This window comes from Saccopteryx bilineata, chromosome 7 (assembly GCF_036850765.1).
Source record: "Saccopteryx bilineata isolate mSacBil1 chromosome 7, mSacBil1_pri_phased_curated, whole genome shotgun sequence".
Classification (NCBI taxonomy): Eukaryota; Metazoa; Chordata; class Mammalia; order Chiroptera; family Emballonuridae; genus Saccopteryx; species Saccopteryx bilineata.
Window position 1 is genome coordinate 77,020,525 of NC_089496.1, and position 133,247 is coordinate 77,153,771.

General features: G+C 43.0%; 1 protein-coding gene and 2 non-coding genes across 5 annotated transcripts; all 3 read right to left on the reverse strand.

Annotated features, from left to right (window-relative positions):
* Positions 1-9,348: 9,348 nt before the first annotated feature.
* Positions 9,349-84,670, reverse strand: PANK1 (pantothenate kinase 1). 3 transcript variants are annotated; one of them, XM_066239405.1, is made up of 7 exons: positions 83,753-84,670; positions 41,013-41,365; positions 27,575-27,828; positions 22,454-22,630; positions 21,840-21,963; positions 15,916-16,041; positions 9,349-10,866 (listed from the first exon to the last, which is right to left on the reverse strand). In XM_066239405.1, the coding sequence occupies exons 1-7, from the start codon at positions 84,438-84,440 to the stop codon at positions 10,807-10,809; spliced, it is 1,782 nt and encodes a 593-aa protein (XP_066095502.1). In that variant the 5' UTR covers positions 84,441-84,670; the 3' UTR covers positions 9,349-10,806. The 3 variants fall into 3 exon arrangements, with proteins under 3 accessions (XP_066095502.1, XP_066095503.1, XP_066095504.1); XM_066239406.1 differs by lacking the exon at positions 83,753-84,670 and adding an exon at positions 82,871-83,104; XM_066239407.1 differs by lacking the exon at positions 83,753-84,670 and adding an exon at positions 75,020-75,148.
* LOC136311415 (small nucleolar RNA SNORA48) lies at positions 11,150-11,291 on the reverse strand. The gene has a single exon (XR_010726801.1). It is a non-coding gene; the product is annotated as a small nucleolar RNA SNORA48 (small nucleolar RNA).
* On the reverse strand, positions 18,140-18,243 carry LOC136311326 (U6 spliceosomal RNA). Its single transcript, XR_010726729.1, has one exon. It is a non-coding gene; the product is annotated as a U6 spliceosomal RNA (small nuclear RNA).
* Positions 84,671-133,247: the final 48,577 nt, after the last annotated feature.

Here is a 133,247-nt window from a genome sequence, read left to right on the forward strand (position 1 = left end):
CCAATGGAGCAAAGATGGCCCGGGCGCTGGGGATGGCTCCTTGGCCTCTGCCCCAGGCGCTAGAATGGCTCTGGTCGCAAAAGAGCGATGCCCCGGAGGGGCAGAGCATCGCCCCCTGGTGGGCAGAGCGTCGCCCCCTGGTGGATTCCGGTTAGGGCGCATGCGGGAGTCTGTCTGACTGTCTCTCCCCGTTTCCAACTTCAGAAAAATACAAAAAAAAAAAAAAAAATGTTAGTATCTCCTAAAGATACACAAGAAGACATGTACCTGCCTCACTAATGCAACATGTTAAAATAGACATAATTCATTAGGCATGTCATGGCAACCAAATGGCATGAACTCTTCAGAAGCCCAACTTGGTTAAAATAGCAAATTTCATAAACTGAGTGAAGGGGAGGAAGAGAAGAGAGAAGAAAAGTCTAACATTTAAAAAGTCCACTTTTTTCTAGTTGCTTTAAAATCTAAGGGAAAAAAATTAAAACTCTGCTTAAGCAATAACTGCAAAAATTGAAAAAGAAATCCATTTGTTAAAAAACATAGAAATTAAGTAACCAGGGCTGTCATTTAGAACACAGTGCCCCTAATGTAACCACATCAATTTTAGGGTAGACAAATTTGACTAAATGTACTTGGTGGTGTGTCTAAAAATGTGATTATTCAAGGAAAGTACAGGGAAAGAAGGCAGGAAAGCAAAAACAAGTGGAATACAAAATTGAAAATGACACCAGTTAGGTTTAAAAACAGAACATCTAATTAACATACATAATTTCACTTTGTGCTATATGAAAAAAATTTTTTTCAATCTTCAAATTAATTTGCTTTTGAAAATCAGCTTTATTGAAATATAATTCACATACCATTTAATTAATTCATTTAAAGTATATATTTCAATGATTTCTAATCGAGTTGTACAATTTTAGAACTTTGTTATTACCCCCTCAATAAAAGACCTCATACTTATTAGAAGTAACTCTTCATTTCTTTCAGATCCCTAGCCCTAAAAACCACTAATCTATTTTCTGTCCTTATAGATGTACCTAATCTGGACATTTTATAAAAATGAAATCATACAATATGTGGTCTTTTTTCTCTGGTTTCTTTCACTAAGTATAATATTTTCAAGGTTCATCCATGTTGTAATAGGTATCAGTACTTCATTTTTTTTTATGGCTAACTATTTACAGCTATAAATTTTCCCTATAAGTGCTGCTTTAGCTGCATCCAATAAAGTTTTGGCATATTGCATAGTCATTTTCATTCATCTCAAACTATTTTCTGACTTTCTTTGTAATTCCTTCTTTGATTCACTGAATATATTGTTTAATTTTTACATGGTTGTGAATTTCCCAAGTTTCTTTTGTTATTGCTATCTAATTTAATTTCATTGTAAACAGACCATAACTTATTTGATTTCAATCCTTTTAAACTCTTTGAGGCTTTTTTATGGCCAAGCATATTTTATTCCCTGGAAAATACTCCATATGCATTTGAAAAGGCACATTCTGCTGCTGTTGGGTGAAATCTATAAAGATAGATGTCTATTAGGTCTATTTGGTTTATAGTGTTGTTCAAGTCTTATATTTCTTATATTGTTGATATTCTATCCACTATGGAAAACAGGGTGTTGCAATCTCTAGCTATTGTTGAGTGTTCTATTTATCACTTAAATTCTATTCATTTTTGCTTCATGTAATTTGGGGCTATTATTATGTTCTCTAGATTTAAAAAAGAAATAGTATCCCCAGATTTGCTAATACATTCTTACCTAAATTCTTATGAAGTAATTTTCAAAAAATTTTATATTAGTATATAAGAAACTCTGAGAGGACTATTTTAAAGGATCTATACCCTCTATTAAACAACAGTACAAATTAGATTAACTTGCCTTTTTTTATAATACAAATATAATAGAAGCTTAGTTTATTACTTTGCAGAATAGAGGTACTACTATTCATATGAATTCCAATACAGTTATAAGGAAAATTTTTAACAATTTTACACAGTTTCCAAAAACCATTAGACATTTTAGAAATGAAGTATGCTTATCTATGAACAACTGATCTTTGAATTATAATTTATCTTTATTTACTTATTAGAATATATACCCATATATTATACAAAGTTAGCTCACCTGAAATAAAATGACACTTTGGCACTTCTCAACTTTTAAAGCCTAAATTTTACCCAAGACCTGCTACCTGCTTACTCCTAACCTAGAGAAGCTGTTTTGGCTTTGTCTTCCTTGGTTTCTTCAATTGCAGAGATAATACTACCTATTTGCCTAGTTCATAAGGAAACTCTGAAGATAAAACAGCTAATACATGGGACATTTTGATAATTAAATGTGATTAACAAACACATTTTTATAACTACAAACCTTGCATCTAAAAATATAATTACACATGAAAAACATTAAAATTTACAAAAGACAAAAGAAAGAAGAAAAAGACAATGTGTAGGTCACATCTATAACTCTTGAAGGCAGAGACGAAGGCAGTGTGAATAACTGCTCCTTCCGACATTGCTTATCACTGACCTTTACTAAGCACCTAGGCCAGGCACAGTTCTCAGCTCTTTCCATTACCATTTAATCCTCAGTCAGATGAGAAAAGAACTACTTTCATCCCCATTTTACAGATGAGCTAACTGAGGCTTTCAGAGTTTATGAAACTCAAGCCAAGATCACACAGATAACCTGAAAGACAGGCATCAACCAAAGCAGGTTATTACAGAGTTTTTACTAACTCACCCAACTGCACTGCCTTCTCATAGAATGCAAGATAGGTTTTTTATGGCCCAACAAATCCATTTTAATGGCCAATATGAAAATCAAAATCTCAGGAATAGGAAAATCTTAAAGACGTTTTATTTATAATCAAATATTTTTTACCTATTAGATTGGCAAAGATAAAAAGATTGGTAATACCTGGTGTGGGTGAATAGATAGGAAAATAGGCACTATTAATATTTATAGTGTGTATACACCTACTTTTTAGAGGGGCAATTTAGCAGTAACTGCCAAAATGTAAACTATAAAAATAGAGAGTCCTAGACTGACCTGTGGTGGTGCAGTGGATAAAGCATTGACCTGGAATGCTGAGGTCTCCAGTTCAAATCCCTGGCTTGCCCAGTAAAGGCACATACAGGAAGCAACTACTATGAGTAGATGATTTCCATTTCTCCCTCCTCTTTCTTACTTTCCCTCTCTTTTTCTCTCTTCCTTCTCTCCAAAAATCAATAAATAAGATCTAAAAAAAAAAAAATAGTCCTAGATTGATCAACATTTGACATAGTTGTTGGCAGGGTACAGTGTTGAAAATACATGCTGGAGCTAAAATAGGAAGTTGAAAAGTTTCTAAAAACTTCCAGAAAAGAGGAGGGAAAATAGTCACTCACGTGCAAAGATCCGGAGCTAGATAGTATCAAGCTTTCTCACAACATGGGAAGCTTGACAATAATAGGGCTATGCATTCAGAATTCTGAAGAAAGATATTCTAAAATTCTATACCTTGCTAAACTACCAATTGGGAATGAGGGTAGAATAAAAATATTTGTAGAAATTTTTAGATATGCATATACTAAAAAAAATTTCCCTTCACGTTACCCTTTTCTGGGAAGCTGCTATGCTCAAATTGATGAAATAAAACAAGAAAAGAAAACATAGATAATGCTATTTTTCACAGTCTTGTGGCACAATTTGTACATGTAAAACTTGCTAAAATTCTTTTTTAAATACTTAACTTTTTTTTTCTTAGATGAATTCTTGCTAAGGACTGGTTGAGAATTGTTTGGTGACTAACTGAAACATCAGTTAATTCTAGCTTGGAATGTTTAATGTGTATTTTATAGAATGAGCATAAAAAGAGGCAAAAAGGTTTAATACAAATTTTCTTTTATTTTTCTATTTCAAGTGATTAAGCTAATAAGCTAGCCTATTTTAAAAAGATCCACAAAAATGGTTACACTGTGGCATCACCAATATACTTTTTGGAAAATGAAACATAATGGAGCTCATTATGGGAGTAGGTGCTTGTGGCTTGGTTAAAAAGAACCCAATGTCAGTATCATAAATGGATTCAAAAGTGCTCTGTGTCAAACTTAGTGGGCTCTGGAAACTATTAAATGACTCTGATCATGACAAAGGTTCAAGTGAACAGTTCAAAGGATATCACTATATTTCATAACATAAGTAGTAAAAATGGCATAATTACTAAATTAATGTATTATTTTGTGTAATATATAATTTTAAATACATATGGAAACTAAACACTCTTTTTTTTTTGGACAGAAACAGAGCGGGAGTCAGAGAGAGGGACAGATAGGGGCAGACAGGAAGGAAGAGAGATGAGAAGCATCAATTCTTTGTTGCAGCACCTTAGTTGTTCATTGTTTGCTTTCTCATATGTGGCTTGACTGGGGGGCTACAGCAGAGTGAGCGATCCCTTGCTCAAGTCAGAGCCTTGGGCTTCCAGCCAGTGACCTTTGGGCTCAAACTAGCGAACATGGGGCCATGTCTGTGATCCCATGCTTGAGCCAGTGACCTTGTACTCAAGCTAGTGAGCCTGTGCTCAAGCTGATGAGCCCACGCTCAAGCCAGCTACCTTAGGGTTTTGAACCTGGGCCCTCTGCATCCCAGTCCGATGCTCTATCCACTGTGGCACTGCCTGGCCACAAAAAAATAAATAAATAAATTAGTTATCATACTGTTCCCCCAAAACATCTTTCATTTTCATAAAGGCAATAATGAAAGCAAAGTGGACTTGGCTGTTACTCCTCAAAAGCTGAAGCCATTAACTTATTCATATTTGTAGTTCATGCCCATCTAAGAAAGTCTTTCTTCCTATCATGTTACCCTACTTCTTTCCTTCATAGCTATTACTACTATCATTTATTTTGGTGTTTATTTATTGCTTTAATGTGCTTAAAGTCTATCTCCCATAGAGAATGTAAGTCCAATGAAAGCAGGGACCCTGCTGTCTAAAAATACCCAATGCCTCCCAGATCATATAAACATTCAGTCAAAATTAAATATATAAAGAGTGAATGAACAGACCCAGTAGAAAATATACATTAATTAAACCCTCTTCCGCCTGGCCAGTGGCGGCACAGTGGATAGAGCATCAACCTGGGACATTGAGGTCTCAGGTTCAAAAACCCTAGGTTGCCAGCTTGACTGCAGGTTCACTGAGCTTGAACACAGGCTCATTCAGCTTGAGGGCGAAGTCACTGGCTCGATCCCATGGATGCTGGTTTGAGCAAGGTGTCATTGGCTTGGCTGGAGCACCCCTCCCCCCCACACACACACAGATTAAGGCACATATGAGAAGCAATCAATGAACAACTAAAGTGACACAACTACAATTGGTACTTCTCGTCTCTCTGCCTTCCTGTCTCTCTCTCTCTCAAAAAAAAAAAAAAAATCAAATCTTCAAAAATTTGAGGTCATCTCCAGATCAATAGGAGGAAAAATACCTCTTTTCCAAACAGTTCTCATGAGTAATGGAGTTTATGGTGATCACTGGGGGTGAAACCTTTTTATTTGCTGAATAGAATCAGAGTAGAGTTGTCGCTATTAGTATCCTCGGTCTTGTGGGAAAATTCTCAAGAGTTTATATAACCGTCTTAGTTACAGAGAAGTGTGGCCACCAAGCAGACTTGACACAATAGAGGAAATAAAGTAAACATGATAATGGAGTGGTACTATGTATTCAAAGCACAGTAACTGATCTCCTCAATTTACTTCAATAGGACATTTTTCTCGATTATCACTTTAAAGCCAGATTAATTCTAGTTTTACTTTACTTGGAACTCTTTGATGTCTCCACAGTGACTACAGAAAAAAACAACAACAAACTCTTCAGCATGAAATATGAGACCTTCCATAATCTGGTTTCCTCTCTCCCCGTGTCTGGTTTCTTGCTCACTCACTAGGCTCCAGCTGATGCAAGCGGTGTTCAGTCCGCTGAACAAGCCAGGCTGTTTCTTCTCGCAATGTGTCTCTCACCCTGCTCTCCTGTTGGGAAGGCCTCCCCTCCTGGTCCACTCCACGATCTCTACTTGATGGTTAAAACTGAAACTTTTTGGCCCTGGCCGGTTGGCTCAGTGGTAGAGCGTGGGCCTGGTGTGCAGAAGTCCCGGGTTCGATTCCAGGCCAGGGCACACAGGAGAAGCGCCCATCTGCTTCTCCATCCCTCCCTCTCTCCTTCCTCTCTGTCTCTCTCTCCTCCTCCCGCAGCGAGGCTCCACTGGAGCAAAGATGGCCCGGGCGCTGAGGATGGCTCCTCGGCCTCTACCTCAGGTGCTAGAGTGGCTCTGGTCACAACAGAGTGACGCCCGGAGGGGCAGATTGTCGCCCCCTGGTGGGCAGAGCGTCGCCCCTGGTGGGCGTGCCGGGTGGATCCCGGTCAGGCGCATGCGGGAGTCTGTCTGACTGTCTCTCCCCGTTTCTGGCTTCAGAAAAATACAGAAAAAAACCCCAAAAAACTGAAAACATTTTTAGCCCCCTCCTCTAAAAGTAACCAATCCTCGTTCGAGTGCAGCCTTTGTATAGGACCTCATCCATGGCTACACTTAACACTGCATTTCCCACCGCTCTTCCCGTTGGTTACCAGGCATACTGGCCTCCTTGCTGTTCCTCAAAACCTCTATTCTCATTTACCAGGAGGTAAAATATTTTTTGCCAGGCATATTTACATGGTGTGTTCTCTACCCCACTCGATTCTGCTCAAACTCACCTCTTGAGAGATGTTGTCTTTGATCACTTGAACCAAAGTTTCTCCCCTTCTCATTTTCTAAACAGAATTACCGCCTCTCTAGTCCCTTCCCCTTCCCGTACTTTCTCTTTGTATTACTGATCTAATATTTTATTATGTAATTATTCATGTATCTTCCTTCCCTTCCAGGATTGTAAGCTTTGTGAGGATGGTTCTTTATTTTGTTCACCGCCATAAATATTTGTGAATGAATGAACGAATGACACCTGAGACACGTTAGCACATGTGTTGGCTAAGACTTGCGCCCCCATGTTGGACATCAGGGGCTGTATCCTAGTCTCCTCAGTTCTTTCCTAGCACTAGGTAACTTCTTAATGTTCCTTGAGTGAGTGAATGATGTCAAGTATAAATTACCTGTGACCACATTTCCCAACAAAGGCACTCTGAATCTATGCATAGTTACAGAATTTAAATAACACAACTATATTTCCACAATTCATTTATCTGAAGATCTTAGGATGAGGTACATTTGAAAATTCAGAAGTGTTCACTACTTAACACCCCTACGAGCGTCTGTAGCAGTACCGTGTAGTCAAACACTTTAATAGCTTTGTAACAATGAGTGTCCTACAAAGTGTGATAAATAATGCTCAAGTAACTTTTTCTATCAAGTGAGTTATTAAGATAAGTTTGAAGAGTTTGGGATTTTGGAACTGTGGGTGAGGGCTGTAGATGTGTACTAGCATAGGGAGATAGGTGAAGTATCTCTGCGCTAAAATGGGTTCCCCATATTCCATAAGGCTAAAAATCATTGACATAGTGCATTAGTTTAAATATCTATTTTTGCTCAGATCCTGACGGTGCAGCAGCCCGCAGCCTCAGCTAGGGAGTCCCAGCTGCTTCCAACGCCAGAGGAGCCCGGCCAGCCACAGCGTTAGCACCGTGACAGCCACCACCGTCCTCACCATCACCCTCAGCAGCAGCCGCAGCCGCACCACCACCACAATCATCATTATTTCTACAACCACAGCCACAACCACCATCACCAGCAGCCTCACCAATACCCGCAACGTGGAGCTGAGGGCAGCCCCAAGGCCCAGCCAAAGCCTCTGAAACACGAGCAGAAACACGTCCTCCAGCAGCACCAGGAACCAGCCAAGAAGTAAACAGGCTATGGTGAACTAGATGGGAATGAAACACCTTTAAAGAACCTGCGTTCAGATGAAGCTACCAACCCTGTTTCCAGGGTCCTCAGTGGCAACCAACAAGTTTGTAGACACTAATCCAAAGCAGCCTGCAAAGTGCGGCACCTTTGGGAAAGCAGGAGTTACAGTAAAACCAGGAATTTCATTCAGAAAAGCAGTATGGATAAAAAGAATGGAAAGTCTTACGAGAAACAAAAAAAAAATATAAAATTAAATAAAGTAACTATTTTCTTCTCAGTATAGCTAACACGAATGAAGCATTTATTATACGTCAGCCCTTGTGCTAATCTCTGTAATATGGAGGTAAAAACTATTTGCTCCATTCTATGAGTGAGGAAACCAGGGTTTGGCGAGAAGGTTCGCGACTTGTCTGCACAGCTGGTCGATGTCTGATTTGGGTCCAGACTGAAGCTGTCCTACAATTAAAAGCCATGGCCTGACCTGTGGTGGAGCAGTGGGATAAAGCGTCGACCTGGAACACTGAGGTCACCGGTTCAAAACCCTGGGCTTGCCTGGTCAAGGCACATATGGAAGTTGATGCTTCCTGCTCCTCCCCCCTTCTCTCTCTCTCTCTCTCTTTCTCTCTCTCTCACTCCTCTCTCTCTAAAAATCAATAAATATTAAAAAAATAAATAAATAAAGCATTCAAAAGCCATGCTCTGCGCCACCTGACCATCCTGACTTCATACAGTTCAAAACAAAAATTCTTCATTCTTCCTAAATTTCTTCCTGATGTAGAACCAAAGGAAAGTTTCTGTTAATTCAAGTAAATGTAAAAAGACTCGGGCTACAAGTCCCTCATTGTAAAAAAAAAGGCTGGCTGTAGGTAGCCAACATTTAACTGATATTTGGATAGCAGAATAATTTATTTCCTCGGCTAAGCCAAAGTTTTAAACATTTGTAATGACATATCAAGTGAGTCCATGTAATTAAAAAAATTATTTAGTCACACCAGCTTGCCCTGATTTCTTTTGCAGAACCATGATCCTAGGTGTGCTATTCCCTGACAGATGAGAGTAGGAATGGTAGAAAAAAACAACCAAAAAAGGCACCGTCATAGATAATATATACATTTTTACATTTATCTTTTACACGAACATCTTGGTTGTTTGAATTTTTTAAAGCCAGGTGGAAATTGATAAAATGTATTTGTGAAGACCAAATTCTGAAACTCTTTTGGAATATGGTAGTGATATTTTGAGACTATGAGTTAACTATACAAACATAAGAAAAGTAGTTTTTAAAAATGCCTGCATAGAGCTTCAGCTTCGACTGAAGACACAGTGTTTTGGACTTCAGCACACTTATGTGACAGCTTCAAACTGAGAAATGTAGAGTAGCAAAAAAGAAAACATTCAGTTTATGGTATAAAAGCAGATTAATATGAACATGAAGATTAGAAAATGAAAATAACATATACACTAAAAAAATCACAACAGAAACAGGCTTTATTTCAACCAGACAAGTGAATACTTCAATCAATATCAACTTCTTCAAGACTTGACGATATGGAAATAAAAGGTGGTGCTCAGAAGGCAGATAGGAAAGTCATCCTGGAGCAATGGACTGCCCATTAGACAACATGCTCAACTCAAAAAAAAAATTAATTAGTTCTAAATTGTTAGATCTCGTGTTTCAATGTTCACCTAAGATTCACATTTTAAAGTGACCCATCAGTCCCAATGAAGTCTTTTAAAAAGAATATACTATATATATGTATAGATCAATATCATAATTTTTTTTTTATTTTAGAAACTTGGATTGAAATATAGGTTTTTAGTTGAAAATATTTCAAATGAAAAAATTTTAAGAGGACTTGTTATAAAGCTCCTAGGTATATATACATGTACAAAACAAAAAGATATTATTATCTGACACCTCAATCCATGACTTCTCCTAAACCTCCCCAATGTGAACAGTTAATCTACCGGCAGACTTCGCCCTATAAGTTTCAACGTCCTGCACAAGGATTGGCTACCATTCATATGTTGCGCACGGATGAGGGCATTTCATTGTAGAATATTTCAATTTAATATAAACTAACATAAAAGAAATCCAACAAGACACTAGATATTCATAAAGGATATGACAAAATTGCATATAATTTTCCACTTTTGCCAGACTCCTTAAATTCATGAATATTCATGAACCCTTTCAGAGATTCCCCTTCTTCAAGGGCAATTTTGAGAGCGTTAGGTCTCGTGCTTAACTTTGTATTGAATTGGACAGCACCTTGATTAATATGAGTAATTACAGTAAAGGAAGGTATGGTGAGGAGGAAGAGTCATCTGAGGACAGAAACTGGGGGAAAGACTCTTTTTCCATAAGACACTCAAACAGAAAAAACAACAAGACAATAAAAGATAAACAAACAAATAAAACAGTGTTCACAGTAAAACATGCCAGATTTGTAGTTTCATTTGAAACCAACAGCAAATCATGAAACGTCATGAAAAATATAAGTAAAGGTAAAATCTCCTAGAGTAATTACTAAACAAATTTAAAATTACCACGCTGATCAGTAAACCCCAGAAGAAGTATAAACAGCACTTACAGTTCAGGTCCTTCTTAGACATCATACAACTTTTCAAAGTTAATGCATAAAATTGGTAGGTTTGGCCACACTGCACAAAATGGTGTTTTTTTTTTCTTAAAAATACAGTATACAGAAAAAGAAAAAAAAAAACTCATGTATTCCCCATTTTGAATCTTAAGCTCAACACCCAAGAGTAAAAGATCAGCTAGAAGGATTTTTAAATTATTTACAAATCCAGCAGGTACATCTGCCACGAATGGCTTGGCTTCCGTCCCACCGCGCTTTCACCTTCTCCAGCAGCGGCTCCCGGGTCTCTGTTCTCGCAGAAGGCTGCTCCATCGAGGGTTCATCCCTACTGATCTTCAGTCATTTTGAACAGTTCCAACAGTGCCCCAACAGCTCCAAAGTAACCCTACAAAAACAATGGGAAACTGTAGGATTATCTCTGAACTTCGCCAAACTTTTTTTAATAACTCTAGCAATGCTGCCCCCTAATGTAGCTAAGAGAAATTTAAAACCTTAACTCTGCCACTAAAACATGGTAGAATAATAATAATAATAGTGAAACTGATTGGCTATGAATTTGTTTATATATATTAAATAAGTGAACTGTTGTAAAATGCTTAGGAAAATGGCACACGGTATGTGCTACAGGAGGGCTGTGTATTGTTAGTATTAACGGTTATTTCATTCTTTTATGTGCCCCAGGCATGAAACAGCGCTGGCCACCTACACACATCAAGCTAGGATGAACTAAGGACTGGATGTCTGTTTTGCCCCTGATTGACATAAGAGAAACACCACCAATCAAGTGTTTCCTTGCCTGCTGCCAGGGTGTTATTTCATTTTTAATTTTTGCCATAGCAAAATTTATATTATTACCTCCATTTTGCAGATGAAGAATGGGAGGTAATAAATTACCGTTACAGGATCACATGACATGTGACAGAGCTCAACCCCAAGTCTATCTGACTTCAAGGCTGTACTATCTCACAGGAAAGAGCTGTGAGCTTCCCTCAGCAGATCTTGGACAGGCAGCTAAGTAAGCCCAAGTTCACTTTGCTCATCTGTGAAAGAAATGCTCATGTTTCTGTGAAAATGATGGAGACTGAAAAATAGAAATTTTTAGAGAAACTGGTTTTTGGAAGGAGGCACCCCTTCTCTGGTATATACCTGACTCAACAGTTACTGCAGGAGCAAGTGCCAAGATGTCAGAATGCTACACGGCAGGACCTTTGCCTCTGCTGCTGCCAGCTCACAGTTATGGACAGCTCGCTAAGTGCTACAGGTTGGTCTAAGCACCTTATATGGACTTACTCATTTAATCTGCGCAATAACTTTAGGAGACATGCTATTTGCACCCCATTTTATAACTGCTAAAACAGAGATGGAGAGGTAGTCACTGTCTAAGGTCTCCCTGTCACAGAGTGGCTGCGCTCTTAACTGATCTTAGGAGGCACTCACTAATAGGAATGGAATGAATGAGGGACTGAGTGAGGGATGACTCTTGAAACAAGGCAGGGAAGCCACCCTACCTCTCGGTGCCTCAAAAGTTCTCTCTTCACAGTATCCTCCTGTGAGGCCTGCCTGTGCTGGAGTGAACTTAAGAATGTTAAGAATTTTGATACCTCAAGGGCTTATATAATTGTTCCCATTTCACTGGCTATAGAGACATGAGTTACATATGACACACAGAACCAAACCAAAGCCGTGGTCCACAGAGGCCTAGGACTGTACAAAGTGATGTGCATTTTACCTATATAAGTGGATTTGCCCAAGATATTGAATCTTAATTCTCTTTCTCACCAGTTCACTATCAATCTGCCTTCGTAGATAGCTTTTAATCTCTGGTGGCTTCTCGGATTGTTTTCTCCAAGAGAATCTGGACGTAGGGCTGCCAGATAAAACAACTATGTCCTGTATTTTTAATCACTAAATATGGCAACACCAGCTGAACTAACTAAAACAGTGGTTTTCATTTTAATTATTTTTTTGAAGCTGAGGTGATTTTTTTTTCTTTTCTTTTTCAAACAAAATCTTATGTGAAAAATCAACAAACAAGCAGACAAAAGGGAGCTGCTCTGGTTGGGGGAGAGAAAGTAAAAATTCTGGGACTCCATTCCCCTCACCAGCAAAAAGTTTTATAATTCCATGCCTTTAGCCTGTTATAAAATAAAATAGGCACCGGTCAGTTGGCTCAGCAGTTGAGTGTCAGCCCGGCATGTGGAAGTCCCGGGTTTGATTCCCAGTCATAGTACATAGCAAAAGTGACAATCTGCCTCTCCATCCCTCCCCTCCCCTTTCTTTCTCTCTCACTCTCTCTTCCTTACCCTCCCACAGCCATGGCTCATTCAAGCAAGTTGGCTGCAGGCACTGAAGATGGCACCAAAGATGGCACCATGGCCTTGCCTCTGGTGCTAAAATAGCTCAGTTGCCAAGCAACAGAGTAGTGGCTACAGATGGGCAGAGCATTGCTGGGTGGATTGCTGGGTGGATCCCGGTTAGAGCATATGTGAGAGTCTGTCTCTCTGCCTCCCCACCTCTAACTTAATAAAAATAAAATAAAATAAGATAAAAGCTTTCTTTAGTATTTCTATCACTAGGCCTCAACTATTTAGTATTTAAACTCCTATTGTTTTACCCCTTTTTTTTTTTTCTTTTTTTCATTTTTCTGAAGCTGGAAACAGGGAGAGACAGTCAGACAGACTCCCGCATGCGCCCGACCGGGACCCACCCGGCACGCCCACCAGGGGCGACGCTCTGCCCACCAGGGGGCGATGCTCTGCCCATCCTGGGCATCGCCATATTGCGACCAGAGCCACTCTAGCGCCTGAGGCAGAGGCCACAGAGCCATCCCCAGCGCCCAGGCCATCTTTGCTCCAATGGAGCCTCGGCTGCGGGAGGGGAAGAGAGAGAGAGGAAAGCGCGGCAGAGGGGTGGAGAAGCAAATGGGCGCTTCTCCTATGTGCCCTGGCCAGGAATCGAACCCAGGTCCTCTGCACGCTAGGCCGACGCTCTACCGCTGAGCCAACCGGCCAGGGCCTGTTTTACCCTTTAATAAAAAGAAAATATGGGCTTAGAAAGCTCTATATAACTTACAAATGAATTAGCAATTTTTCAAATAAATAATTCTGGCCCTGGCCGGTTGGCTCAGTGGTGGAGCATTGGCCTGGTGTGTGGGAGTCCCGGGTTCAATTCCCGGCCAGGGCACACAGGAGAGGCACCCATCTGCTTCTCCACCCCTCCCTCTCTCCTTTCTCTCTGTCTCTCTCTTCCTCTCCCACAGCCAGGGCTCCATTGAAGCAGGGTTGGCCCGGGCGCTGGGAATGGCTCTGTGGCCTCTGCCTCAGGCGCTGGAGTGGTTCTGGTTGCAGCGAAGCGATGCCCCAGATGGGCAGAACATCGCCCCCTGGTGGGCATGCCGGGTGGATCCCGGTTGGGCACATGCGGGAGTCTGTCTGACTGCCTCTCTGTTTCCAACTTCAGAAAAATGCAAATAAATAAATAAATAAATAAATATTCCATTTTTTGACGACAAAAATACCCCAGTAGATAGTCATTATAATTGAAATTTTTTATAGCAGTTCTTCAAACATTTTTTCTGCTGCAACATAGCAAAGGGTTAGGTACCTTTTGTGATACAGGAGGTTGGGAGGATAGTGGAGGTGGCTAGAAAGGGGTCCCTTCACTCACTCTTAGAAATCTCTGATTTGTATTAGAATAGAAATTCAACGTAAGAGACTCTGAATTAAGCAATGCTTTCCATTTCCTCCATAAACAGGCCGGTTGATGTCCAGGTACCCCTGTCACTCAAGGCTACGAAGCTACTCTTACTTGCTTGAGCACTTCTGTTCTTACCAACTGAGCTGTTTTATCTGCCAAAAATCAGCTGTGTTTATCCTCAAATTGTTTATGACAGTTTGATTGTTAGTGCAATAATCGAATTTTTTATGCTTCTGACAGTGTTTCGCCACAGAATGAAATAGCTTTTGTACAGTCGTGTGATTAGATTTCAAGATCACTTTTCCATTTAGACAGAAAATATTCTTTATTTGGTGGGATCTTGATAAATTTCAGAAGCAGGAGAGTCTTTTATCCATCAAATCTGAAAGTGTATGGGGAAAGAAAGGATTTCTACAAACTAAAAAGTTTTTTCTTTTGGATACACAAAATTGTTAAGCAGGCATGTTAGAATGGCTAATTTGGATGAGGAAGGTGCTGGTAGATAATGTACCCTGCCGGAAGACAGGAGAAACCATCTTAGGTTGAATGGAGTGCAATAATCTAATTTAATTATATACCAACTCGACTAATAAAGAGTATAAAATGGTCACTTAAATTCAGTTAAATTATTGAAAAAGATTGAAAAGGGTAGCTAACACTGAAAGCTTCTAAAAGAATAAGTCTTGCCTAACCAGGTGGTGGTGCAGTGGATAGAGCGTCGGACTGGGATGCGGAAGATCCAGGTTCGAGACCCCGAGGTTGTCAGCTTGAGCGCGGGCTCATCTGGTTTGAGCAAAAGCTCACCGGCTTGAGCCCAAGGTCGCTGGCTCAAGCAAGGGGTCACTCGGTCTGCTGAAGGCCCGCAGTCAAGGCACATATGAGAAAGCAATCAATGAACAACTAAGGTGTTGCAACACGCAACGAAAAACTAATGATTGGTGCTTCTCATCTCTCCATTCCTGTCTGTCTGTCCCTATCTATCCCTCTCTCTGACTCTCTCTTTCTCTCTGTTTCTAAAAAAATAAAATAAATAAAAAAAATAAAAATTAAAAGAGTAAATCTTAAAAATTCTCATCACAAGAAAAAATAATCTTTGTAACAATGTGTGGAGATGAATGATAACTAAACTTATTGTGGTAATCATTTTGCAGTATAAACCTATATCTAATCTTTGTGTTGTACACCTGAAACTTATACAATGTTAGATGTCAATTACATCTTAACAAAACTGGAAACAAAACAAAACAAAGATTGAAAAATTTAGTCACCAACATTGCTATTTAGGTGGGTGCCACATATGAAAGATGGAAAGGAAAATCTACAATTCTACAACCGCATTGCTTTTTAACTGTCTTTAACTTCTTGATCCACTTTAAGGAAACAAACCAGAAATCAAAGAAGGTGCATAATATGAAAAAATCATGAAAAGTAAGACAACTACAAACCTCCAACCAGCAGAACTCATGCTCAAAAACTGTTGAATGAATGAAGATTTATTCACTTGTGTCAAAATAAAGTGGTTACAGTAGGGAGCTATTTTTTAATGACAATGCATTTTAACATTTTTTTTTTTTGAATCACCAACTAATAGTCCTGATTGTTGAGAAGAGAGTTTCCATTTTATACAATGTTCTTTGTTATCCTCTGCATAAATGTAAGCTAAGGGACCCACTCATATGCTAGACAAACCAAAAGATTTCCACATAGCACAATTTAAGTCCATGCAAGCTCAACCTACCTCATGTTCCAAAAACAGAGCTTTTAGTTGTCCTTTGGACCAAAAATCCATGGCATATGCTAGCAGCTTCATGGAGACCATATTGATTCTAAGAAAATTCCCAACAAACACAACTCTGTCAATATTCTGAAAAACAAACAAAAACAAAAAAAACCACAATTCAACCATGGCATTAAAAAAAGCACTTGGCAAAACCCCAATGTCCCATATATAACTGTATTCCCAGAACCTTACAGAGTAAAAAATATTTTTTATTAAAAGTGGAATTACTTCAGCATTTCCAAGATGAAGTTGAGCAAACCTAATAAATGCATTCCATGAAAACAAGAGGGTGAGATTTTGTTTAGACAAGGCAGAGACTAACATTGGGCTTATTTGCAGGCATTACATTAATCTTAAGTGTGATATGAAATTCAGCTCCCAACCCTCCTTTATAAAGTTGTAATTGGAGTTCAAGTTCAGTCAAAGTTGCTTGTGCATTCCTTCAATTCTCCAAACTTCTGACTATAAAATATTATTATAACCAACTCGTAAATAAAATGGCCATGGTACGGGTTATTCACTGAATGCATTTGCTCAGTTTGCTCTGTGTCAAACACTGGGAATACAGAAAGAAACAATATTCTGTATCTTTAGACTATATGGGGGAATATCCTGTTTGGTCAACACATGGGTTAAAATATTTTTGTTGTCATGGATACAGATTTGCATTCTGAACAACACACAACACTGAGCTAGGCTGTCTACCATGCAGAGGCTGCTCAGCACTTTCTCACAGAGCTCATGTCACTCATGTCAAAGGGAAGAGAGTCTTGGAAGCTGGAATTATTTTCTGTTCAATTTAACAAGAGGAACAGGGTCTGGGAACATCACCTTTTAACTGTCTCAAGTTTTAACAATGCATGATCATTAACCGCTATAAAAATTTCCATGGGTTGAGGGGTGGGAGGTGGTAGTAATAAATTTCCACAAATAAGAAGTGTAGCTACAAACCACCCAGACTGAGAGTGGCAAGGAACACTCAAAGAAAGAAACTCAAAGAGAAATTTAATTAAAGTTTAGGAGCTTCACCTTTTCTCACCAAACAGGGGAGTCCAAGGTAGGACTTGCTCAAAACCCCAGTCCTGCTTTACTCAGGTAAAAAGTCAGAAGGAACAGAAGTGGCATTAAAAACTGATGGAGCCTGACCAGGCAGTGGTGCAGTGGATAGAGAGTTGGACTGGGATGCGGAGGACCCAGGTTCGAGACCCCGAGGTCGCCAGCTTGAGCGCGGGCTCATCTGGTTTGAGCAAAGCTCACCAGCTTGGACCCAAGGTCGCTGGCTTGAGCAAGGGGTTACTTGGTCTGCTGCAGCCCCAAGGTCAAGGCACATATGAGAAAGCAATCAATGAACAACTAAGGTGTCCCAACGAAAAACTAATGATTGATGCGTCTCATCTCTCTCTCCATTCCTGTCTGTCCCTGTCTATCCCTCTCTCTGACTCTCTCTCTCTGTCACTGTAAAAAAAAAACAACCCCAAACAAACATACAAACAAAAAACAACTGATGAAAATTCTTTATCTCAAACAAATGCCAGATGGGTAAAAGATATAAACATTAAATTTTAAAAAGAGAGAGAGAAAAGAAAAAAGAGACTAGAAGAAAACATGAGAGAATTATTTTTAAAAATAATGTCAAAGTAGAAAAGGTATAATACTCAGAATCCAAAAAAAAGACATATATTTGCTTTAAAAAATCAAATATTTATTCTGGGGAAAATATCACCATGAACAAATCTAAATGGAAAGCAATAATCAGAAAATATTTTCAGTACGTATAACATAAAAGTATACATATTATCTACCTACAAACTAATAAGAAAGAAGACCAACAAAATCAACAGAAAAACGAGTGAACAGTATAGATAGTTCACATACACGCAAAAGAATAAATACTCATGGCTAATAAGTAGATAAAAAATGCTCAGCCTCACTTATAATAAGATACAAATTAAAACCAAAATAAGGTAGTATATCTTGCCTATTAGATTGAAAAAATAAAAAGGTTTGATAATGCTCCGTGGAGAAATTTATACTCTGCTGGTGGGAAATTAATTAGAACCACCTTTATCTGTCAAAATCACGTTCAAGACACCCTTGACTCAGTAATTTCCCTCTAGAAATTTATCCTATAGATATAATTCCACATATGTAAAATGGCATGTATGATCATATATAATTTTTTTTTAATATGGAATGCTCGAATTTGCATGTCATCCTTGCGCAGGGGCCATGCTAATCTTCTCTGTATCGTTCCAATTTTAGCATATGTGCTGCCGAAGCCAGCACCATATATAATTTTTTTTTTTCCTTCTCTGAAGCTGGAAACGGAGAGAGACAGTCAGACAGACTCTCGCATGTGCCCGACCGGGATCCACCCGGCTCACCCACCAGGGGGCGAAGCTCTGCCCACCAGGGGGCGATGCTCTGCCGAGACCAGAGCCACTCCAGCGCCCGGGGCAGAGGCCAAGGAGCCATCCCCAGTGCCCAGTCCATCCTTGCTCCAATGGAGCCTTGGCTGCGGGAGGGGAAGAGAGAGACAGAGAGGAAGGAGGGGAGGGGTGGAGAAGCAAATGGGCGCCTCTCCTATGTGCCCTGGCCGGGAATCGAACCCGGGTCCCCCGCACACCAGGCCGACGCTCTACTGCTGAGCCAACCGGTCAGGGCCCATATATAATTTTTTTAAAGTAATAGCATGGTCTAGAAAAGCCTAAATATCATTAGGAAAATGATCAAATCTACAATAGATATCTACATGTTAGGATACTATATGGTCATTTAAAAATGAAGAAATTCTAATACAAAATTTTTAAAAATGAAACAATTCTAAATATACCTATATGAACAATCTCAAAATGTATTATCATGTAAAAAATCAAGAAGCAACATTTCCCAAAGTGTATACTGAAGTATGCAGGTAAGACTGATAAGTGCCTGGAATTTGCTTTCTAATATTTTAGCAAAAAAAAGAGAAGGAGGAGGAAGGAAACAGAGATAGATGAAATATGGATGACAAAGTCTTAGTAACTATTATGTCTGAGTCCATGGCTACCTGGAGGTTCTTTGTAGTCCTCTCCTTTATGTTTGTATACCCATTTCATACTAACAGGCTGATAAACAAACAACCAAAGCAGATGCAGAATAGTACGTAGGAGGTGAATGGCATGGCATGCGGTTCTATCTCAGTAAAACTGCTGTTATAAAAAGAATGTTTGAGGCCCTGGCTGGTTGGCTCAGTGGTAGAGCATCGGCCTGGCATGTAGGAGTCCCGGGTTCGATTCCTGGCCAGGGCACACAGGAGAAGCGCCCATCTGCCTCTTCATCCCTCCCCCTCTCCTTCCTCTCTGTCTCTCTCTTCCCCTCCCGCAGCCAAGACTCCATTGGAGTCTTGGGCAAAGTTGGCCCGGATGCTGAGGATGGCTCTGTAGCCTCTGCCTCAGGCGCTAAACTGGCTCTGGTCGCAACACAACAACGCCCCGGATGGGCAGAGCGTTGCCCCCTGGTGGGTGTGCCGGGTGGATCCCAGTCAGGCGCATGCGGGAGTCTGTCTGACTGCCTCCCCGTTTCCAGCTTCAGAAAAATACAAAAAAATAATAAAAAAAAAAAATAAAAATAAAAAGAATGTTTTATAGAGTTTGCTACCTTTGAAGGGCTATGTCTTCCCTATACCGCATACAATAGAGAGTAAACACACAAAAAAACTAAAAACAATGGCTGCCTCTAGTAAGGTTAACATTGAGGTCAGTGGTGGACATAGTGACTCACTTCCCTTGTATACTCTTCTGGTGTCTTCAGAACTCTGTATTGTGTGTTTCCATTATTCTCTCTTCAATGAAATGAATAAAAACATTTTAAGTTGATGGAGGAGAATTTCATAGCTTTCCAATAACCATAGCAAAAATGGTTTAGATTTAGTGCACTTGGGTAAAATCAAAGATTCTCCAATCAGTGACTCCAGGGAGCAAAGCCATAACGGAAGAACTTGCATGACTGCTGTCCAGGGGTAGTTGATGCTGCCAGTCTCTGGTGTGTCCACAGGGAGCCTGCCCTGGCTGGGTGCCAGCTAATACTAGCCTGAGGGCTATTGCTGAGTCCTCTCATTCATTCAACTCCGCAGGAACCTCTAAAATAGTTACTTAAACTGGCATGTAACACTTTCCAACAGCCACTTTTGGTATGGTTATAAAATAAATGGCATTGGCCCTGGCCGGTTGGTTCAGCGGTAGAGCGTCGGCCTGGCATGCAGGAGTCCGGGGTTCGATTCCCGGCCAGGGCACACAGGAGAAGCGCCCATCTGCTTCTCCACCCCTCCCCCTCTCCTTCCTCTCTGTCTCTCTCTTCCCCTCCCGCAGCCAAGGCTCCATTGGAACAAAGATGGCCCGGGCACTGAGAATGGTTCTGTGGCCTCTGCCTCAGGCGCTAGAGTGGCTCTGGATGCAACAGAGCGACGCCCCAGATGGGCAGAGCATTGCCCCTGGTGGGCAGAGCATCGCCCCTGGTGGGAGTGCCGGGTGGATCCCGGTCGGGCGCATGCGGGAGTCTGTCTGACTGCCTCCTCGTTTCCAGCTTCGGAAAAATGAAAAAAAAATAAAAAATAAAAAATAAATAAATAAAATAAATGGCATTGCAATGGAAATCAAAAGTTAAAAATAAACTCAGTTACCCCCTCGTAGTGATTACAATATGTTTAAATCAAAAACAAACACCTGCTGGCTCACTCTAGCTCTGTGGAAAGCAGGGGAAAGGGCATCTATTGCTCTATTCCTAGTGACCTGACCTTTCAAAGTTCATGAGTACAGCCAACTACACATATTTGTTTGGCTACTTGGAAAACTCTCTTTAAAAATTAATGTAAAACAATCTCTGTTTCAGTGAATCCCATGACCGATGTGGACTTTGAAAAGACACGTCTCTAATACCAGTTTCACATTTAATCTGTCTGAAATGGGGACTTAAAAAACATATGACCCTGACCAACAGGCCAGTGACATGTTCTATTCAATATAGTGACAAGAAGGTGTCTCTCTTGTAACCCCAGAGCTCAAAGGCAGGCACCTCTCATAAAGACTGGCTCGCACCCTATTTAACACTCTACTGTTGAATTAGGTAGGGTTTAAAGGGGGTTTCTGCAGTACCTGTAATGTTCTATTTTATCTCTATGTATGTCACATTTCTATTAAAAATTACACTTGAAATACTGTATTACAGATGCTACTATAATTCTTTAATATTTCTCCTATTACCTGTTCCATGCCCCAAACCCCTTTCTTGTCTTCCTAACTCTTCTCAGTAAAAGCCTGTCCAGTTTACATATTTTGTATTTCAGAAAAGGGTTTTCTTTTTATCCAGAGGAATTTTACAGCATTTCAAACACATTACCAAAGCTCTGTGACCAGCCCTACCCCCCTCCTTGCGCCTGGGGCTCTGGCTGGCCATAGCTGTAGCAGGCTCTCTGTGCTTTGATAGCCCTGTACAATGCTGCTTGAACTCCATGCCACAAGGCAACACTGTAAAGAAGCTGAAAGCAGAGAGAATGTCGAAACTTGCAAGTGGAACGCTTCACCCACAAACAGCAGCTGCAAGGGTGAGAAGAGCTTTTCTTCACACTTCAGTAGTACATGGTAGTAATGATGGTTAGAAACACTAAGGCATGGGTTGCTATTTTTCCATGTTTCTTCCACGGTTGGATGGTTTTAAGTGCCTATTTAAAAATAAAACACACCTTCTTTCTCCTCCTCCACCACACCCTTCTCATTCTACAAGGTGTGACTACAACAAAGGGCCAGTTTCCCAAGGACTGTCATTCTGTAAGGGTCAATAGTGACTGCACCGCCAAAGGTAAGATTTATGGAAGATGCACGACTTTCCCTGGGTTAAGGCCTTACCTCGTTCAACGCACACATCCGAGCAATGGAACCAATGTTGTTGGTGATGGTGACCAGTGTGGCTCGAGCGAGGTCTTCCTTGCTGATGGACTCTCGCTTTTCCTTACTCATCATGTTGCCAAAGCTATGTTGGAAATATTAGCGAAACTGTTCAAAATCATCCTCAGGCAGGCACCATGCTTCCACCAAAGTACTGCGGAAAGCTGTATGAATAACTCTGTTCAAACTCAAATGACCTGATTTTGCTGCCATGGTTTACAAGCAGACAGGATTACAATATGAATGGTTGGCTGCCCTTTCTTAATAGGAACAAAATAGCATGGCTATTAATGGGGGCATTTTTAATGCCTTTAGATATCTGGACAAAAATGAAACAGGAAACTATTGCAGTTCTCCAGAACCTTCTTTCAAAGCTGCCCTATTTTAAGCACAAGCATCAAGAGCTAAACATCTCAGTGCTTCATAAAAGGCAGGTGGAGATCAAATCGGAACTCCGATCCCATCGACAGTTGCACTTGATGGGTTAAGATCTTTTGAAATAACTAAATGAATAGCCAGGGTGGAGAGGTTGCCTTGTGTTTAATCACTACCATTCCTAGCCACTTCATCTCTACCTTGATGCTACAGCAGATCCTTGAAGGCCAAATCGTTCATAGTCTCCTCCGTAAATGTCCTTCACCAGCTTATCAACATTGGTGCTGTCGCCTTTAGCTGCCATTTCCAGAGCTTCTTCGAAGGTCTCACAACCAGTCAGCAGGCAACATAGGCCTAGGAATGTTCCACCTCCAAGACTGAAGGAACAATAAGGTTGATTTTTAAATTTTACTTCAAGATATGCCCATCCAAGCATATCCCCAACAACAAAGATGTCCCCAACAACATCAAGACCACTTAATATAGGATACGAAAAACAGAAGAAAAACCAAGAGGCACTTGAGTTAAAGTGCTACGGTACAAAATAAACAGCTTTAGGGTAGATTGGATACAAAAGAGAACAGAGACTAAAAAGAAACATCAAGAAAAACTTGCCCCTGAATTTAACAGCAAAACCAGAGAGATTGTCACTGATTTCTGTTGTGAGACCTTCAACTTAGCCACTAACCTAAGTGTTGCATTCAGTCTTCTCAGCTATAAAATGAGGCCAAATCATAATTGCTCTTATTTGGGTGGTCTGAAAGTGGCAAACAACCAGAGAAATGACTGCTATATATTTAATATATAAATATAGTGAGAATACAAATGCTTTGAAAAATACACTGTGTGTACGTGAAGCGTAGTTCACAGCTATGGAGCCAAACTCTGATGACAAAACTGACCGAGGACTCAGCCAGGAATAGCCAGCGCCTGACCTCAGTTCTTTAGCTGAGATCTCATTTAACCTCCTTGGAAATTTCTGGAAGACACTGTTTGGTCGAATGTACTTTTTTTTTAGTAGACTCTGGAACAAGTTATTAATACTTTAATTACCATCAAGAGTCAAAAATAGTAACAGAGGTCATAAAATAACTCCAAGGCTCAAACTATGTTTTAAAAGCTTTTGATTGTTTGGTAGGCGAGAGGGATTCCTTTAAAAGTCTTTTTAGACAAAACTAGAAACTGCCTCAATTTTTTCCCCCCGAACTTAATTCTCTCAACTACCAAGAGAGGTATGTGTAAAAATCTCCCAATATTATTAAATATCTGTCTATTTTACTTATGTTTATGCTTATTTTTGCTTCATATAATTTGAGCCTATATTACTGACATATTAACATAAAATTATAGTATCTTCCTGGTGGATTAAACCTTTTTAGTCTAAAAAAAAAATTAGAAACTGATTATGGTAGTTGAGAATGAACTCAATGGTGTATTAACTTCAAAGTTACCCAAAGAGAAGAAAAGCAGATTTGGAGTGAAGGTGTCACTAGTGGACTCCCGGCAGGAGCACAGACATGAGCGTGCGCTTCACTCTCAATGAATGGTCAACGTAAAGAGTAATTGCTCACATCAACTTGTTCTGAAGCTCCAGGAGCAGTTAGCCCTGGGAACTCCTTATGTGTTTGGATACTGGCCTCTAATTCTAAAAGAAAATTCAGGTGGAGAGTAAGGTTATTTTTATTTTTTACTTTTATTTTTTTGAGAGAGGCAGGGAGAGACAGGATCATGGGGCTGCTTCCTGTGTGTACCCTGACCAGGAATTGAACCCACAAACTTGTTGTTTTGGGATGATGCTCTTAATTACCAACTGAGTTCACTGGCCAGGGAGAGAGTAAGGTTATTTATTTATTTATTTATTTATTTTTTGAGTAAGGTTATTTTTAACTGAAATTTAGAAAAAAGAAAATTTAGGGTAAAGTATTCTACTATCTATAACCACTAACAAGAAGGTACTAGATTATATAGATAGACACATAGTTCTTTAAATCACAACTAAAGCAAAACTGTATATAATATTTAACTAGTGAGTCTTAGAAAAATACACAATTGATGGAAATTAAGGGTTCTCATGGAAAATCTGTAGTTGGGCACCACAAGTAGCAGCTATCCAAACCACAGGTGTAATAACATGAGGACCTAAACAGCTCCATGGACATTGTCACCTTGACCACCCAGTCATAGCAGAAATTTTGGTTTTCCTCAAAGGTGATCATCATCTGCATTTAACATGGCGGGTTACGCTATGTTACCAGTTTCAGTCTACCCTACAAAGCTACTGTGTTTTAATGGGAATATCTTTTAGTTTGTGTATAAGCTGGATTTGTCTTGTTTTCTGTCTTGTATATATTTTAAAAGTCTTTGCTCCTATTTCTAGCTTTTTGTTTTATCGACACACCTTTCTTTGAATATCAGATATTGGTATTAATCAAGGCATTCAACAACCTACTCCAAACATAGGCAACTGAAGATATTGGCTGACTTAGAAAGAAGGCAACTCATCAACAGATGTGTTGGTATGAGTGGAAAAGAACAGGTGCTTCGTGTGACTGGGAAATGACAGGTGACTCCAGACAAAGACTTGGAGCTGAATGGGGGAAGCGCGCATGCATTTGCACAGCTGGTTCCCTGCAGATAGGAGGAAAAAAGGCACAGTTGCAGAAGAGCACTTTATTAATATCCCCAGTCTGCTAATCATTATTCAGTCAAGTGATTCTCTTGCTCATAATCAGATACATGTTTGTTTCAGCAGATACACACAGAAAGACCCCCCCCCCAGCAAATTAGAGACAAAAATACATTGCTAGAAACAGCTGTTGAATACCATTGTTTTTTTTAAAAAAAACAGAACTCACAACCTTATAATGAGGGATTTTAGGGAGAAGTAGAAGGAATCTGCAGTTACTGAGCGTTTGTGCCTTACAACAGATTCTAAAGCAATGAGGTGAGCGGTCCTGCAACTCTCCCTGAAGTTTCAAAATTCTTTACATTCCTCTTTTAATAGACTACACATTCTAACAGTGTCAGTTGTAAAGTCTTGTTTTCATTTTTTTATTGACTCCTACAGTAAAATTGAAGTTGTGTTAATAGGAAAAAAAATATTGCTACCCAATCTAGGATATAATAAAATTACACATAACACTGAAGCAAACCATTCGAAATCATGTTTAAAAGAAAACTGAGATCCCATAATGATGTGGCTTCCTAAAAATAAAAATGTTTAATAAAAGAATAGGGTATAATACCATAACAATTCAGAGTTCAGCTATCAGTTCACAATAGTAGCAAAACTCAAAGTTTAAGCCATTTGCTTAGATCAATGGATCAGCGATTCCCAAAGTGTGTTCCACACACTGATGTTCACTGCTGACCAAATAGTTTGAATCAGTAGTTTACTAACTTGGATCAAAAGAAAACTTTGGTAGGACAACTCTGATTGGACGACGAGGATCTGGGGTCCAGAACTGATGTCTCATTCCCCTCCCCTACCTTGGGCAGCCTCTGAAAGGGCTCTCTATTAACAACATTCAGTCTCCTGTAGCACATTTCCAAGACTACTGGTTAGGAAGAGTTTGTAGCTAAGCTCGGGTATCCATATGGGATTTGTCGATAATTGTGAGGCATTGGTCATTAATGGGCATTTATCAATAATTAAAATTTATAGGCATTACTACATAGGAAATAGAAGCCAAATGCCATAATTAATTCATTAGTAGCTATTCAAGATGTCCCAAATCACTGGAAGCTCTAAGTTTGAAAAAGTTTACCCGTGTTGAATTCAACAAAACTGTAAATAACTAATTGTGAAAAGGTATTTTGCTTGTTGTTACCTCTACCAATTCAATTACTCCTTCTGGAAGGAAATCTGTAGTTTTTTAAAAATTGTACCTTCACCAGAAGATCACTCTGTAGAGTAAAACCAGCTCCAGTGAAATATTAATTTGTCTCTAATATACCTGACAGTCCTAACAGGGGTTAGTTGTGAGTCTTGTGTGGGTAAGTAGGCTTAGTTCTGTATTTTCAATGAGAAATGTATGCTTAGTAGCAATTAACCTACACACCAAAACCCATGTTCTAGACACAAGCAGGTTTCAGTCAGAATGTGTATGTGTGTGTATTAACCAGGGTTTCTCGATACCAGTAGTACTGACTTTTATGGCTTACTATATTTTTCTTTTCTGTTGTAGGGAGGCTTCCTAACCTCTAGCCACTAGTTGCCAGTAGCAGCCTACTTCTAGTTGTGACAACTAAAAAAATGTCTCTAGAAATTGCCAAAATCCCCCGGGGACATGAATCTTCCTTTCCCCAGTGGTGAACCACTGATTCATACAAACCCACCACAAGTCCTAGAAGTACAGTAGAAAGCAGAGCTCTCATCCTACTGGGTGAATAATACTGCAGAATCTCAGTATTGGAAAAGCCTGCAGAAACTAAGAAACAACCCCATTCATGGCACAAATAAGGATCCTGAGGTCCAGAAAAATAATGGTTTCAATATCATCCCCCAAACCGCATTCCACATGGCACTAAGTTACTTAAGTTGTTCCTCCAAAAATGGGTTCTGTGGTCCAATAAGTTGGAGAAACATTCATACCAAACCCTTCTCTTAGAAATAAGAAAATCCTGATTAATTTTATTTCTACCAGGATGTCTCAGGTGTCTGATGCCAGATCTTTTCCCCACGTTGAATCCCCATTAAGAGGAAGCTGAGCCCAACCATCTGCCCTTGGGTGTGTGCACTGAAAAAACAAGGCATTCTATTCGACTGTGGTGACAGGGTGGTTTTCCCTGTCCGTTCAATTCCAAAATTCCCTGGAAGGTATGCGGACTAGTCCAGTTTTCAGCTGGAGCATCTTCCCGAGGGTAACAAACATTCCTTATAAACTCAGTTTGGTTTACTAGTTGGAATGATGTATTATTTCAAGCAATTAATCCTGCGCTGGGCACCAAGGTGGTTCTAAAAGATGGCCAGAGCCCTCTCTGACCATCCCAAGCATCCTTACATCTGGATTCTACTCTGCTTATTGTACCTGCCATTCATTTGGCACTTAATATGTACTGCTTTGGGGGGAAACTTCTAATGTGTGTATGAGCCTTCTTTCCTCAACCCGCCCAGTTTCCAATGGGGCAGGATGGTGTTTTATTTACCTTTATATAAATCACCCTCATAACATATCCAATAAAACTTTGTTGGCTGACAGAGGTTAAGATCTTTCTTCTAAAAATGTATTAATTATAAATAATCTTTTTTAAAGCTAGTCTTCAAGGAAGAGACCTGGGTTTCGGTATAAAAAGGTTCTCCTAGTGAAAACCAAGTTTACCTGGTCCCAGTAACTCTTTTATAGTTGTCCTTGGAGTACACTGCCAGGATGCTGACACCTGAGCCCATGTTCACCAGCAGCATAGGATATGGGTTATCAAGGCAGTATGGTTTTTTTTGACACAATTCAGGATTTGTGGGATTTTCAAAATAGTAACATTCCGGCTTGCCGTTGAAGCCAACAGAGTCGACGTAGAGCAGGCCCTGAATCAGACAATCCAGTTCGTCCAGTTTGTGGAGCTGTAGGTCTGCAATCTGAAAGAGAATAACACCTGGTGAGAAAGACGGCCGTGGCCTTAGGGGAAGCGCCAGAGACTTTTAGCTGGACTTAAAATATGTCATTAATGGCCCTGGCTGGTTGGCTCAGTGGTAGAGCGTCGTCCTGGCGTGCAGGAGTCCCGGGTTCGATTCCCGGCCAGGGCACACTGGAGAAGCGCCCATCTTCTTCTCCACCCCTCCCCCTCTCCTTCTTCTCTGTCTCTCTCCCCCTCCCGCAGCCAAGGCTCCATTGGAGCAAAGTTGGCCCGGGTGCTGAGGATGGCTCTGTGGCCTCTGCCTCAGGCACTAGAATGGCTCTGATTGTGGCAGAGCGACGCCCCAAGATGGGCAGAGCATCGCCCCTTGGTGGGCATGCCGGGTGGATCCCAGTTGGGTGCATCCCGGTCGGGCGCATGCGGGAGTCTGTCTGCCTCCCAGTTTCCAGCTTTGGAGAAATACAAAAAAAAAAAAAAAAAGTCATTAACATTAAATGTACGGAAACACCAAGTTGTAAAATCTTATTGATAATTAGTCTTGGCCAGACATCGGACATACCGTCCGCCCACCGTGAGACCGAAAGGACGGTAGGTTGCCTGTTTGCTATGACAGCAGATCATCAGCACATATGGTGGGTTGAAGGGTGTCCCCTGAAAGATAATGTCCACATCCTAATTTTCAGAACCTGTGAGTGTTAGCTTATTTGGAAAAGGGGTTTTTGCAGATGTTATTAAGTCAAGGATGTTGAGATGAAGACAACGTCCCAGATTATCTACTGGGTTCCAATGACAAGTTCCCTTGTCCTTGACAGACACAGAGAAGAAGGCCAGGTGAAAATGTAGGTAGATTAGAGAGCTGCGCCCCAGGCCAGGGAATGCCAAGAGCCACCAGAAGCTGAAAGGGGCGAGGAAAGGAATCTGCCGAAGAGCCCCCGAAGGAAATGTGGACCCAACAGCCCATTGATTTTGGCCTTTTGGTCTTCAGAACTACAACTGAATACATTTCTGCTGTCTTAAAACATTAAATTGGTAGCAATTTGTTACAGCAGTCCAAGGAAACAAATACAGCATACCATTGAGACCGCAGCTATCCCACAGGGTGAGGAGTGAGAATGTTCTGGAAGCAGCAAGAATCCTAACCTTCCTTGGCAAGAGATGAGATTCCCAAAGGTGGCACCTTATGCCCGGAAGTGGGGAACAATCTCCTTAGCCCACGAAGTCCCACTCCCCCTTTCTGAGGCCTGGGAGTTGGAGTTAGGCAGACCTGGCTTTGAATTCTGGCTCCAATACTTGACTGAGAGATGTGGGCATGTTGCTTAACTTCTCAAGCCTCAGTTTCCTCATCTGTAAAATAGGGATAATAATACCTACTGCACAGTGTTGTTGTGAAAATGACATGATAATAACATATGTAAAACGCTTATCCAGAGCTTGACATTACAAGAAACTCAACAAATACTGGCTCTTTTATTAATAGCTGGGGTGGCTTCCATGTGTTCTTTTATGCTCCTATAAGACAAAAACTCCTTTCTCCCAGGTATAGAGGGAAAAAAATAAAGGAGAATGAGTTGGCTATGGGCTAGCCTTAGGGGTGAGTGGCCACTTTGCATTCTCAAAAGTTCAATTCATGATCCTCAAGAATGGTATTACTGTTGGTCTAGAGGTCTGGACTGGTGATGGTTTCCCATAAACAAATGTCAAACAATCAATCAACCTAGCAAACATCAACATGAAACTGAACCAATCTAATGAAGGGAGATAATTTATAAGGTCTACCTTAATTATTTAAAAAAATTTTTTTTAGAAAAATATAAACTGGCTCTGGCCAGTTGCTCAGTGGATAGAGCATTGGTCCAGCATATGAACATCCCAGGTTCAATTCCTGGTAAGGGTACACAGGAGAAACAACCATTGCTTCTACTCCCACCCTCTCCCCCTTCTCTCCCTCTTCCCCTCCTGCAGCCAGTGGCTCGATTGGTTCAAGTATAGACCGAGACCCTGAGGATAGCTCCATTAGAGCGTATCAACCTCAGGTGCTAAAAATAGCTTGGTACTGGAGCATCAGCCCCAGATGGGGTTGTCAGGTAGAACCCAGTCAGGGAACATGCAGGAGTCTCCCTCACTATCTCCCCTCCTCTCACCTAAAAAAAAAAGGAAGGGAGAGGCCCTGGCCGGTTGGCTCAGTGGTAGAGCGTTGGCCTGGCGTGCAGGAGTCCCAGGTTTGATTCCCGGCCAGGGCACACAGGAGAAGCGCCCATCTGCTTCTCTACCCCTCCCCCTCTCCTTCCTCTCTGTCTCTCTCTTCCCCTCCCACAGCCAAGGCTCCATTGGAGCAAAGTTGGCCAGGGCGCTGAGGATGGCTCTGTGGCCTCTGCCTCGGGCGCTAGAATGGCTCTGGTTGCAACAGAGTGACACCCCAGATGGGCAGAGCATCGCCCCCTGGTGGGCATGCTGGGTGGATCCTGGTCGGGCGTGTGTGGGAGTCTGTCTGACTGCCTCCCAGTTTCCAACTTTGGAAAAATACAAAAAAAAAAAAAAAAAAAAAAAAAAAAAAAAGAAGGGAGAAAGAGAGGGAGGGAGGGAGTCCAATTACTGCTTACTACATGCCAAGCACTTACTTGTACTAGATTGTTTGATTCTCCCAAAAACCCTATAAGTAGGTACTATTGTCCTTATTTTATGGTTAAGGCTCACAGAGCTTAAATAACTTTCCCTACAAGATACAACTTACAAACATCTTCCACAGATTTGCTGTTATTCTCTTATCTTCATTCATCAGTACTACTTCTGGGACCTGGAAACATATACAAGTATTACGGTATTTTGCCTAAAAAGTATCATGTTCACCTGACTAGGCGGTGGCACAGTGGATAGAGCGTCAAATTGGGATGCTGTAGACCCAGGTTCAAAACTCCGAGGTTACAGGCTTGAGTGCAGGCTCATCCAACTTGAGTGGAGGCTCACCATTTTGAGCAAGGGGTCGCTGGCTTGAGTGTGGGATCATAAATATGACCTCATGGCTTCAGCCCAAAGGTCGTTCGCTTGAAGCACAAGGTCGCTGGCTTGAGCCCAAGGTCACTCACTCTGCTGTAGCCCCCCAGGTCAAGGCACATATGAGAAAGCAATCACTGAATAACTAATAAGCTGCAACAAAGAATTGATGCTTCTCTTGCCTGACCAGGCGATGGTGCAGTGGATAGAGTCAAACTGGGATGCGGAGGACCCAGGTTCGAGACTCCGAGATCGCCAGTTTGAGCGCAGGTTCAACTGGTTTGAACACAGCTCACGAGCTTGGACCCAAGGTCATTGGCTTGAGCAAGGGGTTACTTGTTCTGCTGAAGGCCCATGGTCAAAGCACATATGAGAAAGCAATCAATGAACAACTAAGGTGTCGCAACGAAAAACTGATGATTGATGCTTCTCATCTCTCTTTGTTCCTGCCTGTCTGTCCCTATCTGTCCCTCTCTTTGGCTCTCTCTGTCTCTGTCAAAAAAAAAAAAAAAAAAAAAAAAAGAGTATCATCTTCATTACAAAAGTTGACAGCTAGAAGAAAACTTTGTGTCACTCATCTGAATTTTCCATTCAACAAAATCCCCTGGAGCTATCTCTGTAGAACAGTATTAGTTAGAACAGGTTACCAACAAGGTGGCAGAACTTTTCTTAATGCAAAGAAACGATCATTCGAAATGATAGCTGGTGATAAATTAAATCTCTCTTAAGTGATTTCAAACATTCCTTTTTTTTTTTTTTTTACCAAGTGAAACTTTTGCATCAGATACATACATTCATGTACATTTGAAGAGGGTAATGCTAGATGTATAAGACTATCTGGAGACCTGGAAGACCAAAGTGAGACATAGCAGTGCAGATGCCACTCAGTACTGAATCCCTCAGCCTCCTCTGTCACACTTGCAGCTTCGGCCACATTCTGCTTTCTTTTAGGTTCACTGGGTACCCCCTGAGCACCATGGTCAAAGGCCGACCTGTAATATTGCTCAATAAACATCTTTTAATTTTTATTTATTTATTTATTTTTAGAGAGGATAGAGAGACAGAGAGAAGGGGGAGGAGCTGGAAGCATCAACTCCCATATGTGCCTTGACCAGGCAAGCCCAGGGCTTTGAACCGGCAACCTCAGCATTTCCAGGTTGACGCTTTACCCACTGCGCCACCACAGGTCAGGCTCAATAAACATCTTTTAAAATGAAACTGGAAAATTATCACCTCCTGGATTACCCCAGACTGAAAAGTAACAATTTCATCAGCCAGTCTTGGTATTAGAGGTTAACCCACTTAAAAATTAATTAGAGGTCTGCCAACAGTATTGATAGCCACATCCGGAAACAGTATCACAAACATGGATAGAGATTGCTGTCTCACCTTACTCCTCAAAATAATTTCCAAAGAAAGTGCTAGCAACAAACAAACACTCTTCTACGCATTTTATCGAGGGATGAATATTTCTGAAGCCTGAGGACATACATTCCCAAACAGGGAAACAGAAATATGAGTCACTTTCACTGAGACCCACAGAGACCTCCCTCAGAAGTCTTCACCATCCAGGAGAAAGGACGGCTTTCCCTCCGTAAGCAACGAGTACCATCATTGCTAAGACTTTCATATACACCAGCTGAAATTCAAAACAAGATGGGAGTTACTCTTCAGACTTCGCAGTTCATTAGTACAATGGAATTAACTTTGTGGAAAGTCTATAACAAAATGTCCGGATTCTTGCTACAGAGAAACATCTTCTTTGGGCTTAGTTTTCTGTGTATCAATGATTCCCTGAATGCTAAAATTAGAAAAAATATGGATCTTGCCTGATCAGGCAGTGGCGCAGTGGATAGAGCGTTGACCTGGGACACAGAGGACCCAGCTTTGAAACCCTGAGGTTGCCGGCTTGAGTGCTGGCTCATCCGCTCCAGTGTAGGGTCACTCACTGGCTTGAGTGTGGGAACACGGACATGACCCCATGGTCTCTGGCTTGATGCCTAAGGTGGCTGGCTTGAGCACCCTTGCTCTGCTGTAGCTCCCCCCCTTCCCATCAAGGCACATATGAGAAGGTAATCAGTGATCAATTAAGGTGCCTCAACAAAGAATTGATGCTTCTCATCTCTCCCTTCCTGTCTGTCTGTCCCTATCTGTCCCCCCACCCCTCTCTCACCAAAAAAATAAACAATAAAAAAAGATCCTAAACACAAAGCATGGTCAGGATACAATTGTAGAAGGTTCTATTTATGTGCTTCAGCTCAATCTGTCAAAAATAATTAACTAAAGAGTTAAATGAATAAATAAATAAATAAAGATGGTAAAAAAAAAACCATCCTAAAAGGTTCTATAGTCCTATACTCCTCATGGGAGCATTCTATGGACCAGGGGTTGGGAACCTATGGCTCACAAGCCAAATGTGGCTCTTTTGATGGCTGCTTCTGGCTCGCAGACAAATCTTTAATAATAATAAAAAAATAACGTTAAAAGTATAAAACATTCTCATGTATTACAATCCATTCATTTCCTACTGCTCATGTTCATGGTTGCGGGTGGCTGGAGCCAATCACAGCTGTCCTCTGGGACAACACCAAATTTTTATTGGATAATGCCTAACGTACATGGGTCGTTGTATGGCTCTCATGGAATTACATTTTAAAATATGTGGTGTTCATGGCTCTCTCAGCCAAAAAGGTTCCGACCCCTGCTATGGACCCACCCTGAACCAGTTTTATCACTCTCCTGTAGTTGAGAAATGAGTGTCAAAATTGTATTTCAGAAATGAATAAGGCCCTGACTGGTTTATTCAATAAATAAGAGTGTCCACCTGGCGTGCAGATGTCCCAGGTTCAATCCCCAGTCAGGGCTCACAAGAGAAGTGACCATCTGATTCTCTCCTCCACTCTCTCCCACTTCTCTCCCTCTTCCTCTCCTGCAGTCAGTGGCTCGGTTGGTCCAAGTATCAGTCTCAAGTACTGAGGATAGCTTGGTACTTAAGCATCAGCCCCAGACGAGGGTTGCCAGGTGGATCCCAGTCAGGGCGCACGTGGGAGTCTGTCTCATTATCTCCCCTCCTCTCAGAAAGAAAAAAAAAAAGAAATTAATAAAATACATATCTGTATGGTATTTTATTTCCTTATACTTCCCTAGGTGCTTTTGCTGACACTGGCTCCATAAATCATGTTGGAAATGGCAGGAAAGGTTATCTTACTAAATCAAGAACAATTTGCATATAAAATAGTTGATTTTGAATTACAAATTACACTCAGGGCACTTTCTTTTCACAGAGGAGACCTAATAGAAACTGGAGAGATGAATTTCCAACATGGTCTGTGAGTGAGAAATCTGAGAAAACCCCAAAGATGGCGTCTTCCTCCCTGAATACCCAGTTATAAACACACGAGTGGTCAAGAGTATAAGCCGGAACGAACTGGACAATGACTGTCTACCAAACTCAATGCTCCTGCACTAACTATCACAGATAAGTCCCTGGATTAATAATAGAAACCAAGCTAACAAATGTTCTTGAACGGTCAGTTTAGATTTAGAATACCACATGTCTACAATCACCACACTCCCTCTGGATGATTCTTCCACCTTTATTAACTTTTTTAGATTGTTCCTTTAAGGAAAGCCAATCCTTTTTTTTTCCATTTCTCTCTCTCTCTCTCTCTCTCTCTCTCTCTCTTTTAGATTTTATTTAATCATTTTTAAAGAGAGAGGAGAGAGAGAGAGAAGGGGGGGGCAGAGCAGGAAGCATCGACTCCCATATGTGCCCAGGGTTTTCAACCCACGACCTCAGCATTCCAAGTCAACACTTTATCCCCTGCGCCACCACAGGTCAGGCCTCTCTTTCTTTTTTTAATGGATGGAAGGTCAATCCTTAAGTCCTAATATTTAAAAAAAAAATGGAATGAAACAATCAGAAAATCTTTTTGTTGTCCCTAAATCTCATATCTACCAAATAAGATTGTTGTTATATCCTGCTTATTCAATGGGCAGGGCTTTTTATTTTTTTTACTTAGTTTTTTGTTCTTAAGTAATAAAGAGTCACTTCTAACTTCTAATTAATGTTAGTTTTGGACTGAAAAAACTCACAAGGAAAGTATCTATGTAATAATGAAGAGCTAGGTGGACAAAGAGGACAATTTTTTTTTCTATTTTGCCTTTCTACTTTGCATTCTAAAGAATACTATTATTGAAGTTAGAACGTGTAGTTGTGGCCTGACCAGGTGGTGGCGCAGTGAATAGAGCATCGGACTGGGATGTGGAAGGACCCAGGTTCGAGACCCTGAGGTCGCCAGCTTGAGCGCAGGCTCATCTGGCTTCAGCAAAAAGCTCACCAGCTTGGACCCAAGGTCGCTGGCCCCAGCAACGGGTTACTCGGTCTGCTGAAGGCCCGCGATCAAGGCACATATGAGAAAGCAATCAATGAACAACTAAGAAGTCGCAACGCGCAACGAAAAACTAATGATTAGCCCTGGCCGGTTGGCTCAGCGGTAGAGCGTCGGCCTAGCGTGCGGAGGACCCGGGTTCGATTCCCGGCCAGGGCACACAGGAGAAGCGCCCATTTGCTTCTCCACCCCTCTGCCGCGCTTTCCTCTCTGTCTCTCTCTTCCCCTCCCGCAGCCAAGGCTCCATCGGAGCAAAGATGGCCCGGGCGCTGGGGATGGCTCTGTGGCCTCTGCCCCAGGCGCTAGAGTGGCTCTGGTCGCCATGGTCGCAACATGGCGACGCCCAGGATGGGCAGAGCATCGCCCCCTGATGGGCAGAGCATCGCCCCTGGTGGGCGTGCCGGGTGGATCCCGGTCGGGCGCATGCGGGAGTCTGTCTGACTGTCTTTCCCTGTTTCCAGCTTCAGAAAAATGAAAAAACAAAACAAAAACAAAAACAAAAAACTAATGATTGATGCTTCTCATCTCTCCGTTCCTGTCTGTCTGTCCCTGTCTATCTCTGCCTCTGTAAAAAAAGAAAAGAAAAGAAAGTGTAGTTTTGGGTGAAAATATTAGATTTGGTACATAAAACACTAGTGGATTCTTTGAAACAACTCATAGTATATAGGCAGTGGGGAAACAGTAGTTTAACTGAACTCTACAGTGTTCAGTGTCCTGGTGCACAAGCACACAGGGGTCTCCCCTTCGAGATCACACCAAATGGTGGGATTCCTCACTGACTTACTAATTTCTTTCTTATCAAATTTGAAGGCTGACTTCTGTCCATCAGAAATTTTTTTAATAGCAATCCTAAAATCTTAAAAAAAGAAAGAAGAGAGGGAGGAAAGGAGGAAAAAAAGAAGAAAAGAAAAAGGAGGGAAGGAGGGTAAAAAAGAAAAGAAAGTCCTTTATAAAAAAAAAAAGAAGAAAGTCCTCTACACAGGGATCTAATTTAATGTTTGTCTCATGGTTTATAGCTCTTTCTTAAACCTTCTAAATTGGATGAAGAAAATGAACTTTAAATATATTTACTATAAATGAAAATTATATAGTCATCAGACATAACTGCTAGCTATCAGGGCCGGCTGAATATCTTTAGTCCTAATTACTCAGATTTTTAAAACATGTATCTGCAAAATTGTATTATAACAAAAACAGTGATTTTATACAGTAACAATGACAGTACTTGACAAATACATTTTATTGTTCGTGAGGTTAACATACACAGCAGTATACACTGATCTTTTACAACTAAGTAAGTGCCTTCAATTTTTTATTCTAGAAAAGTGAAGAGCTTGGATTTAGCATACCTAAAGGGCTTAACACTTACTGTTCTCTCTGCCTAACATGCTCTTCCCCAGATACTGGCCTGGTTGCTCTATTAGTTCTTCCCAACCCAGCTCCGACGTTCCCTCATTACACAAGGACCATCCAGCACTCCCCATCCCCTTGTCCTGCTGGTCTCTCCAGATATTGCCATTTGCTTTCTTCCATATTCATGAGCTTATCTGAAGATTGTTCATTTCCCTGCACTAGGATATAACTTCATGGGGATCGGGGCTTTGTTTTATTCTTTTCTTTTCTTTTCTTTCTTTTCTTTCTTTCTTTCTTTCTTTTTTTTTACAGAGAGAGACTCAGAGAGAGGGATAGACAGGGACAGACAGACAGGAATGGAGAGATTAGTTTTTCGTTGCACGTTGCAACACCTTAGTTGTTCATTGATTGCTTTCTCATATGTGCCTTGACCGCGGGCCTTCAGCAGACCGAGTAACCCCTTGCTCGAGCCAGCGACCTTGGGTCCAATCTGGTGAGCTTTTGCTCAAACCAGATGAGCCCTCGCTCAAGCTGGCAACCTCAGGGTCTCGAACCTGGGTCTTCTGCATCCCAGTCTGATGTTCTATCCACTGCACCACCGCCCGGTCAGGCTGTTTAATTCTTTATAGTGCTTGGCACATAGAAGGACCATGATAAATACTTGCTGAGTGAATAAATGCTCAGGAACGAGGATGATAAAACCTATTTATCCTCACAAACTTTGGAAGTATAAGGGCCATCGGGTAGTGCACTGACAAGCAGGCTACAGGAAGAGATCAGTCTTCTTCAATTCAGCCTTCGCTTTGGCCAAGACTGAGCATGGAAACAGAAGGCAGCCCATATATTTTCTTTTAAAGGTATATGCTCTGCCTGGCCAGGCTGTTTGGCTAATACAGTCATGCGGCACATGACATTTTGGTCAGTGAGGGACTGCATGTATGATGATCCCATACAGTTACAATGAAGCTACAAAGTTCCTGTTGTCTAGTGACATCGTAGTTGTGGTAACATCACAGTGTAAAACATTACTCATGTGTTTATGGTGCTGTTGGTGTAGAAAAACTACTGTGCTGCCAGTCGTATGAAAGTATGTATAACACATCCATTTATGTACAGTGCATAATACCTGACAATAACAAAAATTATTATGTTTCTGAACTTACTATTCTTGTTGTTGTTTTAGGGTATACAGTTTCTACTTATAAGAATAATAAGATGCTATGAAACAGCATACCATGTTATTATGCCAGCAGCAGCCTTACACATCTCGTGCTTACCCCATCTCACAACTGCATCCTTTTCTCTTGTGCTTCATTTACTCTCATGTTATTTTGTACAGTGACATGCTGTACAGGCTTGTAGCCCAGGAGCAATAGGCTATTGTACCATATAGTAGTAACCCATGTAGATTTATGTAAATACACTCTATGACATTTGCATGACAAAGAAAGTAACAATGCATTTCTCAGAACATCTCCCCGTCCTTAAGCAGCATATGACCATACTTAACACTTGCTCTGGGCTCCAGTCTATTCATTAGGCTCCAACAGCCTGGCTGAACGAGCAGAGGTTTCTTTAGCTGCAATAGGTATGACCTTTCTCAGTTCAGGATCTTGAGAAACACACGTACGTGGTGCTCATGGCCAGCATATATTGAGTAACTTCCTCTCCCCACAGGAGAGCCAGAGGCATTGATGGACATTGCAAAAATGCTCCAGGTCACTTTGGTTAACTTTGGGCTCCACAGTGGAGATAAACAGAGTGTCCCTGAGTGACCTAGGCAGCTCAAAGCACTAGGGTTGGGTCAGCATTCCTTCCGTCTGAATAAGAATTGAGGTGATGCCCCAGCACTTACATAGGGGGCACTCCTAGGTCCTCTTACTCTCTCTTTAGCTTTAGTTTTCTTATCCATATGTACAAGAATGCTACACCTCCTGTTCTCCGGAGGTCACTTCTACTTCTGATATCCTAAAAATCAGATGATGAAACTGAGGTCCATAGCAGGGACATAGCTCATCCAAAGTCACTCAGCTAGTTAAATGATGACACAGGACTAGAATTCAGGTTCAATGCTTTTTCGATTAGGAACTCAAAATTTAATTTTCATATTTTTGGATCTCAACCTTTTCAGTTTCAAAACTCTTTGATTACTGGGCCTCTTTGATGGGAAAAAGATCCCATGAATCATTTAAGTAGGTGGCAGCATCAAATTCTACTGCTGGGTAGGAAAAGGGGACACAGAAGAAAGAGGCCAAAGCCGGAATACAATCTGTCTCACTTAGGATACTGCAGTAGGACTCTGTTGCCAACTCTTCTACAAACTGCTTAATACAATCAATGAGATAAACAATGTTACCTTTGACAATACAAATAAATTTTTCATTTATAGCTTAATACCATGACTAGCACACTGACTCATTAATTTATTCATTAATGATCATCTTTATGACAAGACTGGATTACATTAGTTGCACGACAGTGCTCGCTTCGGCAGCACACACACATTACTTCCACGACAAAGTGCCAGTAATTTGTACTCTCGGCTTTGAGAAAATGTATGTTACATCTCACCTCACTATATTTTCAACTAATCCCCAAATCCTCCAATCTTTCCTTCTTCTATGTTTATTTACTCATTTTTGAGAGAGGAAAGAGAGAGAGAGAGAGAGAGAGAGAGAGAAAGGGGGGTGGGAGGAGCAGGAAGCATCAACTCTCATATGTGCCTTGACCAGGCAAGCCTAGGGATTTGAACCAGCGACCTCAGAGTTCCAGGTAGGTGTTTTATCCACTGTGCCACCATAGGTCACACGCAATCACTTCTGTTACTCTAGTTTCCTTTATTTTCTCCACCTATTATTTTATTTTATTCTCACTTTATTCCCTGTGAGATGAGGCTTGACAGTCTAGGTTACCTCGACTGTAGAGATAGGTAAATTGAAACACATAGCTGTTAAGGAATTGCTAAGTGAAGAGAAAGTTTGGACGCCATGTCACACTCGTATCTCCAGCCACATTTCTCTGTCCTAAATGAGCAACACAGAGTTGGAATGCACTGCCCATCACAAGACAGCATTATTCTCATTATGTAGCACCTGCTCCCTAAATCATGGTCACTAATAAAGGAATCCACCTCTAAATAACATCAAAGATTTCATTTTTCTTTGTGAGCAAAACTTCTGCATGACATTCATAGAACAAAAAGCCATAATGCAAATGGGTAGACAGAAGTAACAAATTTTTTTTAACCTTTTTTTTTTTTTTTTTTTTTTTGTATTTTTCTGAAGCTGGAAACGGGGAGAAACAGTCAGACAGACTCCCGCATGCGCCCGACCAGGATCCACCCGGCACGCCCACCAGGGGTGACGCTCTGCCCCTCCGGGGCGTCGCTCTGCCGCGACCAGAGCCAATCTAGCGCCTGGGGCAGAGGCCAAGGAGCCATCCCCAGCGCCCGGGCCATTCCTGCTCCAATGGAGCCCCGGCTGCGGGAGGGGAAGAGAGAGACAGAGAGGAAGGGGGGGTGGAGAAGCAAATGGGCACTTCTCCTATGTGCCGTGGCCGGGAATCGAACCTGGGTCCCCCGCACGCCAGGCTGACGCTCCACCACTGAGACAACCGGCCAGGGCCCAGAAGTAACAATTTTTAGTAAGATTTATAGAAAGCTTTTTCTGTGGGCCTCAGTCTATATATCTATAAAACTGAACCAGTCATTGCCTGATCAGGCGGTGGCGCAGAGGATGGAGAGTCAGACTGGGATGCAGAGGACCCAGGTTCGAGACCCTGAGGTCGCCAGCTTGAGCGCGGGCTCATCTGGTTCAAGCAGAAGCCCACCAGCTTGAACCCAAGGTCGCTGGCTCCAGCAAGGGGTTGCTCGGTCTGCTGAAGGCCCGCGGTAAAGGCACATATGGGAGGGCAATCAATGAACAACAAAGGTGTGGCAACGTGCAATGAAATAATGATGATTGATGCTTCTCATCTCTCTATGTTCCTGTCTGTCTGTCCCTGTCTATCCCTCTCTCTGACTCACTCTCTGTCTCTGTAATAAATAAATAAATAAACCCCCCAAAACTGAACCAGTCATTATTCAAGAAACTGTAGTGTCTGTGGAAAACTCTACAATACTTCATAAGGGAGTTCTATATCATCTTGTTTTTAGCATACGCTGCAGCAGTACTTGTAACAAAAGTGATAATATCTAATACTGAGAATTAACAAAGTGCCAGGTATGTATTATCTCATTTAATCCTTCATGTAACAACCCTATGAGGTAGTAGCTATTCATATAAACGAGGAAACTGAGGCACAGAGAGGTGAAATAAACTGGTCCAAAGTCCCAAGGCCAATAGTAATCTAGTTCTTTGGTATAAGATGCCATAATTATGGACATATGAGAGGTTTTCTTTCTTTCTCTAAGAGGTGGTTTTGTTGTTTTAACATGGACAAACCCACATACCATTCTGAAGTCCTCTTCAAACTTGAAAGCCCCACCTCCCGTGGCACAGAGAGTGGTGTGAAGGCTGGAGAAATTCTTTTCGCTGCCCATCTGAATGAACAGGTGCATAGCACAGGTGGGGAAGCGGATGAAGTGCAGGTTCCCTTTGCGCCCACACATGGTCAAGTTCTTCAGTTCCAGGTGGACGTCTCGGATCCCGGTTTTCCCATAAGCAATGTTAGAAGTCAAATACTTCCTGATGCTTTTCAGGTTTTCCACTTCCTCTTGTTCCTCTTCAGCTGTGATATCCTTCGGTTCAAAGTAGACCAGTTTAACCAGTGTTCCGCCGATATCCATGCCAAACCACGGGAATGCTAGAAGACAGAAAGAAAGGGTGCTCCTGAATTCTACACGCGCAAAGAGATATTTGACATTTTTAACATTCAACAATGAAATGCCACGGCATCACATCTACCTGTGCATCCAACATTCAATGTACTTGATTTCAACTCTATGTGCCAAAAGATAAGACAGGCAAGGAGAAATTCGTCATTTACATGATGCCCACGAGTCTGTCCACACCATTCCACTTAATTAGTCTGCATCAGGACTGACTGAGATGAAATAGAATTCTGTGGCTCTCTAAGCCAGTCTCAATTCCCACGTGCTTCTCAGGGCTTGAGAATCTCAAGATTGGTGCAGCTCCAATACTTAAAAGATACATATTTTGCATGCATCATGGCCCCCAGATGCTACTGTATCAGAATCTTAGCCAAAGAAACAAGGACCTGTTCTGCTGCCAGAGGAAAAACTGGCTATCCTAGGTATACCAATAGGCCATGTGTTGATCTCTAACCCTTATGGTGCCTTCCTAGGGTGCTTTTCAACGATAATTTCTACAGCATTTGATTTTTGCCCCCATGAGCTGACTGTATAAGGCACGATTCCACTGCTTTCATCTACAGAATAAACAGGAAGCAGAAAGGGAGAAAAGTGGGCTATGAGAGCTGATGGGTAGACATGACGATCCCTATGGTGGCAGAATTCTAAAGAGGAAAACTCCTGTTCTATCTCCTTTTTTTCTTTATTAAGCAGAGACACTCCATCTCAAACAGCCCACCCAGCGGCGTGCTAGAAGTGCCCTGAACAGAACATTCCAACTTCTGGTCTCCTCTCCCACGAATTCTGATTTAATTCAGTGGCTAAACCTAGGCATGAGTACTTTTTAAAAAGTTTCCCAGTGGTTCCAATCTACGGGCTTGAGACCCAGTAAACCAGAAGAACCACAGTGCAGCTCCTGACCAAGCCTGCCACACGAAGGCCTGCCTCCAGATGTGGGGATACATATGTACCTCACAGATGATGTTTTCTGGTCCATTTTCTAAAACTGACTGCATTGTATAAACACTCAAACACACACACACACACACACACACACACACACACACACACACAGTGGGTCTTTGAAAAATATTGTAAGAGGTACTATAAGAACTTAATTCCTGTTTATATCAATAGCCTATGGTAAAAGTGATTTCATTATACATCATTTCACTTAAAGTCACCAAAACTATTGATATTTAAATGAGGGTGTGTGTGTGTGTGTGCGCGCACGCACGCAAGCACGCACGCAAGCACGCACGCGCACACTTCTGTATAGTCTTAATCTGCTGGAGTGGTTTGTTGGTTTATGACAAAATGGATCTCCACTGTAATGATTTTTATTGTTATTAGGTAAACTGGCTGGGCACACCCGCCTGAAATTATTTAGAGGCAACCTGGAAAGTTAATGCTGTACTTGCTGTCAAGTTCTGTGTAATGAACACAGAGCAAACCCAAACGAGTAGCCAAAATCTGCAGCCTCCCTCTTCATTCCGTCAGCAGACTCAGGGGCTACATCTGAAACTGTAATGTTAAAACTGAGTAAAGACACAGGGAGCTAAAATGACTTCTTTCAAAAAGTCTAGTTTATGTGGCCCTAGAGAACATCCATGTGAGTGAGCCCTGCTCAAACTGTGCATGCTATACCTAGAGGTTACATCGCCAGGAACATAAGTGGGACCTACGAACATTCTTTTTTCTAGGCAGCCCTACTCGCCTCTCCATCCGTATGACAGGGAGAAAGGTGGGAGAGGTGCGTCCAGGAAGCCATCCCCGGGCACAAAATCCTGGTTCCTGTGCATCACTGTTGTCACTGAGCTGCGTCTGCTGCACCCTGAGTGAGCAGTAACTCCAACAGTATGGAAGAACAGAATTCCAAACTACCCAAACAGAAAGAGCAACAAATTCAACTGATCAGACCAAGTTAACAAATGTCTTATTATCTTTGCAAAACAAATCCCACACAGCCCAGTGCAGGCTGGGACGCTTGCTCTTCCTAGAAGAAGACAATAGAAAACTGGGAACAGTACATCTGTATTAGTCAATTTGGCTCACAGGTGACATTTCTTGGTCAACTCTCTAAAACTCACTGTGCCGTCAGCATGGCCCACAGTGTAGGCAAAAGATTAAGCCTCAAGTCAGGATTCAGAACAACTGCAACTCCGTCCACCTCTCTGAATCTCAATTCCCTTATCTGAGTGAGTGGACTGCATTAGAATGGTCTTCCATTCCATGCCTACTATAAATTTTTTATGGATTAAGAAATACTTAGCCTGACCAGGCGGTGGCGCAGTGGATAGAGCGTCGGACTGGGATGCGGAGGACCCAAGTTCGAGACCCTGAGGTCACCAGCTTGAGCGCGGGCTCATCTGGTTTGAGCAAAGCTCACCAGCTTGGACCCAAGGTCGCTGGCTCGAGGAAGGGGTTCCTCGATCTGCTGAAGGCCCGCAGTCAAGGCACATATGAGAAAGCAATCAATGAACAACTAAGATGTCGCAAAGAAAAACTGATGATTGATGCTTCTCATCTCTCTCTGTTCCTGTCTGTCTGTCCCTCTCTCTGACTCTCTCTCTGTAAAAAAAAAAAAAAAAAAAAAAAAAAAAAAAAAAGAAATACTTAAAAAAAACATCACAACCACCTCTAATCATATAGGCTCACCATAGCTCTAGTTTTAAACTCTAATGAAATACTCTATGGCATGTATGTCAACAGGTGGCTGGGCTCTGCAATCACTGTTGCAGTTATAAGTCATTCTTAACAAAGTAGGGTAGACACCTGGCTGGAATGGGGGAAGAGTATTCTGGAACACTGCTAGGATAACAATTTCGGAAAGATTCTCCCAACATCTATTAAAATTAAAAGTACACATACATTTTTATTCCATCTAATCCCTCTCCTGGACCAGATTTTTAAACTCATCGATATTGAAGGCTAGGTGTAAGAATATTCATTGCAGCACCCTTTGGAGTGGTCAAATTAAAAACAAACAAAAACTGGGAACAAAAGGGCATGGCCCTTTAACAAGGAAACTGTTCAGTAAAAATGTATGACTTCCAAACCATGAAATACTGGGCAACCATTAAAAAAAAAAAATGAATGGGACCTATATTAGCTGCCTGGAGAGATATCCCTAATTTTCTGTCAATGAGAAAAGCAAAAGATTCATAGGAGTATAAAAAATTTATTTAGCCTGACCTGTGGTGGTGCAGTGGATAAAGCATCAACCTGGAAATGCTGAGATCGCCAGTTCAAAACTCTGGGCTTGCCTAGTCAAGGCAATTATGGGAGTTTATGCTTCCTGCTCCTCCCCCCCCTTCTCTCTCTGTCTCTCTCCTCTCTCTGTCTCTCTCCCTCTCTCTCTCCTTTCTAAAATGAATTAAAAAAATGAAAAAAATTAAAAAATTTATTTACCTTATTTGGTTTGAAAAGAAAGGGGATAGGAAGACAAGGGAAAGAGAAAAAGAAAAGGGGGAAGGGACAGGGGATGGAAGGAAGAGAGACCTCTATGGGTTTATGATTATATGAGCCCACAGAAATGTATAGAAGGCCACCCTCCAGGTTGTTACTACGGTTAGGGTGTGGCAGAATGAGCAGATTTGCGGGTGGAGGCTGGAGATCAAGGGAGGGATGAAGAAAATTTTACACTTAGAACTTTCAGTACACACAGAAGTTAAAAAAAAAAAAGAATTCAGTGATAATGAAAATTAAGTGACATCTCAGCACAGAAGGGACAGAAGAAGTAGTGTGGAACCCAGAAAATAACCCAGTTCTGAACCAGGAATCCAGGATCCGCCCAGCCACAGCTGTCATTGGACCTCTGGGACAGAGTCGCTAGATGGCCTTTGGCTGGGTTGAATATTTAAAAGTACAGGCAATTAACTGCAAAGAAGTCTCACTTTTAAAAATGTGACATGGATACCTAAACATTTCATGATTTTTTTTTTTTTGAGTCCTGCTTTCCTCTTGCTTCACCCGTAGCTCATTTTTCAGCCATTTCAAAGCTTTTATTGGAAACTCAACAAAACAGGAGGAGAAAATGTCAGGTTTTGAAAATTCAGTTAAATGTTGTATCAGCAGTTTTGGTTAAGGTAAAAGAGAACAGGATTGGAATACTGCATTAGTTTACTGGCGGTAGAAATTGTATTCACTTACCTATATTCTTTCCTTACCTTTCTGAAAAACGGAATGCTCTTGTATTCATACTTTCATGCTTTTATAGGACACTGTCATATTTTAAACGCACAGTTTTATTTATCTACCTGATATCAAGATCTCCCTAAATCTACACCTCCCATACCTAAGCTGCAGATAGAGACAGAAGAGGAAGGAAGACCATCCCAACACAGCTATCATTTATGACTCACTTTTTCTTTAAGCCAGAATTTCCAGATGTTTTGATAAATTTAGCTGAAACACTGATAAGAGTCTGTTTGGTGTTTACCAAAAGCGGTTGATATTTCTAGATATGGAATGTTTGCATTCCTCCTTTACTCCTCTGTCTTACACCAGTTGTCTTTTTTTTTTTTCCAATTATAAGAGAAAGATTATTTAGAAAGTTACAGAGGTAGTAGAAATGAGGCAGCTGGGGGCCATGGCAGGTTGGCTCAGGGGTAGAGCATCAGCCTGGTGTGTGGATGTTCTGGGTTCGATTCCCAGCCAGGGCACACAGGAGAAGTGACCATCTGCTTCTCCACCCTTCCCTCTCTCCTTCCTCCTTCTGTCTCTCTCTTCCCCTCCCGCAGCCGAGGCTCCATTGGAGCAAAGTTGGTCCCGTGCTGAGGATGGCTCTATGGCCTCTGCCTCAAGCACTAGAATGGCTTTGGTTGCAATGGAGCAACGCCCCGGATGGGCAGAGCATCGCCCCCTGGTGGGCTTGTCAGGTAGATCCCAGTTGGGCACATGTGGGAGTCTGTCTCTCTGCTTCCCCGCTTCTCACTTCAGAAAAACACACACACATACACAAAACAAAGTGAGCCAGCTGGGCTGTGCAGCATCAGAGAACAAGTCAGAGAAGTAGAAGAAGAGCCCTTGGAGCTTTAAAGTGAGAAAGACAAAGGTAACACACCTGGAGGGAGGAGGAGAGGAAAGAGAAAGGCACTGGCATGAGCCCATGAGGAAGAGTCAGCCCAGACTTTTTTTTTTTTTTATGACAGAGACAGAGAGAGTCAGAGAGAGGGACAGATAGGGACAGACAGACAGGAAGGGAGAGAGATGAGAAACATCAATTCTTCGTTGTGGCACCTTAGTTATTCATTGATTGCTTTCTCATATGTACCTTGACCGGGGAGCTACAGCAGACTGAGTGACCCCTTGCTTGAGCCAGCGACCTTGGGCTCAAGCTGGTGACCTCGGGGTCTTAAACCTGGGTCCTCCACATCCCAGTCCAACACTCTATCCACTGCGCCACTGCCTGGTTAGGCCCAGGTTTCATTTTTTTAAATAAATTTCTACAGTATTCACCAAGGATGTTCAGCAATAGATGAGGTTCAAATGGCACAAGACTTATGCTTATGAGTAAAATGATCTATTTATCTGATATGGTTTCTACCATACCGAAGTGTGTCTAAACTAGAAGCTGGTGTTCATAAAAGCCAAGGCTATAGATAAGTAGTTGAGCCTGACCAGGAGGTGGCGCAGTGGATAGAGCATGGAACTGGGATGCAGAGAACCAGGTTCGAAACCCTGAGGTCACCAGCTTGAGCATGGGCTCATCTGATTTGAGCAAGGCTCACCAGCTTGAGCCCAAGATTGCTGGCTTGAGCAAGGGGTAGCTCGGTCTGCTATAGCCCCCTGCCCCTCAGTCAAGGCACATATGAGAAAGCAGTCAAGAACTAAGGTGCCGCAATGAAGAATGGACACTTATCTCTCTCCCTTCCTGTCTGTCCCTATCTGTCCCTCTCTCTGTCTCTGTCTCTGTCACACAGAAAAAAAAATGTAGTTGAACCAACTAGATTTATAGGTTTTAACATGAATAGGGCTCAAAAACAATGCTGAAGGAAACCTGCTTTAATGGTGAGAACTGATGAGTAGGCCATTGCTTCTAGGCCAGAGCATTAAGTTATAGGCATGAGACCCTCTAGAACTTTCTCATGGTGATGAAAAGCATCCCAGATAGTGGCCAATGTGTCAGCCTAGGTCCTAGAGTGAGGATGCAGCCAATCCTCAAAGACATACAGCATGAGCTTTAAACCACCGAGATTTGGAGACTGTCACTGCAACAGAACCTGGCCTATTCTGACTGCTACTTAATATGGAGAACTACTTCAACAGCAACAAAAAATGTGACACTGGCTTACAGGCCAGGCATCAAGAAGTGAAGAAACATTTTGGAGGCTGGCAAAGCATGTGGTAAAACTGTCATGTGTGATAACCTGGAAGGCAGATATATACCTTAAACAATTAGGAGGCCTCATGTAAGAGGTTCAAGAGCCAATGTTAGCAGCATATGTTGGTGACTATTGGCTACTGCTTGCTGAATTTAAAAGGCATAACCAGCCTGACCTGTGGTGGCGCAGTGGATAAAGCGTCAACCTGGAAACGCTGAGGTTGCCGGTTCAAAACCCTGTGCTTGCCTGGTCAAGGCACATATAGGAGTTGATGCTTCCCGCTCCTCCCCCTTTCTCTCTCTCTCTCTCTCTCTCTCTCTCTCTCGTGCTCTCTCTCTCCCCTCCCTATAATGAATAAATAAAATCTTAAAAAAAAAAAGGCATAACCAAAAAAAAAAAAAAAAGAGTAACAAATGGGCTCAGAAAGTAATCAACTGGTTTACAGATAAAAAGGAAAGGAAACTGACAGTCCATTGGGTCAGACTGGCAGGGCTGGAAAAATGAAGCTGCTTCTCTTTCCCAACATATAAATGATAAAACTGAGAAAATATTCGAGTGAAAAGATCAATTAGTGCTTAGCTTTGGGGTGAGGTTGAGAGTAAGAAAATGACTGTCACACTCACACTTAACACTGTGAATGGGTTAAGATGTCTCCAAGGAAAGATGCAGTTAAAGTTGTGGCTTCTTAGTGAATTCTTTCAATTAGAATAGCTCAGGGTAAAAGACACTAGAAGTGTGGCTTCCCCACCAAAGTCTGACAGGTTCAAAGTGTCACTAAGTCAATAAGGCTGGAAGCACAGCACAAAGGCATACAGTGAATATAAGTATGATGCCAAGAACGCAGGCTCGGCATATGGAAATAAATGATGAAACAGTTAAACCTATTTCCTTTTGAAAAGAGCTGCGTAGCCAAGGAACTAAAAGCCTGAAGCTATAATATAATGGCTGAGAAAACTGTTCAAGGCCTGGAAGAATTCTACAGCCCCCAACCCTCTAAAGCCAGGAGCAGCAGTGAAAACTGCTCAGTCCCTATGGAGGACACACGTAAGACGTGATCAAGGAGAACACTGGGAAAAGCCAAGGGTTGAAAGCAGTATACAGTAGGGAGCCCCGCCCCCCAAGAGGAGAACCAGGATATTCTCCACCTACAAGGCAGGAAGTCCTGAAGATTTCAGAAATGCATCAAAATTTAGGATGACTCAAGTCCTGTGAATAGATGTCTCCTATTCACCCCCTTTGTGAATAAGAGTGCATACTGAGTTTTCAAATCTTTGTTTCACCATTATACATTAATACAATGTATGTGGGTGGTGAACAGTTTCTAGATCAACAGGTGATGTCAAAATGCATCTGTATCATGCCCTAATTTAGAGCCTACTGTGCATGACATAGATGCTGTGACTGGGTAGGACTTCAGCCTTGTTTCCTTCAGGCCGGGGATGAATGTATTTCACCCGCAGGCGGGGGAGCGGGCCAGATACCTGCCAATCAGAACTGTAAACTGTGGCAGTCACCGGTGCTGCTGGTTTCCTTTCACTGGTTTCCTTCCTTCAGGCCCGGGGGTCAGACTGTAACTCTGGACCATTTTATAATTCAGTTGGACAATGTGCCTAATGCGACCAGTAAGAATGGAAATAGTGCCTGTCACTTCCAGACTGGAGCACTGACGGCTGGTGTGAGCGTCTTCAGAACTCTTTTTCTGTTAGCGTGACCAGTGAAACCCAAGGTAATGACTGCTCCGTCATCTGGGTCACAGAGTGAAGACAAGCCAGAATGGAGCCCTGACACCCCTCAATGGACTCAGAGTGTGAATGAGAAGTAAACCTTCATTGTTTTAAGTCAGGGATGTTGGAGGCTATTTGTCACTGCAGGGTGATCCTGACTAACATAATCTCCCTCAAAACCTTTAGCTGGTTTTTCTCCTGACACTTTCCTCTCCTGCAGAAGCAGGCCAAGGTCTGCCAGTACTACTGATAAACATATGGTGGCTGAGTACTAATGGAAGGTATGGAGGTCCCGCTGCATTTATTTCTGTCTAAAAATTTCTCTAAACACAATCCAAGAGTGGCAATCTGGTAGTGGTTAAGTCCATGAAACAAATCAGTATTCCAAATATTGTGGTGAAAATAGTTAAACATTTTATTGGTAGTCGATGGCTTTAAAACAAAGCCTGTTTCCTAAAGACCTTTTCCGAACACTAGAATAGTCTCTGAGGGGCACTTATGCTTCCTGCAGTAAATTTCAAAGGTTACAGAGTGAACGCCAAATAGCTAAAGTGGGGTGGGGGGAGGGAATACCACAGAAAAAGTTTCTTACCAATCAAAGAAACAATTTTAAAGAGCTAAGGGAGCTTGACATTAGAAAAACTACCTCCTCTTGAACAACCAGCCACAAGTTTTAAGAGATTTTCCAGTGAAGCTAAGACACTAACACCAATATTTCTTCCTGTATGTAAATTAGGCACCCAGTGCTCGAGATTAGCTCCTTTGCGTACAAATGTGACTCAGCAACCAGTTGCTGTCAGACAGTTTCACAGACCTCTCAGGGTTCCACCAAGCTGGAATTTATTGTCATAATAACCTGTTGTGAATAGGAAGTCGCAGGACTGACTTTCTTTTCCCACTATTTGTGAATAGATTTGTTAAATAAACTAAGAGGTGAAAAAGATGTCTGAGGATTGTGTAACCAACAGGAATAAAACTCGGCCCTGGCCAGTGGCTCAGTGGTAGAGGTGGACCAGCATGTGGAAGTCCTGGGTTTGATTCCCAGTCAGGCACACAGGAGAAGTGACCATATGCTTCTCCTCCACTCCCTCTTCTCTATCTTCCTCTCCTGCAGCCATGGCTCGATTGATTTAACCATGTCAGCCCCAGGTGCTGAGGATGGCTCTCGGGAGCCTCTGCTTCAGGAGCTAAAATTAGCTCAGATGTGAGCATGGGCTACAAATGGGCAGAGTATTGGCCCCAGACTGGGGTTGCCAGGTGGATGCCAGTCGGGGGGGATGTGGGGAGTCTGTCTCTCTGTCTCCCTTCCTCTCACTTACCAAAATAAGAAAAAGGAAAAGAAAAAAGATTCTAAAGTACTTTGGAAATATTTTTATACTATATAAATACTAATTACACTGGAGTTGCCTAAGGACCTCTACATGTTAAACAAAACAAACAAAAAAAACCCATGACTTTGTTAACTTAGATCCAGGCGTGTAATAGAATTGTACTTCTTTAAAAATTTGCTACCTGAGGCTAGCCTTCCCTTCATTGCCTAAACTTGGTTGAAAGTAAATTCATGAACCTGACCAGTGGTGGCGCAGTGGATAGAGCATCGGACTGGGATGTGGAGGACCCAGGTTCGAGACCCTGAGGTCGCCAGCATGAGCGCGGGCTCATCTGGTTTGAGCAAAAGCTCACCAGCTTGGACCCAAGGTCGCTGGCTCAAGCAAGGGGTTACTCGGTCTGCTGAAGGCCCGCAGTCAAGGCACATGTGAGAAAGCAATCAATGAACAACTAAGGTGTCTCAACGTTCAATGGAAAACTAATGATTGATGCTTCTCATTTCTCCGTTCCTGTCTGTCCTGTCTATCCCTCTCTCTGACTCTCTGTCTCTGTAAGAAAGTAAATTCATGAAAACAATTTGTAGACTCCAACACCCTTTTTACAGATAAGAAAACTAAGGCTAAGAAAGATCAAGGACAAGTCATGCTCAGTATCATCAGGATCCATTTTCAGTTTCATCAGCCAATATATCCCCCATTTTGCAAGGCTAGTCTGAATTGAGTTGTCAGTTGCAACTGAGAACATCCCAACAGATAGAGTGAATGTGGGCAAGTTTCCTTCCTGAGACATTGTTGGTCAAATAAGTTTGTAAATATGATATATATGTTTGCTTGCTTATAGTTTGTATTGGGTGTGGGGGACAGGCTGTAAGCAGGCAGGGTTGTTATAGCCTGAGGCTTAGTTTTAAGACTAAGCTTTAACCCACACCCTTGACTGATTGCATGATGTGGGGTGGTGCACTCTCATGAGGAATGCCATTATGCCTCAGATAAGTGACTTTGTATCAGAGACTTCCTTGTTTGTATAGTGGATTAAAGGTTTTGATTTCTACACTATAAAATGGGGTCAGCCTGACCAGGTGGTGGTGCAGTCGATAGAGCATCAGACTGGGATGCAGAGGACCCAGGTTCGAGACCTCGAGGTCGCCAGTTTGAGCGCGGGCTCATCTGGCTTGAGAGAAAAAAAAATAAAAATAAAAAGCTCTCCAGCTTGGACCCAAGGTTGCTGGCTCGAGCAAGGGGTTACTTGGTCTGCTGAAGGCCCGAGGTCAAGGCACATATGAGAAAGCAATCAATGAACACCTAAAAGTGTCGCAACCAAAAACTGATGATTGGCTTCTCATCTCTTTCCGTTCCTGTCTGTCTGTCCCTATCTATCCCTCTCTCTGTCCCTGGAAAAAAAAAAAAAGGAGACCTTTCAGGTTAAAAAATAAAATAAAATAAAAATAAATAAATAAAATAAAATGGGGTCAGTCCGGGAGCTTCCTCTCTCTTGGTTCCTGAGATTAGCATTAGAGGAGAGAGCAGAGAAAGGAGAGCAGAGAAAGGCCACGTGGAGGAGAAGAGAGGCAGCCAACATGGTGGAGTGCTGAGGGAGAAGCCAGTTAGTGCAGAGTTTGTGCAGAGAGAAGGAGATGGGGAACAGAGGTGAATAAGGCTGGTGAGCTAGAAACCTTTGATTCTAGGAAACTCGGATAAGTCAGTAGCTTTGTGAGCACTGAAGAGTGGGTTTTGGAGCCCAGTGTGTGTTTTTACTTGCCTGCCAGATGCAAGCTAGGATTAACGGTAATGGCCCACCAGTTATTGGCTCTGTTGTTTCATTACCGACTATCCTTATCTAATGCACACCTGCATTGGCCAGGTGACTATGATGGAGGCTGCGGCTACTGGCCATACAGACACTTAGTAAGCTGTAAGATGGCAGTGGACTAACCAATCACAAAAATTCTATCTAGTCCCGTGATGGTGAACCTTTTTATAAAAACCGCTCACTTTTGCAGTGCTGGTCAACCTGGCTCCTTCCGCCCACTAGTGGGTGTTCCAGCTTTCATGGTGGGCAGTAGCGGAGCAACCAAACGGCCCTGCGATTGGCCCACCATGAAAGCTGGAATGCCCACTAGTGGGCGGGAGGGACCAGGTTGACCAGCACTGCAAAAGTGGGCGGTTTTTATAAAAAAAAAGGTTCACCCTCACAGATCTAGTCATCATCCTAAATACATACACACAAAGCCCTGCAACTCATATTTTTAACAGCATAAGTTTAAGAGTTGAAAACATAAGAACTATTTAAGGACCTTGAAAAAAAGTGGTGAATATAAAATTTAATAAAAGGGCTTCCATAACATTGTAAAGAAACCCATAATTATTGCACAGAGCAATCTGCTAAACATTAAATACTCTGTGCAGAGAAACTTGAGTCATGGTTGCTTTCAAATTAATGCATACCAGATTTCTTTAGTTTGAATTTTAGTCACATGGCAATACCCAGTGTTGGCAAAGATACAAGGATATAAGCATTTACAGAGTAGCAATGGGAATGAAAATTGGTGTAATCTTTCTGTGGGGCTATTTGGTAACATATATTAAAAAGCTCCAGATTGCTATACCCTTTAATACATTAGTTCCACTTCACATTAAGTAAATAATTATGCATATATTCAAAAATTTACCTTAAAAAATCATTGAAGGTCTGCTAACAATCAGAAAACTAATTTATTGTCTAAAAATAAAGGGCTAGTTAACTAAATAATTATCCACTTTGCAGGATGGTATTTAATGATGTGAAACTATTCATTATGTATTATTAAGTGAAAAAGTTAGGTGATTAAATAATATACTGGCATGATTACAATTTTATGTAAAAATTAAACGGCTATTTGTACAAAGACAACACAAGAAACTTTAGGCCAAAATGTTAACAGCCATTATCTCTGGATTGTTAATTAGGGTGACTGCTTTTTCTGGCTTTTCTGAGGATACTTTCTAATTTTTTTTTACTATACATTTAATCTTCATAATCAGAGTTATTTTAGAATTCTCAATAAAAAACATCTGTGTAATGATGCAAAAGAAAAAGAAATTGTGTGAACTTGGCCTCAGTGAGCAGAGAGCTGATGTATGGTCCTGGCCTGGAAAAGAGCATGCTTGCATTTCCCAGCTCAGCAGTTCCTTCTCCTCTCCTGCAGTACACTACCCGTATCAAGCCCGTGATTCATAAAACAAAAACCATCAAGAATGACAAAGAGCCTGACCTGTGGTGGCGCAGTGGATAAAGCGTCGACCTGGAAATGCTGAGGTCGCCAGTTCGAAACCCTGGGCTTGCCTGGTCAAGGCACATGCGGGAGTTGATGCTTCCTGCTCCTCCCCCCTGTCTCTGTCTCTCTCAACCTCTCTCTCTCCTCTCTAAAATGAATAAAATAAAAATTTAAAAAAAAAAAAAAGAATGACAAAGAAAGACAGGGCAGAGCTGAAGGTCTTGACTTGTCCCTACTGTGCTGGGGAAAGCAAGGTGGAACTAGAAGATCATGTGACATTAGAGCAGAAGGACTTATCTTGGTGACTTTAAGCTGCTGGTTCCATTGTAGAGATACTTATGCAAAACTAAAATCCAAGCCTGACCTGTGGTGGTGCGGTGGATAAAGTGCAGACCTGGAACGCTGAGGCCACGGGTTCAAAACCTGGGCAGGAGTTGATGCTTTCCAGTTCTACCCCTTGCTTTCTTTCTCTTTCTCTCTCTCTTTCTCTCTCTCACTCTCCCTGCTCTCTAAATCAATAAATAAAATCTTTTTTTTTGTTGTTTTTTTTGTTTTTTGTTTTTTTCTGAAGCTGGAAATGGGGAGAGGCAGTCAGACAGACTCCCGCATGCGCCCGACCGGGATCCACCCAGCACGCCCACCAGGGACAACACTCTGCCCACCAGGGGGCGATGCTCTGCCCCTCCGAGGCGTCGCTCTGCCGCGACCAGAGCCACTCTAGCGCCTGGGGCAGAGGCCAAGGAGCCATCCCCAGTGCCCGGGCCATCTTTGCTCCAATGGAGCCTTGGCTGCGGGAGGGGAAGAGAGAGACAGAGAGGAAGGAGGGGGGGGGTGGAGAAGCAAATGGGTGCTTCTCCTATGTGCCCTGGCCGGGAATCGAACCCGGGTCCCCCGCACGCCAGGCCGACGCTCTACCACTGAGCCAACTAGCCAGAGCCAATAAAAATCTTTTTCTTCTAAGAATCCAAGAAAAAGTACCAGAGAAGAAATTAAAAATAGGATTATATAATAAAGTACCCACCTCGATCCTGAAAGAAAATAAACCAACGGTAACAGCAATAATTGAGCAAAGTCTTGATTATAGAAACCCAAATACAACTCATTGAAGTCAGTAACAAAGCTGAGATCAACTATATAAAACATTGTACATACCACAAGAAGGCTTTCAATCAACAATATGTAAGTCATATAAAAAAAGAGAGAGAATTAAAAAGCTGTGGTACATATACACAATGGAATACTATGGGGCCATGAAAAAGAAGGAAATCTTACTTTTTGCGACAACATGGATGGACCTGGAAACTATTATGTTGAGTGAAATAAGCCAGGCAGAGAAAGAAAAATATCACATGACCTCAATCATTTGAGGAATCCAATGAACAATGTGAACTGAGGAGCGGAATAGAGACAGAGGCGGGATCAAAGGGACCAGAGGGAAAGCGAACAGAGGGAAAGGGGATGAGAGGATGGGATCGGAGAAGGGAAAAAGATTGGTGAAATTATACACACATAACACAGCGTTATAGAGAGCAGCAAAGCAAATGCTGGAGGGAAGGGGGTAGGGCTATATGGGGGGGGGAAAGGGGAATGTTGATGGGAACATGGGGGAGGGGGATGCATTAGGGGGGACACTAGAATCTATGTAAACACAATAAATTAAAATCAATAAAAGAGAGAGAGAGAGAAAGGAGGAGAAAAGAATGATAAGGAAAGCCTGACACCCTAGCCAAGCTGTTTAGCCAGTTAGGTGGCTGGCACCACCAGCTACCCTGCAGGTAGGAATTGAGGGTAGGAAGAGGCCTGATTTACCCACCTACATACACCGGTGTCAGGGCAAAACCCTTATGTTAAATTTGGCATTTCAAAACACATTTAAAGAGACACAGGTATGTATTCGGGAAAGGATCACTGTGGGAAAGGCCACACACCCCTGTGTGATGACAGCCCTTCTCCCACTGACACAGCCACTGATTCTGTTCACCTTTCTCCCTCTCGCCCATACAGGAGTGGGGACAAGAGGCCTGATCATATTCTCATATTCGAGAGAGGAAAAGAGACTGGCGAGGATTGCTTTCAGGACTCTGAGGCAGGAAATATAATCACATCAGCCACCAGAACTAAAGTCTGGATTTCATCACCTTTGCCATGCAGGCCCAAATTATCAATGAGGCACAACTGGCTCAGTGCCAGGTATGTTTTTTCTTTGTTTTTTTTTTAACACTCACAAAAGTATTTTCATTTCTTTTATCATCAGAAGAAAATGTATAAACTTTCAGGTAAAAAAAAAAATGTTGCACTGTATCCCATCAATACATTAATCTTTATACCAACACAGTAGTAAAATAATTGTTTTCTCGTTTAGAGAGAGACAGGAGGGGAAAAAGCTGAGAAGCATCAACTCGTAGTTGGTGTCACTTTAGTTGTTCGTTGATTGCTTCTCATTTGTGCCTTGACCAGGGTGGGTGGCGGGGGTGTCAGCCAAGTCAGTGACCCCTTGCTCAAACCAGTGATCTTGGGCTCACCAATGACCATAGAATCATGTCAGTAATCCCATGCTCAAGCCAGTGACCTCAGGTCACTGAGGTTTCCCAGGTCAAGGCTCTATCCACTGTACCACCACCGGTCAGGCTAAAATATAATTTTTATTTACTTTGTATGGAGGACGGGGTCTGTGAAGGCAAAAGTACTTGAGGTCCATGAAAGCTGACCTGTTACACATTTTGCTCCACGACCACATCCACGTCAGGACTGACAGGACACCATACCAGAGAGTCTACTGTGCATCTGCAATTTGAACTGGATCTTTATGGTTCGTTTAAAATTGTATTTCCTTAAAGCAACTTCAATTTTAGTATTTAGTGCAACTGAACTTGAAAGTCAAGCATTTGATTAATTAATTTATTTATTTTTAAAAAGTCTTTTATTTGCCTGACCTGTGGTGGTGCAGTGGATAAAGTGTTGACTTGGAATGCTGAGGTTGCCGGTTCGAAACCCCAGGCTCGCCCGGTCAAGGCACACATGACAAGCCACTACTACGAGCTGACGCTTCCCACTCTCCCCACCCCACCTCCCACCAACCTTTCTCTCTTTCTCTCTTCTTTCTCTCCTCCCTCCAAAATCAACAAATAAAATCTTTTAAAAAATAAGTCTTCTATTTATTGATTTTAGAGAGAGAATGGAAGAGGGAGAGAGAGAGAAAAAAAACCCCATCTATTTGTTGTACCACTGCCTGACCAGGTGGCACAGTAGATAGAGCATCAGACTGGGACACGGAGGACCCAGGTTGGAGAACCCAAGGTCGTCAGCTTAAGCACAGGCTTATCTGGTTTGAGCAAGGCTCACCACCTTGAGCCCAAGGTCGCTGGCTCGAGCAAGGGGTCGCTCGGTCTGCTGTAGCTCTCTGGTCAAGGCACATATGAGAAATCAGTCAATGAACAACTAAGGAGCCGCAACAAAGAATTGATGTTTCTCATCTCTCTCCCTTCCTGTCTGTCTGTCCCTATCTGTTCCTCTGACTCTGTCTCTGCCACACACAAAAAATAAATAAATAAATTTGTTGTACCACTCAGTTGTGCATTCATTGGCTGATTTTTGTATGTGTCCTGACCAGGGATCAAATCTGCAACCTTGGCGAATTCAGACGATGTTCTAATCAACTGAGCTATGAGACCAGGGCTTTGATTACATTTATTTTTAAAAACTACTAGGTATATCCCCATATTATGTTTCAAATTTGTCTGATCATAAAAACCACCTGAGGTGTGTCTTAAAATGCAGACTCCGCCCTGGCCAGTTCGCTCAGTGGTAGAGCGTCGGCCTGGCGTGCGGGGGACCCGGGTTCGATTCCCGGCCAGGGCACATAGGAGAAGCGCCCATTTGCTTCTCCACCCCCCCCCCTTCCTCTCTGTCTCTCTCTTCCCCTGGAGCAAAGATGGCCCGGGCGCTGGGGATGGCTCCTTGGCCTCTGCCCCAGGTGCTAGAGCGGCAGAGCGATGCCCTGGAGGGGCAGAGCATCGCCCCCTGGTGGACAGAGCTTCGCCCCTGGTGGGCGTGCCGGGTGGATCCCAGTCGGGCGCATGCGGGAGTCTGTCTGACTGTCTCTCCCCGTTTCCAGCTTCAGAAAAATACAAAAAAAAAAAAATGCAGACTCCCAGGTCACTGTCTACAGATTCTGCTGCAGTGGGGCTGGAGAAAATGTTTTTAGTGAGGGACCTCTGTAATTCTAACAGGTTAAGTTCAAACCACTGTTTTAGTTGAATCAAAATGAACACTTTAGCCTGACCTGTGGTGGCACAGTGGATAAAGCATCGACCTGGAAATGCTGAGGTCGCTGGTTCGAAACCCTGGGCTTGCCTGGTCAAGGCACATATGGGAGTTGATGCTTCCAGCTCCTCCCTCCCTTCTCTCTCTCTCTCTCTCTCTCTCTCTCTCTCTCTCCTCTCTCTCTGTCTCTCTCTCCTCTCTAAAATGAATAAATAAAATAAAAATTAAAAAATAAAAAAAGGAAAAAAATAGTTAAAAAAAAATGAACACTTTAAGTAGCTGGATCATGACTTAGAAGTGAGAAATCGAAGTTTGAATGAGGTGTCTTTGTTTATAATAAGCTCAAGGGACTCAGTCTGGCAGCCGAGGACAAGGCACGGTAATGACCCGGCAGACATTCCTATTCCCAAGTGGGCCTTGAACGCATCTAATAGCTTGTTAATGAAATTACTTATGGACAACTTATTACATGAGTGCCGCAGTTGATTTTCAAATTTTAAATACTACAACTTCTGTATAAATGCTAGAGTTGAGGTTGCTGGTTCAAAACCCTGGGCTTGCCTGGTCAAGGCACATATGGGAGTTGATCCTTCCTGTTCCTCCCCCATCTTCTCTATAATAAATAAATAAAATCTAAAAAAAATAATAATAAAATAAATGCTAGAGTTATTATCCATCCGTGACTACCCCCATGACTTTAGATACGTTCCTCATACAGGCATGGGCAAAAGTAGGTTTACAGCTCTTTATGGAAAAAGACATGCAGGTTATGATTATTATAACAGCTTTATTAACTCAAAAGAATGTCATTCACAACTGTAAACCTGCTTTTTGCCCGCCCCTGTATAACAAAATTTTGTCATTGCATTCCTCTCCTCTCTCCCGGTGGCTCCCATTTTCAAGATAACCAAGCATTCCCCTATAGAGAAGATAGCCCTGGCGACAGTACCCATGCGTCTAGGTCAGGCAGGCAGACATTCTTTGATTTGCAAACCATGTGGTTGACCTTGATACAGGCAGAAACACCAACATAGAAGCGAAGTTACTTTTTTTGTTTTTTAAGGTTAAGATTTGAGAGAAAGAGGAAAAACCCCATGCAGGGCGCCACTCTGGTGGCACCAGTAGTATTTCTTAGATTGGATCTGGACCAGGAGGAAGCAGGTATCAGGTGGAGCTGGAGAAGAGGGGATCCAAAATGTCAAATCCTTGAGGTTAAAAATAATATGTTCTGGCCTGACCTGTGGTGGCACAGTGGATAAAGCGTCGACCTGGAAATGCTGAGGTCGCCGGTTCGAAACCCTGGGCTTGCCTGGTCAAGGCACATATGAGAGTTGATGCTTCTAGCTCCTCCCCCCATCTCTCTCTCCTCTCTCTCTCTCCTCTCTAAAATAAATAAAAAATAATAATAATAATAATATGTTCTGGCCTGACCTGTGGTGGCACAGTGGATAAACCGTCGACCTGGAAATGCTGAGGTTGCCGGTTCGAAACCCTGGGCTTGCCTGGTCAAGGCACATATGAGAGTTGATGCTTCTAGCTCCTCCCCCCTTCTCTCTCTCTGTCTCTCTCTCCTCTCTAAAAATGAATAAATAAAAAATGAAAAGAAAATATGTTTCTATGATTCTCTTCCTCGGTCCTTGGGCAGCTCATTCAGTACAGTGTCTTCTCCCAACATCCTCGGGCCTCTCCCTGCCACCCGTATGAGAAAAATCGGAGTAGAAAGAAGGGTGTCACTCTAGTAACCACCCAGCTCATCTTCTCCCCATCACCCCTCGGTCCAGCCCTAGGTTTCTGCTCCATCCAGGTCTTACGGAGGGGAAGTAGAAGGCAGATGAAATTTGTTTCCCATTTCAAACGAATGTTCTCAGTCTGAGAAGACGGGAGGAAAAACAATTACAGACACTTACGATCATCATCCCTATTTCCCACCCAGAATGTGCTTGTCCCACCAAATCTAAAGGCGAGGGAAGGTGAATATCAACCCTCCCTGTGGTCCTCACTTAATCACGCCACCTTCTTCAGCAGAAATACGGTCCCTGGACTAAAAAGCAGATTCCAAAGATTTGACTATGCAGAGAAATGCCAAGGGACACGAATGCACCTGTGTGACTATCTCCGATGACACTGTTTCAGCAGCCACAGCTGACGGCGGCTTCTACCCAGAATGGCTCCTCCAGCAACCCGACACCTTGCACTGTGGCTCAGAATGGTAATCTCATTACAAATCCCAGTTTAGGGATACGGAAGGACCCAGGTTCGAGACCCCGAGGTCGCCAGCTTGAGCGCGGGCTCATCTGGTTTGAGCAAAGAGCTCACCAGCTTGGACCCAAGGTCGCTGGCTCCAGCAAGGGGTTGCTCGGTCTGCCGAAGGCCCGCGATCAAGGCACATGTGAGAAAGCAATCAATGAACAACTAAGGTGTCGCAACACGCAATGAAAAACTAATGATTGATGCTTCTCATCTCTCTCCGTTCCTGTCTGTCTGTCCCTGTCTATCCCTCTCTCTGACTTACTCCCTGTCTCTGTAAAAAATAAATAAATAAACAAATCCCAGTTTAAACCAACCAGAGGTTTAGCTTTCTGTCTTGACAAACCATCAGAGCATGCTTACTTACTTCAGGGATGCTCCTGACAATTTAACACCAGAGACTGGTTAATTAAAGAGGTTTTGGGGAGAATAGCACTGCTCGTCGGCATTGCCAGGCAGAACAACAGGTCTGCTGAAAATGGGGTTGGTTCAATTATTTTAGCTCAACTGTGAACATCAGGCAAATCTCTAATGTTGAGCTGAGAGGGGTCTAAGGAAAAATGTGCCGACTGCTCACCTCCAATGCAAGCTGAACTCAAGAGGTCACAAAGCAGCCTCGTCAAGTCACCTGAGAACAACTATGTGCTTATGCATCCACCGATTCATTCAACAGATATTTGTTTTGTTCCTAGACAGTGTGGGGCACTGTGGCACCGAGTTCGGAGGTGGTGATGAACCTGTCACCTAGGCACTTACATTCTAGTCTATAAGGACTTATTGTTAAAGAAGAACAGTTTGGAAAGGAGTAAAAACCCTGCTGAGTGAAGTTCACATTGTCCTAGTACCACACAGTACTTCATTAAAACAACCCTTTAATATTTAAGGATGGCAGCTCTATGCAGGTTTCCCCGTTAAGCACAGTAACTATAACAAATAAAACCTCACACTTCCTAACCATCAAGGACCTTATAATTAAACTGGAAGTGACATTCAAACTTAAAGCAAGTTGAAGATCACAGGATATTAGATTTGGAGGGACATAAGAGTTCTTTTAGGGAAATGCACATCGAAACCACAGTGAGACACCACTTCAAACTCACGAGGGTGGCTATACTCTAAAAAATGGAAAACAACAAGTGTTGGCGAGGATATGGAGAAACTGGAACCCTCATCCACCACTTGTGGGAACAGAAAACAGTGCAGTCACTTTGGAAAAGTCTGGCAGTTCTTCAAGAGGTTAAACACAAGTTAGTCTACGATCTAGTAAGTCCACTCTTTGGTATATATGCCCAAGAGAAATAAAAACATATGCCCATATAAAAACTTATATGTGAGCCCTGGCCGGTTGGCTCAGTGGTACAGCGTCGGCCTGGCATGCAGGAGACTCGGGTTCGATTCCCGGCCAGGGCACACAGGAGAAGCACCCATCTGCTTCTCCACCCCCCCTCTCCTTCCTCTCTGTCTCTCTCTTCCCCTCCTGCAGCCAAGGCTCCATTGGAGCAAAGTTGGCCCAGGTGCTGAGGATGGCTCCATGGTCTCTGCCTCAGGCGCTAGAATGGCTCTGGTTGCAACAGAGCAACACCCCAAGATGGGCAGAGCATCGCCCCCTGGTGGGCATGCTGGGTGGATCCCGGTCGGGTGCAGCGGGAGTCTGTCTGACTGCCTCCCCGTTTCCAACTTCAGAAAAATACAACAAAAAACCCAACAAAACAAAACAAAACAAAACTTATATGCGAATATTTATGGAAGCATAACTCATAATAGCCAAAAAATGGAAACAACCTGAATATCCATCAACTAATGAATGAATAAGTAATATGATATCTCCATACAATGAACTATTACTTGGAAACAAATAGGAATGAAATACTGATACACATAAGACCTGGATGAAACTCAAAAACACTAAGCTAAATTAAAGGAGCCAACCACAAAAGACCATGTATTATATAATTCCATTTATATGAACTGTCCGCAGTAGACAAATCCATGGAGAAAGATTAGTGGTTGCTTAAGGCTAGAGTTATAGGGGGAATAGGGGAGTGGATGCTAATAAGGTTTTTTTTGGGGGGGTTAATAAAGTTTTCTAACATTGTAAGGCACAGTATAGAGAATAGGGTCAATATTGTAATAATTATGTATGGTGACGGATGGTTACTATACTTACAGTGGTGATCACTTGGTAAGGAGTGTAAATGACGAATCACTATGTTGTACACCTAAGACTAATATAACACTGTATGTCAATTACAATTAAAAATGAAAGTTGTGATGGTTGCACTCAATATACTAAAAACCACTGAACTGTACACTTTAAGTGTTATATCTCAATTAAACAGATTTTATACATACACAAGGCTCTGCTCTTCATTTTATAGAAAATTTAACATTTAAAAATATAAATGCCAAATTATAATAGTTTTTTAAAGAAAATCTTTCTAAAATATATGATCCACTGTCCATATTCTTTTTTTTTTTTTTTTAGAGAGAGAGACACACACACACACACACACACACACACACACACAGGAAGGAAGAGAGATGAGAAGCATTGACTTTGTCGTCGGAGCACCTTAGTTGTTCAGTGATTGCTTTCTCATCTGTGCCTTGGCCAGAGGGCTCCAGCAGAGCCAATGACCCCTTCCTCAAGCCGTAACCTTGGGCTCAAGCCAGCAACCTTGAGCTTCAAGCCAGCGACTTTTGGGCTCAAGTCAGAGACCCTGCACTCAAACTGGTGAGCCCATGCTCAAGCCGGCGACTTCGAGGTTTCGAACCTGGGTCCTCAGCGTCCCAGGTTGATACTCTACCCCAGGGGTCCCCAAACTTTTCACACAGGGGGCCGGTTCACTGTCCCTCAGACCGTTGGAGGGCTGGACTATAAAGAAAACTATGAACAAATCCCTATGCACACTGCACATATCTTATTTTAAAGTAAAAAAAAAACAGAACGGGAACAAATACAATATTTTAAATAAAGAACAAGTAAATTTAAATCAACAAACTGACCAGTATTTCAATGGGAACTATGCTCCTCTGACTGACCACCAATGAAAGAGGTGCCCCTTCCGGAAGTGCGGTGGGGGTCGGATAAATGGCCTCAGGGGGCCGCATGCGGCCCGCGGGCCGTAGTTTGGGGACCCCTGCTCTACCCACTGTGCCACCGCCTGGTCAGACTGTCCCATATTCTTTTTTTTTTTTTTTTTAATTTTTTTTTTATTTATTCATTTTAGAGAGGAGAGAGAGAGGAGAGACAGAGAGGGAGAGAGAGGAGAGAGAGACAGAGAGAAAGAAGGGGGGAGGAGCTAGAAGCATCAACTCCCATATGTGCCTTGACCAGGCAAGCCCAGGGTTTCGAACCGGCAACCTCAGCATTTCCAGGTCGACGTTTTATCCACTGCGCCACCACAGGTCAGGCCTGTCCCATATTCTTGAAGAAAATTTTAGTTCTTTCTGATGACTCAGGGTCATAGAAGAATCAGTGACCGTGCCTACCAGATGTCCTCAGGAACCACATAAACCTGTACTTCCCCGGCTGCTACACAGTTTAAGTGTTCCTTCATCTTTGTTTATAGCTCTCTATGGCCTGCTATTGCACTAACTGCTCATTTTTTGCTGCCTTTAAAGGTGTTACTGCAATATGTCTATTCCGAAACTGAAATGAATGCAGAGAAACTAGAAAAAAATCAAGTATGTTATTTAAAACTCTGACTTTGGTAAGAGTATCTAAGTACTTAGAGGAGCACAGGAAGTACTCCAAGTGTAAAATGCAGGAGTATCTCCAATTTTATCTACTTTCCAACACTGGTTTCAGTTGCTCAGAAGTGTTGACTTCCTTGCAGGTTCTCAGCGGCCTTCTGGGTTATTGCTGGCAAGTTGCCAGAAGTGATGATCACTGTAATTAGTCATAAATGTTCTTTATATTATAACGATCTTTATCAAAGGCACAGCTAGATGTAACATCTAATTGGGAAAAGAGATTAAAACTTGAAAGGACAGCCTAATCCGGCGGTGGCACAGCCGGCTTGAGTATGGGGTCGCTGGCTTGAGCGTGGAGTTGCTGGCTTGAGCGTGGAGTTGCTGGCTTGAGAGTGGGATCATACACATGTCCCAACAGTCACTGCTTGAGCCCAAAGGTCGCTGGCTTGAGCAAGGGGTCACTTGCTCTGCTGTAGTCCCCCACCCCTGTCAAGGCACATATGAGAAAGCAATCGATGAACAACTAAGGTGTTACAACAAAAAACTGATGCTTCTCATCTCTCTCCCTTTCTGTCTGTCTGTCCCTATCTGTCCCCCCACCTCTGTCTCTTATCACAAAAAACAAAAATAGAGAAACTTAAGAGGATAAATATGAATGTTAAGATACCTTGTTTATCTGGCACCATTTGGTTTGGGGGCACATGACCTTCTTGATCATTAAGGTAAGATTTTAAACTCTTTAGCACTGGAACTTTTTTTGCTCTATTACCTGTTAACTCTGGACCTCACATATGAAAGATAAAAAGCAACATCTTATTTGCATTGGTTTATATTATATATATATATATATAAAAAGAAATCACCTGTGTGTAAAGTTAGTGAGAACAAGGCTGTTTTGATGAACACAGCAAGGGCTGGAAAACTGTCCCTTACAGATGACAGCTGCAATGTCATGGACTTCAACATCTAATTTATTTCTTCACTTTGTTTGGATTACACAATATAGGGGAAAGCCTGTTTTGCAGAGAGTAGGTGCAAATCCTAACTGTTTTTCAAACAAGCTTTCCTTGCAATCTCAGGGATTTCTTGAATCAAAATTGATTCAGTAGCTTGAAAAGATTTACCGAAAATGTTTCACAAAAAGCTGAATACTAAAACTACCTAACAACTCCTCACTTTGCTTGCAAAAGATATAAAACTCAAACAAAAAACATCTAAACCTTATGATAAATGTTAAAATCCTAAGGACAGAATTACCAGGGCTTGACAGGTTACCCATTTACTTGTTATTACATAAGTGACCTATGCCAGAGTGAGAGCATTTGCCAAGCAAATATACCTAAGTCTTGCGTAAAATTTAATTGTATTTGATACACGTGGGCTGAAGTGTTGTACCAGTCTGTGCAATTTCGTGTGGACATATATGCACAGACCAAACTTTTTTTTTAATTTATTGATTTTCAGAAAGAGAGGAAGGGAGAGAGACAGACATCAATTTGTTGTTCCACTTATTTATGCCGTCATTGATTGATTCTTGTTCTGATCAGTATCGAACCCACAACCTCAGCATGTCGGGACAATACTCTATCCAACAGAACCACCTAGCCAGGGCATGCACAGGCCAAACTTTTAAAAAGACTTCAGAGCTACAAACTTGCCAATAAAATGGTCTGTTTATAAGAATTCAGAAGCTTACTCCACTGCCTATAAATAATGAGTTAATCCAGCAGCAGCATTGTACCAACTAACATTAAGGGCTTACTATGTGCCAGGTGCTTGCTATGCTAAGAGCTTTACATGTGGTATTTAATTAATTTTCATAACCCAAAGAGGTAGGCAGGCACTCAGATTATGCCCATTTTACGGATGAAGAAACTAAGGCTCAGAGAGATTGAGGGATCCACTCAAAGTTAGTTAGGTGGCATCCCACATGCTTCTTGAGTATAGCTTTTATATAGACAAACATATTTTTATTTTTTAAATTTTATTTATTGATTTTAGAGAAAGGAAAGAGAGAGAGAAAGGGGTAGGGAGTGGAGTGGGAAGTTATCAACTCATAGCAGTTGTTTCTCCTATGTGCCTTGACTAGATAAGCCCCAGGTGTGAAACCAGGGACCTCAGCATTCCAGGTCAATGCTTTGTGTGTGTGTGTGTGTGTGTGTGTGTGTGGCAGAGACAGAGAGTCAGAGAGAGGGACAGACAGGGAAAGACAGGAAGGGAGAGAGATGAGAAACATCAATTCTTCGTTGCGGTTCCTTAGTTGTTCATTGATTGATTTCTCATATGTGCCGTGATGGGGGGGGGAGCTACAGCAGACCGAGTGACCCCTTGCTCGAGCCAGTGACCTTGGGCTCAAGCTGGTGAGCCTTGCTCAAACCAGATGAGCCCGTGCTCAAGCTGGTGACCTCGGGGTCTTGAACCTGGACCCTCCACATCCCAGTCCGACGCTCTATCCGCTGTGCCACCGCCTGGTCAGGCTCCAGGTCAATGCTTTATCTACTGCACCACCACAGCTTAGGCCAAACATATTTTTAAAGGAGAATTATGAATGAATTATTTGGACCCCTTAAAGGTTCCCTTCTGTACATAGCTGATGTGTTACAAATATCCATTGACAGAAAAAAACAAAAGAGCAAACCTGAACACTCTGTATACTACTGCTTATACAATCTGGTATAAAAACCAATATTAATGATGTCCCTATGTTACTAGGAAATAGTATTCATTGTTTTCTCAAAGAGGGCAGGGCTGTATGAAAAGCCGGTGAAACCTATTACACACAAAACTGAAAAAGTCATGAAACTGACAAAAGTAGGCCAGTCCTAGTAGTTACTTACAAAGGTAAGAATTCACCATGTAACTGGTTCGATCCTGGGAATGCTTGACAAGAGCGATACTAAGTAGATTCAGGTCTTTCTCTCTGTTCTAGGTTCAACCCTGAATCCTGCACCTCCAGTTTCCCAGGCTTGAGCCCAGACAATCCTAATTGTTTTCAGGATGGGTGTTAGCTTGCCTGTTCCCACTAATGACTTCAGAGGAAAGGAGAGAGGCCGAATTCTTTTAAAACTGTTTCTCATCTCAATCTCAAACAAAAAATAGAGGAGATACTAATTACTTCTAGTCCAGTGATTTGGGAGTAATCCCAAAGCATGTTTTTTGGCACAAGATTATTTCATTCTAACAATGGGTTTCAAATCTCAGACCATGAAGAAATGGTTAAAAATTAATTATAGCCTGACCAGGCGGTGGCACAGTGGATAAAGCATTGGAATGGGATGCAGAGGACCCAGGTTCGAGACTCCGAGGTCGCCAGCTTGAGCACGGGCTCATCTGGTTTGAGCAAAAGCTCACCAGCTTGAACCCAAGGTCGCTGGCTCCAGCAAGGGGCTACTCGGTCTGCTGACGGCCCGCCCATGGTCAAGGCACGTATGAGAAAGCAATCAATGAACAACTAAGGTGTTGCAACACACAATGAAAAACTAATGATTGATGCTTCTCATCTCTCTCCATTCCTGTCTGTCCGTCCCTGTCTATCCCTCTCTGACTCACTCTCTGTCTCTGTAAAAAATTAAAAATGAAAAAAAATAATAATTATAAATAAAAGAATTCTCATAATCATAAAATCAAAAAACAAAATACCATACTATCATCTATCTATCAACACAGAGAATGTAATCATTTGAACTGAGATTAGATAACTGAATTTTTTTTTAATCTTTTTTTTTTTTTTTTTACAGAGACAGAGAGAGGGATAGACAGGGACAGAGAGATGAGAAGCATCAATCATTAGTTTTTCATTGCGCATTGCAACACCTTAATTATTCATTGATTGCCTTCTCATACGTGCCTTGATCACGGGCCTTCAGCAGAGCGAGTAACCCCTTGCTTGAGCCAGCGACCTTGGGCTCAAGCTGGTGAGCTTTTGCTCAAACCAGATGAGCCCGCACTCAAGCTGGCGACCTCGGGGTCTCAAACCTGGGTTTTCCGCATCCCAGTCCGACGCTCTATCCACTGCGCCACCGCCTGCTCAGGCAGATAACTGAATTTATTATCTAATTATTCATTATAAAATACTACCATCTCTCAACTAGATACACTTTTTCAGCAAGTGACAGATTACAGTTGTGGTTTTAGAGAGTTCTTATCTTTTTGAAATACATATGAAAACATTTACCACTGAAATGATACGCTATTTGGCGCTCTCCCTTCTGGTGCTCTGCCTTCCTCTTCCTTCTCCCCCCCCCCCCCCCCCCGCAATCCTTGGATAACCCCATGAACCTGTCTCCAAGACCCACTTTTCTTTCCCACTCAGTCCCTTCTGAGTGTATTTTTGCATGGCCAATGAATTCTTCCTTTATTTGCTGGGGGGAAAAAGAGAAAAGGAGCCCAGGCTGGTTGGCTCAGCAGTACAGCATCAGCCCAGCATGTGGAAGTCCTGGGTTCAATTCCCAGTCAGGGCACACAGGAGAAGCAACCATCTGCTTTTCCACCCCTCCTCCCTCTCTCCCCCTCTCTTTTCTTCCTGCAGCCATGGCTTGAATGGTTCGAGTGAGTTGGGGCCCTGGTGAGGATGACTCTATGGCCTCACCTCAGGTACTAAAAATAGCTTGGTTGCTGAGCAATGGAGCAGTAGCCCCAGATGGGAAGAGCAATGCCCTGTAGGGGGCCTTGCTGGGTGGATCCTGGTCTGGGTGCATGTGGGAGTCTGTCTGTCTGTCTCCCTGCCTCTCACTTAATAAAAAGAGAGAGAGAGAGAGAGAAGAAGAGGAAGAAAAGGGAAGGAAAGAGAAGGGAAGGGAAGGGAATGGGAGGGGAGGAAATAAAGGAGGGAGAAAGGGGAGGGGAAGGAGAAGGGGGAGAGGGAGAGAGGTAAAGAGAAGAGAACAGAAGAAGAGAGAATATCTGAGATTTGCTTCAACATCATTTAGTTTGAGAGGAGAAGGTTCACGTAACAGATAAAATAAGATTAAACATGAGCTGATCATGGTAAAAGCTGAATGATGAGTAATTAGCAGTTAGTTATACTATACATTATGGTTTTTTATAACTTCTGAAATTTTTCTAAATAATAAGATTATTTTTCCTGGAACGCTGAGGTCTCTGGTTCGAAACCCTGGGCTTGCCTGGTCAAGGCACGTATGGGAGTTGGTGCTTCCTGCTCCTCCCCACTTCTCTCTCTCTCCTCTCTAAAATAAAAAATAAATAAATAAAAAATTTTAAGAAAAGTTTATATATTTTTTAAAAAGATTGTTTTAAAATCTCGACTCTCTCTCCCTTCCCCTCTCTAAAACTAATAAATTAACATTAAAAATAAATAAATAAATAAATGTCGACGCTCCAAATATTCATTCGGGACAGTGAGAGCAGTGAGACTACCTTTGGAATAAGAATCAGATGGGTAGGAAGGGGAAGTCCCTGCTTTGCCTCACAGATCCTGTTTATGGAACCAAACATACCAAGCTCCTTTCCCTCTTGGCTGGGGCAGATTTCAACCTGCCCGCCCTAACCAGAAACATGAAATGAAGATATTCTGGCAACCCCACCCTGCCACTGCAGCAGTAATAAATCCATTAGGAAGTTGCCACGCTCCACTGGGGCCAGATTTACACCCATTTAAAGAAAAATGTGTTGATGCTCCCCAATCGGTAAGTAATGAACGTGGAACTCAAGTCATTCAAGATAGAAATAGTGAATCATAAAATAAGGATAAAGAAGTACAACGTTACGATTTTCCTGCGATTCATACTTTGCTGCATGCATATATACTGGGATTGGCAAAAGTAGGTCTATGGATATTCATATACAAAAAGACATGCGGGTTATAATTATTACAATGGCTTTATCAACTCAAAAGAATGTTATAATGACACAGTGCATAATATAAATAAATAATACAATAATTAATAAATAAATAATAATACAATAAACTCATCCTGACCAGGTAGCTCAGTGGGTTAGAGCATGGTCCTGATACATCAAGGTCACCGGTTTGATCCCTGGTCAGGGCACATACAAAAATCAACCAATCATTAAAAAAAGAAGAAAAAAATCAACCAATCAATGCATACATAAGTGGAATAATAAATTGATGCTTCTCTTTCTCTAAAATCAATAAATTTAAAAAATTATTTTAATTAAAAAGGATAAACTGTTTTGTGTACTCACAGCTGTAAACCTCCATCTGTCCAACCCTGTACATATCTATCATAAAGACGTGTAGTATATTCTTTTCTTCTCCTTTACTTGGTCCCCCTAGCACACTGCTGGTACTCTAATACCTGCTTGTTCTACTTACTGGGCAGTTCAGCACTAAGCCCAACTATATATGAGGTAGGAATTTAAGCGGGAGAAATGGAGGCAGATAACAATGTGATTATAAAGTCCACTCTTATACCATAGTGGGCCCTCAAATATTTGTGAATTACTTTCCTGAGACTGAAGCTCCCTCATCTAACTTGTCTTCTGGCATTGTCCTACTTAGCAGAGGGCATGTTGACCTTTTGCTCCCATTCTCGGCCTCAGATGCTTTAATAATTCTGTTTGTATTACTGATGCTCTCTGGGGCTTTACTCTGAGTGACATGTGACCTGAATCCCAACCAGTGGTATACCAGTAAATGTTTAACAACTTGATCTCTGAAAATAAAGCTGTGATTTTCAGCATTTGCCAAGTTTTCATTGTGTAAATACACCCACTCTGGCCAATTTCAAGCTACAAACACAAGGACCTTGAATGCAGAGTTGGGAAGTAATGCATACGACCAGCTCCCAGAACCCGTAGGAACCAACTCCAACATACTACTGAAACTCCTGTGGTATCCCCTACCACTCCTTAAAACTGTTGATGAAATATTACATGGTCACCTCAAAGAATAAATCACACTTGGGCCACTTTCTCATAAGAACCTTCCTTAAAAGGTAAGATGTTATATCTCCTTGGCCAAACTAGTATTACATTACTTCCCCTAAATACATAGCATCTCTTTAGATATTTTTCTTTTTTTTAAAGTGTTTTATTTTTATTTATTCATTTTTGGAGAGGAGAGGGAGAGACAGAGGGAGAGAGAGAGAGGAGAGACAGAGAGAGAGAAGGGGGGGGAGGAGCTGGAAGCATCAACTCCCATATGTGCCTTGACCAGGCAGGCCCAGGGTTTTGAACCGGCGACCTCAGCATTTCCAGGTCGATGCTTTATCCACTGCGCCACCACAGGTCAGGCCACTTTAGATATTTTTCATCAAACATAGGCAAATTGGGGAATTATAAATAGTAAAGATCCTCAACTATGTTCAAATCCTCTTACTCACATACCCACAGTATTTGAGTAAAATCAAGCAAGGCAGCCTTCAGACTGCACTCCAGCTTAGAACCATATGAAGCCAAGTGTCTCATCCATAGTTTAGCACAGTGCCTGGCCCAAGATTAATAACTGGTTTGCCCCACAGAGGACCCACAGAGGTTATTAAATCTCAGTGTTCAAGGCCATCTAAGTCAACACTTACTTGATGCCTTGATGGTAATTCCCAAGAAGCCATCCTCCCGTCTAACCTGTAACACTTTCTGGCAACCCAATACAATCCACACTGAATCTCATGGTGATGAAGTTTGGCAGATGAGGGTTTGGGTCTTGGTTCTTCAGAGGGTAGGACCCCAAGAAAAAATCAAGATGAAACAATTGTCTTTAAATATCTATCTAATGAGCTGTCATATAGAACACAGATTAAATATACTGTATGTTTAGGGACTACAGGGTAAAAGTGATGAGGAGGCAGATTTTGACTTACTATAAGGAAGGACATCTAATACCACCACCCATAATAATAGCTAACATTTACTGAGTGTTCATGTTTTGTTTGTTTGTTTGTTTTTGTATTTTTCTGAAGCTGAAAACGGGGAGGCAGTCAGACAGACTCCCGCATGCGCCCGACCGGGATCCACCCGGCATGCCCACCAGGGGGCGATGCTCTGCCCATCCGGGGCGTCGCTCTGTTGCGACCAGAGCCACTCTAGCGCCTGGGGCAGAGGCCAAGGAGCCATCCCCAGCGCCCGGGCCATCTTTGCTCCAATGGAGCCTCAGCTGCGGGAGGGGAAGAGAGAGACAGAGAGGAAGGAGAGGGGGAGGGGTGGAGAAGCAGATGGGTGCTTCTCCTGTGTGCCCTGGCCGGGAATCGAACCCGGGACTTCCGCACGCCAGGCCGACGCTCTACCACTGAGCCAACCGGCCAGGGCCGAGTGTTCATGTTTTGCTAGAAGCCTCACCATACTGCTTACACATATCAAGCTTGAGGTTAACTAAGTCCATTCTTGCCTCTTTCATTCCCGGACTGCCTACCTCAGGCTGGACTGAAGCTGTTTGTCCAGAAGCCTCAGAGGGTTCCTAGTAACTGGCATTGCCCAGGCCGGCCATAGGTCACAGTGGTTCACAAAAGTCCAGCCTGTCCTGAGCTGTTATCTAAAGTCCTTGTGGCCTCAGATTCAGCACAGGGTCAAGGCCAGACCCACCAGGAGGTTCACATGCTGGTCTCGAAGGCACTGGGCACCCAGAAATATCCGTGTCCTCATCTGCCAGAAAAGGTTGCTAGGCTGTGGGTTAAAACAAAGAGCCAAGAACTGGATGCAGCTGTTTTGAATTCTGAAGACTTGTTCAACTCATGCAGCCTTTATAAGAGAAAAGCGCTCACTTTCCTCATCCTTCTCATCTCTTTTGTGCATATTTGCCTCCCTTACACCCAAGGCCTGAGATACCAAACAGTAGAGATCAAAGGAAGACACTTCCTTTTCCCAAAAGGAACTCTGTCCTGGCACTAGATGAGCAGTAATATAAATTACACATCCTTCTTCTAAAGTTGTCAGCTCACTCTCGAGCGGGGTGTGCTGTACTCAGTCTCAGCGGTCGGTTGTAATCTGGCAATCTTTGAAAGTGACCATGAGCTCAAGACTTGTGACACAGGTCAGATGTACTTTGAGAAATGCCAGAGGGAATTAGGGGAGCTGCCATTCAGGTGACTTCAGCTCAAGTTGGAGGATATCCTGAAACTCAATCCCAAAAAGGTTCTCATTTGCAATAAGATGAGTTCACGAAAATCCTGAGATTTCAGAAAATTTTAAAAGCCTTTGTGCCTAACAGTAATAATATTAACATTAAAGGTCTTCTATTAACAGTAGCTAGATTTAATAGTAAAATATCTTTTACTGTGCACGTACCAGGGTCCACACATTCTTTTTTTTTTTTTTTTTTACAGAGACAGAGAGAGAGAGAGAGGGATAGATTAGATAGGGACAGACAGGAATGGAGAGAGATGAGAAGCATCAATCATCAGTTTTTTGTTGCGAGACCTTAGTTGTTCATTGATTGCTTTCTTATATGTGCCTTGACTGCGGGCCTTCAGCAGACAGAGAAACCCCTTGCTTGAGCCAGGGGTTACTCGGTGGTGAGCTTTTTATTTTTATTTTTTTGCTCAAGCCAGATGAGCCCACGCTCAAGCTGGCGACCTCGGGGGTCTCGAACCTGGGTACTTCCACATCCCGGTCCGATGCTCTATCCACTGCGCCACCGCCTGGTCAGGCCAGGGTCCACACATTCTACTACACACTTTGTGTTTTCTACATTTGTTCCTCAAAACTGATTTAAAATATATATATAGGCACCAAAAAAAAAAATAACACACACACACACACACACACCCCCCATTATCTCTATTTTTTTTTTTTTTTTTTTTTTGTATTTTTTCTGAAGCTGGAAACGGGGAGAGACAGTCAGACAGACTCCCGCATGCGCCCGACCGGGATCCACCCGGCACGCCCACCAGGGGCGACGCTCTGCCCACCAGGGGGCGATGCTCTGACCCTCCGGGGGGTCGCTCTGCCGAGACCAGAGCCACTCTAGCGCCTGGGGCAGAGGCCAAGGAGCTATCCCCAGCGCCTGGGCCATGGAGCCTTGGCTGCGGGAGGGGAAGAGAGAGACAGAGAGGAAGGGGGGGGGGGTGGAGAAGCAAATGAGTGCTTCTCCTGTGTGCCCTGGCTGGGAATCGAACCCGGGTCCCCCGCACTCCAGGCCGACGCTCTACCGCTGAGCCAACCGGCCAGGGCCCCCATTATCTCTATTAAACAAAGAAAGCTTCTAAGAATTCCACACTGGTAATAATTAGTGGAATGAGGATCTGAATCCAGGTCTAGTGGCTCCAAAAGTCTCGAAGTCTCCACTCTAGAAACTGCCCACACTTCCTAAGAACCCACTGGAATCCTGAGTCTGACCCCGTAGCACCACAGTCAAAATCTGAACTTAGATGGTTTTACCCGAGTACAGTACTTGAGCCTTCCCTGTTTCTTCACCTGTAAAGGAGGATCATGATACAACAGCACCTGTCTTACTCCATTCTGTCTGCTTTAACAGAAATACCATACACTAGGTCACTTATAAACAACAGAAATTTATTTCTCACAGATCTGGATTCCAAGATCAGGTGCTGGCAGATTTGGTGTCTTGATTAGGGCCCACTTCCTAGTGGGCTTTTTGCTGCAATCTCACATGGCAGAAGGGGCTAGCTAGCTCTCTGGGGTCTCTTTTATAAGGGTACTAATCCCAATCCTAAGAACTCACACATCATGACCTTATAATCACCTCCCTAAAGGCCCTACCTCTTAATACCATCACCTTGGGCTCAGGAGGTCAATATATGAATTTTGCAGGGACACAATTCAATCTACATTCAATAACTATCTCCCAGTGCTGTGAGTGTCTGATGCTACTGTTACTTCCACAAACACATAGATAAGCTTTTTGCCAAAGGTATAAAAATGGCATACACTTACCTTATATGTAAGTTTTATAACACATACTTCTCTTTCCCAACATATATATATATAATAGGCTCATTGTGGCAGGACAGAATGTCAGCTACCTGGCAATGGTGTTGATGGGGAACTCCAGAGTTAAAATTTTAGCATGACCAGTAGTGGCGCAGTGGACAGAGCATCGACCTGAGATGCTGAGGTCACAGGTTCAAAACCACGAGGTCACTGAGCACAGGCTCTCCTGCTTGAGTGTAGGATCATGGAAATGATCCTAGCTTGAGCAAGGAGTCACTGGCTCAGCTGGAAAACTCCTCCCCCCCAATCAAGGCAGCTATGAGAAGCAATTAATGAACAACTAAAGTGATGCAACTATGAGTTGATGTTTCTCATCTGTCTCCTTACCTCTCTTTATCTCTCTAAAAAAAAAAAGTTGAAATTTTAGCTTGCATAATGCTGGCTTTGGTTATGATCAGTGGGTACAATGGTTAATGAACGCAAGTAAAAGCTTTGTTCCAGTAACTGAGATACCTGAACAGACCTACATGACTTACCATAACAAAATCCGCAAGGGATCCACCTTTGTGCCCCAGGGCACTGCAAGCAAACCCTCTCTGCTCCAAGGACATTCTACCTGGTGACTAAGATCCAATTAATTCTGACTATGAGCTGATTATCCCTTGAAATTCCGAAACCCTTACCTACCCTTTTCTCCCCCTTATAAAAAGTTTGGCTGTGCCCTGGCCGGTTGGCTCAGTGGTAGAGCGTCAGCCTGGCGTGCAGCAGTCCCGGGTTCGATTCCCAACCAGGGCACACAGGAGAAGCGCCCATCTGCTTCTTCACCCCTCCCCCTCTCCTTCCTCTGTCTCTCTCTTCCCCTCCCGCAGCCAAGGCTCCACTGGAGCAAAGTTGGCCCGGGCGCTGAGGATGGCTCTGTGGCCTCTGCCTCAGGTGCTAGAATGGCTCTGATTGCGGCAGAGCGATGCCCCAGATGGGCAGAGCATCGCCCCCTGGTGGGCATGCCGGGTGGATCCCGGTCGGGCGCATGCAGGAGTCTGTCTGACTGCCTCCCCATTTCCAGCTTCGGAAAAATACAAAAAAAAAAAAAAAGTTTGGCTGTGAATACCAGGTTGAGATGGTTTGGGAATGTAATCCCTGTCTCCCCAGATTGCTGGCCATCTGAATGAAGCACCCATACATAAAGATTCAATCTCTGTTTCTACGTATTTGGCTGAATTGGTGACAGGCAGCATGAACTCTGATATTTCTGGTTTCAGAGTTGGATTTAGGTTTGAATTTTGACTCTACCAACAACTAATGACTACATGTTTAGGGCCGGTTGCTTCTCTTCTTCTCTGAGGCTCCCTTTCCCAATCTGTCAAATAAGAGTGGTGATCACAGGCTTTTGTAAAAACAGTAGGCACAAAGCTGTAGCTCAATAATAGCTACTCTATTCAGTCAACCAAAGAGACTGCTGGTGGTACCTACTATTGTCATAAGATTTTCCATCCTCTTTCCAAACTATAAAGAAATCTGTAGAGGTCCAGATCATTTTGATGTAACTGCCTCTAAAAATAACATTCTCTTAGCCCTTTGAATCATCTCCTTCTTTCAAATATATTTCCAAGGGGAAACACACACACACACACACACACACACACACACACAATTAGCCAACTCTAAGCATCTGAAACAGGGGTCGGGAAACTTTTTGGCTGAGAGAGCCATGAACGCCACATATTTTAAAATGTAATTCCATGAGAGCTATACAACAACCCATGTACCTTATGCATTATCCAATAAAAATTTGGTGTTGTCCCGGAGGACAGCTGTGATTGGCTCCAGCCACCCACAACCATGAACATGAGCGGTAGGAAATGAATGGATTGTAATACATGAGAATGTTTTATATTTTTAATGTTATTAATTTTTTTATTGAAGATTTGTCTGCGAGCCAGATGCAGCCATCAAAAGAGCCACATCTGGCTCACGAGCCATAGGTTCCCGACCCCTGATCTAAAAGATGTCATCACTAGAGAAAAGGTCTACTTAGAAATTCTGTGTACTATGTTGGGCACACTGAACAGTTTCCATATTGATTCAGAATATTGTCATCCAGAAGTGAATACTAGCTTATATATTAAAGCTAAAGCACATGTAATTAAATATAACAGAAAACAAACCTTGATTTATTTCATGGTAGTTGGTTGGAATTAAAACACACAATGAAAAGGCATGCTATCATACACATACAAAAAACAAACCTGTCAAAACCAGTTACTCCTTTGTTTCACTACTAATTCTATCTCCAAAACTATGATGGATTTTGTTTTATTGACTTGTTTAATGCCACACATGTTAAAAATTAACAGCACTCGTTCCATCTTTGGTTGCTATGCCAAACAAATTATGCTCTGTATTCCAGTTGAAATCTACCTACTGGTCTTTTGGGGATAAGTGGTGTTCATATGTCTACCAGACCCTGACACCAGACTTAACCACTTTCATGCTGGAATGCTTTTGCCTTTAAAGTCTTCATCTTCAGTTTAAATGTGCACTGTACGATTCATAACCTCACTGACAACTCAGGAATCTGACCACATCCCAGAAGGTAGCAATGCTAGTGCTCTTGCTTTTCATTTGGCTGTTTTGTCTTAAATTTGCAATGCTTGCCTGACAAGGCGGTGGCACAGTGGATAGAGCGTCGGACTCAGATGCAGAGGACCCAGGTTTGAAACCCGGAGGTCACCCGCTTGAGAACAGGTTCAACAAGCTTGAGCATGGGGCTGCTGGCTTGAGTGTGGGATCATAGACATGACCCCACGGTCGCTGGCTTGAGCCCAAGGTCACTGGCTTGAGCAAGTCGTCACTTGCTCTGCTGTAGCCCCTTTTGCCCCCCCCCCCATCAAGGCACATATCAGAATGAAATCAATGAACAACTAAGGAGCTGCCACGAAGAATAGATGCTTCTCATCTCTCTTCTTTCCTGTCTGTCTGTCCCTATCTGTTCCTCTGACCACTCTGTCAAAAAAAAAAATTGCAATGCTTGCCATCCATCTAGAAGTACTGATGATATATAAAATATTTTTTAAATGCACATGTATCCACACCCGATACAGATTCAACCAAAAAATTCTACCTATGTATCTTTTTTTATTATTGATTTTTAGAGGGAGGGGGGAGAGAGAGAGAGAGAAAAGGGAGGAGCAGGAAGCATCAACTCCCATATGTGTCTTGACCAGGCAAGCCCAGGGTTTTGAACTGGCGACCTCAGCATTTCCAGGTCGACGCTCTATCCCACTGCACCACCACGGGTCAGGCTACCTATGTATCTTTTATCCTGTTTTTTGCAATTAGCCTGATTCAGAGGTACTGTAGTGGAGATATCACAGTATTTAGAAAATTGAAGCCTTACTTTCACCATGGTGGCTCACTAAAACTGGTAACTGTTTTTGGTTTATTCTGTTTATACCCGTGAGTGTGTTATGTAATAATAAACTCTCACCTATTTTCTGCCTAGTGTTTCATCTGGATGATCTGAGAAGCCACAACACTCCCTCCTCCTCCCACCCCCCAGGCCTCCACACTGATCCAATGCTTACTCCTGCGTGTTCTGACACACGGGGAAGGAGGGTGGCAGCTCACCTCCTCCAGCCTTCTGATGCTGCTCAAATAGGTATTTGCCTTTCTGCAGTATACAGTTCAGTGACATACACAATATCTCGTTTACATTTTCTCCTCTGTCCTGCAGTGTGGTTTACCTAACAGTGTCCTTGGGGTTTAAAAGACCTTATTTCCCCATGTATAAGATGCACCTTAATTTTGAGGCTCCAAATTTGAAAAAAAAAATGTATTAAATAAAGTTATTGAACTCAAGTTTTATTCATCATAAAATTCATACAACTCCTCATCACTGTCAAAACTCCCATCCATTAGCTTGTCCTTGTCTGTGTCTGATGACGAATCACTATCTTCATATATCGCCTTGTCCTCAGTTCCATCTATGACACTTGAAATGCCACAACCACTGTATAAGACACATCCAGTTTGGGTTTTTGTGGGTTTTTTTGTATTTTTCTGAAGCTGGAAACGGGGAGAGACAGTCAGACAGACTCCCGCATGCACCCGACCGGGGTCCACCCGGCATGCCCACCAGGGGCTACGCTCTGCTCACCAGGGGGCGATGCTCTGCCCCTCCGGGGCGTCGCTCTGCCACGACCAGAGCCACTCTAGCGCCTGGGGCAGAGGCCAAGGAGCCATCCCCAGCGCCCGGGCCATCTTTGCTCCAATGGAGCCTTGGCTGCGGGAGGGGAAGAGAGAGACAGAGAGGAAGGAGGGAGGGGTGGAGAAGCAAATGGGTGCTTCTCCTATGTGCCCTGGCCGGGAATCGAACCCGGGTCCCCCGCACGCCAGGCCAACACTCTACCGCTGAGCCAACCGGCCAGGGCTAGACACATCCAGTTTTTAGACCCCAAATTTTTCAAAAAAGAGTGCGTCTTATACATGGGGAAATCTGGTATCCAGGATTTCAAGGCAACATTTATATACTACTTTGCACCATTTCTGTTTCTTCTCCAAAAGTACATATGTGTTTACAAACTTCATCGAAAGTCTCTTACTGGGTGGAAAGAGTTACATAGAAAGTTGGTGCTGCAGCACTAGTAATGACATAGAGACCCTAACTGTAACCCAAAGCTATGGGAAAGGTTACCAGTATATTCATATAACGGAATAATGAGAAAACAATACAATCATTAAAAATGACGTTTTGATACTGTAAGAAAATGTTTATGCTAAAATTTTTAAGTAAAAAAAGTAATCAAATTTTATTGAGTTCTACCTTTAAAATATGGCACATTTTAAGTTGATGTTTTCTTTGAACAATGGGACTGTGGGTGCTTTTTCCTGCTTTTTTGGTATATATTTTTGTATTACCCAACTGAAAGAGGAGGGTAAAATAAAGCAATTATGAGAGTAGGAGCGTTATAGCTAATCAAACAAAATGTTTTGGTTTTTCCTATTCTAGGCCCTTTTTATTTTAACTAAGAAAGTCACCCTGAGATTTTCTCTGCCAGCTCAGTTGTCTTGTCCAATGGATTAATGGTGGATGGTGTTCTGTGTGATGGTGAAGACAGTTGGCATTTATGGAATAACTGCTACGTATCAAGCAGGAACCTAAGTTCTTCATATATATTATCTCATTCAATCCATATATCAACCCAATGAGATAGTATGATTATCTCGATCCTACTGATACTAAAATTGAAGCCTAGAAATTAAATAACTGGCTCCGGTCTTTCAGCTACAATTTGAACACAATCGCTCTTGTGTTTGAATGACTACACCATTTACAATACTACATTAGGCACTCACTATCATTAGTTTCAAAATATTTGGGAGGAGAGTTGAGTCCCTAAGGTGTTATTTACATATGCTTCAAACAATCAGAGCTCCAAGGAGCAGACCAAAGGAATCTCCCTATCAATACCATATGGAAACTCCACTGAAGGAGTCTGCCAAAGTCGTTCGTAGAGATGGAAACAGCTACCTCAATGATGGGTGATGCCACTTGTACCTTTTTTCTGTGACATCATCAAATATTTAAGTGTAAGGAATAAGAGGAAAGAAATATATCATCTATAGTCAGTCGTCTTCAACTTAACTGGGGAGATAACATGAAACAACCAGCTCAAGGCAAACAAATGCATAATTAAGTACTAAGTCATGTATGTGGCAGAGTGGACAACTAGTGCAGAAGTCAGGTAGGAAGAACGGTCAACCCCACAGTATTAGAGAATTTTGAAGATACAAGAAACAACACTTGGAGATCACCCAGCCACGTCCAGCATTTCAAGATGAGAACTAATAACTTGAGGTCACACAGCTGCTAAGTACAGAGGCAGGTAAAGTAGCCAAGGAAGCTTGAGGAAGCAGTCTTGAAAAGCTGTCCAGTGATAAAGTAGAGCGAGATGATGGTCTTTTACATGAAAACGGTGAACAATATTTCCCCTTCTTGGTTTACCAAAATCAACCTGCCACTGGTCTGATTTTTAGATCAGAAGACTGTGAATAGCCCCTGCACTGAAGGCTCAGATTTAAATTTTTTAAATAATCAAAAACTACTGAACTATTTATTTTATTCCATGTATCATTTCTAAACATTAGACATTCTATTTGTTGATTTTTTTTTTTGAGAGAGAGAGAGTCAGACAGGGACAGAGAGATGAGAAGCATCAATCATTAATTTTTCGTTGCGCGTTGCAACACCTTAGTTGTTCATTGATTGCTCTCTCATATGTGCCTTGACCGCGGGCCTTCAGCAGACCAAGTAACCCCTTGCTCAAGCCAGCGACCTTGGGCTCAAGCTGGTGAGCTTTTGCTCAAACCGGATGAGCTCGCACTCAAGCTGGCAACGTTGGGGTCTCGAACCTGGGTCTTCCGCATCCCAGTCCAACGCTCTATCCACTGCGCCACCGCCTAGTCAGGCTAAACATTAGACATTCTAATGTCTATTGTATTCTACCCAAAATATTACCAAACAGAAACACACCTACCCACACGTGTATTCCAGGTGCCTGTCTAAGAGTGGTAATCTGACTGTCCTAACATATCTCATGTTTGGACAGAAGTAGGTGTCTGAGGTTGTAAACTGGTAAGTAGAAATTATTTGTCCAGCATTGATGCTTCCACCACTAACATACTCTTAAATTTCATTTAGAACACTTAAATACTCTTCCTAATAATTGAAAATCTATCAAACATAGAAAACACAATATGCTTAACTCCAAGTAGATTTATCTTAGAGTACCTAACTTTCAACTGATTGAGCAATATTTTTTATAAAAAGACACTTGAATGTGAATAGGCAATGTATAAAGATATTAGAGTAAGCCTAGTTTTAAGTAAGAAATTTTGGATGAACACAGCCTATGCGACTCAAAGGGTGTACATTTTATTTCAGAAATGTTGGTTCAAATTTAAAAAAAGAAAATGTGGTAAAATAATGAAAAGTCAATTTTGATGAATTCTTGTTAAAAGCTTGTAAGTGTCATGGTCACTAAACTTAACTAAATTTTTATTTTTGTGAAAAATACAAACCACTTTACTTTCTGACACAAAGCACACAGTCATAAAGTTATATTTTCTTGTATTCTAAAATAATAATTTCTGTGGGTTTGCAAGTACCAAGTAAGGCTCAAGGTTAATTTTACTCTACCTACAAGCCATTATTAAGACTGTATTTTCAATTCCTCAAAAATTATTTTAAGTGGCGCTATACCCTCAATTATGCATAAACCATTCAAGCTAGCAATATTAAACAAAAACAATATTTTAAAAAATGTGATTCATTATATTTTAGGTATTTACATTGCAAACTCTCCTACAATTGTTCATGTAGATGAAAGAAACGACTAAAATGTGGTTTCAAAAGAAGTAAAACAGGTTAATAAATCATAAGTAATCAATATTAAGTGCATAAATAAAGTCATTTTCTAAAAAGTCTCAAAACAAAGTAATACAAATTCAGGTGCTGAATGTCTTTCTTACAACCATAGCCAAATCTGCTGTGGGGTTTCAAAGGTCCAGACACGATCTTAACTTTAAACCTAAACATTTCAGACCTACAAAACACAGTAGCAGTCACCACATCCCACAGTCTGGTTAAAATACTTTCCAATGTCTCGGAGACGTTAATCGAATGTAGAAAAGCTAAGAGTCTAAATTGATAAACAGAAACAGAAGAAACTGAAGCTGTTTGCCAAATGCAAACTTTTACAGACAAATCCAAAACTTGTCTAGCCATTTCCGTGTATCAAAGAAAATAAGGTGCATGTTTTAATGCAATCACTTATTAACATGCATTCCACTTACTTTGCTTTTTGCCATTTTTAAGCTTCATTAAAGACACCCAGAAAGAAGTAACCAGTTGAATGAAGTTCGGCTCAAATAGGAAAAACCAGTTCTAAACTCGATCTACAAATTTGCATCCCAGAATGCCCTGCTAGGAAGGTATTCTACAAACTAACATTACATATACAAGCTTTAGATTGTGAAATAATGCATTTCAGATTTCTGCCCTGTCCATTACCATTGGAAACCCTCAACTCTACCTCTCCACTCTCGGGAGGAAAAAAAAAAATCCACCTCCTATTCTCATTGGCCCACATAGTTCCGGCCCACATGGTATCAGTGGGTGTGTCTGGACCAAAAGGTTCTTTCATTGGCTGTGAAGAAACAGCGTTTAATAGGCTGTGATTTGGAGTGTTGTCAAACTCCACGCCTCCATATCCTTGCGTTCGCCAATAGACCCAAGGTACTGGCGGCTACTCTACGATTCAAAGGGCAAGCTGGCTGCCAGAGCGCCAACCTCAGAAAGACGAGGTTTGAGAAGGGAAAAGGGGGCTCCAATAGTGCCTCCAGCTCTATCCTTACTCCCAGACCCCATCAAATGTTCGCACGCGTGCATTATAAAGCTGGCCAGTGCCTTTGCCTTCTGGAGAGCTGCAACTTAAGGACCAGCTCTGGCTCCTTGTCCAATCGCCCCATTCTACAGATGGAAGCAAGCAAGTCTTGGGCAGCAAGCTTTAGTACTTAGAGCCCCTTGGGGAAAAAATCAGTTCCGGGCGCCCCCTCTCAGCAGTGCCCCCGACTGCAGGCTCAGGGGCGCACGGGGCGCGCCCCGCCGTTCCCGGGCGCCTGGCCCGGCGCGCCGCGCCTGCCTCGCACTGGCACTCCCCTCCCAGCGAGACTTACGCGGCCTGTTCTTCTTCCCGGAGTCCATCCTCCTCCGGAGGCGGCACTTCTTGGCTGGAGAGTCATGTTGAGGGGGCGGCGGCTGCGGCTGGAGCGGTAGGCGCGGGGGCGCCGCGTCGCCGGCGGCGGGCCCCCGGTTGCAGAGGCGCGGCGGCTGGACGGGTGGCGGGTGGAACCCGTTGTGCAGCAGCCCGTTCACCGCAGCAGCGCCGGCGCCCGCGGGGGCCGCCGGGGCGTGCGGGGCCGAGCGCTCCGGCTGTGCGCGGTGGTCGCCCATGCCGGAGGCTGGTAGGGCAGCGCGCGGGTCCCGCCTCAGGCGGGCTCGTTGGAGGTCATTCTCGGACGTCTTTATTTCCCCGGATCCTCCTTGCGGCTTCCTATTCAGCAGCCGCAGAGCGGGCGCCGGGGGACGGCAAGCTGGGCGCTCCTCCCCTCCTCCCAGCGGCTCCTCCAGCTCCTCCGCGTCCTGCCCCCCGCGCGCAGGCCCCGCCGCGCCGGCCTGAAGCATGCCTGCCCCCGGCGCGGAGTCGGGGACCCCCGCGCACCCCCAGCCAGGATCCCCACAGCCCGCCTCCCCCGGATCCGCCGGCCGCGCGACTTCAAACGCGGCTTCCTCGCTTCCCAGACCTGTCCCTGCTACTGAGCATGCCCAGTCCTGCCCGCCACCGCCACCGACGACTTTCAACATGGGGACTGAAGTTCTCCGGGTTTGCAAAGGCGAGATGGGCGGGTTGGCTTTGTATGACGGAGCTAGCCGAGAGGAGACTGGGCGAGGAGGGCGCGACAGGAGCGAGCAGCTTCCGGAGGAATGCAGGGGGAAGACGTGAAATATTTGTAGAGGTTTCAGGTTTGCTAATCCTGTCCCTAGTGTAGATACCTCTGCAAGGTCATTCACGTTGTTCCCTCCCTGAAACCTTTGTGAGTGTGCCTGTGTTTCGTTAGGTGACCAAACTACTCACAGGCCTGAGAGGAAGAAGGAGAACAATTATTTTTAGAAAGGAAGGCTGACTTGGATAAGGAGAGGAGTGAAATTTTGCTGGCACAACACAAGCACCATGTGCTCTCGTGGAGTTGTCTTTTGCAGGGAGGAAACCTAGGAATACAGTGTAAGGACAGTGAAGGACACAGCTGTAGGCAGGATTAACCAGTGTGGAAGAGACCAAGTAAACAGAAGCAGTCCCAGCTATAAAAAGCACTTTCCTCACCCAGAAAGAACTTTAAGAGACAATGTCATGCTATTTACGGAGTTACACGGAGTTGCCTGTGTTTTAATAAGGTATAGTAGCATTATCATCGAATGGTGGTCAACACCTTAAGCTTTGGAGTCAAAACTGGGCTCAAATTTCAACTTAGCCAGTGAGCAAACCCAGAAGAAGTCATTGCTTAAGTTAACACACCTGGGCATATGAAACAGGACTGGGCATGCTCAGTAGGCAGGACAAATTTGGGTGGTGAAGACCTTCCCAAAGTTGTGTAAGATCCAGAGGCGAATTAAGGTCGGTTGAAGCCCCAGGCACAGAAGAAAATATTGGACCCCTTAAATAAAAGAGAGAGCCAGGGAAAATAAAAATACATATTAACCATATTTTTAAATAAAAATGTCATGTACTATTAATGTTAAAATTGCACACATGAAACCAAACTTGGTGTCATTAGAAAAAACAGTGTAAAGTAGGGGTTCTGTGGGGCCCTTCAGGAGTCGGGGCCCAGGGTGCATGCCGGGTCCACCCACCGTTTAATCCACCTCAGGTAAGACCTGAAGCGTCAGCTTTTGAATATACCTAAAATATACAATACATCTGTCACACAGTAAATGCTCAAAAGAGATCACTATTCTTATTGCATAATTATTACGGTCCATCCTTCATTTCAACCAAGGGGAACAAACCATGCTCACAGCCATATTTATTGTGTGCTTTATTGTGCATGATGTTCTCTATCATTTGTACTTTATCTACAAAGGAGTCAGAAGAGGCCTCCGTGCCTTCAGCAGCAGCTAGGGCCTGCAGCTCAGGTTGGCGATGCCTTGCAGCAGAGCCTTACCTAGAATCAGAGATTAAGAACCAGTGCCCACTTGAGAGCTCTGGTCCATCCACTCATTTTTTTTCCCCCATAAGGAAACTGAGCCACCAAGAGATAGCTAAGGTTATCAAGAGCAAATCTAGGGCTAAACCTTAAATCTTCTAATTATCTTTGCTTTACTAACCTTATTTTTTTTAATTATTTCTTTTAATTTATTCATTTTAGAGAGGAGAGAGAGAGAGGCAGAGAGAGAGAGGATAGACAGAGAGAAGGTGGGGAGGAGCTGGAAGCATCAACTCCCATATGTGCCTTGACCAGGCAAGCCTAGGGTTTTGAACCGGCGACCTCAGCATTTCCAGGTCGTCGCTTTATCCACTGCGCCACCACAGGTCAGGCACCTTATCATTTTTGAAGATGGAAAAAAAACCTTGGTGATCTGGCCCCTAGCTATCTTTCTTGCCTCATCTTGGGCTCCCTGTGTTTCTTCTACAAAGCAACTTTTTGGTTTCTCAAATGATTATCCCTTTGCATCTGATGTTACTGTTGCCTGAAATTCTCTTCCCCCAGGCCGCTTTGTCTACTATATACCAACTCAACCCTCAGATCTCCACCTCAACCTTGTATGATTAAAGAAAACTTCCCTGACTCGTAGAACTAAATCAGGTTTCCCTACTCCTTTCACTTTACTTTCCTAACTCTATCAGTTTTTTTGTGTGTGTTTTTTGTTTGTTTGGTTTTTTTGTGTCAGAGACAGGGAGAGTGGAACGGATAGGGACAGACAGGAAGAGAGAGAGATGAGAAACATCAGTTCTTAGTTGCGGTTCCTTAGTTGCTCATTGATTGATTTCTCATATGTGCCTTGGGGGGGGGGCTACAGCAGACCGAGTAACCCCTTGCTCGAGCCAGCGACCTTTGGCTCAAGCTGGTAAGCCTTGCTCAAACCAGATGAGCCCGCACTCAAGCTGGCGACCTCAGGGTCTCGAACCTGGGTCCACCACATCCCAGTCTGATGCTCTATCCACTGTGCCACCTGGTCAGGCCTAACTCTATCAGTTTTTTTTATTTTAATTTTATTTTTTATTTTATTTATTCATTTTTAGAGAGGAGAGAGAGAGAGGGAGAGGGAGAGACAGAGAGAGAGAGAGGGAGAAGGTGGGAGGAGCTGGAAGCATCAACTCCCCTATGTGCCTTGACCAGGCAAGCCCAGGGCTTCAAACCGGCAACCTCAGCATTTCCAGGTCGACGCTTTATCCACTGCACCACCACAGGTCAGGCTAACTCTATCAGTTTTAACTCTTCCATGGAAATAATAATAGAACATTACTGAGTTGTTACTGTGATGAAATGAATATATCTGTAAAGTGCCCAGCACATTATTAGTACTATGAAAAACTTAGATATTATTATTTGATTGTCTGTCTCCCCCATTACACTGTGATCTTCATTAAGGAAATGAGTCTTGTTTATTGTTGTATCCCTAGGAAGCTCTTGGTAATTATTTGTGACTGAATAAATGACAGGTGATATTTCACCTAGGGTGTTCCTCACTTTCTAATGTAAATTTGCTTTAAAAAATGTATCCAGCCTGACCAGGCAGTGGAGCAGTGGATAGAGCATCAGACTGGGATGCAGAGGACCCAGGTTCGAGACCTCGAGGTTGCCAGCTTGAGCACGGGCTCATCTGGTTTGAGCAAAAGCTCACCAGCTTGGACCCAAGGTCGCTGGCTTGAGCAAGGGGTTACTCGGTCTGCTGAAGGCCCACGGTCAAGGCACATATGAGAAAGCAATCAATGAACAACTAAGGTGTCACAACGAAAAACTGATGATTGATCCTTCTCATCTCTCTCCATTCCCGCCTGTCTGTCCCTATCTATCCCTCTCTCTGACTATCTCTCTCTGTAAAAAAAAAGTATCCATTGCTACTCCTAAAAATTCAAATATATAGTTTTCAAATTTCTACATAAGCTGAATAGTTTAGGTAGCAATTTACAGCAAAGATGCAAACTGAAGCTTTAGCAATGCTGAATCTCCAAGGACATAATCTCTCCAGCTTGAGTCCCAGCCATGGTGAGGATGGCCTGAGCCAGGTGGCTCAGAGCCAGGCAGGGCAGAAGTGCTGGTACTAGGGACAGAACGTCCTACACCTGCGTCCTTTCTCCCGCCCTTGTCGGGCTGGTGTTCTGGATCAGTTACACCTGACATGTGGGGGAGAGGAAGCCAGGTGGTGTCTCACAAGTTTACTCAGGGGGAGTATGTCAGAGGTGTAACTTTGCGGCAGGAGCTATTATGTGTTCCATCAGGGACATGGAACAAATAATATTTAGAACAGAGTGAGGGAGGAAGGGACCCAAAAGCCACTTCTTTCCCTCTGTTCATTCATTCTTTTTTTTTTTTTTTTTTTTTTTTTTTTTTTTGTATTTTTCTGAAGCTGGAAACAGGGAGAGACAGACAGACTCCCGCATGCGCCCGACCGGGATCCACCCGGTACGCCCACCAGGGGCAATGCTCTGCCCACCATGGGGCGATGCTCTGCCCCTCCGGGGCATCGCTCCCCCGTGACCAGAGCCACTCTTGTGCCTGGGGCAGAGGCCAAGGACCCATCCCCAGTGCCCGGGCCATCTTTGCTTCAATGGAGCCTCGGCTGCAGGAGGGGAAGAGAGAGACAGAGAGGAAGGAGGGGCTGGGGGTGGAGAAGCAAATGGGTGCTTCTCCCATGTGCCCTGGCCGGGAATCGAACCCTGGTCCCCCGCATGCCAGGCCGACGCTCCACTGCTGAGCCAACCGGCCAGGGCCGCTAACTTTTTAAAATTGATTTTGGAGAAAGGAAAGAGAGAGAAGGCAGGGGGTGGAGGGGAGGAGCGGGAAGCATCAACTCATAGTTGCTTCTCACATGTGCCTTGCCTAGACAAGCCCGGGGCCTTACACTGGCGACCTCAGCGTTCTAGGTCTACGCTTTACCCACTGCACCACCATAGGTCAGGCATATTTGCCAATTTTTTATGGAGCATATACTATGTTGCAAACACTAAAACAGATACTGAGAATATAAAGGCAAAATATATATTTCATTGCCCTGCAGGGCCTTATAGTTCTTTGAGAGAAAGGTAAGTCAAGAGTTCTCCAGAAACAGTGTATATAAGAATAAACCAGGGAGTTTTTCCTGTTTTAACTTTTTGGTGAAAACAATATACATACAGAAATGTATACATATTCTAAGCATAGAGTTCAGTGAATTTTGCACAAACACTGTGTAACCTGCATGTATGGCCAGCAGTCCTGGCCATCGCCGCCAGGCACATGCAGGTTCCCGTTGAATTTGGGCAGACGGTAAAGAAACCACGGAGCCAAAATCTGGTGGGCCATTCCTTTATTCTAGCCTCACACCCGGCCTGCGAGTAAAACACAGAGCACCAAAACTCACTCACACATTCTCTGGTTTCACAACCAGGAGAATCTTTTCTGGGTTTTCCTAGTATCAAAGGCCCCCACCAGCCTCAGTCACCTCTGGTTCCCCATCTGCCAACATGGTTTCTTTTTTTTTTTTAATGTTTTTTATTTATTTATTTATTTTATTATTATTTTTTTTTACAGAGACAGAGAGAGAGTCAGAGAGAGGGATAGACAGGGACAGACAGGAACAGAGAGATGAGAAGCATCAATCACCAGTTTTTCGTCACGCGTTGCAACACCTTAGTTTTCATTGATTGCCCTCTCACATGTGCCTTGACTGCAAGCCTTCAGCAGACCAAGTAACCCCTTGCTCGAGCCAGCGACCTTGGGTTCAAGCTGGTGAGCTTTTGCTCAAACCAGATGAGCCAGTGCTCAAGCTGGTGACCTCGGGGTCTTGAACCTGGGTCTTCCGCATCCCAGTCCGACGCTCTATCCACTGCTCCACCGCCTAGTCAGGCCAACATGGTTTTTTAATTAGTAAAACTGGCTTCTCTCTCCTTCTCTTCCATTTTGGCCTCCTTCTCTCACACTCTCACTCTCCAAATAAATGGCCTCCTTCTTCAGCGCTCGCTCCAGTTCCAGGATCCGCATCTGTTGGGCAGATAAAATGTATTATGCTCACTTTGTTAAAGATGCCGTCGCCCAGGTGATATTAATGTGTGTTGGGGGCAGACAGGATCATTGTGGCCTGGGGCTTGGTTTTGGGATTAAGCCTCTCCCACCCGTCTTGATGTGGGGTGGTACAATCCAATCATGCCTCAGAGAAGTGACTGTATTAGGGACTTCCCTATTTTGTATATTGGATTAAAGGGTGTGAAGCTACAGTATAAAGTGGGGGCAAAACGGGAGTTTGCCTCTTGGTTCCTGAGATTATCATTAGAAGAGAGAGCAGAGGAGAGCAGAGAAAGGCCACGTGGAGGAGGCCAGGAGAAGCAGCCAAGATGGTGGAGTGCTGAGTGAGATGCCAGTTTGTGTAGAGTTTGTATCTGGGATAAGGAAGGAGATGGGGAACTGAGGAGAATAAGGCTGGTGAGCTAGAAACCTTTGATTCTAGGAAACTCAGATAAGTCAGTGGCTTTGTGAGCACTGAATGTGACTGGGTTTTGGAGCCCAGTGTGTATTTTTACTTGCCCGCCGGGTGCAAGCTAGAATTAAAGACTATGGCCCATCAGTTTTTGGCTCCGCTGTTTCTTTACCGACTGTCCGAATCCAATGCGAACCTGCATAGGCTGGGCTGCTGTGATAGTGGCTCTGGCCATGGCTCCTGGCTTTACAGCATCTTTCTCCCGTGGCCATTCCAACTCCTTCTGCTGCTCGGTTTGCAGGCCTCCGGTAGTCTCTTCCTTAGCTCTCTCAGTTTCCTCTCACAGGGCTGTAAAAATCGGCCAGCCCACGGTCCCAAAAGGACAGTGAGGGGGAACCGTACAACAGCCAGTCCTCTACCCCACCCCTCAAGGGTGGCGGCGGCTCCATACCGATCTGATCCAAATCCTGCCACAAAATATGCCAAATGTATGGCCAGCAGCCGCAGCCATCACGGCTAGGCATGTGCAGGTTCCCATTAGATTCGGACAGACAGTAAAGAAACTGTGCAGCCAAAAACTGATGGGCCGTTTCTCTATTCTAGCCTCACAACTGGCTGGTAAGTAAACACAAACACACAGAGGGCTCCAAAACCAACCCACTCACACATTCTCCGGTTCCACAACAGGAGAATCTTTTCTGGTTTTTCCTGGAATCAAAGGCCCCCACCAGTCTCAGCGGAGCTCACAAAGCCCTTCGCCCCTCTGGTTCCCATCTACACATCTTCTCCCTTCTCGTCTCTGCACAAACTGGCTTCTCCTTCAGCACCCTGCCATCTTGGCTGCCTTCTCTTCTCTGCAAAAATGGCCTCCTTCTTCCTCACTTCTCTGAAACTTTTTCTTGGCGCCAAAACCCTTCCTCTAGCAACATTAGCATAACAATGGCCCTTCCCAAGCACTAAGGTAATTAGCAGTTTCACAGATCACATTCCTGGGCAGCGGCCATTTTTAACAATAAAAGTGAGCAAACATAAAAATCACATTTTACAAATTTATTTGCCCAACACTGCACCTGATCAAGAAACAGAACATTACCAGTAACGTAGGAGATTATTTTTTAATGTTCATTGTATTGATTTTAGAGAGGGCAAGGGAGTGAGAGAGGGAGAGAGAGAGAGACAGACAGACAGGAACATGAATCTGCTCCTGTATGTGGCCTGACCGGGGATTGAATCATCAACCTCTGCACTTCAGGACAATGCTCTAAACAACTGAACTATCCAGCCAGGGCAGGAGGTTTTTTTTTTTTTTTTTTTAATTTTTTTTTTATTTATTCATTTGAGAGGAGAGGGAGAGACAGAGAGAGAGAGAGAGGAGAGACAGAGAGAGAGAAGGGGGGAAGAGCTGGAAGCATCAACTTCCATATGTGCCTTGACCAGGCAAGCCCAGGGCTTCGAACCGGCGACCTCAGCATTTCCAGGTCGACGTTTTATCCACTGCGCCACCACAGGTCAGGCCAGGGCAGGAGATTTTATAAGAACAGATTCTGGGGGCCTGACCCGTGGTGGCGCAGTGGATAAAGCGTCGACCTGGAAATGCTGAGGTTGCCGGTTCGAAACCCTGGGCTTGCCTGGTCAAGGCACATATGGGAGTTGATGCTTCCAGCTCCCCCCCCCCATCTCTCTCTCCTCTCTCTCTCTTCTCTAAAATGAATAAATTAAAAATAAATAAATAAAAACTCAAGTTAAAAAAAATAAAAAAATAAAAGAACAGATTCTGGGCCAAGGCCCATAGACTGATTCAGTAGGTTTGGACCATAGGCATCTGCAAGGCAATGATTATGATGATGATAATGATAAGTATATATATATATTTTTTTTCAAATATATATATATATATATTTTTTTTTAGGGAGACAGGAAGGGAGATAAATGAGAAGCATCAACACATAGTTGCATCACTTTAGTTTATTGATTGATTTCTCATATATGCATTGACTAGGGGCTCCAGCCGAGCCAGTGACCTTGGGCTCAAGCCAGCAACCTTTGTGCTCAAGCCAGTGACCAGGGGGTCATGTCTATGATTCCACGCTCAAGCTGGCGACCCCACGCTCAACCTGGTGACCCAATGCTCAAGCCAGATGAGCCCACACTCAAGCTGGTGACCTTGGAGTTTCAAACCTGGGTCCTCAGCATCCCAGGTCGGCACTCTATCCACGGCACCACTATCTGGTCAGGCAGTATATTTTAAATTAAAGAAATAAAACAACAAATTTTTGTTAAATGGGATTATGATGCAGACCATCTTTGCTTGGAGAAGCAATGAGCAAAGCAAAGTATGCTATGCCATGTGAGGTGTGGACAAAAAAGGGGCTGTTTGGTATATAAATCTAACAAAAAGTAACTGTACAGAGTTATCTGATGATAGTTCCTAACTGGCAGACCATGGTGGTTAGTCATGTCTCAGGCCTATAAAGTTTTATCTATACCTAAACGAGCTCTGCTCCTCTAGGGTTCAACATACAAGATAATATATGCAGAAAAGGAGCAAGGCCTTCTACCTATATGCTCCCTGGATCTTACACTTTAAAAAGAATGATTCTTTAAAAACAGATATGAGCCTGACCAGGCAGTTGTGCAGTGGATAGAGCGCCGAACTGGGATGCGGAAGACCCAGGTTCGAGACTCCGAGGTCGCCAGCTTGAGCATGGGCTCATCTGGTTTGAACAAAAAGCTCACCAGCTTGAGCCCAAGGTTGCTGGCTCAAGCAAGGGGTTACTCAGTCTGCTGAAGGCCCGCGGTCAAGGTATATATGAGAAAGCAATCAATGAACAACTAAGGTGTTGCAACGTGCAATGAAAAAACTAATGATTGATGCTTCTCATCTCTCCGTTCCTCTCTGTCTGTCCCTGTGTATCCTTCTCTCTGACTCTCTCTCTCTGTCTCTGTAAAAAAAAAAAAAAGAAAGAAAGAAAAAAACAGATATGATCATGACATTTTTGTAGCAAAAACAAAGTCCCTACTTGTACCTAGGTTACAGAAAACAGGGGCCTTAAGCACATAATCACCACAACAACAAGTCCATTCTGTATGGTGCAAAAAAGATAAGACTATCAGTATCATGAGAGGACACATACCAGGGTAACCCGGCTAATTTTAAACTTTAGATTAAATGATATTTACACTGAATTCTGAATCTTTTTAAAATTTATTTATTTATTTATTCCTTTTACAGAGACAGAGACAGAGAGAGTCAGAGAGAGGGATAGACAGGGACAGACAGACAGGAACGGAGAGATGAGAAGCATCAATCATTAGTTTTTCATTGCACATTGCAACACCTTAGTTGTTCATTGATTGCTTTCTCATATGTGCCTTGACCGCGAGCCTTTAGCAGACTGAGTAACCCCTTGCTTGAGCCAGCGACCTTGGGTTCAAGCTGATGAATTTTTGCTCAAACCAGATGAGCCCGTGCTCAAGCTGGCGACCTCGGGGTCTCAAACCTGGGTCTTCTGCATCCCAGTCCGACGCTTTACCCACTGCACCATCGCCTGGTCAGGCAAATTCTGAATCTTGAGAAGTTAACTAAGGTAGGTGCATGTGTGGGTGTGGAAGAGGTATTCTCAGTCTATATTATATCATAAATATGGTAGACACTTCCTAAATACTTGCTGAATGAAAGAATAAATTGACTTTGTCCCTCTCAATAAGGCAAATCAAAAGTAAGGAAAACAGTCGTTGGAATAAACTATTGAAGAAAAGGTTAGGCCAGGTGTCCCCAAACTACGGCCCGTGGGCCGCATGCAGCCCCCTGAGGCCATTTATCCAGCCCCCCCACTGCACTTCCAGAAGGGGCACCTCTTTCATTGGTGGTCAGTGAGAGGAGCACTGTATGTGGCAGCCCTCCAACGGTCTGAGGGACAGTGAACTGGCCCCCGTGTAAAAAGTTTGGGGACCCCTGGTAGGCCAATCTCTTTCTCTGTACTGTTCTACATTGTTTGCTTTTCTCTCTGGCGAGGAGGCTTTTCTGCTCAATACTTTTGTTGCCTACTTAAGTTTTATTCTTTTTTTCCAGTCAGTAGAGATGCAAAAATATAGCATCAGCAGCTACCACTACCAGTAATAACTCTGTGCAGGAATGAAGCACACCCCACATGGACAAACTTCCTGTCAGTCACTAATATTTTTTTTGAGGACCTACTAATTATGATTTGGTAAAGGGGGACAGAGTGTGGCCAGCTAGATATTTGATAAGCTATAATCAAAGTAACCCCAAGTATGGAGCATAATTTCAGGAATGGAGCTGGGTTTAGCATAATTATAAGTCTTATTATCTAATTTTTTTTTCTGAAGTGAGAGAAATGGAAAGGCAGAGAGACAGACTCCTGCATGCACCTGACCAGGCTCCACCTGGCAAGCCCACTAGGGGGCGATGCTCTGCCCATCTAGGGCATTGCTCCATTGCAACCGGAGCCATTCTAGTGCCTGAGGTAGAGGCCATAGAGCTATCCTCAGCACCCGGGCCAACTTTGCTCCAATGGAGCCTTGGCTGAGGGAGGGGAAGAGAGAGAGAAAGAAAGGAGAGGGAGAGGGGTGGATGGAGAAGCAGATGGACGCTTCTCCTGTGTGCCCTGGACAGGAATTGAACCTAGGACTTCCACACGTCAGGCTGATACTCTACCACTGAACCAATGGGCCAGGACTTTATTATCTAATATTTATTGAGTCTTTATATGCCATACACTGTACTAAGCACTCTCAGTGTCAACTTTTTTTTTTTTTTTGAGAGAGAGAGTGAGATGGACAGACAGGACAGAGAGACAGGAAGGGAAAGAGATGAGAAACATCAATTCTTCATTGCAGCACCTTAGTTGTTCATTGATTACTTTCTCATATGTGACTTCACTGGGGGCTACAGCAGAGCAAGTGACAGCTTGCTCAAGCCAGCAACCTTTGGGCTCAAGCCAGCAACTATGGGGTCATGTCTGTGATCCCACACACAAGCCAGCGACCCCATGCTCAAGCTGGCAACCTTGGGGTTTAGAACCTGGGTTCTCAGCGTCTGAGGCCAACGCTCTATCCACTGCACCTCTGCCTCGTCAGGCTCAGTGTCATCTTTTTAATCAGTACAGTAGCCATATGAGTTGGGTTCTATTTTTACTCTTATATTACAGATGAGGGAACTGAATTTAGAGAGGTTCATTAACTTGCTGAAGTCTATGCAGCAGAAATATATAACTGACACTTGAACTTAATTCTGGAAGCTCCAGAAACTGCACAATTCGTAACTCAGCTGTGGAGCTTCCCAAAAGGTGGTGTTTCTCTCATAACCTGCGGACTGTGCCTCGTGGTTGCAAACACTGGATATCATGTTCCACTGCCTGCATTGCCTCTCATAACAACTATTGGGTCCCTTTATTTCTCAATAAATTTTTTTTGTACTCTAATATCTTAGATTCTCCCAAAATAGGCTTTTATTCCTTTTTTAAAAATGTTCTAGGTCCTGGCTAGTTGGCTCAGTGGATTAAGCATCAGCCTGGCATATGGATGTCCCAGGTTTGATTCCCATTCAGGGCACACAGGAGAAGTGAACAGCTGCATCTCTCTCCCTTCTCCTCCTCTTCCCCTCCTGCAGCCAGTGGCTCAGTTGGTTCAAGCATTGGTCCTGGGTGCTGAGGAAAGCTCGGTTTGGATCACGTCAGCCTCAGGCTCTAAAAACAGCTTCATTGATTTGAACATCAGCCCCAGATGGGGGTTGCCAGGTGGACCCCAGTTGGGGTGCATGCGGGAGTCTGTCTCACCATCTCCCCTCCTCTCAGTTTAAATAAATAAATAAATAAAAAGTTCTAGGTCTAACAGTTCTACCGTAGCAATCTCTATTTTGTATATCTATTCAACAAATATTTTTAATGATATTACCATATGCAAACTACTATTTCAAGTACTGAGGTTACACCAATAAGCAAGGCAAAAACATCCCTTCCATCATGGCACATACACTCTTGGGGTGGGTGGCAAGTACAAGTAAATAAATACAACTCTGTTAAGTCACACACACACACACACACACACACACACACACACACACACATGCAGTGAAAGAAAATGACTGAAAGGGAGGGCCTGTTGAGATGGGGTAGCTGAGAAAGCCACTTTGATGCTGGTACCTGACAATTGAGAGATTGAGATGTGAACTGTCATGTAAAGAGAATTTTTTTTAATTTTATTTATTCATTTTAGAGAGGAGAGAGAAAGGGGGAGAGAGAGACAGAGAGGGAGAGAGAGAGGAGAGAGAGACAGAGAGAGAAGGTGGGGAGGAGCTGGAAGCATCAACTCCCATATGTGCCTTGACCAGGCAAGCCCAGGGTTTTTGAACCGGCAACCTCAGCATTTCCAGGTCGACGCTTTATCCACTGCGCCACCACAGGTCAGGCCAGGGGTCCCCAAACTTTTTACACAGGGGGCCAGTTCACTGTCCCTCAGACCGTTGGAGGGCCAGACTATAAAAAACTATGAACAAATCCCTATGCACACTGCACATATCTTATTTTAAAGTAAAAAAACAAAACGGGAACAAATACAATATTTAAAATAAAGAACAAGTAAATTTAAATCAACAAACTGACCAGTATTTCAATGGGAACTATGCTCCTCTCACTGACCACCAATGAAAGAGATGCCCCTTCCGGAAGTGCGGTGGGGGCCGGATAAATGGCCTCAGGGGGCCGCATGTGGCCCACGGGCCGTAGTTGGGGACCCCTGGGTCAGGCCATGTAAAGAGATTTTAAAGAGCATTCCAACATATGAAAGGGGGGAAATGGATTTTGAATCTGTACGGGTATATAAATATATATAGTCATCTCTCTACAACTATAGTTCCAGCATTTGGGGGATGCTGGTGACAAGGGTCTATGCACATTCCGTTGAGAATGCTAGCAGGGGTAGGGAAAATCTTATACTAGGGTCCCAGCATTCAGAACATTCAGATTTGTTACATACCTTTCCTGTTTTTCAGGTGCAGTTCCCTCTGAATAGTGAAGGTTTTTCCACCCAGGGGAAAGAGCTTGTTCATTTCATGATGACTGAGTGGTTGGGATGGCTCCAATAGCTACAAACATCAGGGATGATTCAACTGGGGCCATGTATCTGCAGCCTTCACTCTGGTTGCAGCTTGATTCCTCAGCGTTTCTCCACATCATGTCTGCTAGAGCTAAATGTCCAATGAGATGGCTAGAACAGCTTGGGCTGGCTGGTCATCATTCTCTTTCCACGTGATATCTCTGTGGGGTTAGCTTAGGCTTCCCTGAAAGAGTTGCCCTGCTGGGTTAGCATGGCAATCTCAGGGTAGTCAGATTTAGTTAGTGGCTGGCTTTTAAAATGTATATGCAGGCTCTGGACTGATAGCCCAGTTGGTTAGAGCATCGTCGTGATACACCGAGGTTGCTTGTTCTTTCCCTGGTCAGGGCACATACAAGAGTCAACCAATGAATTCATAAATAAGTGGAACAACAAAATCAATGTTCTCTCTCTCTCTCCCCCACTCCTCTCTCTCTAAAATCAATAAATTTAAAAAATAAAAATGTATGTTTAATTTTTATTTATTTTTTTATTTTAAAAGATTTAGGCCCTGGCCGGTTGGCTCAGTGGTAGAGCATCGGCCTGGCGTGCGGGGGACCCGGGTTCGATTCCCGGCCAGTGCACACAGGAGAAGCGCCCATTTGCTTCTCCACCCCCCCCTCCTTCCTCTTTGTCTCTCTCTTCCCCTCCCGCAGCCAAGGCTCCATTGGAGCAAAGATGGCCCGGGCGCTGGGGATGGCTCCTTGGCCTCTGCCCCAGGCGCTAGAGTGGCTCTGGTCTGGGCCGAGCGATGCCCCGGAGGGGCAGAGCATCGCCCCCTGGTGGGCAGAGCGTGGCCCCTGGTGGGTGTGCCGGGTGGATCCCGGTCGGGGGCATGCGGGAGTCTGACTGTCTCTCCCTGTTTCCAGCTTCAGAAAAATACAAAAAAAAAATAAATTTACTTGTTGATTTCTTACAGAAAGGAGAGAGAGAGAGGAAAAAAAGAGAAGGGGTGAAGAGAAAAAGGAGGAGGAACAGGAAACACCACCTCATAGTAGTTGTTTCCCATACGTGCCTTGACCAGGCAAACTCAAGGTTTTGAACCAGCAACCTTAGCATTCCAGGTTGACGCTTTATCCACTGTGCCACCATAGGTCAGGCAAAAAAATATATATATGTTTTTACTGCTTAAATTAACTTCGTTTGGCATAAAAGAATATTATTGAGAAGACTGGTGCTGTAATTTAGCTGCTAATCATTAACGTTTGGACATTTTTGAGAAGAAGCAACATAGAAGTGTTTTCTGTTCTTCCATCCTAAAATTAGATGAAAGGCTATATGATGAAGTTAGGCCAACCACTGGGCAAGGCTGCTTCATACCAATTTGCACCTTCTTGCACTTGTCCTGGTGCCGTCTTCAGTCTTCAGAGTTCTTGACTCAATCCGCTGGATCATGTGACCAATTGGGATGGCTGATAGTTTTGAAACTTTCACCTCTCTGGCACAAGCTACATCATGTTAACTGAAGTTAGTAGACATAATGAAGATCCAAAACAATGGCCTCATCTTGTAATGCATCTTTAAATTCTACTCTTGGAACTTTATCTTAATCCAAATTCAAGAGAAGGAAAAGAACCTATATACACGATTGTGTGTTACAGCGCCCTCTACATCAGAAGAGAGACAAAGACAGAGAAAGAGACAGAGAACAAGTAACCAATGTATTCAGCAATAGAAAAGAATGGTTTATTTTATTTGTTCAAGAGATCATATAGTATAGTAATGATTAAGAGCATGGACCAGAATCAAAGTCATACTGCATAAGTTCAAATTTTGGTCTTGCCAATTACTAGCTGCGTAATGATTTTGGGCAAGTTATTTAACCCCTCTTTGCCTTAGTTTTCTTTTTTTTTTTTTTTTTTACAGAGACAGAGAGAGAGTCAGAGAGAGGGATAGACAGGGACAGACAGACAGGAACGAAGAGAGATGAGAAGCATCAATCATCAGTTTTTCATTTTGACACCTTAGTTGTTCATTGATTGCTTTCTCATATGTGCCTTGATCGCGGGCCTTCAGCAGACTGAGTAACCCCTTGCTTGAGCCAGCGACCTTGGGTCCAAGCTGGCAAGCTTTTGCTCAAATCAGATGAGCCCGCGCTCAAGCTGGCAACCTCGGGGTCTCAAACCTGGGTCCTCGGCACCCCAGTCCAATGCTCTATCCACTGTGCCACCGCCTGGTCAGGCTCTGCCTTAGTTTTCTCACCTTCAAAATGGTAATAATAATAGTACCTACCTCTAAACATGGCTGTTTAGAGGATTAAATGAGATAATATGTGAAAAGCAACTTGTATAGTGCCTAGAAAATAGTGCTGAATTAACACAGTAGTTGTAGTGCTGGAAATAACAAGTTAAAGATGACATAATTCCTACTCTACTGACAGATAAGCATAGGGCACATACGGGAAGTACAGTATAAAATATAGGAATATTCAAGGGTGTCTACAAATGTGGAAGTGGGAACATCTTTTTCTTTTGGGGAGGACAGGAAACGCTCCCCGGAGGAGGCAATGTTAATGCCAAGTCTTAAAGGAGAAGTAGTAGTTTACCAAGTAGACTGGAGAGGGAAGGGTGGTAGGCGAGTTTTCTGGGCAGAGTAAATCCCATACAGTAGCTCTGTGTTTCCTGGGAGCACAGGAAATACAGACTGTAATTAAGGAGCAGCGGAGTAGTGAGGCTGCAAATGTAGGTAAGAGCCCAAACCTGAATGCTTGTGTGAGCCATCAGAGTGGTTTAGTCTCTAGTGGTTTGCAGTCATTGAAGATATATGTTTCAAGCCTCAATGCTGTGTAGAGGTAGACTGCAAGATCATGAGAAAAGCAAGGGTACCGTTAGAAGACATTTGTAAAAATAATCTAGGCAAGAGAGTATGCAGTTCTGAACTAGAGTAGTGGCAGGAGCAACCTAGGTATAGCTTCGGTTTCTGGCTTAGGTATCAGAGTGGATGGAGAAAGGCAGTCAGTTAGATGGAATGTCATATAGTCTTTAAAATGATCATTCTCAAGACTATGTAACAAGATGGAAGAAATGTTCATGATGTAATTGAAATGGATGAAAGCTACCTACTAATCATGTTTGTACCATTTATGACTATGAACAAAGCAAATATACTGCTCACAAAAATTAGTGTATATTTCAAAATGAATATGAAGCTATAAAATATCCCCTAATTTTTGCAAGCAGTATATATATATATATATATATATATATATATATATATATATTCATTTTAGAGGAGAGAGAGATTGAGAGAGAGAGAGAGAGACAGACAGACAGACGGGAGGGAGGAGCAGGAAGCTTCAACTCGCATATGTGCCTTGACTGTGCAAGCCCAGGGTTTTGAACCGGCAACCTCAGCATTCCAGGTCAACACTTTATCCACTGCGCCACCACAGGTCAGGCGCAAGCAGTATATATTTAAAGATAAGGTGAGGGAGGGACAAGAAATTATCAAATTTAATTTCTTAGCATATTAAGATTATTGCCTGACCTGTGGTGGCACAGTAGATAAAGCGTAGACTCAGCCTGGCCAGGCAGTGGCTCAGTGGATAGAGCATAGGACTGGGACGTGGAGGACCCAGGTTCGAGACCCTGAGGTTGCTGGCTGAGCGTGAGTTCATCTGGTTTGAGCAAGGCTCACCAGCTTGAGCCCAAGGTTGCTGCCTTGAGCAAAGGGTACTCAGTGTGTGTAGCCCCCGGTCAAGGTATATATGAGAAAGCAATCAATGAACAACTAGGTGTTGCAACAAAAAAAACTAATTATTGCCTGACCTGTGGTGGTGCAGTGGATAAAGCATCGACCTGGAAATGCTGAGGTCGCCGGTTCGAAACCCTGGGCTTGCCTGGTCAAGGCACATATGGGAGTTGATGCTTCCAGCTCCTCCCCCCCTTCTCTCTCTCTCTCTCTCTGTCTCTCCCTCTCCTCTCTACAAATGAATAAAAAACAAACAAACTAATTATTGATGCTTCTCATCTCTCTCTGTTTCTGTCTGTCCCTATCTATCCTATCCCTCTCTCTGATTCTCTCTCTCTGTCACTGTAAAAAAAAACCCAGGGTACTCAGTCTGTATAGCCCCCGGTCAAGGCATATATGAGAAAGCAATCAATGAACAACTAAGGTGTTGCAACAAAAAACCCCACTAATTATTGATGCTTCTCATCTCTCTCTGTTTCTGTCTGTCCCTATCTATCCCTCTCTCTGACTCTCTCTCTTTGTCACTGTAAAAAAACAACAACAGGGTACTCAGTCTGTGTAGCCCCCGATCAAGGCATATATTAGAAAGCAATCAATGAACAACTAAGGTGTTGCAACAACAACAAAAAAACTAATTATTGATGCTTCTCATCTCTCTCTGTTTCTGTCTGTCCCTATCTATCCCTCTCTCTGACTCTCTCTCTCTGTCACTGTAAAAAAAAACACACACACAAAAAAACGTAGACTTGGAACACTTGGGTCACCGGTTTGAAACCCTGGGCTTGCCTGGTCAAGGTACATGCAAGAAGCAACTAAAAGTTGATACTTCTGCTCCTCTCGCCTTTTCTCTCTCTCTAAAAAAATGAATAAATAAAATCTTTTTTAAAAAAAGACTGTAGACAATCTCTTTCTTTGTTTTAATTTATGTAAATGTTCTTGTAACTTGTAAGGGAAAAATATATAGTAAACAGAAATTAAAATAAAATTATGTGTTTATATTTTGCTTTTGTTTTAGAAAGCATTTGAGTTTTTTTTTTTAAATTTTAAGTGAGAAGAGGGGAGGTAAAGAGACAGAATTTCACATGCTCCCCTACTGGGATCCACCCAGTGACTCCATGTGGGGCTGATGCTTGCAACAGAGCGCCCGGGGCCAATGCACTAGAATCAGTGGAGCCATGGCTGCAGAATGCAAAGAAAGAGAGACAGTGGGAGAGAGAGAAAGGGGAGAGGAGGGGAGGGTAGAGAAGCAAATGGTGGCCTCTCTGTGTTCCCTGACCGGAAATCAAACCCAGGACTTCCGCACACTAGGTGGACACTCTTCCACTGATCCAACTGGCCAGGGCCAAATTTGAGATCTTTTCCCCCAGCATATGTCATCAGGTTGGCTCCACTAAACATAAAAATCTAAAATGTAAATAAATAAAATAAAAATGTGCCTTTGTTTTAGATTTTCTTTAATTCCTAACTTTTCTTTTGGTTAACAGCTTAATGAAGATATAATTCATATACCATACCATTTAAAAGATATAATTCAAGGTTTTTAGTATATTCACGGAATTATGTAACCTCATTAATATCAATTTTAAAACATTTTCATCACCTTAAGAAGAAACCCCAAACCCATTAGCAGGCCCTCCCCATTTCTCTTTAAACCCTAGCCCTAGGCAAACAGTAATCTACTTTCTGTTTCTATAGATTTGCTTATTCTAGACATTTCATATAAATGGACTCATACAATATGTGGTCTTTTGTGACTGGTTTCTTTTACTTCACATAATATTTTCATGGTTCACCTGTGTTGTAGCATGTAGCATGTACTAGTACTTCATTCCTTTCATGCCTAATTATATTCCATTGCATGGATATAGCAACTTATCCATTAATCAGTCAATGGACATTTGGGATGTTCCCACTTTTGAGCTATTATAAATAATACTACTATGAACATTTGTTTACAGATTTTTGTGTGACTGTATATTTTCATTTCTCTTGGGTATATATTTACTTCTTTTTTTTTTTTCTTTACAGGGACAGAGAGAGAGAGAGTCAGAGAGAGGGATAGATAGGGACAGACAGACAGGAACGGAGAGAGATGAGAAGCATCAATCATTAGTTTTTTGTTGCGACACCTTAGTTGTTCATTGATTACTTTCTCATATATGCCTTGACCGCGGACCTTCAGCAGACCGAGTAACCCCTTGCTTGAGCCAGCGACCTTGGGTCTAAGCTGGTGAGGGTTTTTTTGTTTGTTTGTTTTTGTTTTTGTTTTTTTTATTTTTCTGAAGCTGGAAACGGGGAGAGACAGTCAGACAGACTCCTGCATGCGCCCGACCGGGATCCACCCGGCACACCCACCAGGGGCCACGCTCTGCCCACCAGGGGGCGATGCTCTGCCCCTCTGGGGCGTTGCTCTGTTGCGACCAGAGCCACTCTAGTGCCTGGGGCAGAGGCCAAGGAGCCATCCCCAGCGCCCGGGCCATCTTTGCTCCAATGGAGCCTTGGCTGCGGGAGGGGAAGAGAGAGACAGAGAGGAGGGAGGGGGGGTGGAGAAGCAAATGGGCGCTTCTCCTATGTGCCCTGGCCAGGAATCGAACCTGGGTCCCCCGCACACCAGGCCGACGCTCTACCGCTGAGCCAACCGGCCAGGGCCTGGTGAGCATTTTTTTTATTTTGCTCAAGCCAGATGAGCCCGTGCTCGAACTGGCAACCTCGGGGTCTCAAACCTGGGTCCTCGGCATCCCAGTCCAATGCTTTATCCACTGTGCCACCGCCTGGTCAGGCTATATTTTCTTCTAATGTATGAAAATGCAAAGGGAATATGAGAGATACTTTGGGGGGCAATGATCATAATTATATCATAATTGTGATAGTGGTTAAATAGGTTTATATATTGGCCAAAACTCATTGAATAGTGCACTTACATCAATAAAATTAATTGTATTATGTTATATCTTAGTAAAGCTAATCCAAAAAATAAAGGATGGATTTGTAGGAAGATGAATTTGGAGGCATATTAATATGTATAATGTTTTAACATTATATAATGCTTTTCTGTATACCAATATACAGACCTGCTGAGGTTGGCTAAGTGGTTTGCTCAATATCAAACAGCTGCTAAGTAGTCGAGGCAGAATTTTTTCCACCTCTGTAATTTTCAAAAACTGAAAGTTGCTTACAAAAACTGAAGGAGAGAAAAAAGCTACACCTGCATAAACTTCATATTTGGATACATAGAAGAAGTTCCCCCACATGCTCGCTCTTCCATGACCTGGAATAAAAGTGTAAAAAGTGATGACTTAAATCACAATAACTAGAACAGAACCTCTGAAAAGCAAGAAAAGTTTTAAAATATCCTACCTTGGATCACAATGCTTTTCAAGTTGCTCTAACACTTGAGCTTTGACTTTACTGAGAAGAGAATGTTCGACATCTCCTTTTGTTTTTGACCAGTTTCTGTGATTTCTATTCTTACGTGTGCTCAGATCCCTTGCCTGCTGTCCCCTGGCCGTGCTCAGAGGGCTGGCTCCTGCAGGCTGTCTTTCTTAGGTTCCAGCATCAGTTGTCTCCCTCTAGCTTTAGTCAATGGGAGGCACTGGTGAGAGAATGGCAAGGTCTTCCTATCCCTCCTCCTCTGCCTTGAGTGGCATCCCCAAAACTGCTGCCCCCTTCTGGGGTCTCCAGCATCTACAGGACGTGTCTGTCTTGATTCTGCCTTTTGCTGGGGATCTTAACTCCTAGGCTGCAATTCCACCACCTTTTCCCTGTGACTTGCTATCCTAGGTGGTGGCTTAGTGCACTGCCCCACTGTCTCCCGATTAGCCTCTCAGCCTCTTCCTCTCTCCTGCACCACAGTCCCTCTCTTTGAACATCCAGGGTGGTTTCTCTTCTCCTGGTTAGACCTTAAATGATAGACCGTCTGTGATGTTGACTCAGGATTAGATCTAAGACCATCCCTGAAAACAATTTTAAAGCTTTTTTAAGCACTTCATTTTGCATCCCTTTATGGCCCACCCCTCAGGCACATTTAGACATGACATCCATTATTTCATTATGGCGGGTCAGAAATTTCATTATATTTGTGTCAGAAGTGCAACCCTTAGAAAATTAAAATTTATTTATCAAATTGGCTGGTGTGTGATCATTTAGCAGCTGAAATAATGCATTTAATTAGTCTGGAATCTCTAAATAAACATTTAGCTGCCCATTTGTCATATAACATTTAGTGTGTTAAATTAGTATAGTAGAGATTTTATTAGTCAGCATAATTAACACTAGTTTCTGTAATAAATAATTTCAAAATCTGAGTAGCTTAGGAAACAAAAGTTTATTTGTAGCTGACAAAGAATTCAATGTAGACCACTGGGGCTTTCTGCTCCGTGCTGTTACTTGGAACTTAGCATTGCCTTAGATGTTGACATCAGCTAGCAGATGAGGAACTAAAGAAAGCATAGAGGGTTGTGGAGCATATTTTAGGTAATAGTCCTGGGAGCAACCTATGTCAATTTGGTCCACATCTCAATGGCCAGCACTCAATCATGTGGGCTCCAATAACTGCAGCAGAGGCTGAGAAATGTAGTATAACTTAATGCCTATGAGGAAAAAGAAATGACCTTGGAAAACATATGGTCAGTCTCTGCCACTATTTGCCCTTCTGGTCAATAAATTTCTGTTTCACTCTTCTTCCCACGTATAAACTGAAGTCCAACTCCCAGAATATTATCCTAAGCCACCGTACCCAGCTAAAAATCCTAGGTGATGCTCAGTCATCTCCATCTGCTTCATATGTGGTTCGTTTTTGGTTGAATAATTTATAAACTAAAAAGAAGAGTCCCCTACCCCCTGCTCCTTTCTAATTCCCCAGAATACCATAGTGAGCAGAGAGAAATAGCTTCAGTGTCCAATTTGGAAAGAAAAAAAATGAAAAATACAAAGCTATCACTAGTCTAAAGCAGTAGGGCAGGCATTATGACATTTCTCTGTGTTTTATTGGACTCTTTCTCCTTTAGGATACAAATTATTATTATTATATTTATTTATTTAGTTAGTTAGTTAGTTATTTACAGAGCCAGAGAGCCAGAGAGGGATAGACAGGGACAGACAGACAGGAACGGAGAGATGAGAAGCATCAATCATTAGTTTTTTTTGTTTGTTTGTTTTTTGTATTTTTCTGAAGCTGGAAATGAGGAGAGACAGTCAGACAGACTCCCGCATGTGCCCGACCGGGATCCACCCGGCACGCCCACCAGGGGCGATGCTCTGCCCACCAGGGGCGATGCTCTGCCCCTCCGGGGCGTTGCTCTTTTGCAACCAGAGCCACTCTAGCGCCTGGGGCAGAGGCCAAGGAGCCATCCCCAGCGTCCGGGCCATCTTTGCTCCAATGGAGCCTTGGCTGCAGGAGGTGAAGAGAGAGACAGAGAGGAAGGGGGGGTGGAGAAGCAAATGGGCGCTTCTCCTATGTGCCCTGGCCGGGAATCGAACCCGGGTCCCCCGCACGCCAGGCTGATGCTCTACCGCTGAGCCAACCGGCCAGGGCAATCATTAGTTTTTTGTTGTGCGTTGCGACACCTTAGTTGTTCATTGATTGCTTTCTCATATGTGCCTTGACCGCGGGCCTTCAGCAGACCGAGTAACCCCTTGCTTGAGCCAGTGACCTTGAGTACAAGCTGGTGAGCTTTGCTCAAACCAGATGAGCCCGCGCTCAAGCTGGCGACCTCAGGGTCTCGAACCTGGGTCCTCTGCATCCTAGTCCGACACTCTATCCACTGCACCACAGCCTGGTCAGGCAGGATACGAATTATTTTGTACATATATTCCTTTGACCCCTGGTTCCACTCGGTGGGACTTCTCTTTTGTTGATTATTGTCCATGGCAATATCTGAAGTGGGTGATGAGGAGTAAGTTCTCTTTGGGGCTCTGCAGATTTTGCAGTCAGCTTCCTTCATATGGAAAACTATGAGTTTGAGGCTGGTTGTTGCTGTAGGCCTTGACTAGTCTTTGCTCCCGGCTTTTGTTTTCTTTGGAATCACTCTTTCCTTAGAAACTTAACAGGCATCTCATTGATTTCCTTCTAGACATTTTCTATGCCACAAACTATACCCCAAATACTTTCCTAGATACAGTTCTCAACCTTCTTAATTCTTTTTCTTCCTTATCTTTATGTTTCTCTCAACTTCATGGTGGCCGCATCGACGCCATCAGAATCGAGTGGGGAAACCACAGCCTCAATGTCATCTTCGCCATGAGGTGGTGACCAAACAGACCTTTGCTGCCCACAGTTTTCTCAATCTTATTTCCTACTATATGGGGTCTAGATGACTTCAAGGCCCCAAATTTATGTAACTATTTTATTTTCTTTTATTTCTTCCTGCAAACTGCCTAAGATTGCCAACCAATAGTGGCCAATATATGCTAACAGTTTGGTTCTTTCCAACTGCTTCTCCAGAGCTGATAGATCAGTAAGCATATGGCCTACTTCTTGAGCTACTACAAGTGATAATTTTTGCCAAATGTTTTCACAATGCACAGCATGGATTGCCACCTTTTCTGCCTCTGAAGTTAAGGTCTTTTCTTCCCAAAATTGGCATGCTGTGCCAGTGTCATTTATTTTATTTTATTTTTATTATGTGCAAGGTGGGGAGCAGAGACAGACTCCACACGGGCCCAACGGGGATCCACCTGGCAAGCTCACTAGGGGGCGATGTTCTGCCCATCTGGGGCTGCTGCTCTGTTGCAACCAGATCCATTCTAGTGCCTGAGGTGGAGGCCATGCAGCCATCCTCAGCACCCGGGACAACTTTGCTCCAATGGTGCCTCGGCTGCAGGAGAGGAAGAGAGAGATAGAGAGAGAAATAAGAGAGGGAAGGTTGGAGAAGCAGATGGGCGCTTCTTCTGTGTGCCCTGTGTGACCAGGAATCAAACCTGGGACTTCCACACACCAGGCTGACACTCTACCATTAAGCCAACTGGCCAGGGCCTCATTTATTTTAGATTTGCATTTTCAGAGTCCCCCACTTTACAGTGCCATTTGGGGTTTCATTATAGTATCAATGCTAGTTCTATGAAATGAACTTCCACATCTCGGTGGGGTTTTTTTTTTTTGTATTTTTCTGAAGCTGGAAACGGGGAGAGATAGTCAGACAGAATCCCGCATGCGCCCAACCGGGATCCACCAGGCAAGCCCACCAGGGGCGACGCTCTGCCCACCAGGGGGCGATGCTCTGCCCCTCCGGGGCGTTGCTCTGCAGCGACCAGAGCCACTCTAGCGCCTGGGGCAGAGGCCAAGGAGCCATCCCCAGCGCCCGGGCCATCTTTGCTCCAATGGAGCCTTGGCTACGGGAGGGGAAGAGAGAGACAGAGGGGAAGGAGGTGGGGTGGAGAAGCAAATGGGCGCTTCTCCTATGTGCCCTGGCCGGGAATCGAACCGGGGTCCCCCGCACACCAGGCTGACGCTCTACCGCTGAGCCAACCGGCCAGGGCCCACATCTCGGTGGTTTAACACAAAAAGCACGATAAAGTTAATTTCTCACTCTACAGTCCAATTGAGGAAGAGGGGATTGAGAGGAAACTGCCTCACTGCAGTCAAGCAGAGCCTAAACTAACAGACTCCACCATGTTCCATGCATAGATAGCCAGCTAGCAGCTGGGAGAGGATAGAGAGCATGGATGATCACATAGGATTAGGATTCTTTAGAAGCCAGATCTTTGAGAAGCACACCCTCCAGTGATTTCAGAAAAGATCTTGACATCGGCTCTGATTGGTCCTGTGGGGTCATTATCTTCCTCTAACTGATCCATGTAACCAGTGGAGATCAGGCTTCCCTCACTAGGATGTAAGCATACTTACACATGCTCAATCTTGCAGCTAGAGACCAGGGCTAACTCTACTTGAAGTTTCATTGAGATATACAAGATGTGGTTCCCCCAAATAAACCACCAAAAGATAGAAAAGGAGATACCGAAAAGTCAAACCAAGATGTTTATTATGCAAGCTTAAAAGTTTGACGGGCCTGACCAGGCAGTGGCGCAGTGGATAGAGCGTCGGACTGGTATGTGGAGGACCCAGGTTCGAGACCCCAAGGTCACCAGCTTGAGCGTGGGGTCATCTGGCTTGAGCAAAGCTCACCAGCTTGGACCCAAGGTCGCTGGCTCCAGCAAGGGGTTACTCAGTCTGCTGAAGGCCCACAGTCAAGGCACATATGAGAAAGCAATCAATGAACAACTAAGGTGTCACAACAAAAAACTGATGATTGATGCTTCTCATCTCTCTCTGTTCCTGTCTGTCTGTCCCTATCTGTCCCTGTAAAAAAAAAAAAAAAAGCTTGACGGACTTTAGTGTGCTTGCTATTCACAGAGAACAGTACTGGAACAAAGAATTATGGGACAGCAACCAGCTAGAGCAGGGTCAAGGCACCATTTCCTACTTTCTCATGAGGATATTTCCCTTTACGTACCTGGTCAGCATCATGAAACTACCAAGATATTGAGTCCCAGGGAATTTATCTTGATGATCTGCCTTGAAAAGATTATGTACCTTCTCTTCATGAGAGATTACCAAGTGGACTATTCTTTCTCTAGGAGTTAAGCTTAGCAATTCCCAAACACAGACTCATGGACACAGTAACTGCCACATAAAGCAGAAGAGAGTGAAAATGCAAGTGGCAGGTGGCAAATACGGAAGGTTGATGATACAATGCAACTGAGGGAAACCTGGGGCTCCCAGAAAAATTTATTACTTTATTTTACATTTCTTCCTTCTGTGATTTATTAAATTTCCCCCCAGACCTGTCAAAAGGCAGGGAAATCTTGGACATTCTCCAGGAAGCAGATCAAAAGAGCCAAGCAGGTGACATAAACAAGTTGGTGGGAACCGTTGTGGGTCCTGAAAGGGCATGCTCTGTCTGAGGTGAGCAGTAGCTAGTGAACTCCAGCTCATTCCCGTGAAGTAGAAATGCAGGCCAGGCTTGCCAGATCCACCTTTTCGAGAGAAGTCAGAAATCCAGATTCTTATGAAAAATCTTGTGATGTTTAAATGTTCATGTGGTAGTCTCAGACTACCTCTAATGGTCCTATCCCGATGGCATCAGTGCCCTCTGAGTGACCGTTAAAATATGGCAAAGTTGAGCCTGACCAGGCGATGGCACAGTGGATAGAGCATCGGACTGGGATATGGAAGGACCCAGGTTCGAGACCCCGAGGTCGACAGCTTGAGCACAGGCTCAACTGGCTTGAGCCAAAAAAAAAAGCTCACCAGCTTGGACCCAAGATCACTGGCTCAAGCAAGGGGTAACTCAGTCTGCTGAAGGCCCATGGTCAAGGTACATATGAGAAAGCAATCAATGAGCAACTAAGGTGTCACAATGAAAAACTAATGATTGATGCTTCTCGTCTCTCTCTGTTCTGTCTGTCTATCCCTCTCTCTGACTCTCTCTCTGTCCCTGTTAAAAAAAATATATATGGCAAAGTTGATATGTGACTTCCAAGGTTAGGTCATAAAGGATATGAAAGACTGCCTTGCTCGCTCTGGAACTAGGCACTCTGTGGGGAGCCAGTCACTCTGAAATGAGGAAACTCCAGCAAGCAGCCTTTGAAGAGACCCACGTGTGGAGTATATGAGATCTCCCACCAACAGCATTCACCACCTTGCCAACTATGTGAACGGAGCCAATCTCCCGTCAAGCCTTCAGATGATGCAGCTGTATCCAACATCATGTCTGAAAACTCATGGGTCATCTTGAGCCAGAACCATCCACCTAAGACCCTGAGATGACAGATGAGTATTGTTCTAAGCCACTAACTTTAAAGATGTTTTGTTGCACAGCAATAGATAACTAATTTTAAAAATATATATTTTAGGCCCTGGGCGGTTGGCTCAGTGGTAGAGCGTCGGCCTGGCGTGCAGGAGTCCCGGGTTCGATTCCCGGCCAGGGCACACAGGAGAAGCGCCCATCTGCTTCTCCACCCCCCCTCCTCTCCTTCCTCTCTGTCTCTCTCTTCCTCTCCCGCAGCCAAGGCTCCACTGGAGCAAAGTTGGCCCGGGCGCTGAGGATAGCTCTGTGGCCTTTGCCTTAGGTGCTAGAATGGCTCTGATTGCAACAGAGCAACACCCCAGATGGGCAGAGCATCGCCCCCTGGTGGGCATGCTGGGTGGATCCCGGTCGGGCGCATGCGGGAGTCTGTCTGACTGCCTCCCTGTTTCCGACTTCGGAAAAATACAAAAAATATATATTTTAATTTAAACATTGTGCAAGTAAAAAATTTCCTCAGGTTGAACTCAAGCTGCCAGCTTATAATAGCTATAGAGAGGAAAGCAAGTGATAGCAGGCTTCTGTTTTCTGATTCTTGCTTGCTTTGAATTGAATTTTTCAACCACAGTAAATCCAAGAAAAAACACCTGATTTAATAAATTGAGTTATTTTTTCCAGATTCAATAAAATTTGTGTTCAAATATGATTACATCTCTTACTGATTATGAGGCTTTGTAAAATTTACTTAACCTCATTTGTCTACAATTTCCTCATTTGTAAAAGGGGAATAACAATGGAAGTACTTCTGAGGAAAAATTGTGAAAAGTTTGAAATGAGAATAAAAAAGATTAGTGGGTGTTCTATTTAGTTTACCCATTCAGATTATCTCTGAATTCCATGGTCTTTGAGCTATTTTACAGCTCTGTAGGTTACAGAAAACAAGGTAATGCAATAATTCTAGGGCATGGATGTTTAATAAACTGCTTGAACTACTAAATATCATGTTACTATCATGTAATTGTGTCTAGTGGTGTGTAATTGATTATTGTCCTGAGACTATACATCAGTTTCCATCTATAAATTAGTTAATTTTAGCATTCCTGATGGGCAAATGTGTTTGTCTGCTCTTTGGATTATCATTTGAACTGGCTGTAACATCTTACTACCTTTACCATTAATTGATACATTAAATAAAATCACAGACACATGTTCATTTTATATTTGTATGTGAACCATATTTCAACATTAAAAGTGTACCCTCCAACAGACTTCAGGCCCTGGCCGGTTGACTCAGCGGTAGAGCGTCGGCCTAGCGTGCGGAGGACCCGGGTTCGATTCCCGGCCAGGGCACACAGGAGAAGCGCCCATTTGCTTCTCCACCCCTCCGCCGCGCTTTCCTCTCTGTCTCTCTCTTCCCCTCCCCGCAGCCAAGGCTCCATTGGAGCAAAGATGGCCCGGGCGCTGGGGATGGCTCCTTGGCCTCTGCCTCAGGCGCTAGAGTGGCTCTGGTCGCAACATGGCGACGCCCAGGATGGGGAGAGCATCGCCCCCTGGTGGGCAGAGCATGGCCCCATGGTGGGCGTGCCGGGTGGATCCCGGTCCGGCGCATGCGGGAGTCTGTCTGACTGTCTCTCCCTGTTTCCAGCTTCAGAAAAAAAAAAAAAAAAAGTGTACCCTCCAACAGACTTCAGAGTGTTGTTACGATGATTAATTAATCTTACAAGTAAAGCCCTTAGCATAGTGCCTGGGGCATAGCATTCAGTAATAGTAGTTTATTTATAATGATAAGGTAAAAGGTAGTGAAGAAGAAATGATGATACAAGGTCATTTTCTGAAAAAGAGTTCTCAGAAACAACAGTTTTGTAAGTCAGAATAGCAGTCAAAGTTCTAATACAGTAATTATACAATAAGGTCTCAGAAAAGTCATCTAACTTTTCCCAGTCCAATGAGAATGATAGATAATACTTAGTTCAATATTTGTTGTGAATGCTTGTAAAAGTAACCTACATGAAACGGGAGTAGTATGAACAGCTAGAAAAGATAATCTGCAAAGAGATTTAGAAATGACATATCTGAGTGTTTTTTCAAATACTGTGCCTACTACCAGCTAAAATTTTGTCTTCAGTGGCCCAGGTATAAGAAATAGCCAGCTGCCCTGGCTGGGTGACTCAGTGGATACAGTACTGAACTTGTGGGATCAACCCTGGGTCAGGCATATACAAGAAGCAATCAATGTGAAATAATGAGTTGATACTTCTCTTTCCATCTTCCTCTCTCTCTTTCTCTTTTCTTCTCTGTATTTCAAATCAATTGGAAGAAAAAAAATTTTTTTTTGGAAAAAAATTTAATTAAAAAAAATAGTCAGCTATCCATCTATTTCTGTTTGAGATGGAACTCAAATATTTAATAGAAATAAATTTGTTTTATCATAAGAAGAACAATAGGACTAAAGTGATGATAGTTGGAAGTAGATATTCTGGCTTGGTTCCAGAGAAACCGAATGATATGGAATGGTAGCCTGACCAGGCAGTGGCGCAGTGGATAGACTATCAGCCTGGGATGCTGAAAACCTAGGCTAGAAACCCTGAGGTTGTGGTTTGAGTGGAGGCTCAAAACACTTATTAATTATGAAGAAAATAAGAGTAACTTACAGTGGAGAATTTAGGCCCACACTATCATAACCAAATAATCAGTTAACTTTACTAGTAATGAGACACATCAATATTACATAACAGCTGGCCCTGGCCAGTTGGCTCAATGGTAGAGCATCGGCCGACGTGTGGATGTCTCAGTTCAATTCCAGGTCAGGGTACACAGGGCATACAGGAGAAGAAGCCCATCTGCTTCTCCACCCTTCCCCCTCTCGCTTCTCTCTCTCTCTCTCTCTCTTCTCCTCCCCTCCTGCAGCCATGGCTCAGTTGGAGCAAGTTCGCCTGGGTGCTGAGGATGGCTCCATGGCCTTCGCCTCAGGTGCTAAAAAATGGCTCCGGTTGCAAAGGAGCAAGGGCCCAAGATGGGCAGAGCATCGCCCCCTAGTGGGCTTTCCGGGTGGATCCCTGTTAGGGCACATGTGGGAGTCTGTCTCTGTCTCCTCTCCTCTCACTTAAAAAAAGAAAAAAGAAAAAAATATATATATTATATATGACAGCTGTCTGAGGGAATGGGGGTTTGGAAGCTGGGTGAAAAAGGTTAAGGGATTAAGCAAAACAAACAAACAAACAAACAAAAACACCCTCATAGCACAGACTACAGTATGGTGACTACAAGAGGGAGAGTGGGATGGGGAGTAGAGGAAGGCACAGGGGGATAAATGGTGATGGAGAGAGGCTTGACTTTGGATGGTGAACACACAGTACAATATACAGATGAAGCATTATAGAATTGTACACTTGAAACCTACATCACTTTATTAACCAGTGTTACACCAATAAATTCAATATTTTTTGAAAAAAATAATCATATGACTTTTGAAATGCACTGAGAAGGGCACAGCATCACTTCTATTCTTGCCCCAAATGCATAACCTAAATGTAATCATGAGGACATCAGACACACCCAACCCAAAGCACATTCTACAAAATAAGTGGCCAGTACTCTCCAAAAGTATCAGTGCCTTAAAGCAGTGGTCCCCAACCTTTTTTGGGCCACGGACCGGTTTAATGTCAGAAAATATTTTCACGGACCGGCCTTTCGGGTGGGATGGATAAATGCACAAAATAAAATTATGTGACCGGCGTAAAAACTGGTATCTTTAAATATAATTGTTGAACTTACAAGACAAGTGTCAAGAGTGAGTCTTAGATGAACGTAACAGAAGGAATCTGATCATTTTTAAAAATAAAACATTGTTCAGACTTAAATATAAATAAAACGGAAGTAATGTTAGTTATTTATTCTTTCTCTGCAGCCGATAATGGTCTGCGGCCCGGGGGTTGGGGACCACTGCCTTAAAGGACAAAGAAACACTGCAGAAATCATCTTACACTGATGAAGACTGAAAAACATACAAACTAAATGCAATGTGTGATCCTGGATTGGATCCAGGACCATAAAAAAAACTTTAGTGTGACAGTGAAATTTGAATAAGATCTGTATACTAGTTAATGATATAGTACCACAGTTAATTTCCTTATTTTCATAATTATAGGATCACTATGTAAATTGTGAATATTAGGGAAGCTAGGTGAAAGATATATGAGAAATGATTTTGGGGTGTTGTTGATGAGTTTTGTTTTGTTTTTCATCCTTTTTTGGTAAGTCTAAAATTACTTTAAAATTAAAAGTTTAAAAAAATCCCAAATCTCCCCAGTTTACTTTGTTAAAGTTGTTAACCCATCAAAATTACATCTGAACTCAAAGTACTGTAAGTACATCTCCACCAGCTTTCTCATCTGCTCTGTGTTCTGTTCTGTCTCTCTCTAATAAGTTGCCACATTCCTTTGTCTAGTTAGTGCTTTGCTCAATGGTGCCAGATCTAAGAGAGAGCTATTTACACCCGAGATAGCATAGACTTGTATATTCATATAACAATTTTCTGGCAAATGTAAGAATGTTTTGTGCTAACAAAATCAATGTATTTGGCCCTGGCCGGTTGGCTCAGCGGTAGAGCGTCGGCCTGGCGTGCGGGGGACCCGGGTTTGATTCCCGGCCAGGGCACATAGGAGAAGCACCCATCTGCTTCTCCACTCCCCCCCTCCTTCCTCTCTGTCTCTCTCTTCCCCTCCCATAGCCAAGGCTCCATTGGAGCAAAGATGGCCCGGGTGCTGGGGATGGCTCCTCAGCCTCTGCCCCAGGCGCTAGAGTGGCTCTGGTCGAGGCAGAGCGACGCCCTGGAGGGGCAGAGCATCGCCCCCTGGTGGGCAGAGCATCGCCCCTGGTGGGCATGCCGGGTGGATCCCGGTTGGGTGCATGCGGGAGTCTGTCTGACTGTCTCTTCCTGTTTCCAGCTTCAGAAAAATACAAAAAAAAGAAAAAAAGAAAAATCAATGTATTTATTATGGCAGATTAACATAATATGGAAGTAAAATGTCTTGAGAACACTTTTTTTTCTAATTCACACAAAAATACCGAATTGGCTAGCAGTAGCCTTGCACTCTACCCCCTCCAAAGCCACCACCAAGGTACAACCTCTCCTCCTGTCGATTAGATCTAGTCACAGGCCATCTCCTGACAGGAGGAATAATCCCTTTCATCTCCTGACGAGGCAGTGGCACAGTGGATAGAACTCCAGACTGAGGTCACTGAGCTTGAGCATGGGCTCACCAGCTTGAGCACAGGGGTGCTGGCTTGAGCGAGGGATCATAGACATGACCCTATGGCTGTTGGCTTGAAGCCCAAGGTCGCTGGCTTGAGCAAGGGGTCACTCGCTCTGCTGTAGCCCCCTGCCCCCATCAAGGCACATATGAGAGGGCAATCAATGAACAATTAGGTGTCATAACGAAGAACTGATGCTTCTCATCTCTCTTCCTTCTGCCTGTCTGTCCCTATCTGTCCTTTTCTCTGTCTGTCTCTCTCAATTAATAATAATAATTTCTTTCCTCATTCAATTCTCAGCAATAGAATAAAAACCTTCTTTCAGATTTTATTTTTTTGGTATTTTTCTGAAGCTGGAAACGGGGAGAGACAGTCAGACAGACTCCCGCATGCGCCCGGCACACCCACCAGGGGCGACACTCTGCCCACCAGGGGGCGTTGCTCTGCCGCAACCAGAGCCACTCTAGCACCTGGGGCAAAGGCCAAGGAGCCATCCCCAGCGCCCGGGCCATCTTTGCTCCAATGGAGCCTCCGCTGCGGGAGGGGAAGAGAGAGACAGAGAGGAAGGAGGGGGGGTGGAGAAGCAAATGGGCACTTCTCCTATGTGCCCTGGCTGGGAATCGAACCCGGGTCCCCCGCACGCCAGGCCGATGCTCTACCGCTGAGCCAACTGGCCAGGGCCACCTTCTTTCAGATTTTAAAACGTCTTGAGGTGTTACATCTCTAGGTTGGTTGTGGGAAGACTATATTGAGCAGCCAATATGTAAAGAGAAAATGCAGCAGGAGCAGTTATTAGACCTCAGAGTTGTAAGATAGATAGGTGATTCTCAAACTTTCCCCCAAAGGTTCCTGAACAACAGAGGAGACATACATCAAATAGGATGCTCTTAGCTGCAAGTAACAGAAAACCCAGCTCAAACTAGCTTAAACAGTGAATACGTTTATTAACAGGCAGTCCAGAGCTCAGCTTCACTCTATTTCTTTGATATTCTCTTGCTTTAGTCATTCTTTGTGCATCAGTTTTGTCTCCTGGTTAGGCCCCTCACTGCTAATAAATGGCTTAGAAGAGAAATGGGAACACAAGGTTTATATGTTCATGTTCTACAAGAGAAGAAAACCTTCCATCTAACTGTGCTGTGAAAACACTTCCTTTCAGTCTGATTGGGCCAACTTAGGTCATATGACTACTCCTCTGCCAATAATACTCCTCAAGAGAAAGCTATACCCTGAATGACTGAAATCTGAGTTTGTACACCATTCAGTGGCAAGCTGGTGGGATTACCATGAATGCCTTAAAGTAAGCAAGATACACTCTCAAAGTTAGGGATGAGGTTAAATTCCTTTGAGTCATGGTCCTTCTGAAGGAAGAGAAAACACCTGAACAAAATCTGGGCTTCATCAGGGAAAGGAATGGGGACATTGGAAGCTGAGAAAGTGAACTCTTGTAAACCTAAGGCATTGGTTCAACATGATCCTCTACAAAGAGGATATTTCTTTGTCATTTCTTCTTTTATAAAAAATGGGTTATACTGCTACGGAAAACGGTATAAATGTTCCTCAAAAAATTAAAAATAGAACAATCATATGATCCAGCAATCCTACTGATGGGTATATATCCAAAGGAATTGAAAACAGGAACTTAAAGACATATTTGCAAAAGCCTATGGAAGGCCTTGGGATAGAGAATGTTGAGGGGCAATATTTTTTTTTAATTTTATTTATTCATTTTAGAGAGAAGAGAGAAAGGGAGAGAGAGAGAGGAGAGAGAGAGACAGTGAGAGAAGGTGGGGAGGAGCAGGAAGCATCAACTCCCATATGTGCCTTGACCAGGCAAGCCCAGGGTTTTGAACCGGCGACCTCAGCATTTCCAGGTCGACGCTCCATCCACTATGCCACCACAGGTCAGGCGGCAATATTTTTAATAGCAACAATAATTATAGCTACCATTTATTAAGAACCTATTATGGGCTGGATATTCCTGGACAATAAACTACGTCAGTTGCTCTTATTTGCAAAAATGCTTCCATTTCTTGGATGAAGATTCAAAAGATACTGTAGTACATATTATCAGCAGCACATTGCCAAAGCATTTTCAACTTATGAACTTCAATGTCAAAAAGATTTTGTCTGCCCTGTCCGGTTGGCTCAGTGGTAGAGCGTCGGCCTGGCGTGCAGGAGTCCCAGGTTCGATTCCTGGCCAGGGCACACAGGAGAAGCACCAATCTACTTCTCCACCCCTCCCCCTCTCCTTCCTCTCTGTCTCTCTCTTCCCCTCCCGCAGCCAAGGCTCCATTGGAGCAAAATTGGCCCGGGCACTGAGGGTGGCTCTGTGGCCTCTGCCTCAGGTGCTAGAATGGCTCTGGATGAAAAGCGATGCTCCAGATGAGCACAGCATCGCCCCCTGGTGGGCATGCCGGGTGAATCTCGGTCGGGCGCATGTGGGAGTCTGTCTGACTGACTCCCCATTTCCAGCTTAGGAAAAATGCAAAAAAAAAAAAAAAGATTTTGTCCTATTTTTACTCTTAAGTGTAGGGAAATGGAATAATAGCAATTACACTTAATGGACATTTACTCAGTGCCAGGCATTTTACATTGATTATCTCACTGAATCTTTACAACTAATTTCTAAAGTAAGTATTATAGATCTGAAATCTCTTATCCAAAACCCTGGGGACCAGATATGTTTTGAAAATGGGAATATTTTTTTGGAATTTAAAAATAAATCCTGTGAAATATAGTACATATAATATTGTTTTATAGCACTCTAAATGAATATGGAGCACAATACTTTTGCAGAGAAATTATGAACATCCACACTAAGTGGAATAAAGATCATAAATAATGTTATAATTTATTTACATAAACAAATTAGCATATTTATTGGTAAATGAAATAGCTGGGTAAATTTAGATCATCCTTAAGTCTCTTATTTATTTTGTTGTTTATGATAAAGCTTCTTATTTTAACATTTTTTTTAAATTTGTACTGGTGAAAATGAACCCATAACACATGCAATAAATATTTGTATTTCTGGTTGCTTAAGAATTTTGGAGAAAAGCCTGACCAGGTGGTGGCACAGTGGATAGAGCATCGGACTAGGATGTGGAGGACCCAGGTTCGAGACCCCAAGGTCGCCAGCTTGAGCATGGGCTCGTCTGGTTTGAGCAAAGCTCACCAGCTTGGACCCAAGGTCGCTGGCTCAAGCAGGGGGTTACTCGGTTTAATCAGCTTGGACCCAAGGTCGCTGGCTTGAACAAGGGGTTACTCAGTCTGCTGTAGCCCCACAGTCAAGGCACATATGAGAAAACAATCAATGAACAACTAAGGTGTCGCAACAAAAAACTGATGATTGATGTTTGTCATCTCTCTTCGTTCCTGTCGGTCTGTCTCTATCTCTCTCTCTCTCTGACTCTCTCTGTCTCTGTTAAAAAAAAATGGTGCCTGACCTGTGGTGGTGCAGTGGATAAAGCGTCGACCTAGAAATGCTGAGGTCGCCGGTTCGAAACCCTGGGCTTGCCTGGTCAAGGCACATATGGGAGTTGATGCTTCCAGCTCCTCCTCCCTTCTCTCTCTCTGTCTCTCTCTCTCCTCTCTAAAATGAATAAATAAAAAATAAAAAAAAAATCTTGGAGAAGAAGTTCCATGAATATCGCCATTGTCCATGAAAACAGGTTGGAGTCAGATATCTAATGATGAGCTAGAGACAGGATTCTCAAGTGAAGACGAGGCAGTGCCTTTTTAGTCTTTGCTCAGAGTCACTGATCTTAACACAAGTTTCTGTCTAAGCAGTTTCTAATTAATTGAATAGATTGCCATGATCTTTTTTGCTCACTGCTAAATGCAAATTTTTCAAGGCTAGCAGTTAACTTGGTCATACATTTTCACCATATGTTCTATGGAGATTACCGTATTTTCCCATGTATAAGATGCACTTATTTTGGAAAAATTTGGGGTCTCAAAACTGGGTGCGTCTTATGCAGTAGTTATAGATTTTTTTTACTTGCATATCCCGCTTTTTCGCACTTGTTTTAGCGCTCCTTGTTGAAGGCAGTGATTCATCATCAGACACAGATGAGATCAAGCTAATGGATGGGAGTTTTGACAGTGATGAGGAGTTGTATGAATTTTATAATGAATAAAACTTGAGTTCAATAACTTTATGCAATACATTTTTTTTTCAAAATTTGGACCCCAAAATTAAGGTGCATCATATACATGGACAGTCTTATACATGGGAAAATATGATATTTTTACCCATTCTTATAATGTCATCATCACTGCTACTATTACTATTTCACACAGATCTGTACTTAACACAATCCCAGCAATTTCCCATCACTCAAAAAATTCAAAACACGTGCATCATTGTTAATGTTCAGCATTTCTTCAATGTCAGCTTCTTCCAACTTATTTAAACTTTTGACTGATAAACTTTTGACATACATAGTGAGTTTTGGATATATCTTCTTCTCATTAGAGTCACTAAATCCTTAAAATTTTCATCAGCCAGGTAATTTTCAAACACTATGATGGCCCAGAGTCTATGTCAAGGATTACTTATTGTTGATTTAACAGTATCATTCCAATCATTAGCAACTGGGCAGATGAAATCCTTAAGACTAAATTCTTTAACGAAATTTAGGATTTTTTGCCTTTGTTAACTGAAGCAAGCATGCTGTTTTTTTGGGGTTTTTTTTGTATTTTTCTGAAGTTGGAAACGGGGAGGCAGTCAGACAGACTCCCACATGAGCCTGACCAGGATCCACCCGGCATGCCCACCAGGGGGCGATGCTCTGCCCATCTGGGGCATTGCTCTGTTGCAACCAGAGCCATTCTAGCACCTGAGGCAGAGGCCATAGAGCCATCCCCAGCGCCAGGGCCAACTTTGCTCCAATGGAGCCTTGGCTGCGGGAGGGGAAGAGAGAGACAGAGAGGAAGGAAAGGGGGAGTGGTGGAGAAGCATATGGGTGCTTCTCCTGTGTGCCCTGGCCAGGAATCGAACCCAGGACTCCTGCATGCCAGGCTGATGCTCTACCACAGAGCCAACCGGCCAGGGCCCATGATGCTTTCTAAATTCCTGCAGCCAGCCTTCTGAATATTCACACTTACCATCAATGTTCAGTTCTTCATGGCATAGTCTAGCTTGTTTCATGACCAACATACTAGTCAGTGGAATATCTTTACTTCTTTGTTGTTGAATCCATTCAATCAACACAGCCAAGACCATTTTTGGCCCTATGCAGTGTTTTTCTATTTTTCATTAATTCTTAGTTATTACTGTTATCGTAAAATTTCAACAGCTTTTATTTCTGTTTCTTTAAGTCATATATGGTGATGGTTCCCACACCGTATTTTTTCTTTAGTAAAATGTCTCACAGACACACCACTGCCAAACTTCTGCAATAAATCCACGTCTAAGTTATAGAAAAAAGCGTACTTACTTTTCTTATTCTCACTGTTACCAATGGGCCTGTCTTTTGGGCATTTTCACAGTGCAATTATTAATGCTCACATCACAACACTAACGTTAGCAAATAGCAGAAAGTGCGTGACTTTTGCACCTGGATATGAGCGCTGAGATATAACCTAAGTTTCATGTTTGTTCATAGCGGGTTTTGCTGCCAAATCTTCCTGGTACCAAACTTAAAAAAAAAAACACTTTCAGGTTTCAGAGGGTTTTTGTGGGTGTTTTTGTTTTTATCTTATTTTGGAATTGCACAGTAAAGGCTGTGGACCTTTATTTATTTATTTATTTATTTTTTTACAGAGACAGAGAAAGAGTCAGAGTGAGGGATAGATAGGGACAGGCAGACAGGAACGGAGGGAGATGAGAAGCATCAATCATTAGTTTTTCGTGGCGCATTGCGAAACCTTAGTTGTTCATTGATTGCTTTCTCATATGTACCTGGACCATGGCCCTTCAGCAGACCGAGTAACCCCTTGCTGGAGCCAGCAACCTTGGGTGAATTTTTGCTGAATCCAGATGAGCCTGCGCTCAAGCTGGCGACCTCAGGGTCTCGAACCTGGGTCTTCCGCATCCCAATCCGACACTCTATCCACTGTGCCACCGCCTGGTCAGGCGAGGCTGTGGAACTTTATTAAAAATATCATTTTAGGCCCTGGCCGGTTGGCTCAGTGGTAGAGCGTTGGCCTGGCGTGCAGGAGTCCTGGGTTCGATTCCCAGCCAGGGCACACTGGAGAAGTGCCCATCTCTTCTCAACCCCTCCCCTTCTCCTTCCTCTCTGTTTCTCTCTTCCCCTGCCTCAGCCAAGGCTCCATTGGAGCAAAGTTGGCTCGGGCACTGAGGATGGCTCTGTGGCCTCTGACTCAGGCGCTAGAATGGCTTTGATTGCGGCAGAGCGATACCCCAAGATGGGCAGAGCATCGCCCCCTGGTGGGCGTGCCGGGTGGATCCCGGTCGGGCGCATGAGGGAGTCTGTCTGACTGCCTCCCGTTTCCAGCTTCAGAAAAATACAAAAAAAAAAAAAAAAAATCATTTTAGGCCTGACCTGTGGTGGCGCAGTGGATAAAGCATCAACCTGGAAACGCTGAGGTTGCCAGTTCAAAACCTTGGGCTTGCCTGGTCAAGCACATATGGGAGTTCATGCTTCCTGCTCCTCCCCACTTCTCTCTCTCCCCTCTCTATAATGGATAAATAAAATCTTTTAAAAATATCATTTTAATGATGAAAAGCCTGAGACTCAATTATTAACCTGTCCAAGGTTATGCAGCTATTATTTTGTCTTATAGCTTCATTTCATTCTCCTAAATTTTACTTTACTAGACAAAAGATTTTGGGGAGGATATTGTCTGCCAGGATGATCTGAGTTAGAATATTTCCAGCAGAAGAACCTGATATTCCTTGCTCTTTGACTGACAAGTCAGTAGCTGAGCTCCATGCTGGGTAACACAGCATGAAGATGCCTAGCCAAGAAGAGGTTGGAGATGTTAAATTTATAGTCATTGAACATAGATGTTTCTTTTTGTACCAAATTATCTGTTTGTTACTTATCTGCTTAGTCACATATTGCCCCACAATGAGCAATCAGAATAAAAAAGAAAGAAAACATCTTATTTCAAATATGTCCCAAACACTCCCACAATTTTCCTCTAAATATCCACCCACTTGAAAGGTTTCTTTTTTTTTTTTTTTTTTTTTTTTTTGATTTTTTAACTTATTGATTGATTTTAGAGAGAAGATAGAGAGAGAAAAGGGGGCCAGGGAGGAGCAAGAAGCATCCACTTTTAGTAGTTGCTTCTCATATGTGCCTTGACACCACAAGCCCAGGATTTCAAACTAGTGACTTCAGCATTCCAGGTCGATGCTTTATTCCCTGCGCCACCATAGGTCAGGCTCTATTTGTTTTTTAACTGTTCCACAAATTGTACATTACAACTCAGAATTAAAATCTATTCTAGGAACCCTACTAAAATATTTTCTTCAATTTAGAATTCATTAGAATTTTGAAAGACTCTTAAACTTGTGTTTTGAGCCCCATTTCTTGGGCTATTTTATGAATTCTTTTTGGAGAGTCACTTTTCTTTGTCATTCTCATCCCCCTATTAGTTTACCAAACATCTAACACAAACTATTGGGAAAGACTGAAGACTGCTGATTCAGTCCCAAGTGTTAATCCTAATCTGGAGGGACCCGAAACATTGAAGACACGAACAAGGTCCGTCGATTACACATCAAAGTTTTATTGTCTAGCTTGGCCAAGCGGCGGCAACTCTGACAGAAATATGAGGGAGCGCGCGCCGGCTCTTTGTTCTACTTAGTTTTTATAGTTTTGTAAGTGGGAAGTACAGAAGCAAAAGTTGTAATTAGGAGCCCCTACCACTATTGGTTATAGTCATATGTCCTTTAACATGATAGGACCACGTTCAATTTGCAAGCCATACATTATTTTGGAGAAAAAAATTTACAAGTCAACACAATGGCAGCAAGATATTTTTTTACATATTAAAAGGCATTCCTATATTAGTGTTTATCTGCTATCTCTCTGTCCAGAGTCACACGTGTTAATCACATGCATTTACATAGGAGAGGTAGTTTCCGTGGGGACAAATACCCGAAAATGGTTCATTGCTATAAGAAAAGGTTTATTTTGGCTTTTCTCTCCCTGTACCTGGTTAGCCATTCACCCCTTTCCCCACAGGTGTGGTGGAATGTCTGGGAATCCATGTTTCCCTTCCCATTGCATTTACAATACAATGCCAAGGGCCATCCTGGTCATGCCAATCACACAGTACAGAGACTATTTCTCACAATTTCTCTGCACATTTTAACCCAAATTAATAAAATGTTCTTCAAGCCTCCCAAAATATTAATATTAATTCTGTAGCGTTTGGTACTTTACAACACCTGCAGGTGAGGTGGCGCAGTGGCTCCTCACCAAGTATCTCTCTTTTTTCCCTTTAGGTATAAAAGCAGTCCTTTGGGCTCAGGAATTTACAAAAATAAGTAAAGCACAGTCCTGTAATTCCAGAAGGGTTTAAAAGCTAGCAAATAAATAGAAGATATGTATAAAACCCAGAAAATTCTCCCCTTAGGAGAAGAGATTATATTTGTTAGGTGGGGGCTAGATTACTCTCATGCTATTTTTCTACATTGGGCTCTGCTGTTACGTTGTGATAGTGACTACCATTTACTGGGTATCTTCTGTAGCTAAGAAAAACTGGTACTCAAGAAGCATCAGACTCAGAAAGGTCTGTTGACTCTGCCCAATTTCACAAACTTCTAAGTGACAGAGCCAGGAATCCACTAGGGCTGCATATCCCCTGCCCTTCAACATATTCTTTCCTTTATCTTGAGCAAACATTCTGTATTCCCATCTCTCCCTTCATTAGAGTCCTGTTGGGCAAATAAGTTTGTAAAATGTGGTTTTTATGCTCACTTTGTTAAAAATAGTGCTGCCAGGTGAAACGGCTAATTACCTTCCTGCTTGGGAAAGTGCTTTGTTATGCTAATATGTGCTGGAGGAGGGGTTTTGAGCCAAAAAAGTTTTAAGAAGGAAGGAGAAGAAGAAGGAGGCCATATTTTTGCAGAGAAGGCTGCCAAGATGGCAGGGTGCTGAAGAAAAAGCCAGTTTGTGCAGAGATGAGAAGGGAGAAGGTGTGCAGATGGGAAACCAGAGGTGACTGAGCTGGTGGGGGGGCATTTGATTCTAGGAAAAGCTGGAAAAGATTCTCCTTAGAATCAGAGAACCAGAGAATGTGTGAGTGGGTTTTGGTGCCCTGTATATTTGTGTTTACTCACCAGCTGGCTGCGAGGCTAGAATAAAGGTATGGCCCACCAGTTTTTGGCTCTGCAGTTTTACTACCGTCTGTCTGAATCGAATGGGAATCTGCATGTGCCTGGCAGCAATAGCAGCTGTGATGGTCGCGACTACTGGCCATACAAGTCCATTCTCTTACTTTATGAAAGAAAGTCATGTCCTCACTTATCTGGAATCTTTGATGATGCATTGTCCTAAGGAGTAAAATCTCCTCTGACTGACCATCAGAGGGACAATTCAAGTAATTGATTTTGGGGAAGTCCCCTTGAATGATTAGTCAAAGCACATAAAAGCCTGCTGATGCTTGTCTTTCTTATACACATTTCTATCAAGGTCAAAGTGTTGCTTTACAACCAGAGTCTTTTGGCCAATGTTGGGATATTCTGAATTAAATTACAGTTGGCAGTGGGGGTGACCCTGCTTCTCCCTCTTTTGGATTACTATAAAAAAATGCAATGCTCTTGAGAGTTCTATTATAGCAAAGCAAAGACAGCTTTAAAAAAACTTAAAGCGCCTTACCAGGCGGTGGCACAGTGAATAGAGCATCGGACTGGGATGCAGAAGGACCCAGGTTCGAGACTCCGAGGTTGCCAGCTTGAGCATCTGGTTTGAGCAAAAGCTCACCAGCTTGGACCCAAGGTTGCTGGCTCGAGCAAGGGGTTACTCGGTCTGCTGAAGGCCCGCGGTCAAGGCACATATGAGAAGGCAATCAATGAACAACTAAGATGTCGCAACGAAAAACTAATGATTGATGCTTCTCAGCTCTCTGTTCCTGTCTGTCTGTCCCTGTCTATCCTTCTCTCTGACACTCTCTCTGTCTCTGTAAAATAAATTTAAAAACAACAACAACAAAAAAAACCTTAAAGCAATTCTTTTCAGCTATTTAGAAACTAGTCATTCTAACACTTGACATTAGCTGAAAAGAAAAACATCTCAAAAATAGCCTAAATATTAGTGGGAGCAATGCTGATAATTTTTTTAGTGTAACTGGAATTATTTTTAGGAATACCAACTTCTTTTTTTTTTTCCTTTTTTTTTAAATTTTTATTTTATTTATTCATTTTAGAGAGGAGAGAGAGATAGGGGGGAGGAGCTGGAAGCATCAACTCCCATATGTGCCTTGACCAGGCAAGCCCAGGGTTTCGAACCGGTGACCTCAGCATTTCCAGGTCGACGCTTTATCCACTGCACCACCATAGGTCAGGCCTTTTTTTTTTTTTTTTTGACAGAGACAGAGAGAGGCACAGATAGGGACAGACAGGCAGGAAGAGAGAGAGATGAGAATCATCAGTTTTTTGGTGTGGCAACCCAGTTGTTCATTGATTACTTTCTCACATGTGCCTAGACCCAAGGGGGCTACAGCAGAGTGAGTGACCCCTTGTTCAAGCCAGCAACCTTGGGCTTCAAGCCAGTGACCTTTGGGCTCAAGCCAGTGACCATGGGGTCATATCTATGATCCCATGCTCAAGCCAGAGACCCTGCACTCAAGCTGGTGAACCCTCTCTCAAGCCGGTGACCTCAGGGTTTCGCACCTGGGTCCTCTGCGTCCCAGTTCATCACTCTATCCACTGTGCCACCACTTGGTCAGGCAAGAATACCAACTTTTAAAAGAAATGTTGGTTAAAACCCACAGATAAAATTTTTATAAGATTTCTTTCAGACATTTTGTTTTTAAAATTGAATTTATTGGGGTGACATTGATTAAAAAAATTATGTAGATTTCAGGTTACCATTCTAAAATACAGTACATCATCTGTACACTGCGTTAGGGTTAAATTAGTCCCTGTAAAACTCATATTCTCCTTACCCAAACCTTTTGTAATGATAGAGTTAATTTTCTTGCTATCCTCTCTCCTAAAAGTTCACTTTTAAATGTAGCAAAGCTTGCATTGGGGAAGAACCTGACCATTAGAGGAACTTTAAATCACAATAATTGTTGTGAAAGCAGGCTCACAGACTCAGGCCCCCAATTGTTACTGGGAGACTGACCTCTTGGCTGTTTTCAGGATTTACCAAGAACACCAAGTCTGTGCTACATCAAAGAACTTGAGTCTCTGCAGCAGAATTCCCCTCGTTAAATCAGTAACCAAGGCCACAAGAACCCTGATAAACTAATCTAAGCTTGCCCAGGTGCATGAGCCCCATTCAGGCAAATTCCCTAATGCCCTCTCCCACAACTAGGGGCTGACACCTTTTTGATGGTCTCAGCCCACTTGTAGTATCTAGTCTCCAAGCATTTCTGAAATAAACTTTCTTTTTTATTTTAATTTTTTAAAAATACTTTATGATTTTATTTATTGATGTTTCAAAGGAAGGGTGGGGACAAGAAGTAGTTGCTTCACTCTAGCTGTTCATTGATTGCTTGTCATATGTGCCTCGACCGGGCAAGCCCAGGGTTTCGAACCGGAGACCTCAGCATTGCAGGTCAGCGCCCCATCCACTGCACCACCACGGGTCAGGGTAAACTTTCCTTTTGGAACACAGCGGCTTCGTGTTTTCGGTTCGTCCTACGGTTTCTGCCTTTCACACTGTGCCGTGCATTCAACGCCCCATGTCAAGTCTCCTCCTTCCATCATTTGTTCCCCCTGTACCCTCTTCTACCTCCCTCACTCCTCTTTCCCTCCTATCAATATAATCACCACATTGTAGTCTGTGTATGAATTTTTTTTTTTTTTTTGTATTTTTCTGAAGCTGGAAACGGGGAGAGACAGTCAGACAGACTCCCACATGAGCCCGACCGGGATCCACCCGGCATGCCCACCAGGGGCGACGCTCTGCCCACCAGGGGGCAATGCTCTGCCCCTCTGGGGCGTCGCTTCTGCTGCGACCAGAGCCACTCTAGCGCCTGGGGCAGAGGCCAAGGAGCCATCCCCAGCGCCCGGGCCATCTTTGCTCCAATGGAGCCTCGGCTGCGGGAGGGGAAGAGAGAGACAGAGAGGAAAGAGAGGGTGGGGGTGGAGAAGCAAATGGGCGCTTCTCCTATGTGCCCTGGCCGGGAATCGAACCCGTGTCCCCCGCATGCCAGACCGATGCTCTACCGCTGAGCCAACCGGCCAGGGCCTATGAATTTTTTTTTAATCCCTTCACCTTTTTCATCCAGTCCCTAACCCCCTTCCCCTCAATCTGTTCTCTGTATCTATGAATCCGTTTCTGTTTGGTTTGCTAGTTTATTTTGTTCATTAGATTCCACATATAAGTGAGATCATATGGTATTTGTTTTTTCTCTGACTGGGTTATTTCACTCAGAATAACCTCCAAGTCCCGTCCATACTGTCAAAAGAGGTAAGATTTTCTTTTTTTATTTCTTTTTTTATTTTTTATGGCTGAGAAACATTTCGTTGTATAAAGGTACCACAACTTTTTTATCCACCCATCTACTGACGGGCACTTGGGCTGCTTCCAAATCTTGGCTATTGTAAATAACACTACAATGAACATAGGGGTGCATATGTTCTTTCAAATTGGTTTTCAGGTTTTGGAGATATATTCTTAGATGTGGAATTTCAGTTCGATTTTTAATTTTTTGAGGCAGTTTTCCAGAGTGGCTGCACCAGTCTATCATATATTCCCACCAAACAGTGCACAAGGGTTCCTTTCTTTCCACACTGTCACCAACACTTGTTGTTTGTTGGTTTATTGATGATAGCCATTCTGATAAGTGTGAGGTGATATCTCATCATGGTTTTAATATGTATTGCTCTAATGATTAGTGACACTGAGCATCTTTTCATCTGTCTATTGGCCGTATGTCCTCTTTGGAGAAATATCTGTTCAAGTCCCTTGCCCATTTCTTAATTGAATTGTTTTTTTTGTGTGTGTTAAGGTTTGTAAGTTCCTTATAATTTTTGGATATTAAGCCCTTATCAGATGTATCAGCAAATATACTGCCAAAAAATTAGGGGATATTGCAAAATGATAAAATATCCCCTAATTTTTGTGAGCAGTGTATTTCTTCCCATTCAGTGGATTGTCTTTTCATTTGTTGTCAGACTATTTGTACATCACCTAATGAATTGGTTAAATCCTGTTATTAAATCAAATAATATAATAGTTATTTATTTTTTTTAGTGGGGATCTATGTAAACACAATAAATAAATTTAAATATATATATAATATTTATTTCAATTGCAGTCATTTCACGTTTTATTTTATCTTCTGAATATTTAATTTTTACTATCTCCAATAACAACCCATGAATTTGTTAGCTGCTAGACCAATTAATATTTAGCTCTGTGACAGAGACTGGCTAGATGCCCTTCCTGAATATGCAGAAAAACCACCCTTCCCATTCGTGCAGTTAGATTAGGGTCACATGCCTGGGTTCCTAAGGAACATGAGCAGAGCATGAGTAATGTACACCACTTCCAGGCCTAGTAGTAAACCCCTCTGTATGATTATTCAAGCTTCCTTTCTCCCTTATAAGAGGTCAATACTGATTATCACATAAAAGAAACTGAGTCAGCCCTGGCCGGTTGGCTCAGCGGTAGAGCGTCGGCCTAGCGTGCGGAGGACCCGGGTTCGATTCCGGCCAGGGCACACAGGAGAAGCGCCCATTTGCTTCTCCACCCCTCCGACGCACTTTCCCTCTCTGTCTCTCTCTTCCCCTCCCGCAGCCAAGGCTCCGTTGGAGCAAAGATGGCCCGGGCGCTGGGGATGGCTCTGTGGCCTCTGCCCCAGGCGCTAGAGTGGCTCTGGTCGCAACATGGCGACGCCCAGGATGGGCAGAGCATCGCCCCCTGGTGGGCAGAGCTTCGCCCCTGGTGGGCGTGCTGGGTGGATCCCGGTCGGGCGCATGCGGGAGTCTGTCTGACTGTCTCTCCCTGTTTCCAGCTTCAGAAAAATGAAAAAAAAAAAAAAAGAAACTGAGTCATTGTTTTGAAGGCAGCTGCCAAAGAGAGTCACTTTACTTAACTGGTTCAATAAAATGAGTAAGAACTATGGGAGAGGGAAAGGGGGAGGGGGAGGGGCACAAAGAAAACAAGAGAGAAGGTGACAGAGGACAATCTGACTTTGGGTGACGGGTATGCATCATAATTGAACGACAAGATACCCTGGTCTTGTTATCTTTGAATATATGTATCCTGATTTATTGATGTCACCCCATTAAAAAAATAAAATTATTAAAAAAAAAAATGAGTAAGAACTAAAAGTGTGGAGTTGGTTTTTTACAGCAGCTAGTTTTAATTACTCGGATAATATAAATAGTATATACCTTTACCTTTTATTAAACATGTAAGAAAAGTTTGGTTGTGATGTCTAATCAATTAATGTCTTTATCTCTGATTTTTAAGCATGCTTTTAATTATATTTCAAAATTTAATATCAGAATTCAAATCATACATGTGTACATTTCCTAAGGAATATTATACCTACTCTCATAGGTCTTGCTTCATATATAACTTCTACCTTTAGCTGATACTACACCACATTACTGCAAATTAAGTAATAAAAAATGTATTACTTTGTTTTAATTAACTAATGTAAAATTAATTAGTGGTGTCATTTTAAGCTTGACTGCTTTTAGAAATATTTGTACAACCCAGATTCTATAAATTATTTCTGTGTTTTTAATGCTATTCTTTAAAACAAACATTAACACATTTATTTGAACTGAAAAATAAAATCAGACATTTTCTTACAGAAAAGAGTTACTTGACTGAGTTACTTCAGGCTCGACAATGAAGACTGGCTTTGTCAATTAGGTTATATGGCAACGTTTTTTCATATATTCAATAAATGAAAACTTCAAGCTTTTGATATAGTCTTCTCTTCTTTTTTCTTTTCTTTTTTATTTATGTATTTATTTTTTAGAGAAAGAGAAAAACAGACAGGAAGGGAGAGAGATGAGAAGCATCAATTCTTTGTTGCAGCACTTAAGTTGCTCATTCATTGCTTCTCATACATGCCTTTACCAGGTTTTCCAACTAAGCCAGTGATCCCTTGCTCAGGCCAGTGATTTTGGGTTCAAGTCAGTGACCTTGGGCTTCAAGCCAGAGACCTTTGGGCTCAAGCCAGCTACCATGAGATCATGTCTATGATCTCATACTCAAGCCAGCGATCCGCACTTAAGCCGGTGACCTAGGGCTTTCGAACCAGAATCCTCAGCGTCCCAGGTTGATGCTCTATCCATTGTGTCATCATGGGTCAAGCTTGACATAAATATTCTTAAAACATGTGATAAAAGAAGTTTTATAAAAAATATTGTGCTAGCTCAGACACTGAAATTAATATTTCCAATTTTTACTGAGTATATGGGTTTAAATGAAATGCTGTTGGGTGAAAGAGTAAAAGGTACAATTAATAGTCACTTGAGTCTGACCTGCAGTGGGACAATAGGTAAAGCGTTGACCTGAAATGCTGAGGTCGCAGGTTCGAAAACTTGGGCTTGCCCAGTCAAGGCATATATGGAAGTTGATGCTTCCTGCTCTTCTCCCCTTCTCTCTCTCTCTCACTCTCTTTAAAATGAATAAATAAAATCTAAAAAATAGTCACTTGATAAAGTCGTTTTGGTGTAGTTTCAGAGACTGAGATGCTAATGTGTGTGTAGTAAAACTGGCAACCTCTGCACTTTCGGAAGATGCTCTAACCAACTGAGCTATCTGGCCAAGGCTCTAATTCAGAGAGTTAAATAAAATTTAAAAGAAGACCTAATAAATTGTTAGCTGGATAAAATAATTTTGGATAAAAATTACTGTTATTTTTGACATTTAATTTGAAAGATGTTCAAAGAATTGGGTGACACTGTTATAATTAAGTTCTTTCTATTCCTGAATTACATTTATGTATAAGGTAACTTTATACTTATATTTAAAAAAATCAGTACCAGCAATAGAGTAGAAGTAGTGCTCTGTCCCGTTTTAGACATAATTAAAAATAATTAATAAAGTACATTAACCAATGAAAAAATAAATCCTATTGATTTCAGTAAGAAATACATTTCTGGAAATGTAGATATTAGCAATAATCAAAAATACTTAATATGCTTGACCAGGCGGTGGCCCAGTGGATAGAGCATCGGACTGGGATGCTGAGGACCCAGGTTTGAGACCCTGAGATCGCCAGCTTGAGCGCGAACTCATCTGGTTTAAGATAAGCTCACCGGCTTGGACCCAAGGTCGCTGCCTTGAGCAAGGGGTTACTGGGTCTGCTGTAGCCCCATGGTCAAGGCACATATAAGAAAGCAATCAATGGACAACTAAGGTGTCCCAACGAAAAACTAATGATTGATGCTTCTCATCTCTCTCCGTTCCTGTCTGTCTGTCCCTATCTATCCCTGTCTATCCCTCTTTCTGACTCTCTGTCTCTGTAAAGAAAAAATAAAAAATAAAAGAAGCAGAAAAGGATATACTGGCACTTACATTTTGGCACTGCAAAGACCTTGCCTATACATGGAATTTATTTATTTATTTTTTATTTATTCATTTCAGAGGAGAGACAGAGACATAGAGAGAAGGTGTGGAGGAGTAGGAAGCATCAACTCCCTTATGTGCCTTCACCAGGCAAGCCCAGGGTTTCAAACCAGCGACCTCAGCATTCCAGGTGGAGGCTTTATCCACTGCGCCACCACAGGTCAAGTTTATACATGGAATTTAGATGGTCACAGTACAGTGCCTCACAATGGTGGCTACTTCATATTTTCAGAAAGGAAAATAAGAAAAAAAAAAATGCTTATAAAAGTCTCTTCCGGAAGCCCTTGCTGGATAGCTTGGTAGAGCATCATCCTCATTCGCAGATTGCAGGTTTCATCCGGTCAGGGCATATATAGGAACAGATCCATATTTCTCTCTCAAATAAATAAATAAATGAAAGATTAAAACAAAAACAAAAACAGAATCTATTCCGGGAAAACTTTATTTCGTTCATTAGGGCCGCTGTAGACGACAGGCTGGGGTCATGCACCGAGAGAAGTGGCCCTGGTAGT

Bases quoted from the DNA above. Each gene is read 5' to 3' on its own strand.
- PANK1 (XM_066239405.1), bottom strand. From the start codon at position 84,440: ATGTTGAAAGTCGTCGGTGGCGGTGGCGGGCAGGACTGGGCATGCTCA. The intron at 27,829-41,012 runs GTATGTGGGTTT...ATTCTCTTTCAG, and splicing joins TTGAAGAGGACTTCAGAATG to ATTGCAGACCTACAGCTCCA. The intron at 16,042-21,839 runs GTAAGGCCTTAA...TTTGTTTTTCAG, and splicing joins GGATGTGTGCGTTGAACGAG to AATATTGACAGAGTTGTGTT.